At 42.1% G+C, this 144,179-nt stretch overlaps 3 protein-coding genes across 16 annotated transcripts; 1 reads left to right on the plus strand and 2 right to left on the minus strand.

Moving 5' to 3' along the window:
* The first annotated feature begins 2,356 nt into the window (after window positions 1-2,356).
* On the plus strand, window positions 2,357-101,176 carry PLA2G2C (phospholipase A2 group IIC). 11 transcript variants are annotated; one of them, XR_008911540.1, is made up of 10 exons: window positions 2,357-2,466; window positions 24,734-24,841; window positions 56,174-56,340; window positions 65,582-65,750; window positions 73,598-73,794; window positions 74,450-74,564; window positions 78,707-79,709; window positions 91,634-91,810; window positions 95,151-95,260; window positions 99,172-99,191. XR_008911540.1 is itself a non-coding variant. In XM_056795677.1 (10 exons), exons 7-10 carry the CDS (start codon window positions 91,777-91,779, stop codon window positions 99,324-99,326), a joined length of 444 nt encoding a protein of 147 aa, XP_056651655.1. In that variant the 5' UTR covers window positions 2,357-2,466; window positions 24,734-24,841; window positions 56,174-56,340; window positions 65,582-65,750; window positions 73,598-73,794; window positions 74,450-74,564; window positions 91,634-91,776; the 3' UTR covers window positions 99,327-101,176. The 11 variants fall into 11 exon arrangements, 3 of the variants coding, with proteins under 3 accessions (XP_056651655.1, XP_056651656.1, XP_016277560.1); XR_008911542.1 differs by having other exon boundaries at window positions 78,707-78,899; XR_008911546.1 differs by having other exon boundaries at window positions 73,601-73,794.
* On the minus strand, window positions 73,460-91,454 carry UBXN10 (UBX domain protein 10). 4 transcript variants are annotated; one of them, XM_016422073.2, is made up of 4 exons: window positions 82,721-82,792; window positions 77,287-77,337; window positions 77,052-77,197; window positions 73,460-76,655 (listed from the first exon to the last, which is right to left on the minus strand). In XM_016422073.2, exon 4 carries the CDS (start codon window positions 76,638-76,640, stop codon window positions 75,789-75,791), a length of 852 nt encoding a protein of 283 aa, XP_016277559.1. In that variant the 5' UTR covers window positions 76,641-76,655; window positions 77,052-77,197; window positions 77,287-77,337; window positions 82,721-82,792; the 3' UTR covers window positions 73,460-75,788. The 4 variants fall into 4 exon arrangements, with proteins under 4 accessions (XP_016277559.1, XP_007491326.1, XP_007491327.1 ...); XM_007491264.3 differs by lacking the exon at window positions 77,052-77,197 and having other exon boundaries at window positions 82,721-82,805; XM_007491265.3 differs by lacking the exons at window positions 77,052-77,197; window positions 77,287-77,337; window positions 82,721-82,792 and adding an exon at window positions 91,367-91,454.
* A 13,543-nt stretch (window positions 101,177-114,719) lies between the features above and the next one.
* Window positions 114,720-128,719, minus strand: PLA2G2F (phospholipase A2 group IIF). The gene is made up of 5 exons (XM_001377661.3): window positions 128,427-128,719; window positions 127,563-127,615; window positions 121,424-121,568; window positions 117,833-117,945; window positions 114,720-116,810 (listed from the first exon to the last, which is right to left on the minus strand). The coding sequence occupies exons 1-5, from the start codon at window positions 128,558-128,560 to the stop codon at window positions 116,599-116,601; spliced, it is 657 nt and encodes a 218-aa protein (XP_001377698.1). The 5' UTR covers window positions 128,561-128,719; the 3' UTR covers window positions 114,720-116,598.
* Window positions 128,720-144,179: the final 15,460 nt, after the last annotated feature.

The following is a 144,179-nucleotide window of genomic DNA, read 5'->3' on the forward strand; positions in this document are numbered from 1 at the left end:
CACTCTCTCGGTGTTGGAAGCCTGGGTCCAGTGGCATGAAAAGTCGTTACACCTGGAGACTTCCTCAGCTGCATTGTCCAGGGTGACAAAGCTAGTAAGCATCTGAGGCTGGATTTGAACCCAGATACTCCTAACTTCAGGCTCAGTGCTCTAAACATTGTGCCACTTAGCTAGTGTCTGGTGCATTGTAGGTACTGAATAAATATAACTAAATTCACTTCTTTGGAATCTGCTTCTACTGGTCTTCCACGATCATCATTCAGGAGAGCAAATCTCATGGAAAAGGGGACCATCATCCCCACAGTCACCAACACCAGTTGCTGATTAACTGCCACCAACAGGGCAACTGAGCCAGCCTAGCTGAATCACCTAGCTCTCCCAAAGAAGAGAGAGGAGGGAACCTGTACCAAGTGTGGCAAACTGCTGCCACCACTTCAATTACTATCTACCTGGTGAAGACAGTCCTGGACCCTGAGAGTCCAGGAGCCCAGAAGTTACAGTGTCCCTTAGACGGACCATGAATCCATCTTACCAATAAGGGAAGTGCCTCTCCTGGACAAGGTAGCTGCTATTGTCACCACCATCATCAAACACGAGAATGCCAATGAGGCCACAAACCCTGTTGCCAGCCAAGTCCGCACCACCATCATCCCCATCAGAGGAACTGTCCTTTGGAAGATGGAACCTGTCACCTGCCTCCCCAGTTGCTGTAGTCTCCACTTCCTCAGCAGTTTTGTGTATTGAAGATCATGAAAAAAAAAAAACAGCTCTCATCACCAAAGTTCTGGCACTGGCAAGCCATTTAACAGCAGAAAGGTATGTGGTTTTATCACTGAAAATAGTGCTAAAGAAGGGGCATTCCCGTCTGCTTTGCTGTTGCATCCAAGGGACCATGGAGCTCTCAACTGCCTCTTAGGTCTTCCCAGTTAGAACGTGAACTCCTTGAGAGAAGGAACTGGTTTCTCTTCTGTATTTGGACCCCACCCAGTGCTTTGCCTAGTGTTTTCCCCAAAGAAAGTGCTTCTTAAGTCTTTATCTTATTCATTCATCCATTCACTGGCTCACTCACTCATTCATTCATTCTGGGATTGAAAGAGCTCATCAGCACATCTATTCTCTGGCTTCCTTCCTGTAGAGGATGCCACTAGGCAGTCCATTAACAGCCAAATCGTAAATAATAAGGCTGGGCACACAGGATTTGAGACTCTGAAGTGACATCAGCTGCCATCTCTTCCCACCTAAGCTAGATGGAGGATGCCATCTGTAATAGCTCTAGAAGGTGGTAGACAGCCTACTCTTGTCGACACCACAGCATTATGGACAGAAAACTAGAAGGGACCTTCCATGTCCTCTAGTCCAGACCCCTTATTGAAGGATGAGGTTAAGGATGACTTGCCCCAAGGTCACTTGAAGAGGTAGAAAGCACCAGACGTAGGATCTGAACCCAGATTCTCCGATTCCAGAGCCAGCAAAACCCTCTCCACTGTGCCACATGGTCTTGAACCTCAAATACAGAAGAGCCCATCTCAACGGAGCCCCTTCCACTCTGGGACTGCTCTAATCCCCAATCATATTCTTCAAATTCACTGCACTATCCAATCAAGTAAGAAGTGATATAGCATGGTGGATGGAGAGACTGCCTCAGCATAAGGAAGATGGAGGTTTGAATTCTTCCTCTGGGACATGGGAGCTGTGTGATTAAAGAAGGGCAAATGGCTTTCAGACATCTTTCGAAGACAATAGGGTTGCCCATCTGCACTGTTGGAGGGAGGATTCACCCTCCTGAAAGTGAGAATGGCATCATATTTGACAGTCTCATTACATAGGGAGCAAAGCACAAAGACCTGACTTTGTCACCTTGGGTGAGTCACTTAACTTTTTAGTGTCCTCAGGTAATTTCTCAGGCTGTTACAAATCAGGGGAAGGGAAGATCCTAAGCATTTATATCTCACATACTATATGCCAGGTATTGTGCTAGGCATTTTACAATTATTTTCTCATTCGATTCTTATAACAACCCTGGGAGGTAGGTATTATTATTATTATCCCCATTTTTTAGTGGAGGAAACTGAGGCAGATGTTAAAATGCTAGGAAGTGACTCAGGTTAGATTTGAATTGTATTCATTATACCTTCTGGCTGCCTAACTGTGTCTCAGTGGAATGAATTCCCTCATAAATAAAGACACAGGTTTGGATTTGTTTATTTTTACAAAGTTGACTTTATTCTGCTAAGCGGAGTTTCTGGGTGAGCATCAGCTTTCAGTCTAAACACCCTGCCTCAGTCAGGAGTTGATGTGTCCAGTAGCCAGGCCCCCCACCTTCAGAACTTAGAATTTAAGAATCTAGTGGGGGATTGTTACAATGCATAGAAACTGGAGCCAGTTTACCCTGGGAGACCCTTTGCCTTCCCAGCCGGGGACATCCATCCACCACATCTGAGCCTGCAGAGTTCTCCCAAGCCCCAGGTACCACCCTGAATATCTTCCTCCATTCCAGGCAGTAGGTGCTTCTAGCTTTCCCAAAGACCCAAAGGGGAGTCAAGATGGGGGGCAGGAGGCTGGCACAGTACCACAGACCTTCACTTAGACCTTACAAAGAGAGGGAGGGCTTTTAATTGTCATAGTGGGTGGGATATGGGAGAGGACAAAGGGAAATAATCAGTTACCCCTCAAAGAAGAAAAGAGTCTCAGTGAACCATTTTTTAAAAAATACCCAGGAGAGGGAAGAAGGAAATCCAGATGGGGCTATGTACAGACAAGCAGGGTGGCGTTCCTGCCATATTAAACTTAGTACATACTTTTAAGAAAAATAGGCTGTACGTCATAGAGATCCACAGCTTTACCTACAAAACATTTTCTAAAATCTACAGTCTGAAGAAGATACAGTCCCTGCCTTCAAAAGACTTCTAGTTTATTAATATTAGGACTACATGGTTCTCCCACTAACTACTTGTGTTTCCTTACCAAATCTCTTTGGACCTCAATTTCCCTTAATGTAAAATGATGGGATTAGGCTTGATGCCCTCTGAGGTCTCTTTTATGGTTCTCTGGATGATGAGGGGCTCTCCAGATCAAGATCAGGACTTTAAGAATTTCTTTGCAGAGTTAGCATGGGGTAATGAAGACCATGCTGCCTTGTCTCTGAGGGACCTTGAACAAGCTATTTCCTCTCTATGATGGTTTTGAGCTTTAAATTTGTGAGTCCTCATCATAACCACATTCTACAAACCCTTAAAAATAAACAACCCTTACTTTAAAAGGGTGATCAATGCTAAGTAATCCATGGTCACACAGCTAGGAAGTATCTGAGATCAAATATGAACCCAGGTCCTTCTGACTTCAAATCTAGCACTCTATCCATTGTGCTTCCTAGCTGTCCTGACAAAGTCTTTTCTAATTCTGTATTTAAACAATCTGTCCCTTTCCCTGTGCTGCAGAGATTCTAGACATGGAGACAAGCCATTAGCTTCAATGAATTCAGTGAAAATGTAATAATTAGTAATAATAATTTGAAAAAGGAAGAGGAAAAGGAGGAGAAGGAGGAAGAGAAGGAGGGGGAGGCAGAGGAGAAAAAGGAGGAGAAGGGGAAAGGAGGAAGAGGAAGAGACATAGGATAAACAAAAGGAACAAGAAGGAGACTAGCATTTCTATAAAGCTTTAAGGTTAGCAAAGCACTTTCTTTTTTAACTCAATTGATCCTCACAACTCTGTAAAATAGGTGCCATTATTTTTACTATTTTGTAGATGAGGAAACTGAGGCTAAGGGAACTGTAAGAGATTTGCCTAGGATTGGGTAATAACAGCTAATATATCTGCTTATTGTAAGCACATAGACACAGAGAGACAGACAGACAGACAGACAGACAGACAGACAGACAGACAGATAGATAGATAGATAGATAGATAGATAGATAGATAGATAGATAGGCAGATAGATAGATAGATAGATAGATAGATAGATAGATAGATAGATAGATAGATAGATAGATAGATAGACAGATAGATAGGCAGATAGATAGATAGACAGATAGATAGGCAGATAGATAGATAGATAGATAGATAGATAGATAGATAGGCAGATAGATAGATAGATAGACAGATAGATAGATAGATAGATAGATAGATAGATAGATAGATAGATAGATAGATAGATAGATAGATAGGCAGATAGATAGATAGATAGATAGATAGATAGATAGATAGATAGATAGATAGATAGACAGATAGATAGGCAGATAGATAGATAGATAGATAGATAGATAGATAGATAGATAGATAGATAGATAGATAGATAGATAGGCAGATAGGCAGATAGATAGATAGGCAGATAGGCAGATAGATAGATAGATAGATAGATAGATAGATAGATAGATAGATAGATAGATAGATAGGAAAGAACCACTGTCCTTAATGTAGCTAGCTATTATTAATAAAAGAAAATTATTTGCCAGTACTCTTCTACAGGAATTGTCTCCTTCATTAGAATATAAGCTCCTTGAGGACAGGTATGACCTTACTTTTTGTATTTGTGACCCCTGTACTTAGCACAGTGCCTGGTGCACAGTATATAATAAATATGGTTTCATTCAGTCACTCTTTTTCTCTAAAGGATCATAAGACCATAGATTTAGAGTTAAAAGGAATTTTAAAGTCGATTGACTCCAATCACTCATTTTTCAAATGAGGAAACTAAGGCACAAAAAGGTTAATTAGCTTGTCTAGGATCACCCAGTTAATAAATATCTCAGGTGGAACTTGCATTCAGGTCTTTGCTCTAGGTCCCTTGCCTTTATCCCCTCTACACCGTGTTGGAAATCATTTGAAATTACAGCAGCAGGGCTATTGTCTGGGATGGTATCCAACTGGCCCCCAACTTACACCCCCTGGCTAGCCAGCATGCCATGGTCCCCATTTCCCTTGAAAAGCAGATAATTAGGGAGCTAGTGATGCCCTAATCAAATCGCTAACAAGGTGGTTGACAGATGAGATCAATACAAAAAGAAACAAGAGCACCAGCATCCACAGACACCTTTTGTTTTTGATGACAGGAGATGGCATTCTCCAGCTTTTAATTGCTCCTTCAGCAGGCTTTGCTGGAACAAATCAAAGGCAGTTACTCAGGCCAGGCAGCTGCTTTCAGAGCCTGCACTGCAGCAGAGGGGGAAGGCTCTGGCCTGATAGGGGCCTTTTTCTCTTTCCTGCGAATGACTAGAGAATTTCAGCCCTCTGAGGGAATGTCTCTTCTTTCCCCTGCCCTGGCCCCAGTCACCCCACTTTCTGAGATAGCCTGTAATGCCAGGTGACTCATCTGAACTCATCAGCACCTGGCTGCCTGCCACATTGTACATTTTGACATCCCACTTCAAAAGAAAGCAGCAGGGAGAAAATTACAACATGCCAACATCTTTAAAATATTACAATTTTCTGCTCACCTGGGTAAGTGCTTATGTGTCTGGATTTTCTACTAACATTTTTTCAAAGAAACAACAACAGTGGGTGTGTTCTGGACATGATAATTATTAGCTATGGACAAGATCGTTATAGCCTGTTTCGTAGTCATTCTGCAGAGACTAAGCTTTGTTGTAATGTCTCGGGGCTCCCGCAGCTTCCCACGTGATCTCATTTCAGACAAGCTACCTCAGGTTTAAAGATAATAAAATATAGACAGACAGACAGAAAAGCAGATAGATAGACAGACAGACAGACAAGCAGATAGATAGACAGACAGACAGACAGACAGACAGACAGACAGATAGATAGATAGATAGATAGATAGATAGATAGATAGATAGATGGATAGATAAATGGATAGATGGATGGATGGCTAGATGGATAATGGATAGATGGATAGATGGATGGATGGATAGATAGATGAATAGATAGATGGATAGACAGATGGATAAATGGATAGATGGATGGATGGATAGATAGGTAGGTAGGTAGGTAGGTAGGTAGGTAGGTAGACCAACACACAGATAGATAGGTAGGCAGAAAGATAGAGATAGACAGACAGACAGATAGGTAGGCAGAAAGATGAATAGATAGATAGATAGATAGATAGATAGATAGATAGATAGATAGATGAGTAGATGATAGATGGATGGATTAACATATGGATATCTATAGGTTTGTGTATTTCTCCCTCTCCTTTTGTGTATATAAGTATGTATATATACATACACATGTATAGCTTTCCATATATATTTCCTAGGTGAGTATCATTTAATATGTAACCAGGGTACATGCATGGATGGGCAGACACAAAGGGAAGTGCATAGACAGGGCATATGGATAAAGAAGCAACTTACACCTGTGATACTGCAGAATTTCAGATAGTCTTTTGCGACATCTCCCCAGATTTCCCCAGGGCTTGCCCTCTAGTGGTCTAAAGTGATTTAAGAAAATGACTGTCAGGCACACAGTCTCTGTTGAGCGTGGGGATATGGCAGGTAGTCTCCAACAGACCTTGCTTCCTGCTGGCTTTCTGGATGGCAATCCACTGGACCAATCAATCACTCTGGTTACTGACAGCTGTGGCTTTCTTAGGTACCAGGTGATAGAGCTCCTCTGCTTCTAGCTTATGTCCTTAGCTGGAATCCCTAGTTGGGTATTCCTTCTTTTCCATAAGAAAAGATGGTCCCTTTCACCTTTTTCTTAGCTAATAGATCTGGGGTTTAGGATCTTTTAGGAAGGCAGGGCCTTTTCATACCCACTTATCACACTAGAGAAAAACTGCTAACTGTTCTTTTTTTCTTCTCCATAAGAAGAGGACCAATCCTCAGAAACTTTGCTGCTCTATGCGTTTCTGCTAACCCCATCATCCAGGTATATGTCCCCTTCTCTCTCCTTACACTGCTGCCACCCTGGTTTAGGTCCTCATCACTTCATGTTGGACTATTACAATCACCTGCTAGTTGGCCTCCTTGACTCAAGTCTCTCCCCATTCTGACCCATCCTTGACTCAGCTAACAAAATTCAGGTCTGGCCATATTGCCCCCAAATTCAATAAACTCCAATGGTTCTTTAAAGGGTCCTTAGAGTTCCTTCCAATGGTTCCCCATAGGATCAAATATTTGGCTTCAAGATTTGTCCTCTTCCTACCTTTCCAGTCTTCTTATACCTTGCTGCCCCTTCATGTCCTCTGAAGTCAAGTGACATGGCCTCTTTGTTGTTTCTCTCATATAATACTCTACCTTCCTGCTCAGAGTTTTTGCTGGATTCCTCTCATGCTTGGAACACTTTCCCACCTCCTTTCTGATGACTAACTTCCCTGACTTCCTTCAAGTCTCAGCTAAAATCTCACCTTCTACCAAAATGCCTTTCTTGGTCCTCCTCAATCTTCCCGCCTTCCCTCTGCTATTTCCCAATGTATACTCTTGACATCTTGTTTGGACCCAATTGTTCACTTTTTGCCACACACCACCATTAGCCTGAGCTTCTTGAGAGTGGGGATTATTTTTATTTATTTATTTAGTTTTGCTTTTTATTCCTATCTGGAGAGTTTAGCACAGCGACGGGCATGGGGTAAGTGCTTATTTAATGATAATTGACTGATACATAAAATATCAGGTAGCCATTAGAGTGTCTAGGGGCTTATAAATGGAATTGGGGCTGGAGTGATCTCCCTCTGCAGCACCAAGAAGCAGATCCACATATATTGGGGATGGTAAGCCCTAAGGATGGAGAGAGGAGAGCAGGGAAGGGCCACAGACACTCAGACTATCAGAGTTGGAAGGATCCCAACCCATTCCTTGAAGCTACTCTCTGACATTCTGACAAGTAGTCATCCAGCTTTTGCTTGCAGATCTCTAAAGAGAGAGAGCCCGTTTCCTCTCAAAGCAGCCTGTTTCACTCTGGAATAGGTCCAGTTTTCCCTTAGATAAAGTCTAAATTGACCTCTATGAAACATCCATTCATTACTCCTTGTAATAATAGATAATAACAACTATCCTTTATATAGTGCTTACCATAGCCAGGCACTGTGCTAAGTACTTTACAATTAATATCTCATGTAATCCTCACAACATCACCCTGGGAGGCAGGCACTATCATTACCCTTATTTTACAGATGAAGAAACTGAGGCAGGCAGAGGTTAAGTCACTTGCCCAAGGTCACATTAAGTGTTTGAGGACAAATTTGAACTCGGGTCCAAAGATTCATCCAGTATGCCACCTAGTTTCCTCTGGAGCCAACCAAAATGCTTTTCATGTAGCATTCATACAAACAAGTAAAAATGACTCTCATGTCCCCTCATTCCCTAGTCTTGGGAAGTTTCACCCACCCATAACCCCAAGTTGTAGAAAAATACCAAAAAGTCCTTTTTTAAAAAACCTTTCGTCTAAGTCATCACCATCACTGAATTGCATAGGAAGACAACTCAGCTCAGTAGAAAGATTGGAAATTGACTCTTAACTCTCTCACTTCACAGTCATTACATGACTTTTAGGCAAGCCTCAAATTCTTCCCCTGTGAAATGGACTTAGGTTTGACTCCGAATTCAGACATTGGCCAACTGTGTGACCTTGAAAAAGTCATTTGTCCTCCTCAGGACATAAGTTTCCTCATCTATAAAATGACGAGTTTAGACAAATGATGTCTGTGGGTGGATTTCAGGAAGTCTACAAACTTGAATGAGGAAAAGACATTTTATTTCAATAAAATGGTTTTCTTTGTTCTCCTTTGTATTTTATTTTATGCCTTTATTTTTTAAACCCTTATCTTCTGTCTTAGAATCAATATTATATATTGGTTCCAAAGTAGAAGAGTGGTAAGGGCTAGGCAATGGGGTTAAGTGACTTGCCCAAGGTCACACAGCTAGGAAGTGTCTGAGGTCATATTTGAACCTGAGACTTCCCATCTCTAGGCCTGGCTCTCCATCCACTGAGCTTCCCCCTCTTTGCAAATTTTAAAGTGCTGTATGGAGTCAGGTTCCTTCCAGCTCTGAATTGATGATGCTATGACTAGGCGATCTCTAGGGTCCCTTCCAGTTCTGACAGGCCGGTGATCTTTTCTAAATTCTGAAGGATGAATTCACCTGATTTATAGGTGGCAGACAGGTCCCGCTTCAATAGTGATGACACAGAGCTCCCCACTGCGCCACATTAGACCACTGCCTCTAGGCTCTTGCTTTGGGGCTATTTTTCAAAAGCTGCTTCTTAGCTGCCTCAGAAATGTAAATGGCTCTTGCATACCCCTTGTCAAATTTCTATCTTCTTCCCAAAGCTCTCCTCCCTAAGGATCTCATCTTCCCCCAAAAGACCAAACAACGCATTTCTTGGGGGCGGGGGTGGGGTGGGGGATGTTGTGTTTGTATCCTCTTAATCCGCTCTTCCAGAAGCGGGTCCAGTCTAGAGGCTTTTTATTCGGGTCTCTTTTTATTTATTTCCTTCTTTATTTTTTCCTCGTTGCAATCTCTCTGAGCTCCCCGCTCTCCCTCCTTTCCTTCACAGAGTAAATCCAAGCAGGCTTTTTGCAGCAAAGTGTTTCAGGACAGAAAGGTAAAATTGGCCTCTTTTTTTTTGTCAACCAAGTAATAGGTTCTTACTTGAAAGCTTGCTTGAGGGGGAGATAAAAAGCTATCCTTGAGCTTAAAAGCAGCAAATACTCTTCTCTCTAGGCATTGGGGGCCCGGGGGGGGGGGGGGGGGGAGGACGCGGCGGCGCAAGAAAGTGACTCTCCATTTCCTTAGGAATGGCCTGGAGGAGGATCTGACTGTTCATTAGCCCACTCACCTTGCGTTGTGCTTCTGCCATTTATGTCAGAGGAACAGTTCTTGGCAAAGATGGCTGCGATTCTTTATTACTGGTAAACCCTTCTTGTCCTGAAGTTTCTAGGAAGTAAGAATCGAAAGGGCTTATACTCACCCAAGCGTGAAGAGAGGACCGGGACAGTGAAAGGTTCTTGAGGACCAGAACTGTTGGATTTTGGTGAAGGGGTTAGATTTGGGGGCGAGGGGGAGGAGGGCTTGGCTTGGCTTGGCTCCAGAAGGCAAGACGAGGAGCCGAAGGTGGAAGTGGCATAGAGACTGATTTAGACTTGGTGTAAAAAATAAGGCTTGCAGGTATCCCAAAGTGGAATGGGTTGCCTTGGGAGGTAGTGGGTTCTCCATCCCCTAGAGGTCTTCTGGCAAAGTTTGTATTAAGAGCGTTCTATTTCCGGAGTGAGTTGGGTCCCTAACACTAAGCACCTAGCTAAGCCTAGCACCTTTTTTGGGCTTGTTTTTTGTTTTTCTTGAGGAACTCCTGGCAACACAAGTTGGCACCTTCTTTGAAAATCTGAGAGTTACCTCAGGGCACTAAGCATTTCCTAGGATTGTAGATTCAGAGTGCCTTCTGACTTTCTGGATGCTGCCATCATCTCTCCGCTGTATTTCACTCTATTTTGTCCCCTTAGAGCCCTCAAGCACTCCATATCTTGCTCTTTTCTCAATTGTGAGTTCCTCTTGGCACCTTCATTTGGGGGAGTGACCCAGATCAGCCATTTTTTATCCTCTTTCTAGCTGTGTTTCTGACTCTACAGATCTCTTCTGGTTGTTGTTCAGTCCAATCCTCTGTGACTCCATTTGGTATTTTTTCAGGCAAAGATATTGGAGTGGATTGACATTTCCTCCCCCTTCCCATAACAGATGTTTTATTTTTAATATTTTTCCACATTACATGAAGGTACAATTTCATTTTAATAATTGTTTTCTGACATTTTACAGCCCATGTTCTCTCTCTGCCTCCTCTAGAGGTTATAAATGTGCTCTCGTGTAATACATAATTGCATATCTGCAATGTTGTGAAAGAAGGCACATATCACTTATACATATATATATATATATATAATAGAAATTCATGGAGGAAATAAAGTGAAGAATGTTATGCTTCAATCCTCATTAAGACTCCATAAATTCATTCTAATTTGACATTTCCTTCTCCAGCTCATTTTACAGATGAGGAAACTGAGGCAAACAGGGTTAAGTGATTTGCCCAGGGTTACAGAGCTAGCAAATATCTGAGGTCACATTCAAACTCAGACCTTGACTTGAAATCCAGTGCTCTATCCACTGCACCACCAAGCTGCTCCTACAGACCTCTTGACTACTCTTTCTCACTCAAACCCCTCCCCTCTGTGATTTGCCTTTCTCAAAGACAAGCACTGTCTTTTTTGCTTGTATATGTATCCCCAGCACCTAGCATAGAATAAGTGCTTTAAAACACTTCTTATCTGTTGCCTATAAGAGAACCCATTTTAAAGTTGAGGAATTGGAGGCACAGAGAGGTTTAATGACTTGCCCATGGTTACACAGTCAATTTGTGTCTGAGGTTGAGTCTGGTGTCCTAGCCCCAGTGCTATATTGTCTAGCACTAAACAAGGACGGAATGAATGCTTGTTAAGTGGAATTGAATTGGTCTCAGAGGAAATTTATCTGAACGAGACTCTTCTCAACAATATCTCTGAGTGGTCATCCAACCTCTGCCTGAAGACCTCCAGTACTGGCAAAGAGACTACAGCAATATATCACAAAGATCATTCACTATGAGCAGTTCAGATCTATACCAGGAATGCAGGGCTGGTTTAGTATTAGGAAAACTATCAGTGTTATTGACCATGTCAATAACAAAATTATCAAATCACATAGTTATCTCAATAGATGCAGGAAAAAAAAACCTTCAACAAAAACAATATCCATTTTTTATTAAAAACACTAGAAAGCATAGGAATAAATGGACCTTCTATTAAAATGACAAGTAGTATCTATCTAAAACCAACAGGAAGTGTCATCTGCAGTAGGGATAAGTTAAAAGCCTTCCCAGTAAGATCAGGGGTAAAGCAAGGATGCCCATTATCACCATTATTATTTAATATTGTACTAGAAATGCCAGGAATAAGAAAAGAAAAATAAATAGAAGGAATTAAAGTAGGCAATGAGGAAAGTAAACTATCACTCTTTGCAGATGATACATAATGGTATACCTAGAGAATCAACTAAAAAACTAGTTGAAATAATTAATAATTTTAGCAAAGTTGTAGGAAACAAAATAAACCCACTTAATCATCAGCATTTCTATGTTTCCAACAAAGTCCAGCAGCAATAGATAGAAAGAGATATTCTATTTAGAATAACTCTAGGCAAGATAAAATACTTGGGAATCTACTTGCTAAGACAAACACAAGAATTATCTGAACATAATTACAAAATACTTTTCACCCAAAGTCAGATCTAAATAATTGAAAAAAAACATTAATTGTTCATGAACAGGCAGAGCTAACATTAAATAAATGACAATTCTTCCTAAAGTAATTTATTTATTCAATGCCTCACCAAACAAACTACCAAGCACAAGTCTTATCCTTTTCCTACACATTGTGCCATGCCTAGCCTCCATCTCTCCAATCTTCTCTAAGGTTAAATTCCCTGTTCTATTATTCCTTGTAGAGCATGGCTTTGAGGCCATTCATCAGCCTGGTCCTTTGGATGGTTTCTACCTTATTCGTCAACCAATCAATTACAATTATACCTACTATGTTCCGAGCACTGTGTAAGGTTCTAGGGATGCTGAAGCAACCCCAAAACATTCCCTGACCTTAAGTGGCATTCTATTTTGTTTGTTGTTGAGCCATTACAGTCACAACCAACTCTTTGTGACTCCATTTTGAGGTTTTTCTTGGCAAAGATACTGGAGTAGTTTGCTATTTCCTTCTCTAGCTAATTTTCCAGCTGAGGAACTGAGGCAAACAAATTAAATGATTTGCCAAGAGTAAAAAAAAAGCTTATGTCTGAGATTGGACTTGAACTTATGAAGATCCTGACTCCAAGTCCAATTTGTCTATCCATTGTACTACCTACTAACCCATGCATTTTATTGGGCAACTTCAAAGTCTGTGGCTCAAATTTATGATTCTGTGAAAGACTTTCAAATTTTTATCAATGTCCTTCTTAAAATATGGTACCCCAAACTAAACATATCCTCTTCCCCTTCTCCATCAGCCTTCCATTATCATTGGCAAGGAGGAACTGATACATTGAGGAACCCATCTCTATGACTCATCTGCTCTTTTTCATTTCTGGACATGGGAGAGTGAGCTTCAGCCCTTTCACCTCTCAGGAACTAAATTGGATTCTATCTTGACTCCAGAAATGATCAGGAAGTGTGAATAATATCTAACATATTCTATTCTTAGAGATAAGCAACAAAATTGCATCCCTAGGGAGAGTTACCATATTAAACCATTGGTCCATATTTCTTTTGTCCACTAAAGCTTAGATGAAACTAAATGTTGGCACAGGGCTCAGGAAGATTGTACCTTATTCAAAAATAACAAGATAGATGAAAAGGGAGGAAGGAGAAGAAGTGCATTATATAGTATGAGGCATTCATGTAAAGAAATTCAGGAAGAAGAAGAGGGACAAATAGTGAAGAGCTCTAGGATAAAGATGGAAGCAAAAACAGATGGTATCCTCCTTGAAATTGGACCACCACAACAGAATGAAGAAATAGATGAAACTTTTGAGAAACATCATAAAACTACATGAAAGTATGATAAAATGGTAATAGGAGACCAGTTATCTAGACATTTCTACCTTAGGCCTTTCGGAGAGAAGTTGAGGAGCTAATGGCATCTTAACTGAACTTTTCAACCTTCAAAAGATGAAAGTGTGAACAAGGGAGAACTGTATTTTGAGTCTAATTCTCATGAACCAAGAGGAGTTGATAGAAATAACAGGAAAGTAATCCTCTTCGTACAATTTGGGATAGAGAAGGAGAGAAAAGTTGAGCATAGAACAGGACACACCTAGGATATCTCCAGGTATCTGTGTATCTCCTTGCCCATCAATTAAATGGATAAAAATGCCATTGGATAAGGGCACTGATAACATGCTTATCCAATTTGCAGGTGACACAAAAGCCAGGTGGGAAAGACAATAAATACTTTGTAGAGTGAAGGTTGGGGAGAAAGTTTGCATTCAAAAGGATCTTGATCAACTAGAACATTGGAATGAATCCAAATGATTAAATTGAGTAGGGATGAATGTAAATCTTACATTCAAGTCCAAAAAATTAGTCTCATTCTGTAAAAAACTGGGAAGAATGTCTAAGGTGTTAATGGACATGTGGTTAAATAAATGTTAGCAGGGTGATATGGCAACCAAGAAGGCTAAAACAATCTTAGACTGCTAAGAGAGGCATGGTGAGGGAGATCAAAGTCCTCCATTACTCTTCCTTCAGCAGTCACTTTTGGAGGATTGTGTTCAGTTACATGAACCGTATTTGAAGGATTTTGATGACCTGGGAACTATTCAGGAGAAGGCAACCAGAAAAGTGAAGCACCCTCCAAGTCATCTTATATTATATGAGAATTAACTTATGGTTCTGGGAATGTTTAACCTAAAGAAGAGGTGACTCAGTGGCAATATATAGCTGTCTTCAAGTGTTAAGTATGTGAAAGGCTTTCAGCTGAAAATAGGTTTAAGTTTTGCTTGGCCTGGAGGGAAGAACAAGGAACAATGGATAGGAATTCAGAGAGCCAGGTATAGGGTGAATATAGGGGAAACATTGTTAATAATCTTTTAGAAGTTCTTCAGTTGTGTCTGACTTTTCTTGACTCTATTTGGCATTTTCTTGGCAAAGATAATGGAGTGATTGGCCATTTCTTGTTTCAGATCATTTTAAAGATAAGGAAACTGAGGCCAACAGGGTGAAATGACTTGCCCAGGGTCACACAGTCAATAAGTATAAGATTTGAACTCAGGAAGATGAGTCTTCATAACTCTAGACCTGGTACTCTATCCACTGTTCCATCTAGTTGCCATTGCTAATAGAACTGTCCAAAAGTAGATGAGCTGCTTTGGTAATTGATAGCCTTTCCCTAATTGGAGATCTTAAAGACAGGGCTCAATGATAAGCCATCAAATATGATGTAAAGACAATTTTTTTTGTCTTAAACTGGTTAGCTTGGAATCACTTCCAATCTGAAATTCTGGGCTTCTATAGAACCCCAGATCCTTGGATTTCCCTCAGATGAATTGCTATTTAACCATGTCTTCTCTCTTCTCCCCTCTTTCTCCTTAGTAAGTTGATTTTTGAACCCAAGGGTGAGATTTTAAACTTACTCCCACCCCCATTAAATGTCATCTTATTAAATTTAGCACCACATTTTAGCCAGTGGAAATGTGCATTCCCCCCTCCCCCCATTTGGCTCTTATCTCCCATCCCTCTCATTTGGCAGATTAGAAAGCTAGAGCCCTAGAAGATAAAAATATTTGTTTAGAGTTTCACAGTGAATTAGGAGTAGAATTTAATAAATGACTTTTACAAATATCATTATACCTATTTAACACATGAGGAACCTGCAGCTCAGAAAATTGAAGTGATGTCATGTATATTTAATAACACTTTCGTTGCTCCCACAATGGTTGAGAGAAAGGAAGAAGAAAAGAGAATTCAGAACTTAAACAAAAATTTTAATAAATGCTATAAATAAAAATGCATTTAAAAAAAAAAAACCCTCACTTTCCGTCTTGGAGTCAATACTGTGTATTGGTTCCAAGGCAGAAGAGTGGTAAGGGCTAGGCAATGGGGGTCAAGTGACTTGCCCAGGGTCACACAGCTGGGAAGTGTCTAAGGTCAGATTTGAACCCAGGACCTCCCTTCTCTAGGGATAGCTCTCAATCTATTGAGCTACCCAGCTGCCCCCTAAAAATGTATTTTTTTAAAAAGTTAAATGATGTGCCAATGATTACATAGTTTGATAAGTGCTAAGCTAGGATTTGAACCCAGGCCTTCTTGACCCCAGTTTTACCCTCTTTCTCCTACACTAAGCATCTTCTTCTAGTATTCCCCTAGACCTCAATCCAGGACCCTTAAAGGATATCTGCAAGGAATTTGCAGACTGCCATTTGCTTTTCAATTGCACCACAGCTTTTCTGCCCTTTGGGAGGATCGGTATTGGTCTTTCCTCCCTCATAAGTGAGCTTGTATTGTAGCTAGCTAGAGTGCCACGCCTAGAGTCAGAAGGACCTGGGTTCAAATTTGACCTCAGAAAAGTTGTGTTACCCTGAGCAAGTCATTTAACCTTGATTGCCTAGTCCTTGGCTCTCTTTTTGTCTTGGAATTGATACTAAGACAGAAGGTAAGGGTTTTTTAAAAACGTGAACTTTGGTGATATAACCTGATCAGATGGAATGAGCATTCCCAAAGTTCTATTCCTTGCCAGCAAATGGAGTTAAGGAGGGAAGCCTGGGTTGTTTAATATAGTATGTCTGTTTTGTGTTTGAAACATACAAATTAGCCTGTCAAAACAGAAAAGGAAAAGGGTTTAACCAATGGAGGCACTTAGACTAATTGAGTCTTGAATCCGTAGCTGCACTGGGTATCCTTGGCAACTGCTCAGGGAGAGCCCAACCTGGTAACACCAGGCTCTCAAATGGAGGACATGGAAAGGTTATCTTTTCAAAGCTCATTGTGTCTCTGATCCAACTGTCTGCAGGCAGTGTGTGCTTTTGAGCAAAGCCTGTTGCATGCCAAGGAAGGTGTGGGTGGCAGAATTAATCCCTTTGAATAGCAATATTACACTTTTAAACTAGCTTGTGCCATCTTTGTTAAATAGCTGGCTGGTAAAGAGGGGTCAGAGGACAACAACTTAACCTGTTAGAAAGCAACCTCCAGGGCTACCCCTCATCCGGTGCCTTACCCTCCGAAGCATTGCCCCTCTACGCTATCTCCCCCAAAGTGGCTCCTGCTACTTGTCCCTTTGACACTAGCAAAGTCAAGTAGAATACGCAGATTTCTGAAAGCCCTTGTCTTTTTACACCATTGAGTGCTTACTGGAAACTGCTGCCTTTAGTGAGTTCAACTCAGTTCAATTCAAGAAGCATTTTACATTTAAAAAAATAGATTTTGATAGAAGTCTTTCATTTTTGCTTAGTCTAGATTCCTCTTCACTGTCCCTTCTCTTGCCCCTTTGCAGAGAGCCACTCTTTATAACAAAGACATTTTTGTTTTCATCCTTTATGCTATTTTTATTCTTTTCCTTTGGAAATTTTTATTTAATTAATTTAGAAAAAATTTTCCATGGTTATATGATTCATGTTCTTTCCCTCCCCTCCCGTAGCCAATGAGCAATTCCTCTGGGTTTTATATGTGTCATTTATCAAGAACTATTTCCATATTATTGATATTTGCACTAGGGTGATCATTTAGAGTCTCCATCCCCAATCCTATCCCCATCAACCCATGTGATCAAGCAGTTGTTTTTCTTCTGTGTTTCTGCTCCCACAGTTCTTCCTCTGGATGTGGATAGTGTTCTTTCTCATACGTCCCTCAGAATTGTTCTGGATTATTGCACTGCTGCTAGTAGAGAAGTCCATTACCTTCAATTGTACCACAGTGCATCTGTCTCTGTGTACAATGTTTTCCTGGTTCTGCTCCTCTCACTCTGCATCACTTCCTGGAGGTTGTTCCAGTTCACATGGAATTCCTCCACTTTATTATTCCTTTGAGCACAATAGTATTCCATCACCAACAGATACCACAATATGTTCAGCCATTCTCCAATTGAAGGGCATCCCCTCATTTTCCAATTTTTTGCCACCACAAAGAATGCAGCTATGAATATTCTTGTACAAGTCTTTTTTCCTTATTATCTCTTTGGTACAAACCCAGCAGTGCTATGGCTGGATCAAAGGGCAGACAGTCTTTTATCGCCCTTTGGGCCTAGTTCCAAATTGCCCTCCAGAATGGTTGGATCAGTTCACAACTCCACCAGCAATGCATTAATGTCCCTACTTTGCCGCAGCCCCTCCAGCATTCATTACTTTCCTTTGCTGTCATGTTAGCCAATCTGCTAAGTGTGAGGTGATACCTCGGAGTTGTTTTGATTGTAAGAGGAGAGGAGATGCCTTAGAATCTATCCTGATAGAAGGAGTTTGCTCACTGGGAGTTCCTAGGCCAATGAAATCACAGCTAGAGACAGCTCTAACAAAATGTGGAGGAGTAGATGAGTGGCATTTGTTATAATCTATAAATTCTCCTTTAGAAGCAACTGGTAATTGTTTTATATGAATACTGTATTGTTTTATAACTTTTCATCTGAGGCTCTTAAGGTGTTTTATAGATAATGACTTTATCTTTATAAAATCCCTGTGGGGCAGGTTGTGAGAGCTGCAGTGTTTTTTTTTTGTTGTTTTTTTTTTTTAATTAAAAAAAATCAGACGCCGAATGACTATGGTCATTTACCACACCTAAGATTTTTGGGGGGACTGTTTGTTTCTAAGCACCACCAAGCTAGGATCCAAGTAGACATTCTTTTTGTTGCATGGCTATCTTTGGCTCTGTGTCCCTTGGCCCCTGGGGTACCCCAGTCCATCCTCCTTGCCTCTCCAAATCTTCTTCCTCCCCACCTCTCCTTCCTATTACCTGCTCCTGACCATTGCTTGTTATGACCAGATTTAATCTGTTAGATACTTGCCACAGTGAATCAGAAGAGTGTGAGTGCTGGTTCAAATCCAGGCTACATTCAATGTGTATGTGTCTTCAGGCTTTGGAGTGAGACCAGGAAGGTCTCTCAGACCAGTTCCTGGAATTTAGGATCAATCATATGCTTAAATCCCAAACTATACTCTGGCTTTTCCAGTCCATCTTCCACAATGTTGCCAAATATATTTTCCTAAAGCATAGAATAGATTGTCAATCCCCTGCCTAATAAACTGCAATGCCTCTCTATTGCTTCTAGCATCAAATGCAAACTCCTTTACTTGACATTTTAAAAGCTCTTTGTGAGGGTGGAGCTCTCAGATATCTCTGAAAATCTCCTCCAACTGACCTTAAAGCTTCAAAATGAATACTACTGTGATAGAACCAACAAAGGGATGGCATGGGACAATTTTCCTACAGAAGACAACTTGGAAGGTAGGGAAAAAAGGTCTCTTTCTCTGAAATGAGAGGGGAGAACAATCCCCATCAAGACTGCACCAATAGTGCAGGCCAAGAGCCTGTATCCCCCCACTGCTCAAGATTCAGAATCTAGCCTAAGCCAACAGTGAGACCTTGAGGCTCTAAATAAGTCAATAATAGAGCACCCCCATATCCATCACTCAAAGTTCTAAGCTTCATTGTAACCCCCGTAATGTGCCTGGCTGGGGCAAGCCTCCAATGAGGCCTGTGGTGAGGCCATAAATGCCAGCACAAGCTCACAGTAAGACCCTGAGTCCCAGCAATGTGTCTGGTCTTGCAAAACAATAGCCTGCTCCGAGGAAGATTGAATGAGAATTGGGAGAAGGCTTCTAGAGCTCTCATACATCATACCACCTTGGAAGAATTGAAATTTTTAGACATCTAGAACCAGATCTGAGGGTAGCAGAAAGAAAATACTGAAATTCAAGAGAGTTCCCCCTCTACCCAGAGAAAAGAGCCCATCTTTAAGGTAAAAATAAAAAAAATAAGAAAAAACATTTTAAAAACCCTTAAATCAGAGAAAATTACTATGGAGACAAGGTAGAGTAAGACACAAACTCAGGGGCAATGAGATCAAAGCAACTACATGGAAAACTTCAAAGAAAAATGGGAATTGGTCTTAAGTTTTTAAAGAGCACAAAAGTATTTTAAAAATCAAAGAGGTAAAAGGAAAAATGGAGAAAAGTTAAAACAATACAAGAAGAAAAGAACATCTTAAAAATGGATAATAAATGGATAGTATAGGAGGCACAAAAATCCACTGGAGAGGAAAATTTCTTTAAAAATCATAATTGGCCAAAGGGAAAAAGGTACAAAAATAAAATAAAAAAGAATGTCTTTAAAAGTAGAATTGGACAAATGGAAAAGGAGGCTCAATAGCTCACTGAAGAAAATAATTTATTAAAAATTAGAATTGAACATGTGGAAGCTAATGGTTTCATGAGACTTCAAGAAACAATAAGAATCAAAAGAATTTAAAAAGAGAAGAAAATATGAAATATGTCCCCCCAAAAGCAAATGACCTGGAAAACAGACCCAGGAGAGGCAATTTAAGAATTATTGGATACCTAAAAACAATGTTAAAAAAATCTAGACATCATATTACAAGAAATTTTCAAAGAAAACTGCCCTGGTACTTTTGAACCAGGGGATAAAACAGAAATTGAAAGACTCTATAAATCACTTCCTGAAAGAGCTCCCCAAAGGAAAACTTCCAGGAAGATTGTAGCCAGGTTCCAGAGCTTCCAGACCAAAAAGAAAATCCTACAATCAATGAAAAAGAAACAATTCAAAAATCATGAAACCAGTCATGATTAAACAGAACTTAGTGGCTTATACATTAAAGTATCAGAAGACTTGAAATAAGGTATTCTAGAAGGCAAAGGAGCTAAGTTAACAAACAAGAATCACCTACCCAGCAAAACTGAGTATATTCTATCGGGAGGAAATGGTCATTTAATGAAAAGTTTATTTCCAAGCATTACTGATGAAAAAAGAAGACCTGAACAAATAATTTGATGTTCAAATATAGGACTCAAGAGAAGTATAAAAAGGAAAATAGGAAAGAGAAAACTTAAAAGATTCAGTGAGGTCAAACTGTTGACATTGTTATATGGGAAGATACTTGTAACTCTTAAGAGTTTTATCATTGCCAGGACAGTTAGAAGGATTATGCATAGATAAAGGGTATGAGAATAAGTTGACTATGATGACATGATATCCCAAAAAAATCAAGAGGTGAAAAAGAGGATTATAGTGAGGGAAGAGGGAAGAGAGAAGTAGAGTGAAATAAATTATTTCACCTGAAGATATAAGGAAAAAAGCTATTAAAGCAGAGGTGATGACAGTTGATGCTTAAATCTTGCTTTCACTGGAGTTGCCTCAGAGAGGGAATAGCATCCATACTTAGTTGGGTATAGAAATCTAGCTTACCCATTACAGAAGTAGGAGGAGAATAAGAAAGAGGGGACTAAGAGAAGGGAGGGTGAGGGCGGGGGAGGCAGTGGTTAAAGGTAAGCACTTGTTAGGAGGGACAGAGTGAAAGAAGGGAGAAAGCAGGAACAAAGAGGGGGAAATAAGATGGAGGGGAATTCACAGTACAACATATAAAAATAATGATTTTAATTATATTAAATTCAAAAGGTTTTTACAAACAAAACCAATGCAACCAGATTAGAAGGGAAGCAACAAACTGGGGGGGGGGGCAATTTTTATAATTCAAATTTACAAAAGTACAAACCATTCCCCAATTGACAAATGGTCAAAGGATATGAACAGGCAGTTTGCAGATGAAGAAATCAAAACTATGATCGTGTGAAAAAAAAGTTTTAAATCACTATCGATTAGAGAAATTTAAAGTAAAACAACTCTGAGGTACCACTTACACTCATTAGATTGGTTAATGACAATAAAGAAAAATGATAAATGTTGGAGGAGATGGAACAAAATTGGGATACTAATGTACCATGAGTAGAATTGTGAATTGAACCAACCAATCTGGAGGGAAATTTGAAACTATGCCCAAAGGGCTATAAAACTATGCATCCCAGGTCTATATGCCAAAGACATTTTTTTAAAAGGGGGTGAGCAGGAAATGATCTATTCGTACAATGAGGTTTATAGTAGTTCTTTTTGTGGTGGCAAAGAATTGGGGAGTTGTTGAACAAATTGTGATATATTATGATGATGGAATATAATGGTGCAATAAGAAATGATGAGCACGATGATCTCAGAAAAACCTGGAAAGACTTACATGAACCAATGCAGAGTAAAGTGAGCAGAACTAGGAGAATATTATACACAGTAACAGCAATATTGTACTATGATCAACTATGAAAGAGAGCTATCATCAGCAGTACAATGACACAGGACGATTCTTATTTTTTAATTCATAGATGTTTTATTTTCCCAGTTTCATGTAATAACAATTTTCAGCATCTATTTCCCAAAATTATAAGATACAAATAGTCTTCCTTCCCTTCCCTCCTCTCTTTTGGAGGTGGTAAGCAATTTGATCTGGATTATACTTATATTATTGTGCAAAACATACTTCCATATTAGTCATTGTTGTAATAGAATACTATATAAAACCAAAACCCCAAAATAAAACTGTAAATAAACTAATGTGGAAAATGGTATGCTTTGATCTGCATCCGATGCCAACAGTTCTTTCTCTGGAGGTGGAGAGCTTTCTTTGTCAGACAATTCTGAAGGAGTTATAACAAAGAATGCTCTCCACCTCCAGAGAAAGAACTGTTGGAGTTTGAATGCAGATCAAAGCAGATTATTTTTCACTTTATTTTATTGGTGTTTTTATTTTTGGATTTTGGTTTTCTGAGTAATCTTTCACAACATGACCAATATAGAAATATGTTTTGTAAGATCATATACATATAACTCATATCAAATTACTTACCTTCACAGAGAGAAGGGAGAGAAGGGAGGGAAGGGAGATGTTTTGGATTTTATAATTTCAGAAAATGTAGGTGAAGGATTGTTATTACATGTAAGTTAGAAAATAAAATATTAAATTTAAAAATAAATAAGTCTTTTTGTGACTTGACTGCAACCTACTTTCCCCAGATTATTGTTTATTACTTTTATTTTTTTTAAGAAGGCACAGATTTATTTTTATTAGGAGGCAAAGAGGCCAAGGCCTGGAGTCAGAAACACCTGAATTCAAATCCAGACTTAAATACCTGTGTGAAACTAGGCAAGTCACTTCTCCTTTGCCTGCCTCAACTTACCTCAACTATAAAATAGGGATAATAACAATTACTTCCCAAGGTTTTTGTGAGGAGAAAACAAGAGGGACTGAGCACAGTTCCTGGCACATTATAGGTGCATATTATATTCTCCTTTTCTTCTTTCCCTTCTTATACTATACAGTCCAATCATTTTTTAATATTTTTCATGCAAAATATTCCATCTCCCATCCCTGTGTCTTTCTAATGACTCTGCACCATTTCTAGAACACACTTCCTCTTTATATCTCCCCCCTAAAATTCACAGTTTCATTTAAAGCCCTGTTTCAGAGTATTCTCTAGATGGAATCTTCCCCAATCACCTCGACTGCTGGTGTCTCCCCTCCTAAAATAATCTTGTCTATACACATTTTTATGATCCTTATCCCAACTCCCTCTTTCAAAGAGGAATGTCTCGTCTCAGAATAAGGCTACATCTCCAGGTAAGAGTTCTGATGCCACTGACTCAAGCTCCCACTGGTATGCCTCCCCCCAAGATTTTCAGTCAAGAATGATTTTTGCCAGCCAGGTTTAAGTGGCTTTTAGGAAGGGGCATTTCTAAGGTAGTACAGTAAGAGCATCTCTATGCCAAACTCATCCCTAAGTTAAACAGAGTGAAGGGAAAGGGGGCACAATCAGAGAATACTTGTGGCAAAGGGGTGTCTCATAGTTCCCTTGTTGCTTAAAGTCCTTTTCTCGCATCCTTGGAATGCTCAAGAAGTTCCCTTTAGACACGGTGTGGTTTCTTTACTGGGCTCCTTTGAGGAGTTATAAATCTGTGGCCAGACTGTCCTTGACTTCCAATGCAGACACTTCCATCAGCTGATTGGTGAACAAGGTTAGGACACTGATGGGAGGATGAGAAATCCAATATCCTCCAGACCCTAAAAGCCTGCAAGGTCCTGATGCAGCCAAAAGCAGGGTTGGGAGGACAAGAGCCCAAATCTTACTGTTTAGTTTGTTTTATTCATTTATTTGTTGGTTGCATTAAAACACATAGATATCTCACCCCCTCCCTCCCTTCCCTGCACCATAGAAGGCATTGCCCCACAAAAAATATACCTATAAATTATCTCTTCTCTTTCTATTTATCAGTTCTTTCTCTAAAGTTGGATATTAACAAGTTATTCTTCACATATTAAATTTGAAGCTGCATATAATGTTCTCTTGGGTCTATTCATTTCATTCATTGTTTCATGTAGGTCTGTAAAAGTTTTTAAGAAATTAATCTGCTCAGGGCATTTAGGTGGCTCAGTGGATTGAAATCCAGGTCTAGAAATGAGAGGTCCTGGGCTCAAATCTGGCCTTGGACACTTCCCAGCTGTGTGACCCTGGGCAAGTCACTTAACTCCCATTGCCTAGCTTTTACTGCCTTGGAACCAATACACAGTATAGATTCTAAGACAGAAGGTAAGGGTTTAAAAAATCTACATGTCGTTTTTTATCGTGTTCTTTATTTTCTGTTCCAACATTGTTTTCTGTCTTTATATTCTAAGACCCTTTCTACCTCTGACATCCTGTACCCTCAGGCTCCTTCTAGCTCTGACATTCTATGTTCTAAGAGTTCTTTCAGCTCACACTCCTTCCAGGACTAAATCCTATGACCTTGTATGTACTGGAATAATGAAAAAACTTACATTCATTGAAGAGAATACAATGAAATTAGCATTTTACCATTCACCTAAGCTGTCTTATTACTGGGATCTGGAGGGCTGCTTTAAGAAGAATACAGAGAAATAAAAGGAATTTATTTTATCTTATTGGGCTTAATTAAGCATCAATGTTAGTTCTGACTAGTTTGGGAAATAGTTAAAGCCAAAAAACCCTGCCAGGAAGTAATCTCTAAATCATCTTTCTGTAGCTAGAAATATATTTGGTCTCAAAGTGACTCTCTGATCCCTTTTATGCGATGAGTTAATTGATCCCATTCCTGCCGCTTTCCTGGGAAGATGCAACATCAAGGTCCAGCCTGATTTGTGGGTGGGTGAAAAGGTTACATTGCTCTGAGGAAGGGAAAGGTTGATTTTTTTTTTCCCTCTCAATTCGCACAGGCTGCTGAAGGACATGATTGGGTGTGGGAGGAGATGTTGCAATCAACGACTGGAAGAGAAACCTTTGACCATGGTCTTGGCTCACTCCTCACTGGGTAATCATTGAGGGTGGGTTGAATGACAGTACTGTAGAAGAATTTCTAGTTACCCTACCTTGCTGTGATATGGATTCTCTCCCTCCCCCCCTTCCCCCTCTCTCTTTCTGTCTCTCTCTCTTCCTTTCTGTCTCTCTGTCTCTCTCGCTCCCTCTTTTTCTGTCTCTCTCCCTCTGTCTCTCTCTCCCTCCCTCCCTCTCTATCTCTCTGTCTTTGTTTCTCTCTCTCCTTCTCCCCCTCTCTCTTTCTGTCTCTCTTCCTTTCTGTCTCTCTGTCTCTCTCGCTCCCTCTTTTTCTGTCTCTCTCCCTCTGTCTCTCTCTCCCTCCCTCCCTCTCTATCTCTCTGTCTTTGTTTCTCTCTCTCCTTCTCCCCCTCTCTCTTTCTGTCTCTCTTCCTTTCTGTCTCTCTGTCTCTCTCGCTCCCTCTTTTTCTGTCTCTCTCCCTCTGTCTCTCTCTCCCTCCCTCCCTCTCTATCTCTCTCTGCCTTTGTTTCTCTCTCTCTCCCTCTGTCTCTCTCTCCTTCTCCCCCTCTCTCTTTCTCTCTCTCTCTCCCTCTCTGTCTCTGTCTCTCCCTCCCTCCATCCTTATCCTGTCTCTGCTGTCTGTCTCATATATAATTTATAATGGAATATGTATATTATACAATACATATAAGATTATATACTGCATTTAGCATTTACTTGTGCCTTACATATATATGTATATATATAATAATTTCCTGAATAAACATATTCTAATAATATAGATCCCAACATATTCTTGTTTTCATACCCATGTTATGGCTGTTCTGTGTTCTAGATTAGCAATCCTAAACATGGGCATAAAGGACAGAGAGCTGGGTTTGAAGTCAGGAAGGCCCAGTTTCAAATACTCCCTTTGACACATACTGACTTGGTGATCCAGGATGAGTTACTTAACTTCTCTGAGGTAGCTCTGAGACTTGAAGTTGAGAGAAACTGCTGCTCTGCACTGGTGGAGGGAGTTTCCTCATGTGGGAGTTCCTTATTCCAGTACAATCTTAGTTCTAGTCCCTATCCTTAGTTGACATTTATAACACTTTATAACAAAGAAACTATATTATCTCATTTGATTCTCACAGCAACCCAAGAAAGTAGATATTATTTCCACTTTACAAATGAAGGAAATAGAGGCTCAGAAATATTAACTTACTTCCCTCAGGTCACACAACCACTGGTATTCCCTTTCAGGTTGGCAAAGCATTTTGCACACATTATCTCATTTGATTCTCAGGTGCTATTAGTAGTCCCATTTTACAGAAGAGGAGGCAGAGGATCAGGGAGGTTAGTTAGGTGATTTGCCCAAGGTCATACTGCTATTTAATTTCACAGAAAAGATTCAAATCCAAATCTTCCTAACTCCAGATCTACTACTCTACATAGACTAGCTTTGCCTGACTCTATAAATCTTCTACCACAAGTCCACCCTTTGAGCCAGGAGCTCTAGTTCCCTTGTTGATATCTGCATAGTATGCACATTTCCCATCAGTGCTTTCCATCAGTTTTCTTTGACTTTCCATACAAAACATCCTCACTTCCTTTTACTATACAGTTTTTGAGGATGTCTTTCTAACTGCTTCATACTCCTGGCTTGTGATTCACAATATGTGGCAGTTATTTACACCTGCCCTGGGTCACTTCCTGTATACGTATATTATATACAAATGTGTATTTCCAACATGGATAGAACATCTTACAATTTATGAAATACTTTATACTCATTGCTAACTGCCTTGGAAGGTAAGCAGCTAATCAATCAATCAATCAATTTCCTATTGTAATATAGGCCAATATGGGAGGTTATACCCACCTACACTGGTGAATTGGGGAGAGGAGGAAAATGGGTTGTGAGAATTAGAGAGGGGAGAAGAAGTTGATTTTCCCCCTCTCTTCCCTTTGGTGAAGACAACCTCAGTTTGTTTCCCTGAGGGACAGAATATGTCTCCTCAGAGATTTGGTTTGGGAGGTAGAGGTTAAGGACTGGAGGAGAGGGTTTAGAGAAATGACCTACTTACTGCCTCCCTTCTTGGACTTAGTTGTTGTTGAGAGACAGGATAGACTTTCCTGCCTCTGGATCCTCCTAAGACCCCCAACTCCCATTTTCCCTTTGAGATCTGGTTCACTCCCCAACCCCAGTCTTGAGCTTATCCTCCTCTTTGGGGAGAGATATGATTCTCCCTAAATCTTCAGTCCCCTTCTTTGTTGTCAGAACATAGGCAGACCTGATCTTTATAATAAATCTTTAATGGGGAATCACTCAGGGAAGGGAAAGTAAGATGGTGAGATAAGAAAAGTGGGTGGCAGGAATCCCTAAAGACTGGCAGATTGACCCCCCAAATCTTGGGGGTCCAGGCTCTAAGTCTTGACCCCTTTTCTGGTCAGCTGCTAGTTGTCCCTATTCTTGAGCTAATCTGGTTATTGCTAAATTCAGGACAATTGGGGAGAGAGAGATGGAGAAAATCCTTGGAGAGAATTTCCTCAGTAGATGGCTTTTCTCAAAGTCCAATCTACTTATGTTGAGCTGAGTTAAGCAGAAAACTTCCAGGGATAGCCTGGAAAACCATTGCTGTCCAAATGGGAACCTCCAGCCTTTGAGACCTTCTTGTCAGGCTGAAGGAATCCAGTTGAAGTGGCAGTTTCTGAGTTCCCCTCAGCTTCTGTTCTTTTCCTGGAATTCTGGGTCACTCCCTTTCTGCCCTTCCCCTGTGTGGGCTGCTTCTTGCTTCAATGGATCTAATTTCTCTCTTTTGCCATTTCTTCTTTTTTGCATATTCCTCTCTCTTTACACTATGCTAGACACTACAGGACCCAGAGATGAAATAAAATAGTTTCTGTCCTCAAGAAGCTTATTTCCTTTCAAGAGAGACAATGTGTATGCATGCATACAGAATAGGATTTACTTTTAAATATATGTGTGTGTATATATATATATATATATATTTGTATGTATGTATGTATAGGAATGGCAACTGGGCTTAGGATATGAAGAAGATGAAACCACATAATGCTGGTTGGCAACTTCTCCAAAGCTGAAAATGTACATTCCCCGAGGGCAGGGGGTGATGGGTTTTTTTTGCCTTTTTTATATTTCAGGCAGTTAACACCATGACTAGCCCCCAATTGGTGCTTAATAAATACTTAGAGTACTGCCTAGAAGACTTAGAGGTTAAGTTATTGGCCCAGGGTCACATGTAGGAATTGAACTGTGTAAGAGGGAAAATTATGAAAACCGTAAATTAATAATTTTTTTAAAAGTAGTAGGGGAAAAAGATGGAAATAGGAGAGACGTATATAGGTACATTACTTTCTGCTCCATTTAGCTTGTTGTTCTGTGGTCTCCATTAGGACCCCCCTCCCCCACAGCCACACTCACAGGTATGTCCAACCAGCAACAAATATGTAAGAGAAGCGAGGGAAACCCTCTCTTGCCTCAGTTTATCAACCTTTTCCTCCATCCACTAACTCTCACATATCACATCTTAGGAACCAACTGTGGCTTTCTATTTTGCCTGGACTGCTCAGGGGAGCAGTGCAGGAGGCAGTGTAGGGGACAACCACCCTGTCCCCCATCTCATGATCTCTTGACTCTATTGCTGCCTTTTTTTGGCTTCCATTCTATCCTCACGGCCCAATCCATTCAATGATTTCCTTCACACAATTCTCACCTCTAGGTCAAGCTCAGTCTCTTGCAGAGTATGCAGGTAGCTGTGTGACCCCAGAAAGAGGGGAGAGTAAACTTCCTTCATACAGCTGTTTCTCATATTAGCTGCTGGGGAAATCTTGGACAAGTGCATTCCATCTCCTACTTCCAAACTTTTGATAGTCTTTATTTCATGCCTATAAATGCCTTCTTTCTTCCCCTCTGACTCTTTTTAAAACTTTACTTTCTGTCTTAGTATCAGCTCTCAGACAAAAGAGCAAGGGTTAGATATTTGGGGTTAAGTGACTTGATCAGGGTCATGTAGCTTAGAAGTGTCTGAGGTGAGATTTGAACTCAGGACCTCCCAAAAACAGATGATCTATCCATTTTGCCACTTAAGTACCCCTCCCCCAAAAGGTCTTGATTTCCTGGAGTTGTTTGTCTTCTTCTTCAACTGCTAAAATATTTAGTATTTATTTCATGTATATGTTTTGTATTTCTCCATCTGTGCATCCAGCAGAATGGAAAATCCTTGAGAGAAGGGACTATTTTCATTTCCACCTTTGCCTCTATATGCCTGGCACATAGTAGACACTCAATAAAGGTTTATGGAATTTAATTGAGCCTCAGTTTTCCAATTTGTAAAATGAATGATCCTTGTACTACCTGCCTCACAGGTTTATTATAAGGAAAATATTTTATAGACTTTAAAATGCAATGTAAATATGAACAACTGTCTGGTTTCATGGAAAGAACAGAAAGATTTAGAGTTGGACGACTTCTATTTAAGTCCTGAATGGCATTTAATAACATCTGACATAGCTAGAATTCCTTAAAATTTGCAAAAACAGGATTGATTCTAAGATAGAGGTAAGGGTTTTATTTTTTATTTTTTTTAACTCTTAGGTTCCATTTTGGAATCAGTGTATTGGTTCCAAAGCAGAAGAGCAATAAGGGCTAGGCAATTGGGGTTAAGTGACTTGTCCAGGGTCGCACAGCTTGGGAAGTGTCTGATTTGAACCTAGGACTTTCTGGCTCTCAATCCACTGAGCCACCCAGCTACCCCAGAGGTAAAGGTTTTAAAAAAAATTTGCAAAGCACTTTCTGCATCCCTTAAATCTTAAGTCAACATGAGACAATAGGAGCAATTTAATAGATGCTATTTAATAATTGCCAATAATTTATCCAGGAGGTTCAGAGAGGTCAATCAACTTGCTTGACCCCACTTCCCACCCAGGATCTCATAACCTTTCTATATCCCAACCCAAATCTCTTTTCTCCTTCCTTTTGACATGGGCTGTGGAGTCCAGAGGGTCCTAAATTTGCCATTGTCAAACAATTTTCCATGGCCATTCTTTAACTTAAGATTTGCTATTTGAAAAACAGATTGAGATATATTTATGTATAATACATATCTATATCTGTTTATCTCTGTCCATCCATCCATCTCTCCATCCATCCATCCATTTATCTATCTATCTATCTATCTATCTATCTATCTATCTATCTATCCATCCATCCATATATCTGTCTATCCATCCATCCATCCATCCATTATCTATCTATCCATCTCTGCATCTCTCTCTCTCTCTCTCTCTCTCCCTCCTCCTCTCTCTCTCTCTCTCTCTCTCTCTCTCTCTCTCTCTCTCTCTCTCTCTCTCTCTCTCTCTCTCTCTCTCTCTCTCTCTCTCTCTCTCTCTCTCTCTCTCTCTCTCTCTCTCTCTCTCTCTCTCTCTCTCTCTCTCTCTCTCTCTCTCTCTCTCTCTCCCCACACACACCCCTGACCAGGCCCCCACTCTATTATAATCCAATCCACAGAGCCTGATTGTGCCTAGAAGGGTCAGGACAGCTCCTCTTGCCTGGGTTGTACCCAGCCAAGTAGAAACAATAAGACACCCTGAAGTAGCCATCTCTTTGTCCTTGGTCAGGCTGCAGTTGGGGATGCAATGCCATCTAGTGGTCAATGAGCTGGTATCTCTGTTGCTATCCTGTCTACAGAAGGGGGATGGAGCCGAGGAAACCTCTCATCTCTATTGGTTGTTATTTCCATCACCTGCTCAGGCAGAGTTTGGAGCAAATCTCTGGGTTGAAATGGGAAGAGAAGAATGTAGGATTGTAGGATTCTAGATTTCTAGTTGGAAGGGTCCTCAGAAGTCATCTAGTCCAACCGCATTTTATAGTTGAGGAAACTGAGGCTTAAAAGGTTGCGATTTCATAGATTTGGGGATCATAGATTGAGAGCTAGAGGGGACTTCAGAAGCCATTGAGCCCAAGCCTCAAGGTCACATAAACGGTAGGTGTCAGGGCGACAAAGCCATATGTATGTTGTTTTGAAGCTTGCAAAACACTAGACACACATTATCTCATTTGAATCTCACCAGACAACTCTTGAAGGTGGGTCACTGTCATCATCATAGCTAGCATTTATAAAATGCTTTAAAGTTTGCAAATTATTTCATTTGATTCTTACAAAACCCTCATAAGGCAGGTGCTATTATTATCTCTATTTTACAGAGTCAGGATTCAAACCCAAGTATCTCTCTCTCAGAAATTCCAAGTTTTATTTTTAACTTATAATAAATTGTAGTAGACTTATTCCTTTTAATGTAGGATATTTCAACACACTTAAAAGTTTCTATTACATGCTATTTTCATTCTTATTGAAAAACAATGTGCTATTATAGAAAACATTCAAAAATGCTTTAAAAAGTGTTTCCTTTGATGTGCTTATTATATCTGAAGCTGTAATATATAGCTAGTTAGTGGTAGTGTTGGGGGACTAGAGGTGATTCCCCAGGAATTCAGGTTGGGCACCCTTTGCAAGAATGCAAAACTCCATAACTTAGCTTAGAAACAAAAAGAGAAATGTATTAATTTAGAAGTCATATTGAATTTTGCTGGGAGGTCAGCAAGATGGGATGTTGCCTCCTCAAAGGAATGAATTCTGGAGTTTTTATACTTCATTTACACAGTTGCTACATGATTCAAAGAGGGTATAAATCCAGGCAAAACTGTGTGTATGTGGGGGGGGGGGTTGGTCACCTCACTGGGGTCAGAGCAGTGTCTAATGTCCTGAAGACATAGGGTTTGGCTGGGCAGAGTTTAGGGGGCAAGTAGATGTTCTAGATTACAGCTGATGGATTGGGACATAACCAAAATATGTATATCTGTGTCCATCTCAAAACCTAGGGGAGAATCCAAGGGGGAATAATCCTCTCAGGGATCTTTCTTATCATGAGCCTTTGAAGTTCCAGGGTTACCCTTTCCTCAGCATTAACAAGGAATGTAAGGCAGCAAAGGAATTTTCCTATTTATAGTTTGACCTGAAGCACTTCTATAATTTGGGGGTGTCCCACACAAGTAGCATCACTGCCAATTTAAAAAACCTAAACCCAAGTATCTCCTGACCCCAAGTCCTATACTCTTTCCATTAATGTATCTATAAGAATCTCAGATCACAGGATTTACAGATGGAAAGGGCTTCAGTGGCTGATATACCCTTTAATCATCTCATTTTGCATATAGGGAAAAATGAGACCCAATCAAAGAAGAGAAACATCTTTCTTACAATAGAATAGTTATCAAGTAACAATGTCTCTATTCAACTCCAGATCTCTGACCCCAAAGGCAAAGCCGGTTTCCCTTTTTAATATCTCCCATAAGACTTATCACATTTTCCCTTCCACTATTTTTCCCAAGCTGGGGCTCCCCCACCTAAAGAACTTAAGTTTCTGGGTAATAATCTGCTTCTGCTAAAAGGCAGGATCTTCAAAGCCAGGCATTGCAATCGTCCACACGGGTGTGAAAGAAATTGACAGTCCATTTTTCAGTGTCAGTTTCAGAGGTAATGGGAAAAGGTGACAGCCAGGACTAAGGACCCTTCCCACCCCCAGATTCCCAAGAAAACAATACAAAACCCTCAGGAGGGCACCAGAACAGGAGTGCTCTTGACAGGTACGCGGGGGCAGGGCTTGGGCGTAAAAGGGAGAGGCTCCTTGTTCTCTGGCTATCCAGAAAGCTCAAAGCAACCTTTCAAACGCTAGGGTTTTTTTCCCCTTCAGTGACTGAGCAGATGAGCGAGCCCTTTTATCAGGGACTGAAGCCTCCTTCCAGCCAGCATGGCTAAGAGCCTGGGGGAGGAGATTCTGGGACCCAGGAGCCCCTGAACCAGTTCTCTTTGTTCCTTTAGAGTGCTCAGGCTTTAGGGAAGTTTTAAAGCTTTGCTGCTCCAGTGTGTGGCGGCTGATGCTGGGACTTTATGAGCCAAAATGTCCTGGTGGCAAGGCTTGACACAGCCTTCATCTTGACCTTAAAGTAGACCAAGGTTGTTTCCTAGTTTTGAATTGTCCAAGAATCAAGGCTGTTTTTTCTGTACTTTCGCTATGCTTCAGGCATTGTGCCAAGTGCCAAAGGTACAAAGGCAGCAGTGAAACAGTCCCTTCCTCAAGGAGCTTACCATCTAGCTAGGGGTGATAATGTGTGCATATATAGGGGGGCACAAAGGGGTAGGTGGGACAGAGACAATATTAGGAAGTGGGGAGGAAGGAATCAAGGAAGGCTTTCTGTAAGAGGTGTACACGATCTAAATGGTCTCCGTGTTCTTGAGATCAAAACCACCCCATGGGAGCGGGGTGAATTAACAAGGCAACCCCCAAAGCCATTGTCTCCCAGCTGGCTTCAGTCCCTAAAGTAAATTAAACTGCCAGTGTGATAATGAAAAGTACATCTTCTAGGGGATTATGAGAAGGATAAACATACATTTTGTGCATAATGGGATTCAGGGGTGTATTTCCTTCTCTTAAAATTTGCCATATTTTTTGTACATTATTCCCATTTATTGACACAGTCCTGTCTTCTTTATCTTAGGTTCTATGTGAGTGGACAAATAGGAAAAGACCAAAAGATAATAACGGATAGAGAACTAAATAGTTGATGGTTGGCAAAACCAGTGCATTGAAAAATAACAAGTGGAAAGGGTTAAGATAATTGACTTTTTTCCTGATTAAATAATGGTATTTGCATTTGGAATTCTCTGTTGTAATTCAAGCAGCATCGTCATAATTCTTTCTTAAAAATAAATAAAAAGAGGGGGCAGATGGGTGGCTCAGTGGATGGAGAGCCAGGCCTGGGTTTGGATCTGATCTCAGACACTTCTTAGCTGTGTGACCCTGGGCAAGTCCCTTAGCTCCCATGGACTAGCCCTTACCACCCTTCTACCTTGGAATCCATACACAGTATTGACTTTAAGACAGAAGATAAGGGGTCTTAACCGCCCCCAAATATTAATTAATAAAAAGAAAATGTCCTCGTGTAGATAAGCAAAACCAAATAGAAAGTTTCTGATGACTTTCCTTCTGGGTCAGAGAGGGTTTTTCCAAAGACATTATCCCTGGTTTCAGGGCCTTTTCCCCACTCCCTTTTCTGCCTCTTTCCAACTGGAAATGCCCTCTGCCAATGCATACTGCAGCCTTCTCTGGAGCTCAAATTCTAGGGCTGCCTGGGGCCTGGGATGCTCAGCCTGCACGCCCACAGCTAGCACGTGCCAGGGGCAGAGTTTGAGCCAGCTGGACCTTCAGCTATGCCACGCTGATTTCTCCCACTGGAGATCGAGGGTTGGGGTCATGAGCTGGGATTTCACAGCTATAATCTTTGAATTCCCTACGGAGGAAACCTCTCCCCCTGCCACAGTACTCCATATGAGGCCCTTCTAAAGACCCGTGGATGAAGTGATTCGTCTTCATTAGTGTGGAAAGAGGTTTTCCTGGGTCTCTCTGCCTGAAAACTAAAACCTGTGGGTGGAATTTCTGGAGATGAGATCTCTATTTAATCTATCTTGTTCTCGGACAGGTCAGCGAGCCTGGGCTCTGAGCCTTCCAGCTGGGTGGGGACGTCCCATACTTGCTCTCTAGTGGGAACGCAGGGGGCTTCTCCATTCCATGATAGGTGGGAGACCTCTGGCACTCAGAGAGCATCCTCTGTGGAGGAGGACGAGAAAAGAAAGGACAAGAATTATGCCAAGTGCCACACCGATGAGACCATGGCTCCATAGGAGGAGCAAAGCTATTTTAGGGTGTAAACTCTATGAAGAGGCATCCTGATGGATACCTGTCCTCAGTGACCCCGGTTCAAGTCCTCTCTTAGGTATTTACTAGCCACAAGGTTCCAGTAAGTCACTTGACCTTTTTCAGCCTCAGTTTCTCTGTCTATAAAATGGAAATGATAGGATTGTTGTGAAGTATTCCATTAACATTTAGATGGTACTTTAAGGTTTGCAAAGTGGGTACAATTGTTATCCACATTTCACAGATGAGTAAACTGAGGCTGAGAAGGGTCAAATGAGTCCACAGTCATGTAGCTAGAGGGTGTCTAAAGTAAGAGTCAAATTCAGGACTTCTGGACTCCCTCTTATCACCTTTCAACCTTTCAAGTGCTGTATAAATCCCAGTTACTGTTATCATCACTTAGATGACCCTGAGCAGACTATATAGCTTCTCAGTGATCCAAACAGCTCTCTAAGAGGCGAGGCTGCCTATCTGCACAGGTAGAAGGAGTTTCCTCATCTGGGAGTCCTCTCCCTGTCCTAAACCCTCCCAATGGCAGTGGAGAGAAATCACAAGTAGATATGTTCACCATGCATCCCCATAATACATTCTGGGAAAATGCATTGAAAGCAGTTCATGTTTTCTGGAGGGAAGAAAGTCTTAGGACCAAATAAAACATAGTCAGGGCAGCTAGAGTGCTGGGTCTGGAGTCAGGGGGACCTGAGTTCAAATTTGGCTTCAGATACTTACTGGCTGTGTGACTCTGGGCAAGTCACTTAACCCTGTTTGCCTCCATTTCCTCATCTGTAAAATGAGCTGGAGCAGGAAAAGGCAAACCAGCCCAGAATCTCTGCCAAGAAAACCCCAAATGGTCACAAAGAGTTGGGCATGACTGAAACAAATGAACAACAAAAAAACTCAACACTTATTAAGCTTTTCAAATACATCAATTAATGGAGAAGCATCTATTAAACACTTACTGAAACCTGCTTCTCTCCTGGACTCCTCACACTCTCTTCTATCCAATTTGTGGCCAAGCTCTTCAATTCATAGCATGACTTGTCGATGCCCCATTCTCTCCTAGGACACAGTCACCATCCTTGTTTAGGTCCTCAAGCCTTCTGGATGGTCTCCCTGCCATAAGCCTCTCTCCCCTCTCTGGGACAACCTCCACTCTTCTTTCACAGACAGTGGTCTGTCTGTGTCCCCCCAGTAGATTCCATCGGTTCCCTCTCTCCTCTAGAATTTATGCATTTTCACTGAGTGTCCCCATGACTGGAATTCTCTCTTTGCTCCCCTTTGTTTCCTGGTTTTCTTGCTTCTTTCAAGTCCCAAATAAAATCTCACTTTGCACAGGAAGCCCCTTAAATCTAGCGCCTTTTTTTTTTTGGAATGTTTTCTAATTTATCTTGTATACATCTTGTTTGTACTAAGCTATTTGCTTGTGAGTTCCTTGAGACAAGAGACACTTTTTGGCTTTTTTTAAAATAATAAATGCTTGTTGACTGACTATTTTTAGGCAATTGATTATACATTGGGTGGAGAGATGGACTTGGAGTCTAGAAGATTTGAGTTCAAATCTTACCTCAGACACTTACTGGCTGTTATGACATTGGACAAGTAACATTTCTCTGTCTCAGTTTTCTCCTCTATAAAATGGGGATAGCACCAATCTCATCTGATTTCTATGAAGATCAAATAAGATAATCTTGACAAAGCATTTTGCAAACCTTAAAGGGCTAGCTAGGGTTTTTTTTGGGGGTGGTTATTGTTTTTTTAAACCCTTACCTTCCATCTTAGAATCAATACTATGTATTGGCTCCAAGGCAGAAGAGCAGTAAGGGCTAGGCAATGGGGGTCAAGTGACTTGCCCAGGGTCTTACAGCTAGGAAGTATCTGATGCCAGATTTAAACCCAGGACCTCCTGTCTCTAGGCCTGGCTCTCAATCCACTGAGCCATCCAGCTGCCCCCTAGCTAGGTGTTATTATCATTATTATTATTATTTTATTATTCCACATAATAATGTTGCAAAGCCTTGAAAACAACTTCAGTGTCCATTTCAGGACTTCTTTTCTCCAGGTTCTTTCCTTTACTTGTTCTCAATGTGTCAAAGTGCATTCTTAAATATGATGCCCACAAGCTGATACTGCTGATGATACAAATTCCCAGAGATATAAATCACATCATCTGGGACTTGGACAAAGCATTTCCATCTCTCCTCACCATTCAGTCATTTTCAGACCTATACGATTATTCGTGATCCTTTTTGGAGTTTTCTTGGTGAAGATCCTGGAGTGGTTTACCATTTTCTTCTCCAGTTCATGTCACAGATGAGGAAACTGAGTCAGACAGGCTGACGTGACTTGCCCAGGGTCACACACCTAGTAAGTGCCTGAAGCCATATTTGAACTTGGATCTTCCTGACTTCAGGTCTGGAGCTCTACCCAGTGTACCACTTAGCATCACTGCCTTTATTCGATGAATAGATTTCACTCAAACTCGTACTTTAGGGAAAAAAAGTTAAGAAAACATTTAAAGAAAAAAAAATATGATTCCCAGAAATGACCACAATACATCTGTGCTAGTCTGTTTCTGGAAGGCCAATCAATGGAAAGAACATTGGTCCAGGGGTGCAAGACTCCGGTTCGAGTTCCATCTCGGATGCTTATTGCTCATGTGAACCCAGACAATGATTGCTTTATCTCCCTGGATCTCAGTTTCTTCTTCTGTAAAATGAGGCCATTGGATTGGATTTCTTCCAAGATCTTCCTTTAGTTTCCTCCAAGCTACTCCTCCTGCTCAGTAAATTCTAGTGGTTGCCTGTTTCTTCCAGCATCCAATGGAACTTACAATTAGAGCTCTTTGATTCATTTGTTCTGTTTAAGATCATGCTCACTTCGGGCTGCTGGTAAATGAGCGGCTGTGGAGGCTGAGAGGGATGTCCGTGTTCCTTTCCTTTGGCATCTTCCAACAGGGTCTAGAACTACAATGTCTCATGGCACTCGAGTCTTGCAACTCCACCTTGGGACATTCACATCAACTTTTCTGCCGTTACCATCCTCATTGCTCTGCTTTGTTCTTGGGGCTCACGGCCAGCCTGCTGCCTGTCACCCTCTCCTTATGGAAGTGGTAACCTGGTAGGGCGTTAAGTCCGGTGTAATGGAAAGGATGCTGAACTTGGAGTCAACTGTATGACCATGGTCAAGTCTCTTCCCCTCCCTCAGCCTCACTCTCCTCCTTTGTAAAATTAATGAGGAGGGTAACGTTTTCACAACCTGCTCAATGAGAGAGGAAGGAAGGAAGTGCAATATAAAGCTATGTGTGCTACTTTAAAAAAATATTGAGGGGGCAGCTGGGTGGCTCAGTGGATGGAGAGTCAGGCCTAGAGTTAGGAGGTCCTGGGTTCAAATATGACCTCAGACACTTCCTAGCTGTGTGACCCAGAGCAAGTCACTTAACCCCCATTGCCTAGCTCGTATTGCTCTTCTGCCCTGGAATCAATAGATAGTATTGATTCTAAAATGGAAGGTAAGGGTATATATATATTATATATAATATATTAATTAATATAATTATTTATGTTTATTATTAATATAATAATTAATAATAATTAATATAATTATTTATGTTTATTATTATATATTATTAATATTATTAATATTATATTATATATTATATTAATATATAATATGTATATATATAATAATATGTATATATATTGACGGGGCAGCTGGGTAGCTCAGTGGATTGAGAGCCAGGCCTAGAGATGGGAGGTCCTGGGTTCAAATTTGGCCTCAGACACTTCCCAACTGTGTGACCCTGGGCAAGTCACTTGATCTCCATTACCTAGCCCTTGCCGCTCTTCTGCCTTGGAACCAATATACTGTATTGATTCCAAGTCAGAAGGTATGGGTTAAAATATATATATATATATATATATATATATATATATATTGCACTTGAAGTCAGAGTTCAAATCTCAGCCCCGGGTCCTTGGACAAATAAATCCTTGATATCCCAGGGCCTCAGTTTTTACATATGTTAAAATAATAATGATTAACATTTGTGTAGTACCTATTATGTGCCAGGCACTGTGCTGAATGCTTTATCATGATCTCATTTTTTTCTTACCACATCCCAGGAAGGGAGATGCTATTATTCCCCCTTAGGTGAAGTTTCCTGCTATAATGGAATCTATGAATCTGTGATTGATATACATATTCAAGGTTACAGAAGGATAGCAATAGCCAGTGTTTGTGTAGTTTAATAAGCATTTCACACGTGATATCTCATCTGACCCTCACAACAATGCTGGGAAGGAGGTGCTATTATTATCCCCATTTTTTCAGATAAGGAAACTGAGGCAGACAGTGGTGAATTGACTTGGATAGGGTCACACAGTCAGCAAGTATGTTGAGGATAGATTTGAACTCAAGTCTTCCTGACTCCAGGCCAGGAGATCTATCCACTTTGCCACCTAGCTGCCTGCCTAAAGGAGCCTTAACAGTCAACTAATCTAATTCTCTTATTTTACAAATGAGGGAACTGAGGCTTAGAGATATTCGTTGCCCAATGTCCCACAGATATTAAGAATTCAATAATAGGGCCTGTGACCTCAAGTTCAGTGTTCTTACTATCAAACCTCAAGTTATTAATGTTAATGTTATTTTTAAACCCTTACATTGTGTTTTAGAATCAATACTGTATATTGAATGTTCCAAGGCAGAAGAGAGGTAAGGGCTAGGCTATGGGAGTTAAGTGACTTGTCCAGGGTCACACAGTTAGGAAGTGTGTGAGGCAAGATTTTAACTCAGGACCTCCCATCTCTAGGTTTGGCTCTCACATCTATTGGACCACCTGGCTGTCTTGCCAAATTATTTTTAATAGCTTTTCCAGTAAATAACATTAAAGAGATCTAAGTAATAATAGAACTACTTCATATTTATATATTGTTCTACAATTTAGGATTCATTGAATATCCCTTTATTCCTAAAAGATCTTGTGCATAGAATGTACCTTTTGGGTCAGATTGGAGCATGAGGGGCATCTCTTCCCTTAAGGAAGTCACTGGATCGTTTCATTCACTCAACGAAAATCACAGTTGGATCCACTGAGTCCCTGGAAACCAATTAACAGTCCATTAAACAAGGAGAACCCAGTGGCTAGAGAATCGGTCCCCTGCTGTAGACAATTACCAGTGTGGACTGGGGATGGGGATGTAGGTCAGTTCTCAGCTAGAGGAAAGGGGAGACAAGAGCCAAATGTGACCCCCTTCTGCAGGCAGATTTTCAGCAAAGGTTTTCTTCTGCATTTGAACTGTGGGCCACCTGCTTGTCCTGGAATTCTCCTTGTCCGGCAGGTTGCTGAGCCAGTTGGCTTCAGTTTCTTCATTGCTTTCTGCCCAAGAAAAGCTCCTTTCAGGGCTTCACAGTGTTGACCTTCCAAATGAAATCATGAGCCAGGCTCCTTCCGGTCCCCATTCAGAGGAGCGGGGTCAGGCTGCTGGCAATTTGTAAGAGCCACGGCCCCTTTTGAGGACACGACTTTTTAAAGTTAAATATTTATTATGAATATAATATCCTTCTCAGCAAGTCCAAATCAATGAAAAGAAATGATGTAAATCCTCGAATAAAATCCATTTTAAAATCGGATTTAAATTTTAGTGGGAAAATAATAACACATGTATTTTAGCAATGCAATGCGATTAGTAGGGCAGTTAGGTAGCATGATGGATAGAGTGCCTGGAGTCAGGAAGACGAGTTCAAATTCAGCCTCAGACACTTACTAGCTGTGTAACCCGGGACAAGTCACTTCATACTCTGTCAGCCTCAGTTTCCTCATCTGTAAAATGAGCTGTAGGAGAAAATGCCAAATCATGCCAGTATCTCTGCTGAGAAAATCATGAATGCAACTGAAACAACTGAACAGCATGGTAATCTCCTGAGAGGTAGTGTGGAATCATGGTTAGAGAGCCTGCCTCAGAATCAGGGAAATGTGGGATCAGGTCTTATCTCTGACACATAGTGCTGGCTGTAGGTCCCTGGACAAGTCACCTCTCAGACTGCAAATTCTTAGAGCAAGTGCTTGGTGCATGGATAGTTTGGGTGCCAGTTATACCAGGGAAATCACAGGTCCAGACCCCAAATACCAATGGCTGGAAACAGGACTTGACTTTTAAGCAGAAGGGATTTGAGTGTGACTTTCACCTCTGATGCTTCAATGGGAACTAAGCCTTTATTTCCTCATCTATAAAATGGGAACAATTACTCCTCTCACATCTCACTTGCAGGATTGTAAGAATCAAATAAAATAATCCAAGGCAAGCATTCAATATAAACCCTCCATACAGTATGATAGAAATGGCAACCCAATAATTTCATTCAAATTTTTCAGTTCAATTCAAGCATCTTACAAATATTATCTCATTTAATCCTCACAACAACCCTGGGAGGATGCTATTATTATCCCCATTTTACAGTTGAGGCAGGTGGAGGTGAAATGACTTATTCAAGTCACATATCTTGTCGGTATTTGAACTCAGGTCTTCCTAACTCCAAGCTGGTCATAATATATCACACCACCCAGCTGCTTACTATATATTTAGAGCTTGAAAGGGCCAAGGAGGTCAACTAGTCCAACTTCCTTATCCTGAGGATGAAGACTCTAATGTCCAGAGATCACCCAGTTACAAGTAGCAGACTTGGGGCTCAAGCTCAGGTCTACACACCCCAAATCTAGTGTTCATTCTGCTCCTCTGGCTATAGTCCCAGTAAAGAAAGGAGTGGCTTAAAGAGAGCAATCACAGGGCAGTTTGGTGGTTCAATGGATAGTATGCCAGGACTGGTGATGAGAAGTCCTGGATTCAAATCCCAACTCAGACACTTCCCAACTGCATGACCTGAGCAAGTCAGTTAACCTCCATTGCCTAGCCCTTACTTCTGCCTTGGAACTCATACTTAGTATCAGTTCTAAGAAAGAAAGGGAAGGGTTTGAAAAAAGAGCAATCAATGTTCTTTGTGTATAAGTGGAAATTTTGTATCATTCAGACTCCATTTCCCAGAATTCTTTTCTTGTCCCAAAAATCCTTTCCTCCTTTGTTCATGTTTGCATGGTTATGTGATTGGTTATACACTTTCTGTAGCTCCTCTTTCTCTTCTTTATGGAGATCGCGGCTTCAGTTCGTTAGCTCCTTTTAACTCTAGTTTTTATTTTAATAAATTTTATACATGTAATACTTGAGTTATTGTATATGAAATTTAATCCTCACATTTGTAACTCTCATGGAATGTTACAGTCTATTTGGATTGCTCTTTAAATGCCCCAAACTCACCAACAACCCAACCAATGGCAATTTTCACTCTATCAACTCATTGAAAGTGGCTTCACAAAGATGGGATTCTTGCTATCTTGATCAAGAACAAAGACCCTCCATCATCTGTGGCAACTTTTCTAGGACATTTGGTCACAGAATTCTAAGAGTTAGAAGGATCCCCAAGAGGTCATCTAGCTAACTCATTTACAGATGAGGAAACTGAGGCTTAGAAAGATTTGTCCAAATCCACACTGGTCGTGACTGGCCAACTTGGATTTGGATCTATGTCTGATCCTGAACCCAACACTTTCTACTGTAGCACACTATTTTGTAAAATTATGGCCAAAAGTAGATCCATGCTACAAGAGTTCTGAGGTCAAGGCCAATGGTTTCTAGTAGTAAGACTGGGAAGCTGGAATGACTCACTTCCAGGGATATCCTCTAATTAAGAGCAAAAACTTTTACAGTCCTGGCTTTGTTCCTTAAACAAGCTCTTCAGGGCTCTCAACCAGAGTAACTAGGATTGGGTGAGTGCTGTTGTGACGTACCCAAGGCTTAAAGTGAGAACCTTAAAGAATGAGGATCCCATAAAGGGTTCAAACCCAGATATCAGAGCTGGGAGGGCCCTTAGAGCACAGAATATGAGAGCTGAAAGGGCTCTTAAAACATAGGATGTCAGAGTCCAGAGAAGCCTTACAATCCAGAGCGTCAGAACTGGGAGAGCTCTTAGAACACCAAATATCAACAATGAGAGGTTTCAGAACATGGAATATCAAAGCTGGGAGGGAGCTTGGAACATGAATCGTTGGAGTTGGAAGAGACCTTAAAATAGAGGATGTCATAGCTGATAGGGATCTTAGGACACGGAAGTTGAAGCTGAAAGAGCCCCCAGAACATAGATTATCAGATTCTTAGGACATGAACTATCAGAGAAATCATTATACCCCCCAAGTACCCAAATAATCATTAATGTGTGTCTAGCATTTGAAAGTTTGCAAAGAGCTTTCCAACATATCATCTCATTTGAGTCTCTAGCAACCCCCAGAAATAGGGTTATGAGCTATCACCGCCATTTTGCAAAAGAGAAAACCTGCAGCAAAGAAAAGTGGAGGAGGGAGAGCATTCCAGGTGAGTGGGAAAGTCAGAGACAATACCCAGAGCATGTCTTGGTGGGACAGCCAGGAGACCAATGTCACTGGATGGCACCTTACATCACTTTCCACTCAGAAATTTCTATTACTTGCTTGATCCAGATTTGAATCCAGGTCTACTTGAGGTCAAGCTGCCTCTATACCCTAGAAATAGTATTCTATACTCAGTAGGCACTTTGTAAATTCTTTTGGATTCATTAAATTCTGTTAAGTGACTTGCCCACTGTCCCACAGGCACTCAGAAATAGACCCCTCTGGGCTTCCAAAGCTCTAAGTCTCAAAGCACTGCCCCTTCCTGGGGACTTATTAGGATTACTTTGGTGATGTGCTATGAAGCTTAGAGGCAGCCTTCCCTGATTCTGGTTAACTTGTTGGTTCTCCTTTTCTGGAATCATAGAATAATAGCATGAGATAGGACCATGGTTATCATTTATTCAAACACATATGGGATTTGGAGTCAGAAATCCTAGGGTCAAGTCCCAGTTTTGCTACTTCTTGCCTGTGTAACCCAAGTCAAGTCACTTAACTTCCCTAAGTCTCGGTTTCTTCTGTGGAATGGGAAAATTGGACAAGATCGCTTCCATGGTCTTTTTAAGGTAAGAAAGTATTATTTCAGAAACTAAGATTTAGATCCAGAAACTAAAGCTCAGGGGGAAATAACTTGTCCAAGGTGTCAGTTAGGATATACAAGACCTGGGACTTTTACCCAATTCCAATATTACTTTCTCTTGGACTCTTAAGATAAGAGGGAGTCACAGTGGCTTCTTGAGCAAGGGAGTCCACTTGGATTTATAGGCTGGTGGAAGGAAAGGGTTAAGAAATATAGCATAAACAGAAAACAGTGTGCCACATTGGACAAAGTAATGGTTCTCTGATCAGAGGACCTGAATAAAAATCTTGCCTCTGACGCTTGCTACCAGTGTGACCTTGCACAAGTCACTTAATATTAGCTAGCATTTACATAGCACTTTAGGGTTTGCAAAGAGCTCTACAATTATTTTCTTATTTTATCCTCACAACAATCTTGAGGGAGTAGGTCCTATTATTATCCCCATTTTATAGATGGTGAAATCAAAGTCAATAGAGGTTAAGGGACTTGTCCAGGGTCTAAGGCAGAGTTTGAGCTCAGAACTTCCTAAACTAAGGCTTCATGCTCTATCCACTGAACTACCTAAGCTTTATGGACTTAGAACATTACTTATAAACATAAACAATGTAAATGCAAAGGGGTTTTTGAGAAGAAGATGCTAGTAATTGGGGAGAAGGTGGAATGGGGATCAGGATAGGAGACTCCTCTGGGCTCTAGGTGGCACTTGATCTTTGAAAGAAGCTAGGAATTCTACAAGAGCAAGGATGAGATCAGCCTAAGTGAAGGCACAAAGATGGAAAATATAGAATGTCTTATATAGGGGAACAGCAAATAAGCCAGTTTGATAGGTATGTGGAATGCATGATGGGGAGCAATGGGCAGGAACCAGACTGTGAAGGGCTTGAAATGTCAAACTGAAGAGCTTGAATTTGATCCTAGAGGTAAGAGGGAGTACCATAGCTTCTTGAGCAAGGGAGTGACATGGTCAGATCGATGCTTTGAGATAATTAACTTTGGCTGTTTTGTGGAAGAAGTATAGGAACAGGTGGAGACTTGAAGAGATTGGCAGCTAATGCAATAGTTCATTTGAGAGATGAAGAGATGCAATAGTTCATTTGAGAGATGAAGAGGGCTTGACCTAGAATAACAGGGAGAAGGGACCTTAGAATAGAGAATGTCAGAGCTGGGAGAACCCTTAGAAGATAGGATTTCTGAGTGGGGGGGGGAGCGTAGAAGACAGAATGTCAGAGCTGAGAGGGGTTCAAGGACATAGAATGTCAGAGCTGGTAGGAGATTTAGGACATGAGATATTAGAGCTGGGAGGGGTCTTAGAACATGGCAGGTACCTTGGAAAAAGATGTAAGGTAAAGTATAGAAGCACAGTAGAATCAACCAAACTTGGCAATTCACTGGCCACTACTTTCTCCAAGTCCCAATTTCCTCACCTATAAAATGAGACTGGAGAAGCAGATAATTTCTCAGATTTAGAGACAGAAGATGATATTAGTAGCCCCTAATTCCAATCCCCTCATTTTATAGATGAGGAAACTGAGGCTGAGAGAGGTTAATTTGCCTAGGGTCACACAGCTACTAAGTGTCTGAGGCAGGATTTACACTCGGGTCTTCCTGCTTCCAAATCCATCACTCTCCTTCTAGGAGCTTATTTGAACTGAAGATCTAATATATGTGTGTATATATATATATATATATATATATACATACCAACCTAATATCAGCTCTTATATATATATATAATGTGTATGTATATATATATATACATATACATATATATATATATATACACATATATATATATATACCAACCTGTCTGTGTTGTCATTGTTACTGGTCCTCCTTTCAAGTCTACTCATGATCTTCCATACTGTGGGACTCTTACCCATGGCCTCCCACAAATATACCACAAAGGAGCCTACTCATCTTGGAGGGGATAAGGATCTTCCTTGAGTTGTCTCAATACCAGTAGAACAGCTTCTATTTCCAAGAGCCAAGATGGCAGAGCAAGGAAGGAGAAGGAACACACTGAGCTCAGTACCAAAGGAACACAGGACCTGACCTTGGTATACCAAGGTCCTTCCCCCACTCTCCTTCCCTATATTTCTTTGATGTCATCCTTTGCACTACTTCTTCATAATTCCCTGCTTGTAACATCCTGGAGCTTGCTCATGACTCTAGACCTCTCCATTGCCCTTAATTTCAACTCTTTGTAGACAGTAATCAAAGCCATGAGTCACAGCCCCAGAACATCATGAGAAGACTGACTGGGGCTAAGTACTCCTGGCCTTTGAATAGTCCCCACTACTTAGAAGCATTGCTGCTACTCACACGATTGTAGGATCATAGATACAGAGCTGGAAGAGACTTTAGAGGATCTAATCCAACCCCTCCATACATGAAAGGATTCCCTGATATACCCAACAAGTGGTCGTTGTATGAAGACTCAAAGCCTCCGGAGGTGAAGTGACTTATATAGTGTCATAGCTGGTAAACGTCTGAGGCAGTATTTGAACCCTGATCTTGACTCTTAAGTCTATTGTATTAACTTGTATGCCAAAGACAGTACTTTATTTTTATTTTTTTAATTGAAAAATTTTATTTAATTTAGAATATTTTTCTATGATTACATGATTCATGTTCTTTCCCTCCCTCCCTCCTTTCCCCCTTCCATATAGCCAACAAGCAATTCCACTCATTTTACATGTGTCATTGATCAAGACTTATTTCCATATTATTGATGTTTGTATAAGGGTTATCACTTAGAGTCCAAGTCCCCAATCATATCCCCATTGACTCATGTGATCAAGCAGTTGTTTTCTTCTCTGTTTCTGCTCCTACAGTTCTTTCTCTGGATGTTGATAATGTTCTTTCTCATAAATCCTTTAGAATTGTCCTGGATCATTGCATTGCTGCTAGTAGAGAAGTCCATTACATTTGATTGTACCACAGTGTATCAGTCTCTGTGTACAGTGTTCTCCTGGCTCTGCTCCTTTCACTCCGCATCAGTTCCTGGAAGTTATTCCAGTTCACATGGAATCCCTCCAGTTCATTATTCCTTTGAGTGCAATAGTATTCCATCACCAACAGATACCATTATTTGTTCAGCCATTCTCCAAATGAAGGGCATCCCCTCATTTTCCGATTTTTTTTGCCACCACAAAGAGCACAGCTATGAATATTTTTGTACATTGTTTTGTACAAAACAATTTCTGTACAAAAAACAATTTTTCCTTATTATCTCTTTCGGGTACAAACCCAGCAGTGCTATGGCTGGATCAAAGGACAAGCAGTCTTTTAATCCACCTTGGGCATAGTTCCAAATTGTCCTCCAGAATGGTTGGATCAATTTACAACTCCACCAGCAATGCATTAATGTCCCAAATTTGCCACATCCCCTCCAACATTCATTACTTTCGCCATATTGGCCAATCTTCTAGGTGATACCTTCTGAGGTGATACCTCAGAGTTGTTTTGATTTGCATCTCTCTGATTATGAGATTTAGAGCACTTTTTCATGTGCTTATTGATAGTTTTGATTTCTTTATCTGAAAATTGCCTATTCATGTCCCTTGGGCAAGTCATTTAACCCCATTGCCCAGCCCTTAGCACCCTTCTACCTTGGAACCAATATACCTTATTGATTCGAAGACAGAAAGTAAGGGTTTAAAAAAAGTGTTTCAGAAGCAATGACCAATTAGAATCAGGCACCCTAGAGTAGACGCTCTTCTAGGGTAGGGTCTCTGGGTCATATTGTTGTCACTTTGTGTATATGTTTTCCTGCCTCTACTTCCTTTATTTTGCTTCAATTCATGTAAGTTTTCCCAGGAGTCTCATTTTACTGCTCAGGAATACCTAATATTTCCAATTGATTTCACTTTGGTGTCTTGTCATGGCATAGAGGTAGCCATGACAAAAGCCCCACCAGCAGAATACCAACTAGAAAGATACTTAGTATGGTCCCAATGACCCATCGTTTTTTAAAGACCAACTCAACTCTTCAGGGCTAGATTACAAACTCCCTGAGAACGAGAGTGTTTCATTTTTGTCTTTATACCCCTAGCCTAGAGCTCATCACCAAACCAACCCCAAAGTGATGAGTTTTTTTGTCCATAGTACCTGGAGCTGTCTGAGAAGGCATCCAAGGGTTGAGTTGAGATGTAACAGAGTGGTAGAGAGAACACCCACACCAGCAAATGAATATCCTTGAAGTATTTTCCTATGGATTTCATACTTGTTTACTCACTTCCTTGAGGTGGGAGATTTGCCTCCATTATGAATGGATGAAATGGAGAGTAGTGTGGCAAAGCATTTCCCTTGATTGTCTGAGGCTACTGACATTGACAGAATGATTTGGTGAGACCTGAAATATCTGTATCTGAATGGGGCAACCCTACAAGGAGCCTATTGGTGGGTGATGAAATGGTTTGAGGACTGAATCCTTGTTCAGAGAATTCACCACATCACTTTGGCTGTCTGGGATCCAGCTCATCATCTGTAAAGTCCAGACACTAATACTGACCTTCGAGCTGTGACTGAGAAGCCTTCTGAAACCATAGAGCAGCCTTTACAAAAACAGCCTTGTTTGTTCCCGTGCAGTTTCAAACAGAGTTGTGACTCATGTATATGATGCCAATTTCCCCCTTAATTCTGGAAGGTGTGGTTGGTTGGAGGGACAAAATATGAGATTTTGAAAGGGGGAGGAAGGGCAGAGAGGAAGGGAGGATTTTCTCTCTGTCAGGCAGCTGGAGAATAAAGAACAGCCTGTGTCAATTCAATTCAGCAAACATTAAGTTCCTTCTGTATTCAAGGGAATAGTCTAGCCCCTATCTGCCCTGTCTAAGGTCTCAGTTATAGGAAGAAGGCACTCTGGAGAATCTTACTTTTTATCTGCCTTCGTTGGATCCTACGAAAAGAAGGGCAGAGGGGATTTGTTGATCTTTGTGTTTTTTTAAATAACTTTTCTTGTTGTTGTTCAGTTATTTCAGTCACATCTGACTCTCCCTGACCCCATTTGAGGTTTCTTGGTGAAGATCCTGGAGTAGTTTACCACTTCTTTTTCCAGCTCATTTTACAGATGAGGAAACTGAGACAAACAAGGTGAAGTGACTTGTCCAGGGTTACATGACTATTAAATGTCTGAGGTCAGATTTGAACCCAGAGGCTCTGCTCTCTATCCACTGTGCCACCTAGCTACCTCAATTTCCTTCCACCCCATTTTCCAACTTTTTACTTCAGAATTCTAATGAATGTTTATTTATCTTGCTTCATAAAAGTCTCTGTGGGCATTGCCCAAAGCTGCCTTTTCCATGATCTGTGAAGATGTGGTGAGGAAGGAAGTTATATTGGACTTAAAGTTCATCAGTGGAAGTAAGACTCATAGACATTAGACACCAATTAAGCAGCTTGCTATTTTAGACAGTGACTGAGTGGAAAAATTCCAAGGCTTCATGCTGACCCATAGGAGTCACAGGGAGAGTAGGCCACTGGTATTCTCCCCACTGAGAGGCTTAAAGAAGTTATTGCCTCTTCACTCCATAGAAAATCAGGAAGAAAAGAGAACAAGGTCAAGTTGTTGGAGCCTTTCATGTGCATGGTCCAAAGTCAATGGAAAAGCTTTCCCCTTGCTACAAAGAAAACAGCTAGAGAATATGTGCTCTTGCTCCAAAGTCCACAGGAAGAATTGATCAGTCTGGACTGGCTCTCCCTTCTTAGAAAGAATGGACTCTGATTGGCCAGTCCTCCTGAAATTATTACTAGCAAGATTTTCTGGAGTCATAGATTGATGCCCTTCTTCATTTGGTTGTTTGATTTTTTTAAACTAAACATCTGATTTTATTGATGTAGGGAACTGTTGAAGAGTAATTCCATGTAAGTTAGCACTGTCTCAGTAACATACAGTCTTACACTGTTGCTTGGGGGTACTAAGAAGTTTATGTCACTTACCCAGGTTTACATAGCCAGTATTTATAAAGGGTAGAACTTGGGGCAGCTAAGTGGCATAGTGGTTAGAAAGTCAGGCCTGGACTCTGGAGGTTCTGAGTTCAGATCTCGTCTCACACTTCCTAGCTGTGTGACCCTGGGCAAGTCACTTAACCCCCATTGCCTAGCCCTTGCCACTCGTCTGCCTTGGAACCAATACCCCTTATTGATTCTAAGATAGAAGGTAAGGAGTAAAACAAAAAATGAAAAACAAAAACCTACTATGTTTCAGGCACTGGACCAAGTGCTGGGGATACAAAGCAAGCCAAAGATAGTCCCTACCCTCCAAGAGCTCTCTATCTAATGGGGGAAACAACATGCAAACAAATATAAATAAGATAAATAAGAAATGGAGATATCAAAGTTGTAGTTATTAAAACAGGGACAATAATGCAAGGTGTTTCCCAAAACCTTAGCTTGTTATTGTTTAGTCATTTCAGTCATGTCCAACCCATTTGGGATTTTCTTGGAAGAGATACTGGACAGCTTTGCCATTTCCTTCTCCAGCTCATTTTACAGATGAGGAAACTGAGGCACCTGGTCAATTGCAATGACATTATAAATGTTCTCCCTGCATCCAGTCTCTTCCTGCTTCAATCCATTCTCTCCTCAGCTGTCAAAAGGACTCTCCTAAAAGCTAGATCTGACTATGCCATTCCACCTCCACACCCACCAAACTCCAGGGGTTCCCTGTTACCTCCTGAAACATAAAATCTGTTTTTCAGCACTTAAAACCCTTCATAACCCAGCCTTTTCCTACCTTTCCAGTCTTTTTATAATTCACTTCTCTCCATAACCCTGTATACCTTTTATCCCATGCAGTTCCTTAAATGACACTCCATCTCCAATCTACTTGCCTTTCTACTGGTTCTCCCCATGCCTGGGATGCTCAATACTCATTTCTGCTTCTTAATATCCCTGGTTTCCTTCAAGAATGATTTCAAGAACTGCCTTCTACGGATACCTTTCCTGATCCCCCACCCCCATCCTTTCTTCTGATAATACCTCCCATCTACTCTGTATATGTCATGTATGACCATATAATTACTTCTCATCTATTCTGTATATCATATAAGACCATATATTACATCCCATTTACTCTATGTATTACATATGACCATATATTACCTCCCATATAGTCTGTATGTCATATATGACCATATATTACCTCCCATCAACTCTATATATTACATATGAGCATATATTACCTCCCATATAGTCTGTATGTCATATATGACCATATATTACCTCCCATCAACTCTATATATTACATATGAGCATATATTACCTCCCATATAGTCTGTATGTCATATATGACCACATATTACATCCCATCTACTCTATGTATTATATATGAGTATATGTTACCTCCTACCTACTCTGTAGATGCCACATATGACCACATATTACTTCCCATCTATTCTGTATATCTTATATGACCATATACTCTATATATTACATTTGACCATATATTACTCATATCTACTCTGTATATATATATAATACATATAATTTATATATAGCCTATGTTGCCTTTCATCTGCTGTGTATATATATATCATGGATTACCTCTGTATGACTATAACCTCCCATATAGTGTATAAATATATATATATATGTAACCCAGATATAACCATATCTAGGTTACATACCTCCCATCTACTCTATATATCATATATAACCATATATTATCTCCCAGCTTTTCTATATATATTACACATGACCATATATTACTCATATGTACTCTGGGTGTATATAGACATATAATTTTTATATATAGCCTATATTACCTTTCATCTTCTGTGCATATATATCATGGATTGCCTCTATATGACAATAACTACCCATAATCTCTGTCTCTGTCTGTCTGCCTCTTGGAAATCTATAGATGAGCCCACATTACCTTCCATTTACTCTCTCTATGTCATATATTATCAGTGTCTCTCCCATTAGAATCTGGACTCCTTGAAGACAGAGCTTTTTTTTCCCCTTTCTTTGTAGCTCTGGCACTTAGTACAGTGCCTGGCACATAGGAAGGGCTTCATAAATGTTGTCGACTGCCCGACTGGCATATTGGCTGCCAGGCTGGGAAAAGAATACCACCAGGTGGCACAGTTGAGTGATGAACAGATTGCCAAGAACGGGGTTTTCCAGCACTTGAAAAGGAAGGAAGGGGATGTTTGAGTGCTGGCAGCAAGCAGAGAAGCCTTCTCACCCCAAATGCCATTGAGAGCCATTCTAGGGAGTCAAGTCTCCTTGCCAAGGTCATGCAGAAAAGGCTGACTATAGGAAAAGCTCATGGATTTCCCTCCTAGAAGTTGGTGCTGCCAGAGTAAGTCAGCAACACTGGTTTGAGTGCAAGCCAAAGATGCTGCGCTGGTGAGTGCCAGGTCATAGAAGCTGCTTAGTAACCTTTGTTTTGCAGTGGAGGACACTGAGGCCCTAAGAAGAAAGGGACTTGCCCAAGGTCACACAAGTAGGCAGAAAGTAGCTGAACTGAGATGAAAACCAGACCATGCTAAATCCAGATTCCTTACCAAGATGGTGTGGTGTGATAGGAAGGACGTTTATGGTGGAGTTATTGTGAAATTAACAACAGTGATCTGTCCAGGACATGTGTTTGCTTCTAGAAATACCAAGAAAAGAAGAAACTTCATCATAAATGCAAAATGACCCAGAGGAGGTTGCCAGACCCTCTAGATCTATTTCCTCAAATTGCCTTCAATGTGTGTTTTGCCACTATCCCAGTCTTTCCCCCCCAAACCCATCCTTCTTCACAATTTGCCCATTACTGCTGATGGCGTCCCCATCCTCCCAGCATCCCCCAATAAAAATATAAATAAATGAATAATTAAAAATAATCAATTTTATTTAGAGGCTCCGCAAAGAGAAGGTCCATAGAAAAGGGTAGTAGTCATGACCCTGGGTATAGTTGTTGGGAATATCAGGTTCTTTTTTGAGCCCTTTATACCCTACATGTGACTATTTTGTACATACTCAATTTTATTTCAGCCAAGGACTATACATGTCACTCACCTGCTCAGGAAGCTCTACTAATTCCCTATTACTTCTAGTATAAAACACAAACTCCTCTGTTTGGCATTTCATGCCAATCTGGCTCTATCTAACCTATCTTTCCAGATTGATTTCCCATTACTGCCCTTCAAGATTTCTACATGACCCATTTCTTGTCCTCCACACATGCTTCTGGGTCCTTAAATAGCTCTCCCCCATGCTTGGAATGAGCTCCATACTCATGTCCTCCTCTTAGAACTCCTTCTCCCTCATGTGACTCAGTTAAAGTGCTGCCATCTCTGGTGGTCAGGCCTTTCCTGTTGCCCAGCCCTCAGATGTTTCCAAAAGCCTCTTCTCCCATCCCCCAGGGGGAAAAGGCGAACTTCTTTTTACTTTGAATAGAACCCAAACTGAATTTCTGGAGAACAAAATCCATGCTTTTTGCCCCCATATCTACCTCTCTTCAGAGGTTACTGCTGAGGGCATCAGCATCTTTCCAGTCTCCCAGGCTCACTACCCTTGGTGTCATCTTGGACGCCTAACTCTCATTCACACACATAACGTAGCACCCTGGGCTTTCACCTTATCTTGGCCACAGTCAGACCTTCACTGTGCTTCCCGCCATTTCTATGCAGGCATCTGAACCTTCCATCTCCACTCCACAGACTTTGAGAGTTGTTAGTTGTTCTGTTGTTTTCTAACTCTGTGTGGCCGCATTTGGGGTTTTCTTGGCAAAGATATTGGAGTGGTTGACCATTTCCTTCTCCAGCTCACTTTACAAATGAGGAAACTGAGGATCACACAATTACTAGTGTTTAAAGCTGGATTTGAACCCATTCTTCCTTACTCCCATCCTGATGCTCTAGCTACTTCCCTACCCAGTTGGGCATTTCTCTCCCTTCTTGAAAAGACCTCCCCTTGATTCACTGTTTTTGTTTAGTGGTATCCTATTTTTCATGACCTGAGGGACCACAGCACATCAATACCGTCCATGTGGGGGCATCTGGGTGGCTTAGTGGATTAAGAGCCAGGCCCAGAGATGGGAGGTCCTGGGTTCAAATCTGACCTCAGACACTTCCTAGCTGTGTGACCCTGGGCAAGTCACTTGACCCCCATTGCCTAGCCCTTACTGATCTTCTGTCTTGGAACCAGTACCTAGTATTGATTCTAAGATGGAAGGTAAGTGTTTAAAAAATACTGTCCATGTGGTTTTCTTGTTAAAGCTACTGGAACAATTTACCATTTCTATCTCCAACTCATTTTACAGATAAGGACACTGAGTCAAACAGGATTAAGTGACTTGCCCAAGGTCATATAGCTAGTGTCTGAGGCCAGATTTGTATGAAGTCTGGAAGATGAATCTTCTGATCTCCAAGCCTGGCACTCTATCAACTATGTATCAACTTGCTATCCAACCTGCTTTTTATTTTTCCTTTATTGTCTTCCCTTAAAAAAATGTAAGCTTCTGAAGGTAGGGACTATCTCAGGTGCTTATATTCGTATTTCCAAGACTTCACACAGTGCTTGTTATATAGTAAGCATTTAGTAAATGCTTTTTTTCTCCATCCATCCATCCATCCATCCATCCATCCATCCATCCATTCATTCCTTCATTCATTCATATCCAATTGGTTGCAATATCCTGGATTCTATATCTCCATAATGCCTCTCAAATATAGGCTTTCCTGTCCCTCATGCTCATTTGCCCTCCAGTTCAGGTCTTCCTCAGCCTTCAGAGGTTTTCAGGGAGTGAGGGCTTGCTGAGTCCTGTTTCATTCTTTGGTGTCTGCCTTTCACCCAACTCTCACTTGTGGCTCCAAGTAGCTGTAGTATGGGTATTGGTCATGCCTCAGCAGACAGGCTAAATCAGGTAGAAGGTAACCACCAGGCTTCCATCCCATTGGTGAGTCAGGGGGATGTGTACCCCCAAGTATGTGAAGACTGTGTCCAGAGGAATGGATGGATGGGAGCAATTTGCTCGAATGGCCATGACAGCATTGGAAGGGGCCACTGTGGAGCACTTAGAGCTTGGTCAGACATCAAAGGTGCCAAGGTCTTCCGCCACAAGCCAGGTATCACCATTGTCCTGACTTTTGTCTTGACACTGGACTTTGATGACTCTGAAAGAGAGAATGAGGCTAACTACTTTGTGTAGCTCTGCCTCACTTAAATCTAGTTTATGAACAAGTCAAGACTATCCCATGGTATCACTGGTCCTCTTTGAAACAAAGGGCAAACAAGAACATCAACCTTCTAATGTGATGCCTTGTCCCAAGGACCCCTAATGCTCTATCCTAATCCATCTTCTATATGGCTGTCAAAGAGATCTTGCCTGGTCTAGAGTTGACCATGTCACACATGTCCTACCCACCTCCCTCACTAACACTGGATCAATTCTCTTGAGGCTTTATTATCTCTAGATCAATAGAAGTTGCTCCTATTCCAGGCCCTTCCCACTGATGCGGGCAATGGGAATTGAGATCTCATTCAAAGAACTGATTGATGGCTCAAACTGACTCCATTGTGGGGAAACAAGCCTTATTGTAAGAAAATACAGTAGCATAGGTAGTATAATAAGTAAATAAGGATGTGTGATAAGTAAAGGTAAGTGAAAAAGAGAGAAAGTGAGAGGAAGAGTGAGAAAGAGTAAGTAAGAGCAAGGGCGAAAGGGAGAGAAAGAAAGAAATGCTTTTCATCTTGACTAGTTTCTATACTAAGGAAGGGGCCATTTGTTTGAATAGTTGTTGCTGTGTGTTTCCAGGGAACTGATGCGACTTTACCCATTGCCCACTCTATTTGCCCACTGGGGATAGTGAAAACTGCAGTGTAAATAGGATGCTGCTAGGTGAAGTGGGCTGGGGCAACTTTAGGTCAAGTTTGGCTCGTTTCTGCACAGACTCTAAGAAAGACATAGTGGAATGTCTTCGTGGAATGATAATGTAACTGAGCATGGTTTGAACCTAGTCCTGTGTGCCCGGGGAACTAAACGACTTGTACTCACTGTCCAGAGACCCCCGAACTTGGGTTATGGCTAAAGATGGAAGTGAGGACTTTTCTCATATCTGCAAATGCAAGCAGCTCATATGTCTTGTATGGAATTTAGCCTCGTTCTAATAACCTTGTTGTTGTGTCTATGTTCTTTTGATTGCGTACAGCTACTTGGCAGGATCTGTGGGACATTTGAGTCCAGAACGCCATGATAACATAAAGGACCGCTGCTAGTCCCAAGGGTTTGGGTCTTTGCTCCCACTCCTCCTCCTAGAACAGTTGTTCTAGCCCTGAGCATGTGATCAGATGAGATTCAGTTCTGAGGAGTCTGGTTCCTCCTTAGATCAGTTCAGCTCCCTTTTTTCATACTCTCTGACTCATCAGCCCATCTACTAGAAAAAAAACTATTCAAATCTTAGGCTTTAGCTCGTTGTTATGGTTCCCTAAAAGGGGAGAAGAAAGGCACTCAATGGACACCATAATTCAGACATAGGGCAGGTTTTTTAATTTTCTACACACAAAAGAACAATGATGAGACTCACAGCCCTTGAGAGAGAATTAATCATACCTTTTCCTTTCCCTTCCTTCCATCCCAGCTTCAGTATCTTTCAATGAAGCCATTCTCTCAGTTGAGATACCATGCTCAGTAGAAAGCCTGTCCAGAGAGTCCAAGAAGAAGATGGTTCTCAGGAGTGGGAGCTCTGTGAGTCCAGAAGAGAGAGCTGTGGAGGGTCAGATGGTACAGAGGAATACGTCCATAGAGGTTAGCAGAATAGCACGTGCAGCAAAACCCCTACATCCAGAAAGAGCAGCAGAATGCTGAGAAGACAAAGAATGTTGAAGTCCCATAGCATCAAAGGTGTGAGTCACTGACTCCAGATGTTCCCTCAGTTTGTGCCTCTACTAATTTCCTCTCGGTATGCGCCCCTTCTTCCCACTGACACAGTGTGAAGCTATCAGAAAAGGGGCACTTGGTTTACAGTGGTCCTGTTTCTATTTCTCTTTCAATTTGGTCTCAGTAAATGCCTTTATTTTGATATAATTGTGTCTATAAGTTGACTAATAGAGGTACTGGTGGGGGCTTACAAACTACAGTTTAGGGGGCATCTGGATGGCTCAGTGATTTGAGAACCAGGTCTAGAGATGGGAGGTCCTGAGTTCAAATTTTACTTCAGACACTTCCTAGCTGTGTGACCTTGGGCAAGTCACTTACCCCACCCTCCCCATTGCTTGCCCCTTACTCTCTTCTGTCTTGGAACCAATACACAGTATTGATTCTAAGACAGAAAGTAAAGGTTTAAAAGAAAATAAACTACAGTTTGGAAAGTGAGGACCCACAGAGTGAGTGCCTTGAATCTGATGTTAGTTACCTTTGGAGACTGAACCTGTCCCCAAAGTCTAAGTTGAGGGGGTAGTGGTGCTACTCATATAGATATAGATATATAGAATATGTCATTTGCATAAACTAGGTGGCACAGCAGACAAAGTGTTTGACTTAGAGCATGGGAAACCTGAGTTCAAATCTTATTTCAGAAACTTACTTGCTGTGTGAATCTTAGCAAATTACTTTTCTATGTCTTCATCATTTGTAAAATGAGAGCAGACTCAGTGAGCTCTAAAGTCTCTTCTACCTCCAAATCTGTAAAAATTATGTATATCTTTCTTTTCTAGGCAGAGGTAAACAAAAGAGTTAGCAATAAAGGAAGGAATGTGGTCCAGGTGCTTCACTTGATACCTTGTTCCTGCCTTAAGTTCATTTGCATGCCAATCCAAAAGGATCTTGATGATTTTTCTTATTTTAGTTTCTTTTTTAATTTAATTAAATGATTTAGAATAATTTTCCATGATTACATGATTCGTGTTCTTTCCACCCCCTCCTCCAACCCCCTCCCATGGCCAACAAGCATTTCCTCTGGGTTTAACATATGTCATTGATCAAGACCTATTTCCATATTGTTTATATTTGCACCAGGGTGATTGCTTAGTCTACATCCCCAGTCATATCCCCATCAACCCATGTAATCAAGCAGTTGTTTTCCTTCTGTGTTTCTACTCCCACAGTTCTTCCTCTGGATGTGGATAGCATCTTTCTCATAAATCCCTGAGAATTGTCCTGGATCATTACATTGCTGCTAGTAGTCCATTACATTCAATTGTACCACAATGTATCAGTCTCTGTGTACAATGTTGTCCTGGTTCTGTTCCTTTCGCTCTGCATCACTTCCTGGAGGTTGTTCCAGTCTCCATGGAATTCCTCCACTTTATTATTCCTTTTAGCACAATAGTATTCCATCACCATCAGATACCACATTTTCCAATTTTTTTTTTGCCACCACAAAGAGCACAGCTATGAATATTCTTATATGTCTTTTTTCTAATTATCTCTTTGGGGTACAAACCCAGCAGTGCTATGGCTGGATCAAAGGGCAGAGAGTCTTTTATTGCCCTTTGGGCATAGTTCCAAATTGCCCTCCAGAATGGTTGGATCAATTCACAACCCCACCAGCAATGAATTAATGTCCCAACTTTGCCACATTAATGTCCCAACTTTGCCACATTAATGTCCCAACTTTGCCATAACCCCTCCAAAATTTATTACTTTCTTTTCCTTTCATGTTAGCTAATCTGCTAGGTGTGCGGTGATACCTCAGAGTTGTTTTGATTTATTCTAGTTTCCATACAGCTACTGTGTGGTGTTACTTTGGGGATTTATATGAACAATGAAGGCTCAAACATGAGTTATATGTATTTCTATCTAATTCTAAGTCAGATAATGATCTGAGATCAGATACTTCAATGTGCACCAGATAAAATAGAGTAAAAATTAGACTGTCATAGTTGCAAGGCATTTTACTGACTTTCAGTGGTAGCCTGACTGGGTGTGGGAGCCCATAGCCTGAATGGCTATGTACTAAATTCAGTTAACTATGCATTATAATAACCTGCTGATTGATCTCTTTGCATCTGGTCCACTCCAATCAATTTTCCACTCAGCTGTCAAAGACCAAAAAAAAATGAGCAAACAACAACAACAAAAATAACTTTACCATAAAAGGCTGCTATTGTGGCAGAGAAGACAAAGATATAAACTTAGAAGACATTAACAATATAGAAATAACTATAAGCAAAGCCTCAAGAAAAAATGCTGATTGGACACAAGCCCAACAGACTATGATGGAATGTTATTTATTGTGTTATATAAGAAATAACAAAGGAAAAAAGTTTCAAGAACTTTATGAACTGATGCAAAGTGAAGTGAGAACTGGGAGATCATTGTGCAGAGTAAAAGCAATGTTGTAATGATGATCAATTATGAAAGACTTGGTTATTTTGATCAAAACAATGATTGATGATAATTCCAAAGGACTCATGATGAAAAATGCTCTCTACCTTCAGAGAGAGAGAACTGAAGAACTATGTGTGCAAATGGAAGTATAATTCTCTCTGTGTGTCTCTCTCTACATCTCTTTTGCAATATAGCTAATATGGAAATATGTTTTATATGATTTCAAAGAAAATCTTTTCTATTGGAGGGAAAATGGCAGGGGCAGGGCAGGCAATGTTTGAATCTCATTCTCATCAGAATGAGTTCAAAGAGGGAAGAATATATACTCAGTAGGGTCTAAAAAATCTATCTTTCCTAATAGGGAAATAGGATGGGATGGGAAATGGATAGGAGATCTAGTGGTAAGGGGGGGGGGTAAATGATAAAAGAGAATTTGGAACCCATTTTATTTATTTTTTTAAACCCTTACCTTCCATCTTGGAATCAATACTGTGTATTGTCTCCAAGGCAGAAGAATGGTAAGGGCTAGGCAATGGGAGTTAAGTGACTTGCCCAGGGTCACACAGCTGGGAAGTGTCTGAGGCCAGGTTTGAACCTAAGACCTCCCATATCTAGGCCTGGCTCTCAATCCACTGAGCTATCCAGCTGCCCCCTGTAACCCATTTTAAAAGAAAAAGAATGTTGAAGACAAATAAATGATCAGTTGGGGTGAGGGAGAAAACCTAGGAATTATTTCATACTTATTGTAGAGGGGTCCTGACCTCTTTAAGGTTCCCCACTTTCAGAGCTGTAACGAGTATGGAACAAGCAGAACTTTGTTCCAGGATGCCAGTTTAGAGGGTGCTGGATTTAGGGCATTCTGACAACATTTGTAATCACTTCACAGAATAGAAACAACAGAATGTAGCCCTAAGCTAGAAAGAATAATTAGTTAAAAGAGGAAGCTAACAGATGGTAGTCTAGGGTGAACTCCTCTCTTGCCCCATCCTGTACCATTCCCCATCCCATGCTGGATGCCTGTAGGTCTCTGTTTCTCCCCCCAAACCCCTCTACATCAGTTCCTAAGGACCTTGAACAACCATTTTCCCATCTCCTCTATAAATGAAGGAGGTCAGCCTCAGCCCAATCTCAGCCCCTGACATTCCAAGATTACAGCTTTGCTGTTACTAAAAGGGCTGCCTCACCTACACATGGGCCTCCTGCCTGTCCTCCAGCAAAGAGGAAAGTATTCAGAGACCAGGCAGCTGCCCCACTCCTCCAGTAACTAGGCATCCAGAATGACATTAGACCAAGGGAATCACAGACTCTTCATTGAACAGCATCGGTGAAGACCAAAAATAGATGAATGGAGATAATCTGAATTTGTCTGCTTGTGTCAGAGCCCTGCAAGGAGCCTTAAAAATGATGTAAGCAGATAGGAGATGGCATTAGGTGTCAGTCACATCCCTCTGGGCTGACTAAGGGAACTGGGGTAATCCCATTGACCCAACATCTGTGGCTGTGATACAGGACTGTCAATCCTTTGCTTTCTCCTTTTTTTCTTTTTAAACTTTTTACCTTCCATCTTGGAATCAATGCTATGTATTCATTCCAAGTTAGAAGAGTGGTAAGGGCTAGGCAATGGAGGTTAAGTGTCTTGCCCAGGGTCACACAGCTGGGAAGTATCTGAGATCAGATTTGAACCTTGGACCTCCGGTCTATAGACTTGGCTCTAAGATTTAACACCAATCCTAGTCATCTTCAAGACCTTAAACAATTGAGTCTCAGAAAAGAGAATGGACTTCCCCTAGCTCACAGATGAAGTAAATGACTGAATTAGTCTATGAATTCAGATTCTCAGACTACAGTGACTACAGACTATAGTGGCCAGAGCATTGCACTTGGGAGTCAGGAAAACCTGAGTTCAAGTCCTGCCTCAAATACAAACTGTGTGACTCTGGCAAGTCATTTAGCTTCTTTGTGCCTCAGTTTCCTTGTATGTAAAATGGAGTTAATAATAGTACCCACCTCACTGGATTATTGTAAGGATCAAAGCAAAACCTTAAAATACTATGTAAATGTTAGTAATTATTTTTCTCCCTTCCTCTCTCCCCCACACCATACCAGGTTACTTCCCTTAGGTAGGTCTCAGCTTGCTTCCCTTAGCTATGGGTCAGCTTCCTAGGCCATTCTAATGTCAATCATATGTCTCCAGGAAGCTAACTTGTATGCCAAAGGCAGCACTTTATTTTTATTTTTTAATTGAAAATTTTTATTTAATTAATTTAGGATATTTTTCTATGGTTACATGATTTGTGTCCCTCCCTTCCCCCTCCCATATAGCCAACAAGCAATTCCACTCATTTACATGTGTCATTGATCAAGACCTATTTCCATATTATTGATATTTGCACTAGGGTGATCTATTAGAGTCTACATCTCCAGTCATATCCCCATTGAACCATGTGATCAAGCAGTTGTTTTTCTTCTGTGTTTCTGCTCCCACAGTTCTTTCTCTGGATGTGGATAGCATCTTTCTCATAAATCCCCCAGAATTGTCCTGAATCATTGCATTGCTGCTAGTAGAGAAGTCCATTACATTCAATTGTACCATAGTGTATCCATCTCTGTGTATCTCCTGGTTCTGCTCCTTTCACTCTGCATCAATTCTTGGAGGTCGTTCCAGTTCCATTCATATGGAATCCCTCCAGTTCATTATTCCTTTGAGCACAATAGTATTCCATCACCAACAGATACCACAATTTGTTCAGCCATTCCCCAATTGAAGGGCATCCCCTTATTTTCCATTTTTTTGCCACCACAAAGAGTGCAGCTATGAATATTCTAGTACAAGTCAAAGGCAGACCTTTAATGGCTTTCTTGATTAAGTGGAACTGACCCTTGAGGTCTGACCCTCTAGCACAGCCAGATACACCACAAGAGAATACAAATTCCAGGTGTCATAGGGGTGAGAACCAATGACTTTTGAGGGTGTGGGCATCTCTGAGCTTTGGTAACCTTTTTTGTGGAAGAAATAATAGACTTTTGCCTTTTTTATGGGCAGTTAGTATGTGTTTTATATAAGTTGGTAGTTACTTAGTTGTCGCTCATCCAATTTTTGTCAGTCAAAAAGTGAAAGAATGGGAGACCTGCAAGGCTCTGCTTTTCCACTGAGGATTGTGTGCATAATCTTGGGCAAATCCTTGTCTTCTCTGGGCTTCTATTTTTCTCTTTGTAAAATAAGATTTAAACTAAGTCATCATTCTATGGTCCTCCTTAGTTCTGATATTGTGTTTTCTAAGGTTACTCCGAACCCTAACATTGTGTGCTCTAAGGTGCCTCCCAGCTATGATATTTTATGTTCCAGGAGATCCCAGGGCTTTGACTCTGTATTCTAAGGCCTTTCCCATCTCTGACTTCCTGTGTTCCAACATATTTCTCAGCTCTGACTTCCTATGTCTGAAAGGCCCTCTCAGCTGACATCTTGTGTTCTAATGGTTTGATAGCTTTGATGTTCTCTTTATCAAAGAGCCCTCTCAATTCTGACATTCCATGTTTTATAGTCCCTTTAAGCTCTGATGTTCTGTATTCTAAAAGTCTTCTAGCTCCGACATTCTTTGTATAATTAAGGATGTCCTATTTTTGAAAACGGACATATAACTATGTAAAATTATAAAATAAAGGTAAATGTTTATATTAAAGAATATTGGTCTACTCTGTCAAACCAAAGCTGCATTATGGTCAGAATATATCTGAATTTTATGCTCAGTTCTGCGTGCCATGTTTTTTTAAATTTGGATTTTTTACTTCAATAACAAATTTCCTTCTAAGTTTTCCAAAATTATATGTTCCATATTGTCTCCCTCCCTTCTTCCCACCCTGCCCCCTCCTGGAACTGACAATTCAGTCTGGGTTATATGTATATTATCTGTTTCCATAGTATTCATTTTTGTAAGTGAACAATCTTTTAAAACCAAAACCCCAAGTCTTTTGCCCAAATAAACAAGTCATAAATCAGAAATCTGCATTTCTACTCCAATGGTTCTTTCTCTGAAGGGGGATAGCATTCTTTGTCATAAGTCCCTCTGGATTGTCCTGGGTCATTGTATTGCTGCTAGTAGCAAAGTCTCTCCCATTTGATCATCCCACAATATTTCAGTTACTGTGTACAATGTCCTCCTGGTTCTGCTCACTTTACTCTGCATCAGTTCACGTAGGTCTTTCCAGCTCTTTCTGAAATCATCCTGTTCGTCTTTCCTTACAGCACAATAGTATTCCATCACCATCATATGCCAGAATTTGTTCAGCCATTCCCTGATTGGAAGGCATCCCTTTAGTTTCCAACTCTTTGCCTGAGTGCCTTAAAAGGGATACAGATAAGCCAGAGACAGTGATGGGAGGAAGGCAGCCATAGTGAGGAAAGGCCTCACTCAGGCTATTCAAGCATAAACTGACAGAATAGATATCTTTTAATTGAAGAAGAAAGAGATGAAGAGAAAAGTGGAGATGGAGGGAGAGGACAAACCTGATCACTTTCTTAGAGTATTTAAAAGGTTGTCAAAGGGTTAGACTATTAGTGCTTGGTCCCAGAGGGCAGAACTAGGAGTGATGGGTTAAAGCTTTAGCCTTGAAGTTAGAAAGTCCTTCCTGATAATGAGGTGTCTCAGGGCAAAATGGACTGCTTGACCACTTCTAGCTATCCACTTGACTGTTGGTTGTGTTGTCAAGGGGATCCCTGTTCCCATCTGGTTTGGGCTAGCTGCCACTGAAGTCCCTTCTAAATAAGATTCTATGATTTGGTGAAAGGAGCCTCGGCCAAGTTCATGTAAATATTGAACTCCCATAACATATATTTAAAATAAGATTCACTTACACAGAATTCAAGAGCAAGTATTGCACAAAGAGAACCGCATTTGTATCCACCACCACAAGTGTTACCTGAATATAGCTTGCAATAGTGTTGCTAAGTCTAAGGGAAATGTATCTCCTGTTGCCTCCAAGATGGACCAGAGGGGATGTGAGCTAGCCATCTGCTTTGGGCTGATTGATGATTAGATGGAAAGTAATTGTTGAAGACCTCAGAGAGTCTTCCTTTCCACAAGTGTGACACCATGTTTACTCAATATCTTGCCCTTAGATTCTTTGGAAAGTCTTTTCAATTCCAAACTGTAGAAGTAACCCCCAACCCACTATGGGTTGTTGGCATTCTTTGCCTGACATCCTAAAATTATTTCACAAATTTTAGAACTGAATTGGAGAGTTGGAAGAGTCCTCAGTGACCCCTTATTTAGCTTATATTATTTTGCATTTACTTATCCTGGTACACATTGTTTCCTCCCAACATAATTTAAGCTCCCAGAGAGCAGGGACACTTTTGTTTTTATGTCCTTATATCACCAGTGCCTGACACAGTTTCTTAAAATAGGATACATCTTTAATCATACACAGAATGTCAGAGATGGGAGGGTCCCGAGAATACAGAATGTCAGAGCTGGAAGACTTTTTTAGAACCCAGAACATCAGAACCAAAAGGGACCATAGAACATGGAATGTCAGAATAGGAAGGGCTCTTCGATAAAGAGAACATCAAAGCTATCAAACCATTAGAACACAAGATGTCAGTTGAGAAGGTCTTTCAGACACAGGAAGTTAGAGCTGAGAAATATGTTGGAACACAGGAAGTCAGAGATGGGAAAAGGCCTTAGAATACAGAAAGTCAAAACTCTGAGATCTCCTGGAACATAAAATATCATAGCTGGGAGGTCCTTTAAGATACAGAAAATTAGAGCTGAGAAATATATTGGAACATAGAATGTCAGAGATGGGAGAGGCCTTAGAACACAGGATGTTAGAACTTGGTGTTTTATAAATGAACTAAGTAAAATTGTTGACTCGGTTCTAAGGTTCCAATGTGAATCAACATTTCTGCAGTCCTATATAAAGTAATTTTGGTGGCCAAGTCCTCCCAGAGCAGGATTCTATGATAAATATATCTGGGTGGGATATTTATATTTAGGTGGACACCAGGGCCTTCCCCTCCCAAGATGAGGGAAATTCTAAATACAGAGTCGAGCAAGTAAACCCAGAAGGCCAAGCTGGGTTGGCTCTAGAGTTTCACCAGAAGTCCACCTTGAAGGCTTTGAAGGTTGGTACTGAATGAGATTAAACACAAGATGAAGCAATGGAGGTGACAATTTATCTGTTCCAACCTGACTCCTCAAAGCTCAGCTTTTCGGGGTTTGTTATTGGCAGGGTTGGGGTGGGGGGTTTATGTGGCCATTTGGATATAGCAGCCCTGGCCCATGTTAGGCTAAAATGCTTATGTGGCCCTTGGCAAGCCCTGCCATGTTCCCCTGATTCAACCACAACAGTAATTGTGCAGTCACAAACATTCAGAATGGATCTAGAGAGGTTTGGCAGCAGCCATTACTTGTTATGCCTTTTAATTTAGAAAAAGAGGAGGGAGAAACCCCTCTTTACTAATGAGATCCTGACATTCCCCTTAAGTACCTGTAACCTAGATCTCATGTGTCAGCTGCTTCTCTTTGCACCTAAAACATAGGCCTTTTCCCAAATCCAAGGCTGCAATTAAAGTGGCAGACTGTGTGTCTGGGTGTAGTTTTCTTAATGCACCTCCCTTCATTTTGTTGGTGTACCTGTCTGGTTCTCTTTGCTTTTCTCCTTCCCATCTCCCTCTCCTCTCCTCTCCTCTCCTCTCCTCTCCTCTCCTCTCTCCAAGACCCAACATGCTGCTTTGAAGCAACCATCCATTGTTGTCTACCTTGAGCTCTCAGGAACCAAGGACAGCAATTCTTGGGCAAGAGATATATTGGAGTCTCATCAGGTGTCTCGGTGGATGAGAAAGAGCGTGGTGTGGGCATGCTGAACAAGGGCCAAGAGAACTTCAAGTAAGTACCAAGAGAGTCGCTCCTCTGGTCTCTTCCAATTAAATTGAAAACCCAACCCCAGTCTCAGAGATGACCGATTCCCCAAGCTCCAGAGTTGGCTGCTAGGGGCAACCCATTCCCCCCCTCTTTATTGAATAAATTAAAAGCCATTAAAGGCTGGGGAAGGTCATCAGAGCACTGAGACATTCCTATTGACCAGGTCATTGTCAAATGGAAGGCTAGTGGGTAAGCCCAGAAGCTTCTGGTTCTAGATGAATAGCTCTGGTTCTTGCACTATTGGTACCTGCTGAATTGCCTCATATCCTTTTCTCAAATTTGAGATGAATGACCAAGGGCTCTACATCAGCATGAGATATGATGGGGATGGTTAGGGAAGAGGGACCTCTCCTGAGAATAACCATAGAAAGAGTAAAGAACATACTCATGGCTCCCATTTCTGTATTCCTTTCCAGTTATCAAAGGTTTATGGAGACAGCTGTTAATGGAGTCACAATGGGTAGAACATTGATATAGATGGGGAAACTGAGGCTTAGAGCAGGAAGTGACTTGTCCAAGCTCATTGAGGTGGCAGCAGCAAGGACAAACACCCAGACCTCCAAACTCTAAGTCCAAAATAACAAGATCTTGAATAATAAAGGCTCTGTGGAAGTCATTTAGCCCAGTGATTGTCTTGGGACCCTTTTGTATTCTTTTAAATATTATTTTGTTTTCTCTCAATTACATGTAAAAATAATTTTTAGCATTTATTTAAAAATTTTTTGATTTCCAAATTGTTTCCCTCCTTCCCTCCTGAGGTGGTAGGCAGTCTGATATAAATTTAACATGTGTAGCCATGTAAAACAGTTTTCATATTAGTCATTTTCCCATTACACTTTTTTAAAACCCTTACCTTCTGTCTTGGAAGCAAGGCAGAAGAACAGTAAAAGTGAGGCAATTAGGATTAAGTGACTTGCCTAGGGTCATACAACTAGGGATTATTTGAGGCAGCATTTAAACCCAGGACCTTCTGTCTCTAGACCTGTCTCTTTATCCACTGATCCACCTAGCTTCCCCTAACAATAGGACTTCTTCTCCCCAAATCCTTACCTTATCAATTAAAAAAAATTTTAACCCTTACCTATACAAACAATATTGTATATTGGTTCTAAGGCAGAAGAGTGGTAAGGGCTAGGGCACTGGGGTGAAGTGACTTGCCCAGGGTCACACAGCTGGGAAGTGTCTGAGGCCAGATTTGAACCTAGGACTTCCCATCTCTAGGCCTGGCTCTCAATCAACTGTGCTACCCAGCTGGCCCTTTTTGAAGACCCTCAAGAACCTCTGCTTAGTAGGTTATGTTTATCAATCTTTCACATATTAGAAATTAAAACACCTTTGTTTTTATTATAAAAATAGTTCAGAATTCCTGGATTCCATGACAGGATCTCACAGTGCTCCCTGGACCACACTCGGAGAATCCCTGCTAGGGTCCAAACTTCACATTTTTTTATTAAAGAGGAATCGGAAGGACAAAGAACAGAAGTAACTTTCCCAAGGCCACACGGCTAGTAATTAGTAAATAAGAATTCCAGTTCCACACCTCTGACTTTGTACATCACTCCACCCCAATCTCTTAGCATGTTACTTTCTCCCTGTAGTTAGCTGGAATGAATTGTTCTTGTTTATTAAAACACATCCGAGATGCTAGGTGGCAGAGTAGATAAGAGCCCTGGACCTACGTCAGCAAGACCTGGGTTCAACCCTTACTTCAGACACTTGCTAGCAGTGTGAATCCAGGCAACTCAAAACTTTTCTGAAACTTGATGTTCCTATCTGTAAAATGGGAACAACAACAACAATACCTTACAGGGTAGATCATAAAATCATTTGGGGGAATTGAAAGGATCTTAGAAACCATTCATCTTATCTAACTCCCTCATGTTGTAGATGAGGATACTAAGGGCCATAGAGTTTGAATGTCTTTCCTAAAGTTGATAGGTAGTATAGTGCAGTAGACAGGGCTCCAATCTTAGAGTCAGGAAGACCGGGGTTCAAATTCCACCTTAAATACTTACTAGCTATATGATCCTGAGCTAGTCATTTAGTCAGTATGTGCCTCAGTTTCTTCATCTGTAAAATGGGAAAGGAAGAAAACCTAATGACCTTTAAGATCCCTTCTGGCCTCAACTCTATGATCCTATGATCAGTAAGTAGTGGATAGGTAGTGAAGGACTTTGAGTTAGCAAGGCCTGAGTTCAAATCCTGCTACATACACTCCCCAGTTGGGTGATTCTGTACAAGTCACTTAACTTCTCTCAGCCTCAGTTTCCTTAACTATAAAATGAAGATAAGCTCCTGCCTCTCAGGATTGTTGTGAACTTCAAGTGAGTTAATATGTGTAAAGTAATTTGTAAATCTTAAAGTACTGTATAAATTCTGACTATCATCATCATCATCATCATTATTAAAGTGGATTTGAACCCAGGGCCTCTGACTACAAATCCTTTTCCCATTATGCTACATTGCCCCTTATAAGGATCAACTGAACTAATACACACACAGTGCTTTTCAAAACACTATATCATGTCCTTTTAGCATTTTTATTTACATCATTATTGAGATTACCTTTAATTTCAGGAAAATTGGACATGGGTTATTGGTTACTGTGTGATCTTAGGCAAGTCACTTAACCTTAGGTTATACATCAGTTTCCTAAATTATAAAATGGTAGAGAGTGAGAGAACCTAATGACCCCCCATTCCTGTGGTTTTTTCCCCTACCAGAACTGTCCTGATACTCAGGCTCTCAACTAATTACATGAAGAATCAGAGGTGAATATATATAGATGATATCTTTAATTTTTTTTTAAATAAACCCTTACCTTCCATCTTGGAATCAATACTGTGTATTGGTTCCAGGGCAGAAGAGTGGTAAGGGCTAGGCAATGGGGGGTTAAGTGACTTGCCCAGGGTCACATAGCTGAGAAGAGTCTGAGGTCACATTTGAACCCAGGACTTCCCATTTCTAAGCCTCTCAATCCACTGAGCTACCCAGCTGCCCCTAGATGATGTCTTTTAAACTGATGGAGTCAATGGATTTCTTCATTAACCTTCAAAGAATGAATTTTGTTTTGCTTGCTTCTTGAAAAAACAAATGTTCCTAAAGTGCTCACTGGGTTAATTTCTGCTAATGTCTAGATAACTGTTATAATTTCATAGATGCCAGATATAGATGACCACTGGTTTGAGCTGAGAGCTGAATGAACCATTGTTTTTTGTTTCTCCTTGTTTTCATGAAAGTTGATGCTGTTTATGATTCCATATTCCCCACACAGAAATTATAGATCCAAAAAATTCATGTATTTCCCTCTTGTGAATTTGAGAAGTTATTTTTTGCTTGTTTTCTCATTTGTTTTCAGGCAGAAAAAAACTGTACTGATACAGAACCATATCAGAGATTGTAGAGTTGTAGAACCTGGAGGACCCTTTGTATCTTGAGATTCACAGCATCCATTGGAAGGATTCTTAGGATACAGAATGTCAGAGCTAGAAAAGATCTTAGAACATCGATTATCAGAGCCAAGAGGAAATCTTAGCACCATGGAGAGTTAATTGTTAAATTCTGAGTGTGAGCATTTACAGCTCAGAAATCAATGAGCAAACTCTACAAATCTGGGTTTGATTGATTGTTTTATTGATCAGCTCTGCTTAAGGAGGTAATATAGAAAATGAAAATAGGGTGGATTAAACTGAAAAGTGGGTCATGGGCACATTTCCCCACCTTCCCTGGAAAGCCTGTCATTAAACATTTACCAGCACATCCCTGCTTAGAATAGTAAATTTCAGAGTTGGGAAGGGACCTTAGAACATAGAATGTCAGAATAGAAAATGATTTTAGTTCATAGATTGTCAATGGTGGTGGTAGAACAAAGAAGTTAGAATTAGAAGGAACCTTTGAGATCATCTACTCCAAACCTTTCATTTTAGAAATGAGGAAATTATCAGTCTGTGTACAGGTTATAGCACTAAAATGAGATTTTTTGAAAGGAGAAAAGTATATATTGTCATTTGCCAAAAAAACCATCTTGATTTTAGATCATGTTCAGTTTTTATGCAAACTATATTTTGGGAGAAATCATGGCATATATTCAAACCAACACAGCAATAATGAAAAATTACATTGGCAAAATTGGTCAGACTTAATGAGTAAAAGCCAAGTGACTAAATTATCATTGAAATGGGAGTTGCCTCTGTTTTCCCATTGGGAGACTTTTTCAGAGGTTTTTTTTTTTTATGCCTAGTAGATGGGTAGAATTGATTACAGTATTAGGATAAAAGGTACATTGTCAACTCCAGAGAGTTGTTCCTTTCTCAGTGGGTCTCCAGGGAGTTTTTAAATCCAGTTGTAAAGGACAGGCTTGTGGTAAACAGGGAAAAGGGCCAAATTTGGAGAGAGAGGAGATGGGTTCCAATGGCAGCTTGGCTATGGGATCTTGGCTAAGGCACTTCCTCTTTCTGGGTCTGTAAAATGAAAGTGGTTGTATTTAATAATCTCTTAGATCTAGATGAGCATCTAAGGTGCTTAGTAGGAGATGGGGGAGGAATAGAACAAACATTTATTAAGCACCTACCATGTGCCAGGTATTGTGCTAAGTGCTTTACAGATATCTAAGTTGATCCTCATAACCCTAGGAGATATGTGCTAGTACTATTTCCAGGCGATGGATGGAGAAACTGAGGCTGAAAGTTCAGAGGCTTACCTGCCCAGGATCACTCAGCTAGTGTCTAAGGCTGGGTTTGAATTTAAGTCCTTTGACACCAGGCCCACCACTCTATACATTGGGCCATTCTAGCTGCCATAGGTCTCACTGATTTTCCCAGTTAAGAAAAGAAAATTGACTTGCATGAATTTTATTGAAAAATAGTGATGCCCAAATTAACCAGAAAGTAAAATATCTTATTTACTTAGGGCTAGATGGCCCTGTCTTTTATTCCTCCCAATCCTTTCACCCATAAACCCAAAATATTCTTCTACTATCCCTTAGCCAATGAAAGAAACTTCCCAGAAATTCCCTAGCATGGATGGGAATTGGTGGGATTCAAGAGTGGGCAGAAACAGGTCAGGAGGGATGGCTTGATTGGGATCATCCTACATGGACATACAGCCATGTGGTTTTAGCAGATGATTACTATAGCCATATGACCCTGGGCAAATCACTTCATTTCTGATCCTCAACTCCCTTATCTGTAAGATGGGGATGACAGTCCTTCAGTTACTTATCCTTTAGGTTTCTTATAGGGCTGGTATTTTACCAGTTATTCTCAAAATGGGAGTTATTACTAATGTCTATTAGACCCCAAACTTTGTATATTCTGGGGGAATGTGGATTGTAGGAGGGGAAGAAGACAAGTGTCCTCTTGCCACAAGGAATCTGGAAAGTACACAAATTGAGGGCTTTGCCCTTTGAGCTCTCATTTTGTTGGAAGATAGGACAATGGATCTGCTGAATTGGAGGAAATGTTGCCTCCCTGCCTCCTTTATCTCACTTTGTATAAAGCTGCTGAAATGGAATGTTAGTATTCTGGGGTATTTGGCTTCTACATCTGAAAACTCTGTTAGAGATGGCAGATGAGCAAACGATGAGGCTGAATGGTCCAGGTCGGATTTCTGGTGCAGAGCAGTGAACAACCCATCCCTGGCCTCATGGCTCTACTCATGTCACTGCTCCTCTCAGGATTTGAACTGAAACAGGATCAAAGCACATGGGGTGAGCTGGGGTTCAGCAGCCTGGCTTCAGACATACCTCTGTTCCCTCCAAGGCTGACTACCATGGCTCCCACTCCTGTTCAAAGGGAAAGCACTAGACCAGGGATAGCAGAGAGGAGACTGAGTGACCCTTGACTTGGAGAGGGTGAGGTGGGACAGAGAATGTGCTGAGATTACCCACCATCTGCTCATGAGAATTTTTTGGATCATAAGCAATGAGTCACTTCTATGTCATACTGTTCCTTCTGTTGCCGATACCTAGCTTCATCCAAGTGTGCATGGGAGTATGGCAGGCCACCAGGTCATCATACCTGATGTGGTCTTCATTGGCGCATCTCTAGAGGGTGACTTGAAGCAAAACCCTTCCCCTTTCTGAGCACCCTATCCCCACCCCTTCCTCAGCTGCATAGTGAGAAGATGGGGATTGGAAGATGTCTAGGAGTCCCTTCCTGTTTTAGATTCTATGATCCTATGAAGGGCAGGCTGCCACAATGGCTCTCCCAAGGGGTTCACATCCATCCTATGTTTGGTGGGCCTAACATCTTTAGCACGTGCACGATGGCCTAACACCAAACCCCTTTTTGGGGGAGAGAAGTGAACAGAGCTATTCCAAGGGGCCTCACTGACCTTGGTCAAGCCCTCCAGTCATCTCCCTCTGGTCAGGGAGAGGTAAACCATTCTGTAAACTCAAAGATATATAGACTAGCTGTGGCTGGCACATCCTCATGTTTATCCTTCTGATCTTTAGATACCAAGATAAAGCTCCTAATCCTCACCATCGACAGAGTGAGTTCTTTTTCCAGTCTTTGTATCATCGTTGCAGACCCATCTACACATTCTTGCTTACTTCTCAAGTGACCAAGAGCATGGTGAGGGGGGAGCATAGCACAGGACAGAAAGAACAATGGAGTAGAAGGCTTACCATCATATCTTTGCCTCCAGAGGAAGAACCATAAACCTCCTCAGAGGGTAAATGGCACAAAGGACCTCTCAGATGAGGGGAGATGCTCATCCCAGCCTACCCTGCGACAGTTTCTTATTCTAAATATTTGGGTTAAGTACTAAGCTCCATTGTTTCTATCTGGCAGAAGGAAGCTAGCTCTGACTGATCAAGAACTTTGAGTTTGAAACTTGGCTCTGATTCTTAATAGCTTTGTGACTTTAGACAAGTGTCTTCTCTTCTCTGGGCCTTAATTCCCTCCTCTGCTAAATGGGAATGATCCTTCTTCTACCTCAACCCCAAAATAATGTTGTGAAGAAGGTTGCTTTGTTAACTGGAATAGTGTTGTAGAAATGGGATCTATCTCGTAGTCTAACTAGCAGCAATGACAGCATTCTGGGGCGTGAAACATAGCCTGGTCTCGTTGGTACATGCAGTATAAATGCTTCTGGACCCATTGGTCCATCTGTCTGCTAGCACTGTCCTTGTTATCACTGAGCTCTGGGGTGACTTATGGAATCAGAGGCCAAGGAGAGGGGAGTTGTCCATTCCATACAACCAGTAAAAAGTCCAAAGCCCTACCTGTGGATTTTTCAAAAATCTGGTAACTGTGCCATGGTCTGCCCTGGATGACCTTGCATTTAGCACCACAAAGGACCTTTGATATCACTTAATTGAACTCTAACCCTCATTTTGTGGGAGAGGGAGCAAGTGGCCTGGCTAATCAGCATCGAAGCAGGTCCTCTGACTACATATTCAGTGCTAGTACTCAAAATAATAGGGGAAGATTCAGCAGAAACTTTTTATCCCCAAAGCCTTTTCCATCTGTTTTGAAAAACGTGTCGTGGAGTCCAGGGTGGTGGGGTGCCCTCAGTAGCTCAGCATCCAGCACATCTGAAATCCAAGGCCTGTAAACAGCCCAGCACAACTTGTCACAGGAGCCACTTGTACCTGGCAGTCTGTGGCACACTGCTGCAGGCTAACATACGATATGTCCCTCTCTACTCAATCCAGTTTAAGCAGGAAATTTTATTGTTAGCAACATCACCTTTTATTTAAAATTTAAAAAAAGTTTTTTGAAATGGTTCCAATTTAACTTCCTATACACATCTCCAGCATGTCTAGGCAAGGGCTATCTAAGCCCCATCTCTTCCATCTCCTCCAGCAGCCCAGGATGATGTTTCCAGGTAACCTTAGTGACAGACAGACAGAAAGACAGACAGACGAATGGACGGCCAGATGGACAGACAGACAGACAGACGACAGCCCAGGGCTGTGGAAGAGTCTCCATCTCCTTTCAAGTTCTCATTTTCCCTCAAGTTTGCTGCAGCTTTCTTGCCTGAAGGAAACATCAAGTCCCAGGTGGGTGGGACTTTGTTCTTACCACTGAGTAGGTGTGATGGGAGCCTGTTAGGCTTCCCAGGAGAAGGATGTGTCTGATCCCTTGGTAGGCCAAGAAAGGCCTCGTGTCTGGATGCCAGAGCCATAGGCTGCCAGCATTACTTAGCTCATCCCTCCCCTGTTAGATATTAGAAGAGAAGGCCCAAGTGCGTAGGCCTGGCCAAGGTCCATTAGGCTCAAGCCCACATTTCCATCTGATAGAGCCGCTCACCAGGCCAGGGCCAAGCCAAGAACTGTCCTTCACTTTAAGTAAGCTGGAACTTTCCTGCAAAACCTTTGGAAATAGCTTGTTCTGGTACAGTCCAGTTTTCAGAAGAAAAGTCCAGGCTTTACTTGGAGTCCGTGGGTGGAGCTAAGGAGAAGAAAAGTCATATTCCATATCAAACAGCTTGGCTAATCGTAAGTCTCTATCAGTTTGCTGGGAGTAAAATGTACTACTCCATCCTTTATCTGTGTGCAAAATGCAGTAGATGCCGAGGTAGCGGCATCCAGGGGCTTCTGGGACTTCTTGTGGCTGGGCCCCTGCCTTTTCAACAGAGCCACAAGCTGGTAAGTACTGAGGCTAAGTGGGAGGGGAGGCGGAGGGGGAACAAACAGCCCCCTTTCCTTGTTTCAGAGTGGCTGATCAAGTCGCTGTCTGTGTGGGAACATGGCAGCTGGCACCTCTGGAGCTCTTCTCTCAACACTCCCTCCCAATGGAAGTTTGGCCATCAACAGGGTCCAAATAACTGGTAGGATTTTAAGAGCAGTTATAATACAAAAGGGTTTTGGCAAATTGTATTCATCACTCTGTTTGGGTAGTTGTGAAAACAAGACACCCTCCTCCAAAGTCTCCAATCTTGCTCCCGAGTTGGGATGGGAAATGCCCTTTCTTCCCACCCAGAAGTCTAGATCCCAATTTTTAGCACATGCACAATGGCCTAACACTAAACCCCTTTCTTGGGAAGAGAAGTGAACAGAGCTGTTCCAAGAGGCCTCCTGCTGAAGTGGAAACACTGGTCTGGATGGCCCCCAAAGGCCAGGAGTGAGCACAGTCTGGCAAATTAGAGATCATGACTATTCCTCCACCAGAGGCTGAGCCTGTCCAATCCCATTCCTCTGAAGGAATATTTGGGGGGGGGGGGAACCAATGGGGACGAAGAGGAGGCACTGTGCATCACTCTGCGGGCCTCAGTTAGCGGAGGGAAATGACCCCACCTCCAGAGGCAGCTGCCAAAAAGAATAGAGCCTAACCTGGACAGTCTCAACTACAAACCAGCTTGCTTTGGGTCTCAGGAGCCATTTTTAGAAGCGTGTTGAGTACTCAGGGAGCTAGATAAAGGAGAAGAACAAGTCCTCTCTGACTATCTGCCACCTAGCATGATAAGTAGGATTCCTCCTAGGTAAGATCCTCCCACTCCCAACCAGCCAGGCCAACTTCAGGCTCCTGCTCCCCCCAGTGACACCCCAATTCCCTGGGATTGAAAGGTGGTTTTAAGGAATATTAACTCCTATCAGTGTCACCACTCTTTAGAGCTGGTGATCCACCTGGACCCAAATCCCCTGGAAAGTAAGAATTCCCACAGCCAAATCCGGAAAGGCAAAGGCAGGCTTTGAAAGGGGGTGAGTCCACTGCAAAGACAGACCAGTAGCTCCAAGAGGACTGCCCCTGGAAGTAGGGGCAGGGAAACATAGGAAAAAATGAGCTCTGGGAGCCACCGTTTCACAAACAGCTTTGTTAACTTGCCTACTCGCCTGAGATGGAGGGAAGGCTCTGAAAGAATTGGAAAGATGTCTTTCAACACACTCAATTTATATACATCTTACTACTTCAAAAGGAGGCTCTCTGGAAACAGAAGCACTAAGAACCACAGGCCATTCCAGGCCCATTTAGTTCCTAGGACTCCCATGGCCTACAAGTCCACAGCACTCAGGGGCATTTCCTGCAGCAAGAGCCCGGCAAACCTTGTAGGGCCTCAGGGCTGGCCCTCTCGTTCTTCCTGTAAGATGCCCAGCACAGATTTATGAGGGATCCCGCATTCTTCCAGGGACTTACTGAGGTCAGAGAAGCTCCTTCTAGGAACTTCCATAGTTTCGATGCTACAGTGGTGATAGGTTGTCAAGTTCTTTTGTTCAGCCACTGCAACGACTGTCTGGAGGTTATCGGTTGGTCTAAAATGACGGACAAACCTCTGCCCGGAAGGAGACCGGACAGCCAGCAGCAGCCTGGGCTCTCCATCTGATGGCTCCTCAAGGTTCCCCACCAGGGACACGTTGCGCTCCTTGGTTCTACTACAGGGCTTGCTCTCCAGGGGAGGGGCAGGGGCTCGCAAACATCCTTCCCTTGACTTCCCGCTGCAGGCCTCCTCCCTGCAAAGGGCCTTAAGCTCCTGCAAGCTGCTCAGTTTGAGAGTGCTGGCCTGTTTGGCCACTGTATCCACAGCCCCATCTTCCAAGTTCTTTCTGTTAATGGAAGGGAGTACTCGGTACTTGTTGAGAGAGGAGGAGGACCCGACAGGCACCTGCTGGAGCAGCTCTGGGATCTCATCAGGAGCTCCCTGATTAGGGGGTTTGGGAGCTGAGCTCACTGGTTTCTGGCTGCCCGGCCCATCGCCGGGAGCTGTTGGAGCAGGGGAAGGCGGCTTGCGGTAAGAGGAAGACTCTGAGCTGTGGGAGTAGTTCAGATTTGTTCGAGTGCGTCCCTTGGCAGACTTGGGCCTTGTGACATGCATGGTAACAGGGCTTGGCTGCCAGATGAAAGCTGCTTCTGGGTCCAGAGCAGGGCTGCATTCAGATAGTGCTATTTTCAGAGGTGCTTCCGTGGCCATTGCTTCTCAAGGCACCTGTGAAAAAGATTGAACAAGAAACCAGTCATGGGTCAGGCCTTCTTGGGACCCTGGGCCCCCCGGCGCGGAGAGGCAGTGTCATGTGGGGGAAGAGCCTGAAGGCACATTAAGAGCCAGGTCCAATCCCCCCAGTTTATAGATCCATAAAGGGAAAGGGGTCTGTCAAGATCACCCACACAGGAAGTAACCGAGATAGGCTTCAAGTGTATAGACCTTCTGGCTCTGAATCTCATGGTTTTTCCCCTTGGCCACAGTAATAGATATGAGTCGGATGGCCTAGGTTTCGATCCCCACTCTGCCACCTGGGGTTACCTTGGGCAAATAACTTCCCTTCTTTTGGCCTCAGGTTCCTTCTCTGTAAAATGAGGGGTTTAGAACAAAATGACCTTTCACCTTCCCTTCCAGATCTAGAGTATTCTATGCTTCTGGTCACTTTCCAAAGTTCCCCAGGCACAGGCGGTCCTCATGAACATGTCAGGCTGAGGCTGCTGGTGTTCTGGGCTGGAGACTGTCCTTCCTGCCTTAGACCCCAGGAAGATCTAGAACGTCCCATGCACAAAGTGGCTCAGACTCAAGGACACTCCCGGGCACCTCAGTTTTTCAAATGGGGATGTGGTCACTTTAATACCTGTCAGGTTGTTAAAGCAGGACTCACTTCCTCTGCAATGGCTGAGAAGGACTGTGGAAAAAACATTTGAGAGCTCAACTTCTTATTTTCCCCTCAGTAAATGCATAGACTATATGTAGTGCAGGGTCATTGGAGCCTACAAGTCTGTTCAGTGGTTTGACCCAAGCTCCGGACCGTGTGTCCATCCACTGCTCACACGGAAACATGAACCTTCCTTTAGCCCCCTCTCAGTCTCTCCTCTCCTTTGCTCCTTAGCCTATGCCAGTCCCCTTGGCCATCCACACTCCCATTCTTCAATTCTTCCTTCCCTCCTTTCTCCCTCTTCACTTTTTCTAGGTGGTTTAAACATCTCTGGGCCACCATTTCCTCAGCAAGTTCAAACTCTCACCATATGTCTATAGTGCCTCACTCTGAGGAGCTTAAGAGGGCTTTCTAGGCAGGATGAATTTCCCTCATTTACCTGAAAGAGATTGCTGTCTAAAGCATGAGTGACTTTAGGAAATTTAAAATTTGGCTCTTGCAGGGCTTGGGTCACTGGCTAGTTGCCTATCACTATGGACAACCCAGTTGGCCTATGAATTACCAAGTCAAGTTAATTATGCTTCCTTATAACTTTCCCTTAGAAAATGGGGTAAGTGGGGGATTGGATGGCATCTTATATTTCATTCCAAAGTCCCTTCTAATCCGAACCTCCTCTGAATCTATGATTTTTGTCATAGATCTGGATCGCCTTTATTTCCACCATCTTGGGCTAGGAATCAGCATTATTCTAACTCTGCTCCCTCCCCAATCTCTAAGAGTTTCTCCTGCCTGCCTTGGTTTCCCAATAGGGGCTGGAACACTTCCCTTTTCTTAGTCCCCCTCCCAAACTCCCACTTAAAAGACTTTCCTCACAGTTTCTCTGCCCCTGGTGAGGAACAGAATCTGCTTCTACTAACTCTTAAGTCAATGGCTAATGTCCCTGGCTGTGTTGTCTCTAAGCGACCAGTAAACTATGGTTTAAGAGGGAGTCTGTGGGTAAGGTGCATTGACCTCTACTAGAAAAGGTAGCCGGCAGGTCCAAAGACTATTAGACATGCCCCAAAAGGAGCTACCACCAGGGGAGAATGATAGGCTCCGATTTATCTGTTTTAGCTTCACAAAGACCTCTCCATGCCCAGTGCAAGGGAAAGAACCACACCTAGACTGGTGCAAAGGTCTGATAACAGAGAGCAAATACCAGCTCTTGTAACACTTCTGTATGTGTAATTGGGGGCAAGTCACTTAACTCTCCAAGTGTCTGATTCTTCATTTCTAAAATGAGATGAATAACACCAGGGCATTGTGAATCTTAAAGCACAATATGAGTTTTTATTATAACCTCATTTGATTGTCACAGCTCTTGCAAGTAGGTCAAGGTAGTATGATGCCTATTTTACAGATGAAGAAAGCAAGACTCGGATCTCTGAAATGCCCTCTCTAACCAAACTCACATGGCTGGAAAATGACAGAGGCATGACTTGAATCTATCTCCTAACTTCTGATCCAGTGGCTTCTTGCTCATTTCAAAATTCTGGACAAGGCTACTTTCTGGTAGAAAAGCTCTCTCTGGATTTACTCCCATCTACTCAGAGGTACTACCATCTTCTTTCTAGCCTTTTGCCTACAATCTGGCAAGAGAACACCACAATTTGCCATGCTCTGGCTTTTGAGCAACTTGCTCTGGACCCCTCATTTTCACCAATATGATCTCGCACACAGTCAACCCAAAGTAGTCTTCTTTTTTTTTTTTTACTGTAACTTTTGGTGTGCCAAAGAATTCCATCTGAGTTTCAGAGCTTCCCACTCTTGACTCAGTGTGGCTTTGGAGGGTCAGGACTGTTGTGCAGCTGTGTTAAATATAAGTTCTGTAACTAGGGAGGCTGACAATTCCTTCGGTTTTCTGTCATGGCTATTAATTTGCTGCAGCTCCTGCTGGATGATCAGAGGCTCGGCTCAAAACTCCCACTCCTGCCTCACCGAGGTTTCACTGTCAAGGAGTTTGGTAACTTAGAAACCTCTTCGTTAATAACTTTGACAAGGAAAGTCATGCGTCCCCACATCTCTCCCCTGGAATATTTTTAACAGTGAGATTTGAATATGTACGTGCCTGTACTTTCTATACCTTTTTGGTGTTCTGTAATTAGCTTTGTTCAGGGGGTGTCTTATTCAAGACACCCTGGTCATAAGATAACATGACAGAGAGCCCCCTCAGAGCCAAAGCCCCATTATGACTAATCCTGAAGCCCACTCACAGTTATTTAGAGACTAACACCTCCTTCAGGTAAAGCCGCTCCATCTAACCTTCTTTCATAATCTACTGCCGCCTCCTGCCTGCCTTCAACAACCATCTGTTACTCAGAGGGAACACCAACTTTCCATGGCATCTATCAGTTTGGCAAAAGGTAGGAAACCAGGTGTTGAAGGACCTGAGCCAACCATGTTTTTGTATCCATACCTTGGAGCTTCAGGGCTCTGTGGTTGCGGCTGTGGTTTTTTTTTGGGGGGGTTGTTTTGTTTTTGCATTGCTTGAGCAAAGGAAGGTGTCTGTAGCCACTGTTTATTATTCCTGCCCAACTCATTTCACAACATCAAGGCCTGGCAGGCTTTCAACACCCAACCATTCTACAAGATCAGGCGTGGGCAGCCATCAAGCTGCTACCAAATAGGCAAGTGGCCTGTTTACTTAAACATGATAGCTATACAATAGAGGCTCGCCAACAATCGGGACACAAACACTGATGCCTGTTTCTAAGGAGTTATTAAAAGGGCAGTTATGTACTTCTTAGATTTAAAGAGATCTCTGGGAAAAGATGGAAGAAGAAGAGATAGGAAGACTTCTTTAAAATGTCTTTCAAGAAGCCCCTGTAGATTGAAACCCTCTACTCCAGCCCCTTTATTTTATAGGAATGGTAAGAGATGGGAAGTGACTTGGTCAGTCCCAAAAGCTGAGATTCAAACTCTGGTTTCAAGTCCAAATTGGGTGCTCTTTCCCCATCACTATCCTGCCTTCCCAACTGATGTATTTCTTTCAGAGTTCATTTCACCTAGGGTCAAGGCAGTAAAAGAGAAACATAGTCACACATTCTGTCTGTCAGGAGAGCCCAAGAAGGTGTCTCTTTAAGTTGGCCTCTCTGAACATTTTGCTTCAGCGCCCAGTGAAATGGGTTGGAAGGCTCTCAGGGTTACAATTTAGCAGAACCAACCTAAAAAGGGCAATTGGCCTGAGAACCCACTGTAGTTCTCTTCCCAGTTTTATTTAGGACCTGCTATTGCACTGTATGATGTTGATACCTTGTACTGGTCAAAGCTACACAACTGAAAAGTGATATGGAGAAATTAGACCTCATCACCAAAAGGACTAAAAAGGGGGGTTGGAAAAATTCTACCTGCAAAAGAGGAGGCTGAGGGGGCTGCTTAGCTAACTGTGATATACAAAAGAAAACCTCAATCAGTTAGTTGGCTTTTACAAGACTTGGCATTGGAGAAAAGGGGCTTAAACCACAGTAAGAAAGATAGATGTAGGCTAGATAAAAGGAGGACTTAAGATTCACAGAATGTTGGAGTGGGAAGGGAGCTTAAAACATAAAAACTTAGAGCTAGATAGGAACAGAGATAATTGAATTCAACCCCCTCATTTTACAGAGGAAGAAAAAGAAGCCCAAGGGACTAGTTAAGCCAGTTAGTGGAATAGCTAAGAATGAGAACCAAGGTCAGCACCCAGCCTGGGGCTCTTTTCCAAGAAACTAGGTACTTCCTGTGAATGTGAGAATTATTTTTAATATTTTTAAACCTTTATTTTTTAGAATCTTGGTTCCAAGGCATAAGAGCAGTAAGGGATAGGAAGTGGGGGTTAAGTGACTTGCCCAGGGTGACCCAGCTAGGAAGAGTCTCAGGCCACATTTGAACCCCAAACCTCCCAACTCCAGACCTGTACTCTATCCACTGAACCACCTAGTTGCCCCCTGAATGTGAGAATTATTTAACAAATCAGTAATCTTAAACTTTGGTGTGGCCCATTTACCATTCAAAAGCATCAGCTATTCTATGAACACAAGCTTGGAATGGTAACCTTCATCTACTTTGATAAGATGTTTTGAAATCCCTGCTGAACTCACAGGCCTCACAATTCCCACAAAAGCCCTAGATACAGATTTGTAAGAGGACCAGAATGGCAACCCAAGTTCTGCCACTCATTACTTGTGTGAGGCTGGGTAGCTCTTGCCTATCTCTAGGACTCAGTCTCCTCCAAAGCAGCTTTTGAATTTGTCTGCACTTCATACAAGGATCAGGGGAAGGACTGGAGCATAGTTAGCTAAAACAGAGAAGATTCAGAGAAAGCAGGATAGCTGCTTTTGATTACTTGAAGGTCTGTGATATGGAGAAGAATCTAAAGATACAGAAAGGCAGGACAACTTCCTAACCAGAGTAGAATGGATGGCCTCACATAGGTTTCCTCTCCTTTGGAGACTTAAAGCAGAGGCTTTTTGGGGTAGGGGTTCTCTTTGTGTTTGGGTAGGACCAAATGGCCCCCAGGTCCCTTCCAATTCTCCAATGGATTTTGTGCTTCTGTGGGAACCAGATTGACAGATGCCTTGACCTTTGGGACACAGACAGATGGGGTAGGGGGTCTCTGAAACACGGCACCCTGCCCTCCTACCCCACCAATATATGTTCTCTATTCCTGTCCCTTCTCTGAGTAGGTTCGATATCATGAGATTTTTAGAGCTGAAAGAGAATTTTAAGGGTGAGTCCAAGGCCTCTTTTTACAAAGAAGGAAACTGAGGCCTGGAGAAAACTTACATCTAAAAGGAAGCTAAAATAAGGGTTAAAAATTTGCAATAAAGAAAAGTTAAAATCAAAGCTAAAAGCTTGCAATAAAAGGGAGCTAAAAACTTGCAGTTAAAAGTAATCTAAAACCCGCCGCCAACATGGAACTATATGGCCTGGAAGTTAATCTTGGGGTGGGGAGGTGAGGACCTGTGATTTCATTAGAATGAGGGGTTCTCGGCTTGGGGATCCTTCCACCAATGCAGATTGCCAGCTCCCCAGTATCTTACAGTCTTAGAGTAGGGCCTGAGGTTCGGACAGGTTAAATGGTCTGTCCAGGGTCACAAGGCTAGAGGGTCTCGGAGGCAAAACTTGAACTCAGATCTTCCTGACCCCACCCCGCCCCGCCCCACTGCCCCTCTCACAGTCAACAGGGACATAACTATGTGTGGTTTTTAAAGCGCTTTAATTCAAGGCCCTCCACACCTAGGGCTGCAGGTGTCTTTACACCGTGGGGAGAGGGAGGCCCTCAGTTTCTCTCTCTGGGAAATGAGCTCGCTAAGGCCTCCGAGGCGGAGCCGGGCCCGGGATCGGACAAGGGAGTGGGACAGGGGGTCCCTGGGGTCGGGGTTGCGGCAGCTCTCACCTCGCCCCAGCTCCATCCGCCGTCTCCGGCCACAACGCAGAGCTGCGTGTAAACAGCGCCCGTTCCCACGGCAACCGACGGCCGGGTCACGTGCTTCCGGCTCGTAGCGGAAACTGCTGGCCCCGCCCTCTTCCCTGGCCCCACCCCGCCCCCGTCCCCGCCCCGCCCCATCCACCTCCCACCTCATCCTTCAAAGTCCTCGAGACCAGTTGGAGCGGTAGGCCCCAAATCTAAAGCGCTCCCTCCTGGCCCTTCCGAAGGCATCTGTGCTCTCCGTAGCTACTAGCCCATGTCAGTCTGACAATGAGCTTTCTTCAGGAAGAAGAGCCTCTGGTCCCAGAGGCCCTCCATCTCCAGCTATTTCCTGCTTCTTTTCTCCCTCCGTTCCTGCGAAACGTGTTTCTTTGCGGTCTTGACACAACAAGCTCCTCTCCAAGTCCTCAGTGGGAACAAAACCAAAACATTTGCCCAGAACCAGTCATGGTGCCATGGTCTCCTGCTTGGAGCCAGAGGTTGACTTCAGTTCGAATCCTGAACGTTCCATTTATTATTCAATTCATCTTGAGCAACTCCCTTGATCTCCTCCTCCCCACACACCCCCAGTTTCCTCATATGACCTCGGAGCACCCTCCCATCTCTAAATCTGTGATCTTCTAGAAGGGGCATGATGGGAACCTGCTATCTGCTTTTGAATAAGGGGCTTCATTTTATTGGTCTCTACAGCCCCTTAGAGACCTAGACAGTCCAGCAGCTCTAATGCTGGACAGTCAGGCAGATCTGAGTTCGAATGCAGCCTCAGACACTTAATAGCTGTGGGACCCTGGACAAGCCACTTTGACTTCTGTCAGCCTCAGTTTCCTCGGATATAAAATGGGGGTAATGATAGCATCTGTCTGTGATCAAATCTATGAGCTATTTTTGATCAAATGAAATCTTGAGAGACCTCAGACTTGAAGTAAAAGAACGGTTTAAATTCTTTTGGACTCTACCTTTGTGGCAGTTAAGTCTCAGTTTCCTTATCTGAAAAATGAAGGGGTGGGATTAGGTGAAATTTATGGTTCCTTCCAGTCCTCCATCTACAACCTTTTGAATGCAAGGGAGGGAGAAACTCCAGGGAAAATGAACTGGATTATTGGGTATTCCTTTAACTCTGTTCTTAAACTCCTACTGCCTGTTTTTATCAATCCTCATACAGAAAGGTATCTAGGCAACTGAGGTTAAGTGATTTGTACAGGGTCAAACAGCTAGAAAGTGTCTGATGTTGGATTTGAACTCAAGTCTTTCTGACTCCAAGCTCCATTCACTATGCTACCTAGCTGTTCCTACTCCTTTAACTAAAAAGCACTTTGAAAGCACATCATCTTTCCCTTTTTTATTGTATATGTGATACATATATTCAGTCATAACATGGGGAATATAGAAATATGTATGGCATAAAAGCACTGGTATAATCTGTATCAGACTATTTTACCACTCCGGGAGGGGGTGGAGCAAGGGAGAGAGAGAATCTGAATTACAAAATGTCACAAAACTTTTGTCAAAATTTGTTTCTACATTTAATTGAAAATCTTTTTAAAATTAAAAAATTTGCAACCCTTAAAATGCCACCTATTTTGCTATTCCTCATTTATAAAATTGGGACCACTGGGTGACATAGTGAATAGAGCTCCAGACTTGGAGTCAGAAAGACCTTAATTCACAGTCAACCTCAGCTAGCTGTGTGATCCTAGGCAAGTCATGTCACCCTATTTGCCTCAATTTTCCTCATCTGTAAAATGACCTGGAGAAGGAAATGGCCAACCACTCCAGTATCTCTGCCAAGAAAATCTCAAATGGGGTCATGAGAGTTGGACATGATGGAAACACGACTGAAAAACAATAATGTATATAAAATTAGGAGGCTGAGTTATAATAATCCGTAGGCTCTCTTCTGGCACCAGAATTTTGTTAGAATAGTTTGTAAGACCTAGGACTCTGTGATAGTTCTTTGGATGCAATATATAAGATGACAATCTATTTGGAGAGGCGACACATGAAAAGTTAAGTAATAGTCAAAGATTTCAACAACGATATCATGTGATAAGTTGCCATATGGAAGGAATGGGAATACTTGCTAGAAGTGGTCTAAGGAAGAAGGGGAAGATGGTCCAGGAGAATAGAAATGAAGAGTAATGAAGTCCAAATCACTCACTTTCTACTCAAGTCCTCTCTATGCCAGTTGGCAAAGTAGATAGAGCAACGGGCATAATGTCAGGAACACTCATCTTCCTGAATTCAAATCTGGCATCAGACAGACACTTCCTGACTATGACCCTGGGCAAGTCACTTAACCCTGTTTGCCTCAGTTTCCTCATCTACAAAATGAGCTAGAGAAAGAAATGACAAACCACTCCAGTATCTCTGCCAAATGGGATCATGAAGAGTCAAATGTGATAGAAAAATGACTGAACAATAACATCTGAAGACATTAACCAGCATCACAAAACTGAATCTAAATGAAAGGAGAATCTCCCTCCAAGGCTCTTTTCTATTATCCCTTCCCTCAAAAACCTTCCCTTCTTAAGGGCACCACCATTCATCCAGTTCAGAGTCATTGCTAACTCTTTCCTTTCCCTCACTCTTCATGTCTAACCAGTTTCCCAGGTTTTTCAATTCTTTACCTGCAAAAAATCTCTTGTCCATGCCCCTTTTGCAGTCACAATCATCAGCATGGTTCAGATGCTCCTCACTTCTCACTTGTGCCATTGCAGTAGGCTCCTGACTGGTCTCCTGCTTCCATCCTATTCCCTTCACAGGGGACTTCATAGGGAGAGATAAAAGATGGTGGATCCAGGAGCCTTCTGAGGTCTATTAGTCAGTACTGGAGGCTCACTGCTTGAAAATAAACTGACCATACACTTAGGATGTTGGAACCTCAGACATGGAACATTAGAATAAGGATTTCAGTCCCTCAGCCCTTGAGGGGTCTTTGCAGATTGGTTGTACCCCCAACTCCCAACAAATCAAATTATGTTACTACTTGTCTCTTTGTTCAGAGGAGCATATAATCAAATCAACAAATAAAGATTTGTGAAGAGAAACAAAAATTTCAATAGCAATAATGCCAATAGGTTATTCATGTAAACTCCAAGCAAAGATGCAATTTGATCTTGACACTCTTATTAGAATGTAAAACATCAGAGCTGGGAGGGCTCTGAGAACGCAGAATGTCAGAGCTGAGAAGGTTTTAGAACCCAGAATGGCAGAGCTGGGAGGGGCTTTAGAATAGACAATGTCAGAGCTGGGAGAGGACATTCAATCATGAAGCTCCTTGAAGGAGAAGGCAGAGTCTGTTTTGTTTCAGTCTTTGTATCTAAATCTGCTAATATATGCCTGGAATCATGTAGGTACTTCATAAATTCTTGTTGACTGGTTGATTGACTGATTGATATTAGAGCAGAGCTGGAAAAAAGAATATGCAGTAGAAGAGCTTTAGAGATTAGAGAAAGCATAATGGGCTGGATCTGTTCTCAGAAAGGCATGGATTCAAATCCTGCCTCAGACACCTAGTATTTGGGAAAATCAGTTAAATGCTTTGTGCCTCAGTTTCCTCATCTATAAAAAGAGGAGGTTGGACTTTCTGGCTTATAAGGCCCTCCCCTCTGATTCATATTGCAAAAGAGAAAACTGAGACCCAGGGAAAGTAAGTGACTTAACCAAAGCTATAGAGGGAGTTATTAAAAACGATTGGGGATGATGCTCTGGAAATCATCATAGGCTACCTTTCAAATAGAAATAGCTGTTTCATCCATATTCTATCAACCTATGACAATTATGGAGTAATTTTGCAAACTAAACTGACTTTGAGCTCTGTGTAGCTTCTTGGTTTGGAATACTTGAGATCCAGGTTCCTGCTTGTTTAATATTTAGGTGAATCTTCTCATTCCAGCCTCCGTCTTCAAGATATACACTCAGTGTGGAGAAGCAAGAAAAGGAGAAAGGAGAGTACATCTCCTCTTCCTCCTTCTATCAAGGTGGGGTGACTTATTGCTTGTGTTTTGCAGGAAGTATCTGTTTCCTCTCTTTGTCTTGCCTCTCCAGTAGAGGGTATATTTGCAGATTCTTCTCATTAGAGCCCTAGCTTATTCTCCCTAAATAATAGAATAGTGGAATGAAGATGAATTCTAATGTCAGAATGCCTGGGTTCAAAATCCCTCCTCTGATGCTCACTACCTCTGGGACTTTGGGCAAATCATCCTGGAAACTTACTTTCTGGCCCTCAGTTTACTTATTGCAAAATGAGGTGCTTGGACTAGGTGGTCTCTGAGATCCCTTCTATGAGATGATAATGAGGATAAGGATGATGATAATTAGATAAAATGGAAAGAATGATGGTCTTGGTGCTGAGTAACAACAGATCCCACCTCTGCCATATGCTCATCTGTAGGACATTAGACAACTCACAACTTTTTGAACCATAGATACCTCTCCAGTAAAGCAAAAGGGTTGGACTAAGCTTCTTTCCAACTCTAAAATCCCATGCAATCTTTCATCTAAGATTTTATAGAATAATGATGTTGATTGTAGTGACAATTATGGTAGTAGTAGAGGTAGTGAAGGATAATTATGCCAATGAGATAGGGATGATAATGATGGGGGTAACAATGTTACTATTGATGGCAGTGATGATGGTGATTTTTTTTTCATTTTTTATTGTCATACAAAAACACACTTCCATATTGCTTATTGTTGTTAAGAGCAAACTCATCCAGAACCCAAACCACAAAATAAAACCATAAATACTCTGATATGAAAAAGGACTCCAACAGTTTTTTTTCTCTGAAGATGGAGAGCATTCTCCATCATAAGTCTTTCAGGATTGTCCCAGATCATTACATTGCTGAGGGTAGCCAAGTTTTCACGGATAAAGTGATGGTGATTTTCATTGGAAAGATGGCAACAATGAGTATTGCTTGTTTTGATTGGTGGTGACAATGATGACAGACAATGGTGATGATAGGGGTGGTATTAATGGGAATGGTGGTGACCATGATATTGTTTAGGATGCTGGTCATGAGTATAGTGATGGGAATGATGTGGATGATACTGATGTCCATAGCAGACAATGATAGTAATGATGATGATAAAGGTAGTAGTAGTAGTAGTAGTAGTAGTAGTAGTAGTAGTAGTAGTAGTAGTAGTAGTAGTAGTTAGTAGTAGTCGTAATAAAAGTGGGATAGATGGTAAAAGTAATGCTAAAGGCATTCATAAGTATGTCAATGATGATGACAAAGATGATGGTGATGGTAACAGTCATAGTGATATTGGTAGAGGTGGTGAAGGTCATGATAATGTTGCTGAAGGCAGAGATAGAAATGAAGTTGATGAGTCTACTGGGAGATCTTGATTGAAGCACAATCCACTTCACTCAGCTCTAGATTGGAAACCATAGCACCAATTTCATGGTAGCAGCTGCTGTTTAGTGAGAACATTTGGTCTTGATTTGACAAGCAACTTCCATATCCAGGAATCTACACCCAATTTCCTGAACCATCTGTCCTCATTCTCATTATAGAAATGTCTAAAATAAGTAATTACCTTTTCACCATTAGATGAACTGCTCAGACCAGTTGGGGTAGTAGTCTGAGAAACAAGGTCAAAGGCAAGAAGACTTCATATATCCAATTTCTCTGGGATAAGGACTGGGTTCACAGGAGTCAATTTTCCAGGGATCTGGAGTTCATGACTTTAAATCATCCAACCTTTCCCCCTTTTCCTTTCATTCATTGTTGTTCAGTCATTTTACTTGTATTTGACTTTTCAAGACCCCACTTGGAATTTTCATGGCAGAGATACTGAGGCAGTTTGCCATTTCCTTCTCCAGCTCATTTTACAGATGAGGAAACTGAGGCAAACAAGGGTAAGCAGCCTTTCCCAGGGTCACACTAGTAAGTGTCTAAGATGAGATTAGAACTTCCTGACTCTAGGCCTAGCACTCAATCTACTATGCTAACTAGCTACTCCTGACTCATTATTTCCATAGAAGTTTTTTCTTAAAGTAAGACATATTTGCTTGCCTCCTTACATAGAGAACAATAGTCCCAGCCTAGACCACATGTAAATGACCACCCCAGGAAGAAACTAAATGTTGGTTCTACAGGGAAATTCATGACAAGTTTCATAACACAATCCATTCATAAATTCAGGATTGTATTTCTAATAATAATAACATCAATCACCCAGAAATTAAGTGCCTCCTCAGTGTCAGCTAATGGAGTAAGCTAGGGAGACACAATGGCCAAAATAGAATAGGTCCTGACTCCAAGGAGCGTAGATCCAATGGGGATGATGACACATGGACATAGGTATACATATGATGTGCTTATTTGGGCCTAACAATTAGCATCAAGAAAACAGAAGTTCTCCACCAACCAGCACTGATTAAGGCAAATGGAGAAATTCTGAACGCTGTGAATAAATTAACTTACGATGGCAAGGTACTTTTCCAGGAATGTCCACATAGAGGATGAGGTTGACACACACATTGCCAGAGTTAGTTGAGTATTTGGGAGGTTCCAAAGGAGAGTGTAGAAGAGAAGAGGTATTGGACTGCCTACCACCAACCTGAAGGTCTACAGAGCCACTGGGCTGACCTCATTGTTTTATGCCTATTAAATGTGGACAGTCTACCAGAGGGATGCCAGGAAATGGAGTGCTTCTGTTTGAATGGACTTAGGAAGATTCTGAAGCTCATCGCCAGATAAGGGTACCAGACACTGAGATCCTTTCTGGTTTGATTGCTGTTTCTGGCTGAATGCTAAGCATTCAAACTCTACTGCAGAGAGCTCAGCTCTGCTGGGATGGCCATGGGGTTCAAATGTCAAATGTCAAATATATGTTTGCCTAAAAGACTGTTTTATTGAGAACTCACAAGGCAAACACTCAATAGAGGTTAGAAGGAGCAATATTACGACACTGTCAAGGTCTCTGAAGAACTTTGCTATTGACTGTGAGACAGGGGAGGCAGTAGTGAGGGCCATCCTGCATGGCATGCCCATATTCGAGAAGAACACCAACAAAGAAGGTGCTCTATGAACAAAGCAGAACTTCAGTAACTCAAAAGAAACACGAGATGTGCACATTTAGGGCCATCTTTATCCCAAATGGTCATATGGGCTTTTTGGGCTCAACCTGTGGGAGAACCTTGCATTTCTCTGATAGTTTACAGTTGTTGACAAAACACTTTCTTTGCCACGGCAACCCTTTTCAAATACTTGGAAAATGAAGCTCAGATTCAGGGGTTCAAATCCCAGCTCTATCATTTATTTGATATGTGACTCAGAACAAGTCACTTTCCTTCCAAAGTCCTCAGTTTCCAAGTCAGCAAAATGAAGATTCAGGACTTATCCAAAAAACCAGTTTGTGGGTGTGCATATATACTAATGTACTTAGTTAGTAGACTAACAAATACATTGTTTACTATAAGTACCATGGGAGGATGAGTTACCCTTAATTTTCATCTGCTGGGGGCTGGATTGCCAGTAAAACAGGCTAGTTAGAACACTGTGTAAAATAAAGAGCAAATTGGCTCTAAAGGATGGCCTCCCTTCTAAGGAAAATCTGCCTTCGGTGCCATCTCTTTGTCTTAACCCAGCCCCCACATCCTAAAACATTTTCTCCTAAGAAGTCTCTCTTGTTCTCCCATCCTATAGAAACTTAATGTACCTGATCCAATTCAATTCAATCCAACAAACATTGACCAAGAGCCAGGTCTCAGTTCTCTCCTCCGTGAAATGGGAGGGTCAAATGCTAGAGATTCTCTTAAAGACCTTCCAAATAGAAACACAGAAGAAAAACAACTGCTTGATCACATGGGTCAAGGGGGATATGATTGGGGATGGAGACTCTAAATGATCACCCTGGTACAAATATCAATAATATGAAAATAGGTCTTGATCAATGACACATGTAAAACCCAGTGGAGTTGCTCATTGGCTACGAGAGGGAGGAGGAAGGAGGGAAGGGAAAGAACATGATTCATGTAACCATGGGAAAATACTCTAAATTAATTAAATAAAATTTTTCAACTAAAAAAAAAAAAGATCTTCCAATCCCATAACCCATTGAATGATAAGCCCAGTGCATTTCTCCCTTGGCTCCTCTGATGAGTTCCACCTAAGTCCCCCAAACCATGGCAATAGGCTTAATGGGCTCTAGATCCTGAAACATCTGAAATGTAGCTTCTGCTCGGTAAAGGCTGTGGACAGCCAGGTTCTCTGTTCCAATCTTTGCCCCCTTCCAGGTCTCCTCTGCAAATTGCTGTCCAGGAACCAGAGCCCTTGGCCATGCCAAAGCTAGCAGCCTTGTCTGCGGTGCTGAGTACAGCACAGATTCATTTGGACTGGGGGAATCAAGGACAAACTAGCCTGCTCAAAGACAGACCTAAGATGACCCATCAGAAATAGAGTGTAACACTTTGGGAGGGCCTGCAGTTGTCTAAAACCTGAAAATTAAAATTCCAGTCCCAGAGAGCATGTCATACACATCCAGAGAAATCAATTCGTGGCAGGTCATCCCTCCTTTTAGGGGACTCAGCTCCTTCACTTTGGGAAGTAAAAGGACTGAACTGGGTGCCATTTAAGGGGCCAGCCAGCCCTGACATTCTACCTTTGAACATGCAGTGTTTCAAGGTCCCTTCCAGTTCTAACAGCCGGTGTTCCAAAGTCCTTCCCAACTCTCCCATTCGATGTTTGAAGGACTTTCCCAGCTCTGACATTCTGTGTTCTAAGTTCCCTCACAGTTATGACATTGTGTTCTAAGAGCTCTTCCTGCTCTGACATTGTGTAATTCCATGACTAGCTTTAAAAGGATTTCTCCATGGAGAAGTTCCACTTAATAATCCTCCCCACACATTTCTGCTTGTTCTGTTGACAGGACCTTTCTTCACTGTGACATGAATTAACAGATCCATTTCCCACCTGGATTGTACTTCACCCCCAACACTTCTGACTAGATCTACTTCACTTGAAGAGGAAGTGTGGCATTCTCTACTTTGCTCCATCTTTGCTTTCTCGGTAATGAAGTTTGTCTCCATCCTTGCGGTCCTCTTCTGTAAGTAGCTCAATGCACTGAAATAACTTCCATGCCTTGTCCTGTCTGTTTCTGCATCTGTGCGTAGGGCCTGGGCTTTGCTAGGAAGTAGGAGGATAGGGAGTTGGGAGGAAAGGAGGAAGAACTTCAGACACCAGGTGGATAGCAGGGGGGAAGATGGATGGAACACTTCTCGAGGGACCACAGTTCCCACGATGTTTGGTTCCTTGGACTATCAGAGCTCCAGAGGATGAGGACAATGAAAGGGTTCCATGAAAACTTTTTGCTGCTACCAATATTTTCAGTTCTAAAAATGGAGGCAGCTAGATAGCACAATAAATAATGGGGCTGTGCTTGGAAACACGAAGATTTGAGTTCAACTCTTGCCTGAGACAAGGCAAGATATGTGACACTGGGGAAGTCTCTCCGTGACTTAGTTCCCTCCTTTGAAATGGAGGGGGTGGATTCTATGGCTTCTTTCCAACTCTGAAACCATGATGATGTGTCCATCATTTTGTACACAAAAATACTTGTGTACAACAATACAAATCCATATCAAAGTTGGTTTAGTTTCTTCTCTTTTTCTCCAACATTTCTCCAACCCCTCTTTTATTATACTAAAGTAAAAAGTGAATCAAATTTGAGATAAGAGCAGAGGTTTGAATCCTCAATTTGCCACTTATGACCTGAGTGATTACTAGTAAATATTTCCTTCTCTCTGTGCCTCAGTTGGCTCCTTTATAACAGGAAGAAGCTGGAATGGATTTCTAAGATCCTTCCAGCTCTAAAGGCCATGATCCTAATATAGCGGATGTACCATACTTATCCCTCCCACTCGTCTTCAGTTAGCATTGACAAATTCCCCCAATCTTTCTTATCCCCCAAAGAGTTTCACAGTCTGGTTGATTTGCCAGTAGCCCTAGGGAGATGGCTATATCCCCATGACCATGCTGACCTTGTTTCTCCATGTTTGAGATGGGTTGCCATGCTAGGGACCTGCAATGTTCCTGGGCATTGCTATTAATATTAGTATCATTGTTATCAGCAGCAATAACTAAGAAAGAGGTGGTTTTTCTCTTTTTCATTTTCCTTTAGAAAAGTTCTTTATTTAGACTCCTGCAAACTCCTAGTCACACATAATTAAAAGAGAAACATCTGGTTTGCTCGTTAAAGAAAGAGCACATCGTTCTTTCCTCAGCTCAAAGTACCAACAGATGATATTTGTATAGCGATGCTGGAGATTTACCAAGAACTTTTGCCTCGATGAACTCATTGGAATCTCATGGGGCAGAACACGGCCCTGTTTTGCACAGAAGGAAACTGAGATTTAGGCAGAAGAAGGAACTTATCCAAGGTCCCATAGCTAGTGAATAACTCTTTCCCCTTGTGCGTTGATTCTCACTTCTAAATTTGGGTAGTGATACACAATTCTCAAGAAAGCAATGACCAAAGACTTCATCTCTCTTAAAAAATGATATATACACATATATGTTCATGTGTGTGTGTATTTGTGTGTGTGCCTTCTCACTGACTTTCCTGCCCATGTTTAGGAGTCTGGAGACCTTGGTCCTTGTCCCAGGTCTTTTTTCTAGCCACCAGCTGGGTAACCTTGGGCAAATCCTTTCCCTTCATCATCTAAACTTCTCTTTTCTAAGATCTCTTTCAACTCTTTCAACAGTCTGTGTTCTAAGGTTCTGCTCCAGCTCTGACTTTTTAATGATCTAAAGTCCTTTTCAGCTTTGGCATTCTCTATTCCAAGATCTCTTCCAGATTTAACATTCTCTGGTCCAAGGTTCCTTCTAGTTTTGATGTTCTATGGTCCCTCTGACATTCTCTATTCTATGATCCTTCTAACTCTGAAATTCTCTCTTCTAAGATCCCTTTCCAGCTCTGATATTCTTTATTTTAAAGTTCTTTCTAGCTCTAGCATTCTATGTTCTAAGGCCTCTTCCAGTTCTTTGTTCTTTGTAAGGTTCCTCCTAGACTTAACTCTCTATGTTCTAAGTTCCTTTCCTGGTTCTAAAATTCTTAGATTCTGAATATCTTGACAGGAGCTAGGTTTCTGCATTCTAGCTTTGCATTCATATATTGCCATGGTAACTTCATCCTTGGTTGCCTTCTCCCCATGAGGTCCCAGGTTCCCCATTTTCTCTTTGGCAGTGCCCACCTTGACCCACAGCAACTTCTGGCAGTTTGGAAGGATGATCAAACTCATGACTGGGAAGAGCGCCTTCTTCTCTTACTATGGCTATGGCTGTTACTGTGGCCTGGGGGGCAGAGGAAATGCAGTGGATGACACGGACAGGTGACTATAGACCAACCATAGCATGCAGCCTTCTTCAGGGATCTTGCTTAAGCACAAAGGGAGAAGGGAAGTCAGATGGTTTTTAGATATCTTTTCAGAACACATCAATAAATTGGGTATGAACCTTTAAAAAGCAAACTAGAAAAGCAACACATTTAAGGCCCCCAATTAAGTATCCAAAGTAGAAATTCTAAAAATCAAAGTAAAGATGAACAAAATTAATTTTTTAAATCCATCATTTAATTGATAAATAAAACTAGGATCAATTTTAAAAAATAAAAGATATCTTTTCAGAGTTTTCCCATGTGGAAGTTGGCTTGTCCCTGGCACATTCTTTGCAAGGGGAATTTGAAGGAATGGAATGTTTTTAGATCCATCTGCAAAGAACTGAGGACCTCCTGAATACCTGCTCCAGCAATAACAACTCACAGTTAATCAATAAAAACTTATTAAGCAACTTCTATATGCTAAGCACTGTGCTAAGTGCATTTACATCACTTGCTACAGCTTACAGAGTTCTCCCAAATCTTCCCTATTCATATTCTAAGGGCCCTGTTAGCTATGACATTCTATGTTCATGAAAGGCTAAGCTCTATTGGCTCCCATTCTGCATATGGGCATGACAAGATCAACAGGATGAATTAACTTATTTAGGGGATCAGTGGGCAACATTTTCCTTCACATCTTGGCTCAGCAGAAAATCCAACATTTTTATCTCTCTTGCAATCAGGTGCCTACATTTATTCCTCTGACCCTAGCTCCCTCTGGGAAGAGTATCAAGAGGAATTCAATAGACCAGACCCTTTGCAATAAGAACTTAGTAGATAATAACCAATCCATGGTGCTTTGAGGATTGCTAAGTGACAAGAGTTCTGGGAGACGGGCAGTACAGCTTGGATTATCCTCAGTTTAGAGATAAAGAAATGTGAAGCCTAGTATGCAAGTCAAAGTGTACTGCCCTTTCATTGGCTAGCCTTTCTGGATTTCTCACACTCCCTGGATTTTTAGGCTAACAGCATACTCTTTTCCTTGCCTATCCCGTCTCCAACCTCCCAGGTGCTGTAAGGACCACGATTGCTGCTATGCCGAGTTGAAGACCTGCTGCGGCTGTCAGCCTATGTTTAGCACCTACCATTTCCACGTTGTCAATGGAAGTGTGATCTGCTGTGAGTAGACACCAGAGGGGTAGGAAGGAGTCACTCCACTTTCTCCCATCAGGGCTCTCTTCCAGCTCTCCTTGGTTCACTTTGATTTTCCTGGTCATCCAGAAATTCTCTAGGAAAGAAAACTTGAGATGTGAAAAATGGAAATCTTAGGTCCCCTAGAAGGGCTCTTGCCACGTGGAAGGGCCCTTTGAGCAGGGGGATGGGCCTTGGAGCATCAAATATCAGCCGGGAGGAGCCGTAGAATACAGAATGTCAGAGCTGGGGGGACATTAGAACACCAAATATCAGAGCTGGGAAGGACGTTAAGAATATCAAGATTGGAGGAACCTATAGAGAATAGAATGCCTGAGGTAGGAGGGACCTTCGAATCTAAGATAACAAAATTAGAAAGGCCCTTAGAACACAGAATGTACACACACACACACACACACACACACACACACACACAAAATCACAAGGAATATTCCAAAATTATAAAGAACAAGTAAGAAGAGACATGAAAAGTCCCTCCGACTTGACCCCTTTGCAAAGGTGGGAGGTCCACAAGTACACACTGAACATATTTTCACTTTTTCAAGGTATTGTTCAGTTGTGTTAATTTTTTCCTCTTTTTTTGTCAAAAAAATTATTTGTTATATACTTTTCGGGAACAGGCGAGAAGGGACACTGGGAAAACTGGTAAATTAAAAAAAAAAGAATACATCAATAAAACTAAAAGGTTGTAGATTGTTAAAGTAAAAAGAGAGTTTAGAGCACACAATTTCAGAACTAGGCATAGAATGTCAATAAGAAAATAGACCCATCTGGTCTCTAATACTTCCTAGATGAGTGACCTTGGGTAAGTCACTTAATCCCAACTGCCTAGCCCTAACCACTCTTCTGTTTTGGAACAGATATTTAGTACTGATTCTAAGACAGAAGGTAAGTGTTGTTTTTGTTTAAAGAAGGGACCTCAGAATATAGAGCTGGTTGAGACAAGTAGAGACCTTAATAAAGATTATTTTATCTACTCCCCTCATTTTATACATGAAGAAACTGAAGCGCAGAGAGCAGAGAGACCAGCCTCTGGCCATACAATGAGGTCGTGGTAGTTAGAACTTGAACCCAGGACTCCCACTAGAGCTATTTGTCCTATACCATCATGGCTACCCAAACCCACCCTCTCGAGAGCTGGTTCCCTGACCCCACAGATTTCACTAAACACTGATCCTCTCACAAGTTTCTATCTTCCATCTGGGGTGATTTTTTCTCAACCTTGAAATCCAGCACCCAGTCCCAGCCACTAACATCCATCCAGTTGAGCTTGTTCTAGCCTGCCCCTAGTTGCTTAGCAACCAGCAGGGCTCAGGGATGAGAAAACAAGTCAGAGACGGTCCACATTTCTAAATGTCATCGAGAGATCCTTGTAAATAAATGACTCTAACCCAAACCCCAAAGCCAGTCTCGCCGACAGGGGCTGCATCATGGGATGGAGCAGCAAGCTAGCGTCTCCCAAATGGGGGTGGCTTATGTAACCAGTGATGGGTCAGAGATTGTTAGTGCTCGAGGCAATTTTAGTATATGGAATGTTCGAAAACAGAATGTTAACTCTAGAGAGGATTTGACACCAACACACTCATTTAACAGGTGAAAAAACAGATTTAGAATCAGAGACTGTAGAGAGCTGGAGGAACATGAGAACCAAAGAAAGCCCAGCACAGTTAGCAGTTAAGCCAGTCCTGGTCTCAGCCACCTAATGCCCAGAGACAATGGGCTGGCTGGAAGTTACGTGGGCACTTAGCCAAGGCACATTCAACCCCAGGTTCTTGGAATCCAGATGCAGCACCTTTCCTATGGTACTGCCCAGACTGCATGGTCTTCAGCTCACTTAGCAGCCTGGGAATGGGGAGAAAACGAGGGAGGCCAAGAAGCACACATTGACTTTTTTTTTTTTTAAGAACCCTTTCCTTGGATTCAGGGGGCAGCTGGGTGGCTCAGTGGATGGAGAGCCAAGCCCAGAAATAGGGAGTCCTGAGTTCAAATTTGACCTCAGACACTTCCTAGCTGGGTGACCCTGGACAAGTCACTTAACCCCCATTGCCTAGCCCTTACCACATTTCTGCCTTAGAACCAATACACAGAATTGATTCTAAGACAGAAGGTAAGGGTTAAAAAACTACAAGAAAAAATAAAAGAACCCTTTCCTGAGATTTAATAAATGCCATGAAACCAACACTTAATTAATTAAGCACCTTCTGTTTGTAGACTACTGAGCCGGGTCCTGGGGTGGTACAAAGTTTAAATAAAATCTAGCTGCCTGTTGCTGACAGCTCCCATTTGTACCCATCCAGAGGCTTTATAAAGTTTATGCGACAGATAGTACAATCATCTCTGCTTTATGGCAGCTAGGCAGCACAGTGGATAGAGCATTGAATAGACTCCTCCTCCTGAGCTCAAGTCTAGCCTCAGACACTAGCTGTATGAACCTGGGCAAGTCACCTAACCCTGTTTGCCTTGGTTTCTCCATCTATAAAATGAGCTGGAGAAGAAAATAGTAAATTTCCACTCCAATATCTCTGCCAAGAAAACACCAAATGTGGTCACGAAGAGTTGGACACGACTAACAAGACTGAACAACAAAACCCATTTTGTGGATGAGAAAACTGAGCCTCAGTGACTTACCCAAGTTTGCATAGCTAATAAATAGCAGAACAAGTTTTTGAGCCCGAGTCTCCTCACTTGACATCACATTTTTGCTTTACAACAATCACTCCTGGGAGCTGGGAGGAGGGATCAAGGTTGGATACTTTTCCAGGTCCTCTAAGCTCCTGAGCCGCTAATGATTATTACTGTCTGCCCGGGTGCCCGGTGTATTGGAGATGGTCAGTATGTGAGAGGACAAGCCAGAAATAGTCCTTCTACCAACAGCTAACTTCTCCAGAGTCCTTCATAAGAGGATTGCAAAGGGTTGTAAGATCCATCCATCCAGTGAGGCAAGGACTATAGCTATTGTTATCCCCATTCCACAGAGGAGAAAAAACGAGGACTCCAAAAAGTAAAGTCACGTTGAACAGATTCCCTCCTAATCCAAAGTCCAGCACACTCTTGCAACTCCACTGCATTATTTCCTATGATGTCAGCATGCATATGCGTGTATGTATATACTTCTATACGCATAGTTTAGTGCATATATGTGTATATTACACATAGAAGCATATATGTAGATATAAAACATATCATCCCCTATAAAAGCGAAGCACTGACACCCCCATCCCTCAAAAAAGCCTTACCACAGGCTCTTCCTGGCTCATAAAATACCATCATAGTATCAGAGAGCGTTCAAAACAGGCCCCCGAGGCAGGGGAAGCTGATGGGGAAGACGTAGTTTCCTAGGGAACGGACTAGGTGCCAGGCACGATTCTAAGCCCTTTTTGGACAACTATAACCTCTGATGAGATGGAAGATTTACCTGCCCCACAAGGAGGCAAGTCCTGGGCTTAGGAGACAACAGTTGTCATAGAAGCACAGAATCTCAGACAGGAATGATTTCCAAGCACCATCTAGTACCCAACATCCATAATTTACACACACACACACACACACACACACACACACACACACACACACACACACACACACAGAGGATACTTGATGTGACAGGAGGAATAAGAGAAAAATGACAACCCTTTTCTCCCTTCATCCTTTTCTGGTGTCAGCACCCTCAAGGCTTCCCTTTCCCATCTCTAAAATGGGCAGAAAATTCCGCTCTGAACTTCAGAGGGTTGTCGCTGGTGGAGGATGGGAGGGATGCTCTGTCAGCTTGAGAACCCTATTGAAAGAGGAGCCATCATTGCTATCCTCATGTAGGATCTGGGTGGGATGCAGCCATCACCCCCGACTTCATCTTTGTGGTGTTTTCTCGCACCTTATAGATGGTGGCAGGAATAGTGGGAGCCGCTGTGGGTCAATGGCCTGTGAGTGTGACAAGAGATCCGTTCACTGCTTCAAAGAGAACCTTCCCACCTACAAGAAGAATTACCAGTTCTACAGTTATTCCCGATGTGGAGTGCACAAGGCTCCGTGCTAAGAAGAGGCCAGGACGTAGTGCTACCCCACAACAGACTAGAGACTTCTTAAAACTCTGCACAAGACTCACTTCCAGGAAAACTTCCCAGATTAAGCTCAGCACACGCAGATATTTGGACCCACAGATGATTAAAGCATTGAATTTACCATAGAATGTTAGAGCTAGAAGGGTCCCTTAGAACCTAGAATGTCAGAGCTGGGAAGGACCTTAGAATATAGACGATCAGAGGTAGCAGGGGCCTCGGAGCACGGAATATTCTAACAGAAAGGACCCTTAGAACCTAGACTGTCAGAGCTAAAAGGGACCTTAGAAATCACCTTAAGTTGCGTGAGGATTTGTGTTGAAGGTACTCTTGTGGGTCGGCACCCCACTGTAGCCACAGCTCACAAGTCCCCACTGGTGTGTTTACTCTTACCAGCCAACTAGAGGACACATTGATGCAAAGTGAAAAAAAACATTGCAACAAACTATATTACAAATAAAGTGAAAAGAAAACATTCTCAAAACAGACACAGGTATACTCCTCGCAGCTACAAATTTACCAACAGTTCTACTGGGGTCGGTATACATGCAGAGAACACACGTGATCAGGGAATCGGCATGGACACGCAGCTAGGATGCTTCACACTGGCATCATGGCAGAATTGCTAATGCCCACCAGTGATGTGATCAGGCCTCTCCTTGCTGGGTATCAAATGCCTTCCCTTCATCGTGGTGCTTTGGCTGGGCGATGAATCCATTGTTACTTTCCCTTGGATTATCTCTTCTGAATATCTCCTCTGGTCTCTTGGTTGCTGAGCTGCTCCCTGTTATGATCTGCTGGGCTATAGCAAATTAATCTTTTCTCAGGGACATCTGCTGACATTTACTGAGGTGCTGTAGCTAAAAAATCTCTCGCTGTCAGGCAATGCTACAGCTCTTGAATGTATAATTTGAGGGTTATGAACCACCAGATCCATGTAGGCAGCCAACAAAAGCTAGCAGAATGCCCCAGATTAAATTTATTCTTTTGTTCTTTTTCTCCAAGTGTGAACTCCGGGTACTTGATCCCAGAAACTCTCTGATTTAGAGTTAGAAAATTTCTTTTAATGTCCATTAAATCCTTGATGTTGAGCCTAAATCTCTGTAGCCCATTATGGAATTCAGTTCCACCTTTCTTCTCCTTCCCCCAAATCCTCTAGAGTTGTAAAGAGGGCATGCATGAGTGATGAGACTCCTCTTACTCCCTTACTCTGATTTACAGGCAAATGAAGCGACAGACAGTAACAAAATTCATTTGAAGGGAGCAGATCCATAGCCTCCACCATGTTTCATACTGCTGCCTTTGTTAGGGACGTCTCCTGGTTATAAAAGTGCAGTTACGTGTTGGATTATAATGTAGCTCACCTCTTTGAAACCTAAGGCAATGCAATGGCTTATTTGAAATTACATAGTATAAATCGGGGAGAAAGCTGTTAAGACTTGAATCCAGGTCTCCTCGTTACTAGTCCCTCTAGAAGGAAGATGTTTTAAAAGATCCTTTATCAAATTAGAGTTTTCATGATTCATTGAATCAAGAGTAGGACAGCCCTTCACTATATGATTTCCTATCTTACCCCTTCAATTTTCTATCCATTGTGGGGGCAAAAAGGTCCCCTTCACCCTGAAACTGCAACTTCAATGTAGGACTCCCAGGATTTAATATCAGACCTCACTTAGAGGTTCCAGGGAGGAAAAAGAGGCCCACTCATCACTTGATAAAAGATTCAAAGCTAAAGACTTTAGAGACCACCTATTCCATTTGACAGATGAGAAGACTGAGGCTTAGAAAATATAGAAACTTTGTTTATATAAAATGATAAGATCTGGGATTCTGACCCCAAATCGAGTGTTCTTTCCAATATACGATACCATTGCCTCTCCCCAAACAGGACTGATGGAAGAGACCAGGGCCATACCCAAAGTGGCAGACAATGCCTGAGAAAGGGTGAGACCAAAACACAAAAGCAGGATTTAGAGGTGTTGCTATGTCTGTCAAGCCCTTGAGAAGTACAAACACTGAATTTCTTTTTCATCTGTTTGAGTTTGGTCCTCCATAGAAACACACAAGAGAAAAAACAAACAACTAAGTTTCCCTCTCCTTCCCAGGTGACAGAAAAACACTGTGAAAATGTCAATAACTAAGGAAGGAAAAGGTGACAGGAGGAAGAGGTATCTTGGCAAGGGAAGTAACTGCTATTGACTGCTGGTGGAAATAAGCCACGTTTGGCTGGAGGCAGAGGGAAACACAAAATGAGAGGCAGGGATCCAGGGAGGAAGAAAGGGAGCCCAGAAAATACACCCAAGGGAAGGACAGCCATGGAAAGAGGAATTCAGAGAGCACCCAGGGGCCATGTCTAGGAAGGAGAGTGATGGGTTTCGGAACCCAAACCGTAGATCTCCCAGACTATAAAATTACTGCTTCTGAATCTTCCCTGACTCCATTCAAAAAAGCTACCTCTCCCCTCAAGTAAGAAGGATGTTAATTAAATAAGCATAGGATGGAGGCCCACTGACATCTCCTCCTCTGTGGTGTCACTAACCCAGGGCCCAAAGACACATTTGGATCATTATTGTGACCTGTGGCCCAGGGGACCCCACCCCAACCTACTAAAGAGAACTCTAACTCTGGGTGCCACTGGACAATTGATCCTGGTGGTGACCAGACCCCAAAGAGTAGATAACTGGCTCTTTCTCAAACTCTTTGGCTCATTATATCTAATCTTGAAGAAAATCTCTGGGGAAAATCTCTAAAATTAAGCTTAAGCATGGCTCATGTCTAGAATTTCCCCCAAACTGAGCTATCAGGATCCCCTCCAGAAGAGGTACTCAAATAAAATTGAAAGGTGGGGGAGGGAGGGAGATGGATGGATAGACAGATGGACAGACAGACAGATAGATGATAAGTAGGTGCTATTATTATCCCCATTTTACAGATGGGGAAACAGGCTGAGAGAGAGGTTCAATGACTTGCCTAGGGTCACCCAGCTAGTCAGTGTCTAGGGTCAGATTTGAATTCAGGTCATCCAAGTCCAAGTCCAGTACTCTTACCCATGGCACCATATAGCTTATATATATATATATATATATATATATATATATATATATATATATATAATTTGAATTTTCTTTTTTATCATCTTGAAAGATGGGAAGAGCTGGTTTCAAGTTCTGCCTCAGATCTATTTTGGCTATAAGACTGGGCAGATCAACTCAGTGCTCTCTAGTCAGCACTTTGCTGTTCATACATTTAGCCATGTCTGATTCTTGGTGAGGCAACAGACCATACCATCTATGGAGTTTTCCTTGGCAAAGATACTGGAGCGGTTTGCCATTTCCTTCTCTAATGGATTAAGACAAACAGAGATTGAGTGACTTGTCCAGAGTCACGCAATTAGTAAGCATCTGAGGCCAGTTTTGAACTCAGGTCTTCCTCATTCCAGACCCAGCTTTATCCATTGAGCCATCTATCTGCCTCCTAGAGACTCTGTAAATTGAGAAGATTAGAGGCACCTCAGTGGCTCAGAGGATGCAGCTCCAGGCTTGAATTTGGGAAACTTTTGCTTCAAATCTGGCCTCAGACACTTCCTAAGTGTGTGACCTTGGGCAAGCCAATTAACTCTTTGCCCAGCCCTTGCCCTTGCCCAGCCCTTGCCCTTCTGTCTTGGATTTTCTACTAATACAGAAAATAAGGGTTATAAAGAAAGAAATTGAGAAGATCCACCCATAGATGAAATCAATATAGCTGGAGCTCCCTATAGCAATTAAGTCAAAGCTCCAATGCTTATCCTGATTATGAATTTACTCACCATCAACAAACCCCAACAATCCAATGTATAAGAACAGAATATACAGTATATAAAATCATGAACTTGTTACCTTCCACTTCTCTTTTTTTCAGTGCATATCTGCCCTCATTCATAAGCTCCCCTACTCCAGAGATGGACTTCACTTTACCACCCCTCCAAAGCTAAAAATGATCTTCTCTTCCTAATATTTTTCCAAGTATTGTTTATAGGATCATATCTCTTTTTGGCTCTTACTATAATCCACTTTATTCTATTTTTTCTGTGTGCATTTAACCTCCCCAACTAGATCATAAGCTCTTTTAAGGCAATAATTGTGCCTTCTTCAGCTCAACCCAGAGCAAAGGGGGGGGGGGGCTTGTATATAGTTAGTGCATAATACATTTCTGTTTAATTTATCTCAGTTTCTTCTTGGATTTGTTCATGGTCTCTGTGGGGTCTTAAACTCTAATGAACAATAGTTAAGTTGCTAGAATATGTGAGTAGTATCTCAAGGGATGGCTTAAAAAAACATACCACTAATTTAACCTCTAAGTTCTCTAGACAACTCTCTGGAATTTAAATTGTAGAAAAGGTGCCAACTTCCATCAGTAGAAGGAATTTCCTTACCTGGGAATATCCTATATCCATGGTGGTGAACCCATGGCACACATGTGAAAGAAGGCACACAAAGCCCTCTCTGTGGGACCTGCCCACCAGAGTTAGTTAATAGAAAGGCAGAGAGATTTGGATGGAGCAGGTCCCTTCCCCTTCTCCACTGTGCTTGAGGACATTTTTTTTCATTTCACAGTGTAAAATTCCTATTATAACAACCTACAGGAGTAAGGTGGGTGGCTTAGAGGTGGCAGAGTTGGAGGATAGCAGAGCCCTCAGGCCACTTTCCTCCCCCCTCTTCACAAGCACCTGAAGACATTCCTCACTTCATCTGCCCCTCTGCCCAGCAGCCCAATGGAAATTATTTCCCCTCACCTGTCTGGGGTAATAAAGGGTGCTTGGTTTCTGGAGTCAGGCACAGCACAAAGTCTTTAAAAGGCTCGCCATTGCTGCCCTATATCAATAAAGTCCAACTCCTATCTCTATTTTGTTTTTACATCTTCTTAATTTTAGACTTTCCCCCCCATTCTCCTCCCATTCTCAGGAATCATCCCTAATAACAAAGATCAAGAAAGGAAGAAAAAAATCAGTTCAGCAAAAGAAGCCAATACACCAACCATGGCTAACAAAGTAATAATATCCCATGCCCATAGTTTCCCATAAAGAAGGGAGGGATGAGGGAAACTAGGTGACTCAGTGAATTGAGAGCCAGGGTAGGGATGGGAGGTCCTGGGATCAAATGTTGTCTCAGATACTTTCTAGCTGTGTGACCCTGGGCAAGTCACTTAACCCCCATTGCCTAGCCCTTACCACTCTTCTTCCATGGAGCCAATACACTGTATTGATTCTAAGATGGAAGGTAAGGGTTAAAAAAAAGAAGGGAGGGGCATACATTTTCTGAACTCTTTTTTGTTGCCAAGTTTGGTCACTGTAATTGCCCACATGCTGGGTATTTTAGTTCCCTAAATTGGTGTCTTCTCTGGTAAGCTCCAGAAGCCCCAAGTGAGCCTTACTTTAAGCTTTGGGTATCCCTCGGTGCCTAACAGAGTACTCTCATGCAATTGGTACTTAATAGTTTAATTTACCTCAGTTTCTTCTGGGATTGCTGACTGGATGAATGAAGTCCATCCATCCTTGGGGCCTCTTTCAGGAGTGTCTAGTACTGAGATTCAAGCCAAGAGTGTAAGAGTGTATGCATTTGGGACTGACGGGGAGGGGGGTAGAATGAGAGGAGGAATGCTTTACCTCCATTTTTATATACCAAGTTGTTTTGGAATGTGTGAACACTACCAAGTGGAGAAGGAAGTAACAGATGTATGTGATGGTGTGTGTGTGTGTGTGTGTGCGTGTGTGTGTGCGTGTGTGTGTGTGCGTGTGTTTGTATGGCAGAAAGACGTGGAGGGGGATTAGCACCACTCAGTTGTGAATTTATCAGGATGACTGTATCTATAGTGTCCACATTGGATGTCTGGCTTGAGTGGCTCAGGAGGCCATTGTCATGAGTTCAAGTACCCACAGACACGGGATGCCAAGTGGAGCCTCCCTGGTGAGCAACCCTTTCCCTGATTTGACCTCATTGAATGATATGTGTAATTGGTCCCAGTCTAGAGCAACCAAGAGGCTGTTATGAGGACAAAGAAAATGAGACCTTCCTCTTGCTCCAGAAGCCAAGAAGGGACTTGATCAAATCTATAGAATCATGGAGAAGGAGGACCCAAGAAAGAGGAACCCTCTCAAAGCCTGGAAGTTGGAAATTGGTCTAAATTAAAGACTGCTACTCTTCATACAGCAAGAAGTAGGCTTGGAGATTTGTGGAGTTTTCCTCTTCCTCACTCTCCATATCCAACCAGCTACCAGCTAGGCATGTGTTATATCCCTCTAGTAGAATATAAGCTCTTTGAGCTGCAGCAGGGGCTGCTTTTCATTCTTCTCTCCCTGGTGCTTAGCACAATGTCTGGCACACAGTGGGCATTTAATAAATGCTTGCAGAATTGAATTCTGATCAGTTCTACCTTCATGAAAACTCTTGCATCTGGATCCCCTCACTCTTCCTTCAGCTGTTACTGCTAGTTCAGTCTCTTAACTTTCACATGCACTATTCCCAATAGCTTCTTGCCTGATCCCCCTGCTTTCATTATCTTCCTTCTCCAACCCATCCTCCTCAAAGCTACCAAAATAACGATTCTAGGGCAGTGATGGCAAACCTTTTAGAGGAATGCACATGTACACACAGAGAGGACTCTGAGTGTCCCCTCCGGCACATATGCTATAGGTTTGCCAACATGGTTAGGGTATCAGTCTGACCACATCACTGTTCTCTCCAAAGACATTTGGGAACTCCTTTTTGCCTATTAGATAAAAAGAAACTAACTCCTTTGCCTGGCATTTAAGGACCTCCATAATCTGACTTCCACCTTCCTTTCCTTCCACTACTCTTTCCACGTCCTACTCTTTCTTTTGCATATTTTACATCCTAGTCATCTGTTTTTATTAGGTTTTCCTTGATCTTTCCCTGTCTCTTCCTTCATTTACACCTTCACTGAGGCTGTCCCCAATGCCTTCTCATTTCTGCCAGGAGACCCTTCAAAGCTCAGTTCAGGTGCCATCTCTCCTGTGAAACTTTCCCTCATTCCTCTAAAAGCGATGCCTTTGTCATGAATCTCTCCTTGTTTTCCTCAATTCCCTGTATTACAACATTATTACAACATTCCAACTTATAGTACCTATGTCCAGTTATGCCCCAGTAAAAACCATTCATTCTTCCCTCTACCATCTCCTTAACAAGGCATCATGAGGCAAGGTCAGTTCTTTAAATATGGTGTAAATTCCCCTTGCCATAGGCATTTGGGTCTTGTTGATGTCACATTGATGGATGAAGCCTAGGTAATTCACCCAAGTTATAGATGGGGTTAGCTTTTAGAATAAGACTGAATGTGGATTCTGGAGGCCAGGAAACTGAAAAGAGAGGGGACTGATGGAAAAGAGGGAAGGGTCACATTCAAACATTGATGCCATTTCTTGGGGAAGAGCCTATGATTGGGGACTGTGATGGAGGCACTCCTGGACCAAGGAAAAGATGTGGTTCCAACCAAGAAACATGGGAACCAAAATCTACAGGAGTCATGACCAAGAAGCAATAAATACATAACCATGACAAGGTTGAGCAAACCTGCATCTTGCCTTCAATTACTGTAATAGCCTTCTGGTGGATCTGTCTGCCTCAAGTCACTCCCTCCTCCTTTCTTCATTCTAAAGTCACTAACATGACTTTCCTAAAATATGTATCTCATTACTAGGATCATACAGCTAGGAAGTGTCTGAGGCCAGATTCAAACCTGGGTCCGTATGAGTCCAGGAATATCCATTCCTCAATACGAGTCCCCAATATCCAGTGATAATGGCTTCCTGGCTATTTTTAAAATAAGACCTCTGTCTTTCAGCACCAGACATTTCCAGAGATGCTCTTCTCTCTCATCTATATCCTGTTGATCTCCCTGGCTACCTGTAAGTCCTAACTAAAATGCCACCCTCTACAAGAAGCCTTCCCCAAGCTCTCTTAATTACAGTGTCTTCCCTCTGTTAATGATTTCCTACTTAGCCTATTGATAGCTTGCTTGGCATATATTTGTTTGTGTGTTGCCTCTCCCATTAGACTGTAAGCATCTTGAGAGCAGGGACTCTCTTGACCTCTTTTTGTGACCTCAGTGCTTAGTACAGTGCCCAGCACATAGTAGGTGCTTAATAGATGTTATTGAATTCAATTAATGTGAATTACATGGGCTGTGCCAGTCTGGGATGGGAAGAGGAGTGGAAACTTTCTAGTGATACAAGGTTTATTCCTTGGTTAGGGAAGGGGGCAATTTAAGTCCAAGATGAGTGTCCTTGAAGGATGTGAGTGGGACTCAGGGTACCACTGTAACTTGGGAAGACTATATTGGTAGAGGCAGATAGTGGATAGAGAGCCAGATATGGAGATGGAGATCCTGGGCTCAAATCTAGTCTCAGATAATTCCTATCTGTGTGACCATGGGCAAGTCACTTAATCCCAACTGCCTAGCCCTTACAGCTCTTCCACCTTGGAACGGATGCTCACTATTGATTCTAAGACCAAAGGTAAGGTGTTGGCTTTTTAAAAAAACTATATTGGTACACGGGGAAGATGGAGACCCATTAAGGCAGGTTGCTTGGTTCTCTAGGAATCCTGAGTGTTTTCCCTTTAGGGGATATGTGGGGCCCACAAGAGAGGGAAGAGGTGTCTTAGCAACCAACGGGCTTGGGTACTTCTGCATTTCATCTTGGCTTAAATATAAATCCTATTCTATCACCAAATGTGGGCAGGGACACCAAGCACTTTGGAAACCACCTTAAAGGCAAATTATTCATAAACATTTGTTGACTTGCATCAAACTGAGCTCAGAACTTCCGTAAAGACTACAAGTTCCATGATAGAATTCTTTGCGTCCCTTTCTTATCCCCAGCTTTTAGAGTCAGGACTGGGTCCTTGTTCATCTTTGAATCACCAAGCCGACCAGATACAGGCTCCTTTCTACATGTAAGCATGTCATAAATCAATGATATGGAGATGGGCCAAATCCAAAATTCTGTATTCAAGGAGGCTTTTAATCAATTCAGACCTAGGCACAACTAGTAAGAGAAGCACCATTTAGAGGACATTCCCCACACCGCACCATCATCCTCCCCTGCCACACACACACACACACACTGAGACTGATGTCACTGAGGTTACACTGATTACTTCCTTTGAAGCCAGATCATAGGCTGGAGGAATAATACTATGGCCCAAATGAAAACTACTTGGAATGCTTGGAGAACAGAGGTGAAAGACTATGTGCTAAGGATGGATGGAGGATGGATATGCACCTGCACTAAAAATGGAACAATAGAATGAAAGTGGGACTTAGATTCAGAAGGTCTGGGTTCAAATCCCAGCTCTGCTAGTTACTATTTGGATAACCCTGTTAGTCACTTAATTTCTCTGGTCCGATTTCCTCATCTATAAAACAAAATGACTGGAGCAATCTCTCTTACTGTTAGTGCCTTCCCTCTGTTATTTCATATTTACCCTTTATATTCTTGGACAGCTAGATAGTCCAGTGGATAGAGTGCCTGGCTTAGAGTAAAAAAGTTCTGAGTTCAAAATGGGCCTCAGGCACTTATCAGCTGTGTGACCTTGGGCATGTCACTGAACCCTGTTGGTTTTGGTTCCCTCATCTGTAAAATGAGCTGGAAAAGGAAGTGGCAAACTATTCAAGTATAGTAGATGTCTGAGGCTAGATTTGAATGGAAATGACGAACCACTCTAGCTGAAAAATGTCTGAGGCAGGATTTGAACTCAAGAAGATGAGTTTTACTGACTCCATGTCCAGCACTCTCCACTGTACCGCCTAGCTGCCAGGAATTGGCATTACTCTATTCCATGCCCCCCATTTTACAGATAAGGAAACTGAGGCCCAGAGAGGTTAGGTCACTTGTTCGGAATTACATAGACAATAAGGAAAAGAGCTAGAATTTGAACCCAGGTCCTGTGACCCCCAAATATGTGGCTCTTTTCAAGACACCAAGTTGCTTCTTGTCATATATATGTATCTGAGTCCTGGAAACCTGTCTCATGTTTCCCTTGAGCACGCTGCTTGTTGTCACAGTTGGGGAAGTCAGCTGCTTGTTAGACACCCACAACTGGGGAAAGTGACAGTATTTGGGTGCCAAATCTGTTGCTGCTAAAAAGCACAGCCATTCTCTACATTTGGAGTTCACCCATAAGCCTCTGGAAGTGGCTGCAGGAAGGCCATCCTGGCTGCAAGGAGCAGAGAGGAGAGGAGAACCATCTGGCAGAGCTGGCCACCTGCCCAGGAAAGGACCTTTGAGTAACAGGTATGGGGAGGCTTAAGGTAACAGATGTTGCTACTTCCTTCTCCCTGGGCTGAAAAAAAACTAGCAGGCGATTCCCATTCTGGGTCAGCCATTCTTAGATCAAAAATTGTCTTATTTTTTAACCTTCACCTTCCATCTTAGAATGAATACCGTGTATTGGTTCCAAGGCAGAAGAGTGGTAAAGGGTAGGCAATGGGGGTGAAGTGACTTGCCCAGGGTCACACAGCTGGGAAGTGTCTGAGGCCATGTTTGAACTCAAGACCTCCCATCTCTGGAATGACTCAATCCACTCAACTACCCAGCTGCCCCCAGGATCATAGAATTTAGAACTGAAAGTGTTCTTTAAGACAATCTAATCCAGAACCTTTATCTTACAGAGGGAGAAACCAAGGTCCAGAGAGAAGTTATTTGACTAAAATCACAGAGCTTGTCTTTGAACCAAGTTTTCTGACTCAGGATCTTTGCTTTCACTGCACTGCATCATTCACCTTCATTTGGAGTGTAGTCAAGCCATCAAAGAGGGTTTATTGAGCAGGAAAGAGTCAAAGGCATAAATTCAGAGCAAGAGGAGTCCCTGAAGGCCATGGCATCCAAACTTCTCATTTTACATTTGAGGAAATTGAGCCTGAGAAGTTGTGACTTGACCAGGGTCATATAGCTAGTAAATGTCTGAGGGAGGATTTTAACTCAGACATTCCTGAGTTCAAGCTCTGTTTGCCATCTATCCACTGTTCAGGACCACCTGGACAGCTAAGCCTTGAAGCAGAGGACCCTGGAAAAGCTAAAGAAGTGCTGGGCATGGAGTCAGAAAGATCTGAGTTCAGCTGTAGCCTCAGACACTTTACGAGGTGTGTGAGCCTAGGTGTACCATTTTACTATTCTCTGCCTCAATTTCCTCATCTGTAAAAAACAAGAAGAAGAATAAGGAATAACATTTTATTATTACTCTTAAGGTATTAACTTACCTTCCAGATTGCCAGGAGGATCAAATGAGATATCTGTAACGTGCTTTTCATACCTTATAATCATTATTGAAGGGGCAGAGACAGCCTGCTCCCTGAAGCTTTCAGCCTCAGGATGTCCTGTTTGTTCCCTGACCTCAGGCTCTATCTTCTAGGTTGGCTAGGAAGACTGAGCTACCAAGTCTTTGCTCTTTTCCTCCTTCAAGACCTTTCCCACAATTCTTTCCTGCAGAGCATCAATCAATCAATAAATAGGCAGGTTCAGTGCTGGGGCAGCACTGGTGAAGACATGGCACACATGCAGAGCCGGCACTCAGGGAGTTCTCTTGTTCCCCCTCTGCCCAGTATCCCAGGACATTTTCTGCATGCTCTCCCCTCTGTCCAGCCACCCAAGGCAAGCACTTTCTCCCTCAACTCTCTCTGGTAATCCCACAGTCTTACAGACAACTTGAATTTGACTTCTTGGCACTTGAGCTCAGAAAAGGTTCTCCAAAGAGGTTAGGGATTCAAAGACACACACACACACACACACACACACACACAAAATAATCCATGTCTAAAGAAGTCCATATTTTATCAGAAGACTGACTCTTCAAAGCAGAGAGACTGAAGGAGTAGTCCTAATAAACCACCCCTCGAACCCTTGTGGCCTCCTGAGAACAGCAGGGAATGGAGAGCTAGAAGGAACATGTGGACATCTAGAAACTCAGGACCAACTTGCTTTGTTTTTAATATTGTGATAACTATTTCAATATAATTGAAATCCTCTATACTTTATTTTACATATTTAAAAACATTTTTTTCCAAAGAAGGGTACCTAGGCTTCACTAGGCTGCCCAAAAGAGCAGGATGTCAAAAGTTAAGATCAGCGAATTCAGTCCAACATCCTCTTCTTTACAGAGGAAGGAAAATAACTTGTCCAGCATCAAGAAGCCGAGATTTGAACCTGTGGCCTCTCTTCCCTACTTAAACCACATTGTCTGGAGCAGGGCTCTATTTTAAAACTCATGGCGGATTGCCATAAGAAAAGAGTTGCGCTGTGACCTTGGAAATTCACTGCAGAGAGCCCATAGTGAACCTCAGAGAAACAGAGATTGCATGAGGATAGGATGATGCCACCTGGATATTATAAAGACAAGGAAAGTAGCCAGGTTGTGACCCAGGCTCGCCACTAGGTGGTAGCCATGTCCTGGAAAGTTTGGACAGCCTTCCTTAGGAGGTTCCTTCCTATATCAGTGCTTGGGACCAAGGGGAAAGCAATGCTTGAGATAAGGACCAGACTAGCTTTCTTACCTGATGCCATAAAAGGTCGAAAAGACCCTCCCTGTTTCTCCTTAGTGTTATAGTCTGAAATTCTCACCATTAGGGGAGGAGAGGGGAGGGGAGGGAAGGGGAGGGAAGGGAAGGGGAGGGGAGGGGAGGGAAGGGGAGGGAAGGGAAGGGAAGGGAAGGGAAGGGAAGGGAAGGGAAGGGAAGGGAAGGGAAGGGAAGGGAAGGGAAGGGAAGGAGAAAGATGGAGAAGGGAGGGAGAGAGGAAAATGTAAGAAAGAAGGAAGGAAGGAAGGAAGGAAGGAAGGAAGGAAGGAATGAAGAAAGAAAGAAAGAAAGAAAGAAAGAAAGAAAGAAAGAAAGAAAGAAAGAAAGAAAGAAAGAAAGAAAGAAAGAAAGAAAGAAAGAAAGAAAGAAAGAAAGAAAGAAAGAAAGAAAGAAAGAAAGAAAGAAAGAAGAAAGAAAGAAAGAAAGAAAGAAAGAAAGAAAGAAAGAAAGAAAGAAAGAAAGAAAGAAAGAAAGAAAGAAAGAAAGAAAGAAAGAAAGAGAGAGAGTGAGAGTGAGAGTGAGACAGAAGTAGAGAAAGAAACTTTTCATTATTTATGATGCTCTTTTGTGTAACTTTTATTGGAAAAAGTTAAGCCTCTGGGTACAAGCTTTGATGAACCCGATGTAACCTTAGATCAACAAACTTTAGGGGCAAACAGATATAATTCTAGCCTGGTATGCCCTCTGAGACCATAGTAAAGAATGTCTAGCCTCATGGTGCTTTAAGGGCTTGCCTTCTACTTCCTCCTCAGTTCTCATGTTGACTTCCCTCTTTTCTTCCTAGGTGGTGTGGATGTCAGGTTATATCTATCAATGCCTCCCTTGAGCCACATTTAGACAACATACCATGTAGACATATATCTCTTACATGGGCAGCCCCACACACTCTGCCCCTGAGTCTAGCACAATGCCTGCATAATAAAGGCAGTAAATTTAATTTCCATGTTTACTCCCTTTCCCAACCCTTTCCCTTTTCTCTGCTTCTCCCTTTTACTGACCCTTTCCCACCTTTTGTCCTCCCTTTTTTCTTCAGTACCATTTAAGTGAGATAATAGTTGTAAAACACTAGCAAACCTTAAAACCATGTAAATAATGACCATTAGTACCATCTATACTTATTTGTCTCTTCCCCATTCATTGTCCCCCTTCAGTTCCTTCTGTCCCTCCGTCCCCACCGCCCACTTCTTTCCTTTGGACTTTTCCCTCTGCTTTCTCTGTTCCTCCTTCCCAATGCACATACCTTCTCTTCAGATCACCTGTTTCCATCTGAACCTAACTTGGGCTTAACAGATCAGTGTTTGCCCAGAGAGGCTGATGGGTAAGGAGGTGGCCATTTGAAATACCATATTCTGGGACAACCAAGATAGGAAAGTGGCACAATGAAGACTCAGTGAAGCTGAAAGACAGAATCAGTTTATTGGAATAAGGGGTGGAAGGTGGGACCGTGTGACCAGAAATGCTGGGTGACTGTAGAAATTGAGATAAGAAAAAGGTGGAAGGTGGGTTTTAGAAATGGCCAGTTACCCTGTCCACTGGCATCTCCTCTCCCATCCTCTTCCAGCATTTGCCTGGCATTCTCAGCAAGATGCTAAGGTTGGCATTTGGCATCCAGCCAAAGACGAGACAAACAATTCTGTGAGTGTATTGTGACTGGCATTATTGTTCCCCCAAGTCATTTTCGTCACCATATGCAAACTGTAGATCTTGGCAGAGTCCTTATCTTCAGATGCCTGGCAGATGACAAGAGTTCTTCACTCTTGTTTTGGGTGGTTTTTGGAGACCCGTAGGGATGATGTAAGCTCCATCAGGATGGCTGTGGTCCTTCTGAAGGGATTCCTATAGACTTCCAATCTTCTCTCCTAGGTCCCCTACTGTTTGGCCATTCAAAAAGGGGATGGGAGATTTCTCATATTATCCAAGTTCAGAAACCTTTTGGCCAACTCACCAGAGAACTGTGGAGTTTCAATAAGAAATTGTCCATGAACTATCCTTCACCATCTTAACCAGATACAGTGTGACATTGACCCTCCTGGTCTTTGTGGGCCCTGACCCCAGAACTGGGGAGGCCACAATCTCTTACTGTCCCCTTCCATTATGGTTTCACATCACCAGTCCAAAGGCTATAGCTTGAATGGAAGTGTCTGCCTTCTCTAAAGGAGCTCAGTGTGATTCTTTCTGCTCAGGGTCTGGCTCAGTCCTCCCAATTTTATGGCTTACTTCTTGGAGGCTTCTGTCATTGAAGAACTGTCCTGGCTGATCCCAATTCCAGGTTTCTTCTCCAAGGGAATGATGGGAGATTGGATACTGGCCTCTCTCCTAGGGCCATTCTTACTGCTCAAGGAAGTCCTGACCCCACCTGTCCTGGAGGGTTCATGTTTTTCATCTGGCTGAAGGCAGAAGGTTGAACCTGTTGGCCTCTTCAGATCTTTCTTCAAGTCCTGAGCTAAATATACAAGGGAGGTAGTTGGCCTGTCCTTATAAGACCAAGAGAGAAGGGGCAGAAGAGCTAGTCTTCACATGGGCGGAGGACTGAGGCTGTCACACGAAGAAATGGCAAGGGGTGGCATGAGGGTCAAGAAAAACATCAAGAGATCACATCTGAACCCCTAGCCCTCTTCTCACCTCTCTGATTCCCAATATTCTTTACTCACCACAACTCAAAGCTCCAGCAGACTTGTGCCCCCACCCCTGTCTTTGCCTAGCCCCTTCCCCACTTGTTCTTCCCTTCCCCTACCCACTATTCTGTTATCACTTCTATCTTCCTTCCCTCCTCACTGCCCTTTTCCCATTCTTTCTGTTCCCTTCCCATCCCTTTCATTGTTCTTCCCCTTGTTTCTGCTCCAAGCCCTCCCTCTTGCCCCCTTCCCTTCTTTCGGTCCCACTATGTCCCTCCTTTCCCTACCACCCCTCTTTCCTCCTTGATCCTTTCCCTTCCTTTCCACATGAAGCCTAAGTAAGGCCCATATGTGGCATTCAGTCTCATACTCAAGAAGTCTCCATTTCCATGTCTTCTCCACGTTGCTTGGGTCAGAGATAGGAGGTCCGAGAGGGATATCAGTGAAAAGGAACAGACCCCAGTTCCTCTTTATTCCAATCATCTGGACAGCTGTCCATCCAAACCACGGTGACCTAGAGTTCTCTGTCTCATTAGTGTGACCAAGGTCATCATTTGGCTTTTGGCTTTGCCAGTAGGGTCAGGAGGAGATGCCAAGGTGACCATATGTGCCCCAATGTGTGTGGTGTGTTTGAGCCTGGGGCCAAAGTGTCAGGAGCCCCAGGAGAGATGTGGATATGAGTGAGCTGAGAGTTTCAAGATACTGAAAGTGGATCCCAGTGAATATGCCTTGTATTAGGGGAAATAGCAGCATGTACGTATCCGGGAGAGCATCTATTTGGCAATACGTGTGTCTAAGTGAGTGTCTGTGCCTAAGGTGGGTGAGTGCCAGCATTTTGTGTGAATTGACGTCAATGTATAATTGAGTGTGTATGCCAGGGAGAATGAATGTCTACTGCAGGGTTGGGCATGATTTAAGTGTTTATTAATAGATTGATTGATAAGAAGTGGCAATATATGTGTAAGGCATTGAGGGTGTGGGGCAGACTATTGATAGGTGGGGAAGCATCACCAGAGAGGTGCCATTATGAGCCTGTGGTGGACACATCTTGGAATCTTAGACCTAGTACTAGAAGAAGTCTTAGGCATCATCTTGTCCAACCTCTTCCTTTTATGGATGAGAGACTTGGGTCATAGGAGCCTAGATTTAGAGGCCAAAGGGATCTAAGAAGCCTGCAAGTGCAATCTTCCCATTTTATAGATGAGAAAGTTGTGGCCCAAGGAAGTTTGCTTATTTCTTCAAGGCCACATACTGGTAGGCAGCAATAATGGAATTTGAACCTAAGGTCTTTCACTGCAAATCCATTGCACATTCTAATGTGTCATTGTGTTAGCAGGAGAAGGGGAGAAAGGAAAGTATCAATGTTTGGGTAGAAATGTCACTTCTTAGGGGTATCTTTGAGTAGATGGATGGGTATATCAATGTATGAGTGAGTATATTCATACATGTTCTGGGGTAAGGATGCCAAGGGTCAGGGTTCAGGGAAGAGAAGGAGGACTAGAGAACTATTTAGGTAAGCAAAAACCTAGGTGATGAGCAACATTATGATACATGTGCCTAGATTGTGTGTAGGTCACTGGGATAACTAATACCCAGAGAAGCTGGGGTAGGATCAGTGCCAAGGAACACTATCCTGATGAATCCCTAGAAACAGTCAAATTCTTAGCCCAAAGACCCCAGGGCAGAGGATGTCAAAGGACCATGAGCAAGGACCAAGAAATGACCAGAGAAAATGGCACCCAAGGTTTTGCCCAATCAACTGAACCTATATACAATTGACAGGCCTAGGAAGGAATGGAATCTATTCCACTTGTTTTTGAATTTGCCTTGGGGTTTTTGAACCTCAAGGGTCTGTGTCCTGGAGAACCCTCCCAAGTGCCTGGCACAAAGGTTCCCTCTAGGACATCTCTGTGCCTACATTTCTCCCCAGACTCCTATGGTGAGACCCACTTTATCCTGGCATACTCTGTCCCAATTTACAACCCAGAACCAGTGTGCCAGGAAGGCACCAGGACTGAGGATTGGGGCCCTCCCCAGCCCTAGATTTCTCCCTGGAGTCCAGGGAGAACTAGGTAGGTGGAGGTGGGATCTTAGGGATGTGTCTACATTCAATCTCCACTGGCAGAGGATCATAGATGCTACAGGATGGAGTGTTTCCTGTGCAGAAGATGTTGAAGTAACTGCGGAATTCCTCATTGTACAACTGGTTGTTGAGGCACAAGACCACATTCTTGTCACATTCACAAGTCTGCTTGTCACACTCCGTCTCATTCTGTTCACCTGCAGGGGCAAAGGCAACGAACTTGGGGCTGGTACCTAGAGGTGCTTCGGGAACCTGAGAATCATAGATGAGCAGAGCTGGGAGAGCCCTTAGAACCGAGAGTGCCAGAGCTAGGAGGTTTTGTAGAGATGATCTAGAAAGATCCTCCATTTTATGTAAGAAGGAAAGAGTTCATTCAGTCAGGAAGTGGTAGAGCAGGTGATTGAACACAGGACCTATTGGTATCTCTTTCCTCCCACCCTCCACCCCTCCAAGAAAATGCCAGCACTCTGATGGCAATGACTATTCTCTTTTTGTCTCTGCATCCCCAGGGCCTTTCCCTTCCCTTCCCTGGCCCACAGCAGTTATTTGACAGGTGATTGTGTGGAGCATCTCTCCATCAATACAAATCAGCAACTCTGTAATTTAGAGTCTCAGGGTGGAGGTTAAGTGACTTGCCCAGGGTATCATAGCCATGAGGAAAAGTAGGACTTGCAACTGAGTTTTCCTGACTCCAAGGCCAGTTCTCTACTCCCTAGCCATGATGGCTTACCTTGATCATAATATTCCCTTAAGAACTATTTGTTGACTTCTTGTAGATAGACTCCTGGGGAATTTGGGATATGGATATAGGACAGAAAGGGGTTAGGTGGATAGAGTCAGTAAAGTGTCCGGTTTGGAATCAGGAAACCTTCAGTTCAAATCCTATCTCAGGTACTTATTATTTCTGTGATCCTGGGCAAGTCTCTCAAATTTGACCGCCTCAATTTCCTCATTTGTAAAATAGAAATAATAGTATTTGCCCCTCCAAGTTGTTGTGAAGAACAAATGAAATAACATTTGTAAAACATTTTTTAAGTTTTGAAGGGCCCTGTCAATGCTAACTATCGTTATCATTGTTTTTGTTCTTCTTCTTCCTTGCATGAGCCTAGGAATTAATGAACATGAGGGAAATCTCAGATCACCAGCTACCATCTTGAATGATCAGGCCAACAGGAGATAATTGCCCCAAGCCCACCCACCGGAGGAGCTCCATACTCACTGCACGTGATGGTCTGGGTCTCATTGTCAATGGAGAATTTGTATCCATCAACATAGGGGTGGCACCCCTGATCAAACAGCTTCTGGTAGCAGCAGTCATGGGCATGGCAGCACCTGGTATGGAGTGGGGTTTGGAAGGCAAGGAGGTAGACAGAAGAACAAGGTGGCTGTGGGCAAGATTTCTTCAGCTCTTACCCACCTTTCTTAGAGTCCTAAGTTCAGAGGTTTAGAGTTGGAAGGAAACTTCAAGGCCATCAAGTCTAGTTTCCCAATTTTACAGATAAGGAAACTAAGGCACAAAAGTTACGTGACTTGCCCAAGGTCATATAGATAAATAAACAGCAGGGCTGGAATGTGAATTCAGGTCCTTTGACTATGGAACCAGTGTTCTTTCTGTGGCTCCACATGAATTCCTGAGCTCTGACAGTTCTTTGAATGGCACGATCCTAAGGGACTATTACTTTCCTCAGAGCCTACCTGGAAGGTCACTGTCATCCATAGGACCCTCAATGAATCCTCCCCTGGCCATGTCAATCAAGGTGAGTGTAGCTTCTCTCCTATTTTATGGATGAGGAACTGGAGCCTGAAGAGGGGCTGTGATATTTAAAGTCATTGAACAGTTGAGCATCAATAGCAGCCAATAGGATAGCCAGGGAATATCATAGTGCATAGAGGGCTGGGCCTGGAGTTAGGAAGATTCATCTTTCTGAGTTCAAATCTAGTCTCGGGCACTTCCCAGCCATGTGACCCTAGACAAGTCATTTAACCATGTTGTCCTCAGTTTCCTTATCTGTAAAATGAGCTGGAGAAGGAAATGGTAAATCAATATCTGCCAAGAAAACCCCAAATGAGATCACAGAGTCAGACATCCTGAAATCACTCAACAACAACGAGGAGGAGGCAATGCAAAAACAATGGAAAAAATAGAGGGTCTGGAGTCAGAAGGACTGGGTTCAAATCTTGTCTCTGATACTACCTGTGAGTCCTTGGGCAAGTCATTTGACCTTGGTTTTCTCCTCTGGGAAATGAAAGAGTTGGAGAACACCAATGATGGACTGTTACATATATCATCTGATAGAAAGAGGGGAGTCCTCCAGGTGCTGATTGAGAGATATGTGTTCACACATATGGCCATAGTATAAATTTGCTTTGTTTGACATGCTTTTAAAAATATATATAAGATAAAGGATTTTTTTTTTGTTTTAATGGAGGAGGGGTAGGATTTGGGAGGAAGATACTAATAATGTGGATGCAAAAAAAGAAACGAGTGTCATTGTAGCACTTTTTTACATGCATGGAAGAAAGCAGGACAATTTCCTGGATTCTTTAAAAGGATGCAGGCTGGAGGTAACCAACTATCTGTGCCATTCTTCTTTTTGACTCTTTTGGGTTTGATGGCTTTTGTCATATATAAAACAACAAAAAATTAAAAGTAGAGGAAAAGGAAAATGTTGGCCTCAGTGGCCTGCAAGGCCCATTCTTGCTCTCCACCTGAGATCCCCTGAAGTAAGTACCATAGGGATTAGTCTGTCCATTTCAAAGATGCCTAAGGCCTCTGACTGAACAGACATAAGAGCCCAGGATCAAATCTGCTGCTCCATTCTGCCTCCTTCTTGATAGTACTTAGACATGAAATGAAGAAGTTCAGGGTTCAAATCCTACCTCTAGCTTCCAGTACAATATTATATGCAGAATTTGGTTCAGTCTTTTTTCAGGCATGTCCAACTATTCACAACCCCATTTGCAGTTTTCTTGGAAAAGATATTGGAGTGGTTTGCCATTTCCTTTTCCAGTTAATTTTTTTAGTGCCCATGTTCTATTTTTTTTATTTTAAAATATTTTTCCATGTTTCCATGATTCATTTTCTTTCCCTCCCCTCTTCCCTCTCCTCTCCCAGAGCTGACAAGCAATTCCACTGGATTGTACAAATGTTGTCATGTGATGCCTATTTCCATATTATTCATTTTTGCTAGAGAATGAGCTTTTAAAGCCTAAACCCCAAATCACATACCCATGTACACATGTGATAAGTGATGTCATCTGTTTTGCTTCTGCATTTCTTTCTCTCAAGGTGGATAGCATTCTTTTACACAAGTCCTTTCCAGTTAATTTTTTTGCAGATGAGGAAACCAAAGTAAGCAGAGTGAAGTAATTTTTTCCAACATCACAATATCTAGTGCCTGAGGCCAGATTTGAACTCAGGAAGGTGAGTCTTCCTGATTCCTGGCCCTGTGCTCTGTCTCCTGCACCACTCAGCTAGCTGCCCTCTACACAGAATACAAGCCTTTAATAAATGCTTGGATTAATCAATCAATCAAACAAAACTAGATCCTATATTCACATCTCCCTCCTTGTTCAGTGGATTTTCCTCTCCCCACCATGTCTCAAAATACTTTAGTATTTTTTTTACTCATTTTTTAAAACCTTTACCTTCTGTCTTAGAATTGATACTAAGTATTGATTCCAAGGCAGAAGAGTGATAAGGGATAGGCAATGGGGGTTAAGTGACTTGCCCAGGGTCACACAGACAGGAAGTATTAGACAAGATTTGATCTCAGGACCTCCCATTTCCAGGCCTGGCTCTCAATCTCCTGAACCACCTTGTTGCCCCATAGTATTATTCTTTCTCCACCTCTTCCTGTCTCTGGATCCCCATCCCTCTCCTCTAATATGTGGAGTACATCCTGATATAAAACCAAGAGAGGGGAGGTCAGGGTTCAGGCAAGGGCCATTTATAATATTAACAGTATGACAAAGGAGCCTGGGTTGTATTCAGTTATCAAGACAGTCATCATCTTCTCCGTGTACAGAATCTTAGAAGAGGTCCTCAGTCTCATGACTAAAATAGCCCAGGTGGAGCTTTGGGGACAGGAAAGAGGGCAATGAGGAAGAAAGTCTAATGGATCCCACTGATCTTTTGGAGCCAAGTTAAGAGGCATAGAATGAGAATGAAGGCATGCAAGACAGATGTCCCCAAATAGTTCTGGTAAGTAGAGTAGTCTGTGTTTACTACCTCCACTGAGGCAAGAGATCAGGAAAAAGAGAAAAAGGAGGGCACTTGGTCTTTATTATTGGGGAGATCCTACTGTGGGCATGAGGAACATGGTAGCACAGTCCTTTTTCTCAGGAAAGCTCCAGACTGAAAGGAGAGGCACAATCCCCCTCCTCCTGGAGTGGGCAGAGCTGTCCTTATCTAGGTCACATAGGACATGGTTTTGGGGTTTTGTCCTGGGCACCACATTTTAGGAATGACATGAAAAGCTAGCACATATGAGGAGACAGGAAATCATTCCATGTGAGGATTCACTGAAGGCAGGGGTTATTTATCCTGATGAAGGGAAGACTCAAGAAGGAAATGATAGCTATTTCCAAGAATCTAAAAGGTTACCTGCGTTCATATCTGGTCTCAGACACTTCCTGGCTACGTGACCCTGAGCAAGTCACTTAACCCAGATCACCTCACCCCATCTGTGCCACTGTGGGGAGCCTGGTAGCCCCAGCCCAAAAATGAGGATAATCAAAAGCTTAACTGTATCCACAGTGTGCTCCAGTGGAATGGACCTTGAGTCCTTGGGGAGCAGGGAGAACTTACCAGTCCACTTCATCCATGGGCATACCCCTTCCACCTAGCCCACAGTAGCAGCCATAGCCCACAAAGGAGAGAATGGCACTTCTCCCAGTGATGGTTTCTACCATTGACTTCAGGTTCAGTAGGCTTCCATGGACCATGGGAAGGACTGGAAAAGAGGTCAGGGTGTAGAGTATTGATTTATGTTGTTTAAATGTCCTTTTTTATTATAAGGGAGAAATCAAGGGCTGGAGGGGCATAGGGAGGGAGTCATTGGGAAGTGACAAATTATATAAATAAGAAAAGAGAATCAATAAAACATTTTTAAAAGAGAAAAAAGATCAAAACACCCAGCATCACTAGGGTACAGGGATGGAACAGCCAATGAGTCGGCTGCCTTTCCTCTCCTATTCTGCCCCTGTGTATTATTGGCTGCCATCTCTAAAGCTCTTTGTTCTCTCCTGGACACATTCTCCTGTCCTGACCCAGATTATCTGCTCTCTTTCTCCCAAGAAATCACCTGCGCACCAGCCTACATAGGCTAGACTTCCTGAGGACAGCAGCAATGGTTTTTTGGAGGTCTGAAGGTGGGGCAAAAAAAAAACAAATAGGGACATAGATCAACTGAAAACATTTGTATTAAATGCCTATTATGTGTAAGGCTATGGGGAGGGTCTCATAAAATGTTGTCTTCAGTTTACATTGGAAGGGAACCATCCAGGATACATAGATGTACCTTTCCTCCCCTGCAGATTCTGCTCCTCAGGCCCCTGAGATTGGCTCCTTTCCTAAGAGGAAGCAAATTTTTAAAGTAGGTAGCTGGGCCAAAGTTTTTCCTTGGGTAATAAGGTCTTCTTGCTGTTGGCCTTCTAAGTTCTTAACTCTTTATCTCCTTAAATATCTTTTCTTGGGGATTTCTTGACTATACTCATAAAATCACAAATTCTCAGTATCAAAGAGCCCCAGAGGCCAAATAGTCCACCCTATTTTGGAACAGTCCCTTGAGGAAGGCAGGATGGTGCCATAAAGCAAGCAAGCAAAGGATTTGAAGTCAAGGTTACCTTTAAGTCCTAGCTCTGCTACTTACTCCCCATGTAGCTATGGGCAGACCATGAAGTTGGGCCCAGTGACTTCTTTTTTAATTCCTTTAAACCCTACCTTTTGACTTGGAATCAATACCAACTATTAGTTCCAAGAGAGAAGAGCAGTAGGCAGGGTCTCACATTTAGGAAATATTTGAATCTAGATTTGAACTCAGAACCTCTTCTCCAGGCTTGGCTCCCTAGCTCCTGAACCATCTAGCCGCCCCAACCTGATCATTTCTGAGGTCCCTTCTAACTTTCAATCTACTGTCCTATGTATCATGCCTTTCGCCTTTCTTTGCATGACCAGTACTTAACATAGTACCTAGCGTATAATTTTGTTGTTGTTTAGTCATTCTTTAGTTTGTCTGACTTTTTATGACCCCGTTTGGGATTTCCTTGCTAAAGACACTAGAGTGGTTTGTCATTTCCTTCTCCAGCTGATTTCACAGATGAAGAAACTGAGGTAAACAAGGTTAAATGATTTGTCCAGGGTCACAGAGCTAATAAGTATCTGAATCCTCATTTGAACTCTGGAAGATGAATCTTCCTGAATCCAGACTTGGCACCACCTACCTGTCTCTTTTTCCTTCTACCAGTCCTCATATTCTTTAGTCTCTTCCCCTTTCTGATCACTTTTCTTTTCTCTTTTTTTCCCCCTCCAGTTTCTTTCCTCTCTGATCTGCTCCTAACTCTCTCTACCTCTTTCTCCACCATTTCTCAACAGTTTTTTTTTTTATCCTAGAAGCTGCCTTCACTACAATGTGCCAGTAGCCTTCTCACCCTGGAAGACCCCTCCACCCCAAGACCCCTTCCTCTAATCGGCCATTTCCTCCTGGAACCTCCATTTTAGGGAAGGACCCCCCACGTGAGCTCTGTTCACTCCTTCATAATATTCTGGGTAGCCTGACCGGAGCAGAAGACAGCTACATACTTCCTATGTAGCTTTGGACAGCTTCCTCCTCCCTCATGGAAATCCCAACTTCAGAACTGCTGGGAACTCCTCCAACCTAGTTTGGTCAATCAGTCAATAAGGATGGGAGTCATAAGCAGAAGCTCCTGGCTTAATGGAGAAGACAACAGGTGAACAGCTATATTCTTCTCTGACCACTGGTACCCCCGACCCTGCCTCACCCCTGGGCCTACTTCTACCCTTCTTTCTCAGTTCTACTCTATTCTCCTAGTTCTAGCGGACAGTAATAATAAGACTTACTCTATTAACTATATCCATACATATGTCCACTGAATCTGAGTAATGCAGGAAGCAATATGCTATTAGTAGAAAACATTTATGACATCATTTATATCATACTTTAAGATCCGTACTTTACAAGTATTATCTCCTTTAATCCTCAAAACATCTCTGGAGATAGGTGCGATTAATATTCCCGTTTTACAGTTGAGGAAACTGAGATAGCCAGAGGACAAGTGAGTGACTTGCCCCAGGGTCACAGAGATAGTAAGTATCTGAGGCTGGATTTGAACATGCGTCTTTCAATTCCAGATTCAGAGCTCTGTCCACTGGGTCACTTAGCTGTTCTTCCTGCACTTCTGACCTTCTACACTGGTGAAACGCAGCCTGACTCACTCCTCAATTATGCAACAACAGCCTGGCCTGTTGGAATTGCCTCCCGGCTCATCTCCAGCCTCCCCCTTCTGATCCATTCTCTCCAGGGCTGCTAAAATCATCTTCCTATGACATTTTTTGGCCAAGTTATCCCCCCATCCAAAAACTTCTGGTGGCTCCCTCTCGAGGAAGAAGCACGAACGCCTTAGTCTAGCACTTACATCCCTCCTAAATATCCGGCCAAGTCCCATTTCGAAGGTCTTTTTCACATTATTCCCTTTCGTCTATTCTCTGACCATCCACATTTACCCACTAGTTATTTCCTAGGCCAACAGAATGGCATCTCCTCGAGGGCAGGGAGTGTTCTGGTTTTGTTTCTGTGTCTCTGGGTCCAAATGTGGTGCCTGACACATATTCAATGGTTACCAAATTCTCGCTTCAGTGAATTGAATGACATTGCCCCTTCTGAAATCATTCATAGTGACTTAAGCCCTTGCCTTAATTGGGAAGCACAGCATCTTCTTCTCTGCCTTCCCGACTCCTTCCCTTCCTTCAAGGTCCAGCTAAAGTGTCACCATCTGCCTGGAGTCCTCCATAACTGCCGCCTCTCCACCAGAGTTCTTTCTCCCTCTCCAAATTTCTCTAGAATGCTGTGTCTGCAATCTGATCCAGCCCAACAGGCATTCATGATTGTCAGTGTTCAGTCACAAACTTCAATACACCAAATACTGTCTGTTGGGTTTTCTTGGCAAAGATACTGAAGTGGTTTGCCACTTCCTTCTCCAGCAGATTAAGGCAAACAGAGATTAAGTGACTTATCCAGGGTCATATGTCTAGTAAGTGTCTGAATCTGGATTTGAACTCAAGTATTCCTGGTTCCAAGTCTCTTGCTGTATCCACTGAGCCATGTAGCTGCCTCCACACCTGCTATGTCAGTGCCAAGTCCTGAAGTTTCAAAACCACACCAAAAACATGCCCTGCCCTCAAAGAGTTTCATACAACCGGGTGAATATTAGGTAACATAGATGAGAAAATACGTGCTCCTTTAAGAGGGAAGGAGTGAGCCCTACTTCATTCTTCCTTTGATCACCCTGATTAGGCTGTGGCCCTCAGCCAGCATAACAGGAGCATCCAGAAGGAAGTGAGTGTTTCATTCAGTTCCTTGCAGATATTAGGCACTTAATAAATATTGGCTGAATTAAATTGGAATCACAGACTCTCAAGGCTGGAGGAAAACTTAGAAGTCACCTTGTCCAAGTTTTTTCAAGGAAGGAACCGAGGCCCTGAGAGGCAAACAAAGGAACCAGGAGTCAACCTTAAAAGTTAGTGGTATTTCAAGCTGGAAGGGTCCCTGGAGACTCCTCCATGATAGGTATGAGGAAACCGAGTCTCTAAAAAATTAAATACCTTGCCTGCAGATACAGAAATAACAAAATAATAGAAGCAGGATTTGAATTCAGATCTTCTTAGCCAATACCAATACTCTCTCTTTCAAATAAACAAACAAACAAACAAAACAACCTTATGTACCACATCCCCATTCCACTCTCCTTTCCAGAAAAGGACACTTCCCTTCTAATGGAGAAAAACAGTTAAGGAAAAACAACACAACTGACTCTCATGGTGTATGCAACATTCTGCCAAGGAGGCTCCCACCTCTCAACAGAGGGGGAACGGAGATTCACTTTGGTATCATTCTCTTATTGGTCAAAATCAATGTTCATTCTAGAAGGCCACATGGCTTCTCATCTTCTGATGTTGTCAACACCCTTTCAGCTAAATTTACTTTAACTTAAATATTTCAGTGAAACAACACACACAACTATGCTTGTAGGTAGGGGAAAATTTACACACACACACACACACACACACACACACACACACACAGCCACTATAACTGAATAATGCAGGAAGCAGCAAAGTATTAGTGGAAAGCATTTACTCTATAGTCAAAGGACCTGGGTTCAAATTCTGCCTCTATTATTACCCATGAGAACTTGGGCAAATCATTGGCCTCTCCTAGTTTTCATTTCTTCCTCTATAAAATGTGTAATTAAAAAATGTCATACCCTTGAACTACATCTCCCAGCATCCCTTTCCTTTCGTCCTCATGTTTTTGCATCTGTTACATGTGTATATAGTTCTGTAACTCCACCCTAGCTCTCTCTCTTTTCCTGCATGTGCAATTGGGTGAGCTCTCTCCTTTTCTCTAGCCTTTTATTTTCCCTTTTGCTTCAAGTTATTATTAATAAATCTTATTAAATATAGTATTTGTAGTGTTTGGGATATTAATTTTTAATCTTACAAAAATGAGAGTCTTGGTCTGAGATGATTCCTAAATTCTCTTCCCACTCTGGACCTATGAGCAGTATTAGAGTCCCACTCTCCCTCCCAGACAGGCAGCCTGAGGCCTACATTGGTTCTCCCAAACCCAGAGTGCCTAGACGACAGCCTCCAGAATGTTCCACAGATCATCCATCGGTGGAGAATTTATGGAAAGTCCTAGGCACAAATCTCATAGGACAAGAAGACTAGGTGTGCCAGGAGCTGAATGGGAGAATGAAATAGCCCCACCAAAGAGCTCACAGATTCCCCAAAGGATTGGGTCTTCCTCAGCCTTGCTTCTGCACCTTCCTCCCCTGCACAGTCTCTCAGACATCACTTCCTTTATGGGCTCATCAGATCAGAAATAGAGAGTTAGAAGGAACTTTGGAAGCCATCTAATTTAACCCTCTCATTTTACAGATGAGGAAACTAAGGCCCAGAGAAGTTGAACTTTTTTTTTAATCCTTACCTTCCATCTTAGAATCAATACTAGGTATTGATTCCAAGGCAGAAGAGCAGTAAGGGCCAGGCAATGGGGGTTAAATGACTTGCCCAGGGTCACACAGCTAGGAAATGTCTGAGGCCATATTTGAACCCAGAAGCTCCCATCTCTAGGCCTGGCTCTCAATCTCCAGAATAACCTAATTGTCCCCTAAGAGGTTAAGTTAATAAGTATCAGAGGCAAGATTTGAACCTAGATCCCCTGACTCTGGAAGCAGTACTACACCTCACCCAGTCCCGTGGCCCATGACCGACTTTACAACCACCGACTCCTCCATAGAGGACATACAGTACTTCTGCTAGGAGACTCTGGGCGTCTCTCCTACTCTCTCTTTCCTCCTCTCCTTCCTCATAAGCTTCTTCCTGTTCTGCCCCCAACCTCTGCCCGAGCTCCGCTGGGGCCATGGCTTGGTCCTCAGCAACGTGCATGGGATGGGAGACGCACTATAAATATCACCTTTTAATGAGGCTTGCTTAACTCTGGTGCCCCAGCGGGCTCGGGCCTCATAAATGCCAGGTGACGGGCCCCTGGTATTTGTACACAGGCACTCTGGGGTTAAACAAGCCTGGACGGAAGGAGGAAGCTGGACGAGAGGGCACTCGAGGACGCCTCAGAGAGGCCAGAGAAGTGTGGGAGGGGGGAGGGGCACTGCCAGGAGACCCCCAGGAAGGAGTCCTTCGTACTCACCGCTGCCTGCTAGGATGGTGATTGTGAATAACTTCCTGATGCCTGGGATGGACCTGAGAGAGAAACCAACATCCCCCATCAGATTCCCGTCTCCCTTCATGCCACATGCCTGGGCCTGCTACAACCTGTTGAGCCCTGGTTTGAGGTTCCCATAAACACCTGTTAGAGGTGGCTTCCCCAGCTTTCCTCCCTTCAGCCCCCTCCGATGTCTGTTATTAACGCCCAGCCTCACCCTGACCCTTTCATTGTCTCCCCTCGAGGCAGAGGGAAGATCTGTTACCCCCTTGCTGTGAGGCTCTGGACTGGGATCCTGAAGAAATAAAGGGGTGATCAGAGCAATAGCTGAGGGAGGGAGCTCTCTGCAGTGATATAGAGGAATCAGAAAATATGACCATCCAAACCATGGGCTCATAGTTGGCATGGACCTGTAAGGGGCTTCCAGTCTAATCCTGTCGTGATACAAAGGAGGAAACTGAGGCCCATATTACGGAAGGACTTGGCCAAGGTCATATAACTATGAAAGAATTCTGACTCCAAATCTGGGGATATTGAGTGGGGGGGGGGAGCTTAACATAATGCCAGAGAGGAGTCAGGAGACCCAAGATCTAGTCCCAGCTCTGCTAAAGCCTTGCTTTTTTATCTTAACCTTCAAGGACTTGGGTTTTCCATCTGTAAAATCAAAATGGTGGGAGTAGTATCGAATGAGATGAACTCCAAACATTTCTATGAATCTGGGCAATTTCTTAGAGTAGGATATGGGGAACCAGAAACCCCTTCTCAGTAACTGGAAAAAGTCCACCCTACTGCCTTAAGGATGCCCCTAAGATTGGATCTCTTTGTCTCCCCTAAAAGCTTGGCACTTACCTGGTGGCATTCCAAAGAGAGGTAGCCCTGGGGAAGAATATCCCAGTCTGCTCTACTGCCATCTTCCAGGATAGGAGTCTAACCAGCCCCTTCTTCCTGAACTCTTTGGGGTTGGCCCGAGCCCCATCTTCCATCTTCTGAGGTCTGGGGGGCCAACAACATAGGGTTTGCTCTGTCCACAATGCACAGGGAAGGGTCAAGGGAACAGGCCCCAGCTTCACTCTACCTCTCACGCTGGTGAGAGGCAGCCCTAGAACAATGACCCAGTGCCCAAAGGAATAGGGTGACACATGCTCCAGAAAAGAGGCCCTGCCCCCTTCTCCTCTCTGGGAAGGAGAAGCACCACCCACACCTGGCTAGGGAATCCCCACCCACATCTGGCTAAGTGATGGTACCCATCTAACAGATATGTCCTTCCCCAGGTCTGAAGGGACCATAGCTCCAGAACTGGACAGATCCCAGAAGCCTTTGAGTCCACCATATTCCCCAGGAAGTTTGACAGGCATAGGGATTGGGGTACCAGAAGGGACCAGTGTTGTTTGCCCCCTTGGACAGTGGCCCATGCTGATCACTCTCCAGGCTTCACAGGGATAGATCTAGGCCCAAGCAGTCCACATCCATCCTGGCATCTGGCAGCATCTTGGGGTACATCTAGTGGGAGAAGCAACAAGATTGGGATTATAGCAGACCCACAGAACTCTGGGGCTGGAAGGAACTGCAGAAACCATCCAGTCCCACACCTCCATTTTACAGAAGGAGAAACTGAGTCTTTGAAAGGGGAACCAACCCCTGACTAGCTAACAGAACAAGTAGGCCAACTTTCTTGTCAGTTCAACTAAACACTGATGGGGCACATAATTATGCAAGGTCTTGTTGCTAGATATCTCCGAGATTGCATATAAACTCATCTGTTTGGTATTTAAAGCTTACTCCAACCTGTCCCTTCCACAACTTTTCCTGCCTGCATAGGCTCTCCTCCCCTCTAAGAATGCTCGGATCTAGCCCTGCTGGTCCCTGTATTCCATCTGGGGGGGCGGTGCTGCTCCCCATTCCTGGAAGGTTCTCCCGTCTCACCGTCAGCCTCCTGGCTGCCCTCGGTCGATGCATTTCTCAAGTCCTCGTGTTCCATAAACTCAAAGATCCCAGCTTCGAGGGCGAGAAGTATTCAACCCACTTGGCAAGACAAGAAAGTAGTCTGACAGAAACTAGCTATAGACCAGTATCTCCCAGTGCAAATCAAGATAAGCTCCAAAGGAGTTCACCATTAAGACACACAGGGCGATGTCACAAGCAAGTTGGTGGAGCACGCAAGAAATGCACCAGACAGATCTGCGGATAGGGAAAGGGTTCATGACTAAACAGGAGCCAGAGAGCTTTCCAGGCAGTAACCTGGATCATTTCGATTACATCCAATTAAAAAGGTTTTTTGCATAAGTCCTAATTCTATGCCAGGTACTGTGCGAAGGGCTGGAGAAAGAGAGAAAATAAGCAAAAAACACTCCCCACCTTTAAGGAGTTTAGGGGACGACAACGTGACTATAGGTAGGCACAAATAAGATGTTTTCAAAGTAGGTAGAAGGTAGGCTGGAGGAGCAAGGAAAGACCTCCTGTAGAAAGTATGATTCAAGCTGAGTCTTTTTTTTAAACCCACATCTTCTGGCTTAGTATTAATTTTTTAAACCCACATCTTCTGGCTTAGTATTAATTTTTTAAACCCACATCTTCTGGCTTAGTATTAATTTTTTAAACCCACATCTTCTGGCTTAGTATTAATTTTTTTGAAACCCATATCTTCTGGCTTAGCATGAATTCTTTTTTTTTAAACCCTCACCTTCCATCTTAGAATCAATACCATGTATTGGTTCCAAGGTGGAAGAGTGGTAAGGGCAATGAGGGTTAAGTGACTTGCCCAGGGTCACCCAGCTAGGAAGTGTCTGAGGTCAGATTTGAACCCAGGACTTCCCATCCACTGAGCCACCCAGCTGCCCCCCCCCCCCACTTAGTATTAATTCTAAGACAGAAGAGTGGCAAGGGTTAGGCAATCAGGGTTAAGTGACTTGCCCAGAGCCATACAGCTACTAAGAGTCTGAGGCCAGATTTGAACCTAGGGCTGTCCCAGCTTCAGACCTGGTGTTACATCCATTGTACCACCTAGCTACCTCTCAAGTTGAGCATGGAGGGAAACCAGGGAAACAGAGCCAGTGGTGAGAAGGGAGAGAAAGCATTGCAGGCTTTTTAATGCCTCTGGCTTCCTTCAAGTCTTAGCCCTAATCCAATCTTTTCCAAAAGACCTTTCCCAATCTACCCAGCTATTTGTTCCTTCACCTTTGAATTGTTGAGGAATTCCAGTCATGTTCAACTCTCCATGACCCCACTTGGAGTTCTTGGCAGAGATACTGGAGTGATTTGCCATTCCCTACACTACCAAATTTTACAGATGAGGAAACTGAGGCAAACAAGGTTAAGTGGTTTGCTCAGGGTCACACAGCTACTAAGAGTCTGAGGCCAGATTTGAACTCAGGCATCTACCTGAGTTACCTCTATGCACTATGGTGCTACCTTGCTGAAATCACTCCCCATCTAGCATGCATATAGCTTGCATTCACCTGTTTATTCATATATTGCCTCCCTTTCTAATTGGAATATAAACTCCTTGAGGACAGGGTCAGTGTTGTAGCCTTTATAGTGTCACTGAAGCACAGTCCAGTGCCTGGCACATAGTAAGTGCTTAATTGATGTTTTTTGCTTAATTGGTTGATTATTGGTGTTCTTTACCCAGAGTCCATAAATTTAAAAAAAACCTACATTGAGAATTGCATTTCAGCATAACTGGTCTCCTTTGTAATCTTGTGTATTTTATTTTTTGCATTTAAAATCATTCTTCTAAGAAGGAGTCTATAGGCTTCCCCAGACTTGATTGCATGACTGACCCACAGGTGAAGAATGTCGGGTCAAGTGGCAAGTATACCTGGCAACAGAGGGGGCCTAGGTTTAAATCCCACCTTTGACATTTACAGATGGGTGACAAGACTTACACCCTCCCCCCATTTTATAGATGAGGGAACGGAGGCTCAGAGAGATGGAATGACATATAAGGTTGTACTGAGAGTAAATATCTGAGGTAAAATTTGAACCCAGGTCATCTGACCTAGAGCTGGTGTTGTTTTCTGCTGTATTACACTGCATCCCTATGTCTTTTAGTATCTAGGGGACTTTGAACAAGTTATTTCCTTTCTGTGGGTCTCTATTTCCTCATCTGTAAAATGCATGGGCTTAGACTAAATTTGTGGTCTTATGAGGCAGCTAGCTGGTTGGTGCAATAGATAGAACAAAGGACCTGGAGTCAAATCCTGTCTTAGACACTTATTAGCTGTGTGCCCTTGGGCAAGTCACTTATCCTCTAGTTGCCTCAGTTTCTTCAACTATACAATAGGGATAATAGAAAGCACCTACCAATTGGAAAAACATTAACTGTTCATGGGTAGGCAGAGTTAATATAATAAAAATGACAAATCTACCTAAATTAATTTACTTACTCAGTGTCATAACAATCAAACTACCAAAAAACCATTTTCTAGAACTAGAAAAAGTAACAACACGATTCATCTGGAAGAACAAAAGATCAAGAACATCAAGGGAATTAATGGGGAAAAAATGTGAAGGATGGTGTCCTAGCAGTACTGGATCTTGAACTGTTCAAAAAAGCAGTCATTACCAAAACCCTCTAGTACTGGCTAAGAAATAGAAGGGTGGATAAATGGAATAGATTATGGGTAAATGACCTCAGTACTCTACTGTTAGTAAACCCAGCTTTTGGGATAAGAACTCAGCATTTGACAAAAACTACAAGGAAAACAGGAAAATGGTATGGCAAAAATTAGGTATAGACACACCTTATATACCATGATAAGGTCAAAATGGGTATATGATCTAGACATAAAGGGTGATACTATAAGTAAATTAGAGGAACATAGAATAGTTTACCTGTCAGATCTATAGAGAAGGGAAGAATTTATGATGAAACAAGAGGTAGAGAACACTACAAGAGGTAAAATGAATAATTTTTATTATATTCAATTGTTTTTGTATAAATAAAACCAATGTAACCAAAATTAGAAAGGAAACAGCAAATTGGAAAAACATTTTTATAACAGATTTCTCTGATACAGGTCTCATTTCTCAAATATATAGAGAACTAAGCCAAATTTGTAAGACTACAAGTCATTCTCCAATTGCCAAATGGTCAAAGAATATGAATAAACAGTTTTCAGATGAAGAAATCAAAACCATCAATAATCATATGAAAAACTGATTAAACCTGTCTTCACTAGAGAAATGAAAATTAAAACAATGCTGGGGTACCACCTCAAACTTATGATATTGGCCAATGTGACAGCAAAGGAAAGTGACAAATGTTAGAGGGGATGTGGCAAAATTGGGACACTAATGCATTGCTGGTGGAGTTATGAACTGATCCCAACTATTCTGGAGGGCAATTTGGAACTATGCCCAAAGGGCTATGAAACAATGCATACCCTTTGATCCAGTAATACCACTACTGGGTCTGTATCCCAAAGAAGTAAAAAATAATTTAAAGGGAGAAAGGACTTACTTGTACAAAAATTATTATAGTTATTCTTTTTGTATTGGCAAAGAATTGGAAATTGAAGAGAGGTCCATTAATTGGGTAATGGCTGAACAAATTGTGGTATATGCTGGTGACGGACTACTATTGTGCTATAAGGAATGATTTTCACAAAGAGCTGGAAACACCTACATGAGCTGATGCAGAGTGAAATAAGCAGAACCAGGAAAACATGGCACAGCAACTGCAATATTGTGGAACGATCAAATGTGATAGACTTAGCTACTCTCAGCAATACAAAGATCCAGGACGATTCTGAAAGACATGATAAACAATGCTATCCACCTCCAGAGAAAGAACTGTTGGGATCAGAATGCAGATCAAAGTATATGATTTTTCACTTTAATTTATTTGGGCTTTTATTTTGGGGGTTTGGTTTTATATGATTATTCTCTTACAAAAGAGGACAATATAGAGATATGTTTTGCATGATAATACACATATGACCCAGACTGAATTATTTGCCAACTCTGGGAGGAAGAGAAGAGACAGTTAGTATCATATGACTTTGAAAAACTTATGTGGAAATTTGTTATTACATTACATAAAATGTTATTTACATTACATTACATAAAGTATCTTTATAATAAAAAATAATACTATCTACCTCTTGGAGTTGTTGGGAAATTCAATGAGATAATATTTGTAAAGTGTTTGGCACAGAGTAGGTAATTTATAGTTGTTAGCTCTTGCAATTCTCTAGGTAGACATGGACAAATTAAGATGAAACAGTGTACCTTGGACTTTACTAGCACTGATAGAGAGAACTGTCCACATTGATTTGAACACAGGTATATTGAAACATCAAAAGAGATAAAAATCTCTCCATTTCAGAAAATGGGAAAAATATGGAGGTTCCCCTTGGCTGGTTTGCCAGTTTGGTGTGGGAGAGGGAGAGAGATGAAGGTTGGGTCTCTGGGTCCTTTCTATAGCAAATAGGAAATGAGCAAGTTTTGTGATTTAAGGTCTGACATTCCATGTTCTAAGGGCTCTTCCAGTTCTGACATTCTGTGTTCTAAGGGTCCTCCTAGCTCTGACATTCTATATTCTAAAGTTCCTTCTATCTCTAACAATTTCTATTCTAAGGGACTGCTTAACTGTGGCATTCTATGTTCTAAGATATCTTCTAGTTCTAATATTCTAGGTTTTCGGGGCCCTCTCAATTCTGACATTCTGTGGTCCAAACACAGAGAGAGAAAAAAAGTAGGTCTGCAATCCATGTCTGGTCTTCCCTGAACCTGTACTCCAATTCTTAACAGTTTGCAATTTAACTTCTGACTGTACCACTACTAAAACCTCTCCTGGGTTACCATCCATCTCTTAATTACTCGATCCAATAGACATTTCCAATAATTGTTCCTTTTGACTCCTCTGCAACTTTTGACACTGTTTACCACCTCCTTTGCCTGTGTATTCTCTTCTTCCTTTATGTCACTCCTGGTTCTCATCCCATCTAAGTCTAGACAACCAACAAAACAATAAACCAGACCCCAATTTGTAGCATTTGCCTATTCCTAGTGTAAGTGCTCTCACTGCAAATCGAATAATGGCCTCTAGAGCTAGGTATATCCAAAGATCTAACCCAGGATGCTCTTCTCTATCCTCTCTCTCATCAACTATCATGGGTTCAATTATTCTCTCTGTATAGTCAGATGACTCAAAAATCTGTGTTTTCCTAGCCCTCATCTCTCCTGTGCCCCACTCCACCATCACCACCCACCTATATTGGTCAGCCACCTTCACTTAGATGTTCGTAGGCATTTCCAGTTCAGACAATGTAAAAGCAAAATCCACCATCTTTCTTCCTAAACCCACCCCTCATCCTTTCTTTCCTGGATTTTATGGGTATTTGATGACTTTCTAGTTATCAAGGTTCTCAATTTCAATCATCCTCAGCTCTTCATTAACATTCACCCCCACATCCAATAAGTTGTTACCAGTTCTACCTTCCCAACATCCCCTGCTTAGCACAGTGACTAGTACATACTTGTTTGTTCTTCATTTTTCAAGAGACCAATGACATCATGGGGTGATGCCTTGTGCATCAATTGGATTTAAGTGGGGCAGCGTTGCACAAAATCATTAGCCTTACTCTCTTCCAGACTCATCCAAGTCCAGTGGCAAGACAAAAGTCAGGCTGCCTGGTGATGGTTCAGGACGAGTGGATGACCTTGGTATCGTCCATGTCTGACCAGGTTCAAAGTATTCCACAGCACATGCTTTAGCTGCCTTCATGGCTGTGTTAAGCACTTAGTAGGTACTTAAATATTTAGTGACTCACTGATGTTTTAGTGACTTCCATGACTTTCCACTCACATTCTAGTTCAAGTTTTCATCATCTATTGCCACTACCATAACTCTGTTCTCCAAATTAGTCTCCCTAGTCCAGTGACCAAATTGATGATTCTCAAACAGGTCCAATCATGTCACTCCTCTGCTCAAGAAATTCTAGTAGCTGCCCATTGCCTCTCAGATGGAGTACAAACTCATCTATTTGCCATTTAAAATTCTTAAAAGTATGACTCTAGCCTATCTTTCCAGAAAGATTTCAAATACTTCTCCTCATGCCCTCGGTTTCGTAACAAAACTGGCCTACTTATTTCCTTCCCACTGTATGACATCTCATCTCCCACTATTTCTTCACCCAGTCTGTTGCCCATACCTGAAACCTCCCCTTTCATTATTGTGTTTGTACCCAAAGTACCTAACACTGGCTGGGCACATTGGCAGCACTCAAAAAAGTATGTGCTCTTTGAATTAAGGTCTCTCTCAAGTCTGGGAGATAATTAACCCTAGAAATTCCAACAAGCTTTTCTAACTTCTTCCAAAGGGTTGGTCTGTTTTCCCAAACATTTCCCAATCATTATGCTGTTATTGTAGAGTAGGTAGGCATCAATGATTATTATTCCCATTTAATGGAGGTGGAAACTGAGACTGGGAAGCCATTTGTCCTGAGTCACATGAGTTGGGGAAAGGGGTAAGCCAGACTAAGAAAGGAGAAGCAGTTTTAGCTCAGTTTTAGAGACCATCTACTACTCTCCCACAGGTTTAGCCCTTTCCCCTTTTCAAAATCACCCTGTGCCCCCATTCAAGAGCAAAGTGGGGGAAGGAGACAGCAAAGAGCCACTGAGATTTAAAAATTGTTGGATATCCAATGACATATGTAAAACCCAGAGGAATTGGTATCGGCTACAGGAGGGGGGGTAGGAGGAGGGGAGGGAAAGAACATGAATCTTGTAAGCATGGAAAAAATATTCTAAATTAATTAGTTAAATATTTTTTTCAAAAAAATAAAAAAGGAACAGTTGGATATTGTTTAATTATCATTTTATACGTGTTTCTTGTAGCTTTAGTAAGTCTATAAGTTTTATAGTGGAAGCCCATACAATATTTTTCTATTTCTCCCACAGCATCTAAACCTGGGCTAAGCACATAACAATTCCGATTCTCATAATGTTTTAAGGTTTATTAAGCTCTGTTCTCAAAAGCAAACTTATGAGGGAGTTAGTGCAAGCATATTATTCCCCATTTTACAGATGAGGCAACTAAGGTTGAGAAGAGCTAAGTGGCTAGAATATTAGTGCTCAGCTGCAAAGCTTGAGACAATCTCTAAAGGCAGGTCAGCCAATTCCAAGATTAATTCTGCCTTACTCCAGTGCAGAGAAGGTATTCATGAAAGTAGTGATTAATTTGAGGAGCAGTGGGATGTGTTGGCAAGGGTCAAGAATTTGGCATCAGAGGCACTGGACCTGATTCTCAGTTCTGCTACTCTGTGTGTGTGTGTGTGTGTGTGTGTGTGTGTGTGTGTTCAGGCAAGACACTTAATATTGTAAGGCTTCAATTTATTCCACTACAAAATGAAATGTACTACATGGCCTATAAAGTTCTTTCTAGATCTAAATAAATTATTGAATAGGTTTTTTTTTAATAAACCAAACTGAGACACTAGAATTTGGTTCTAGAAAGGACCTTGGATGTCACCATCAATATTATTATACAGAAGGGGAATCTGAGGCCCATTGAGGTTAAATGGTGACCCAAAGTCATTTTGGCAATAAGTAACTGAGTTGAGATTTGAACCCACATCTCTGCTAACTTTAAATCAAATACCTTTTAATGCTACACTGCTTTCTATTTTCTTACCTCGAAAATTGACTCCCTATTCCCTCTACCACAACCACCCTCAGTCTAAATTCATGATATTCTGGGAGCAATATGGTAAATTTTTCCCAAGTTGGGTATATCTGGGACTCAGTCCTAAAATCTTAGACTAATCAGTCTGAATTGGGATCATCAAATTTCTTACTTGACAATTATGGAAACTGAGACCCAGAGACATTGCCCAAAATCACACAACAGAGTTGGAACTAGAATGATAATTAGTGACAATGATAATGATGATGATGACTGGTGGTGGTGATGATAAAACATCTTAAGGTTTACAAAGAATTTTACAAAAATCTCATTTTATCCTCATAACAACTCTGAAAGGTAGGTGCTATTCTTATCCCTATTTCACATATGAGGAAATGGAGGCAATAAGTGGTCAAGTGACTTGCCCAAAGTCACACAGTTAATAAGTATCTGAGTCAGTATTTGAACTCAGGTCCACTGAATCACCTAGGTTCCTCTCTCCTCTCTAGCACCTCTGCTCCAGAGTGCATGGAATTCATCACCTTGGAGAGTGCCTTAAAGGGGAAGTTGGCACTCTGTGAATCTATTTTATGGTAACAAAGCTTGGAATGAGAAGGCAACTCAGAGAACACCTAATCCAACTCCCTTGTTTTACAGATGATGAAATGGAGGCCAGGATAGAGATTTTTTCCAAGGTCACAGTTAGTAAGTATTAATGGCAAGATTTTAACCCAGATCTTCTGGCTCCAGAATCAGTGGATCAGGACAAGAAGGAAAAAGAGGCATTTTTGAGAACTAAGAGAAAATAGGAAATATGGTCAGAGTCCTGGGCTGAAGAGAAAAGATTGATGTTGGAGGAGCCCTAAATCCCATTATTTCCAAGTTCAATGATCTTTCCACTACACCATATTACTAAGAAGATGATATAATTTCAAGCTGTAACTGACTTATTTTTCCTAACCTTCCTATTTTCCAGCTTCCAAGCAAAGAACACTGGATATAAGACCTGAAAGAGCCCAGATAAACCTGGAGATGGCTAGTTTGAGCAAGGTCTTCCTTTGCTATAGGCAGTTTATGGCCTGCCCCACCTTTAACTTCTCTGAATCAGAGGAAACCATCCAGAACCTTGACTTCACTGACATTGCTTGGGTGGGTTTCTTCCACACTGGATTTTAACCATTCCTAAAGTGCCAAGAGGCACAGTTTCCTAAACTACACCTTGGGTGGATATTCTCCATTTTAGGAGGCTCTCTTAAGCTATCCCTCTTTCATGCCAATAAGTCTATTCTACCAGTAAGAATATTATTGAATCACATTCTATGAATTGGAAAAAGACCACAGAGGAGATCTAACAAACTTCAACCTTACCAAGAATGTCAACAAGTGGTCATTCGGTCTTCAAACTAAACAATCTATAAATCTAAGCTTTTCCCTTTAACCCAACACATCCCATTTTGGGACAACCCTTTTTCTCAAGAAGATTGTTGTTTCCTATATGTGACCTCTATCTCTTTGCAACTTCTATCCATTGTTCCTGGTTCTGCCCTCTGGGACAAAGAAGAACAGATTCAGCACATTTTCTATACAAAGAGATATTAACTTTGCAAAGAATTGAAGGCCTTCATTGAGTCCTCCCAGATTAATCTTCTGAAGACTAAATGTTCCCTTTCCCTCCTGTGATATTTATATATTCATCTTGTCAGCTCCCGTCTCTATTCTGATGACTCCTAAATCTATAACTCCTCTCCTGGCACAGTATCTTTCCAGGCTCACATCACTAATTGCTTGTTGGACATTTTAAACAGGATGCCCTATAAACATTTCAAACTCAATACATCCCAAACTGAAATCTGTCTTTACCCCCAAACCCAGACCTCCTCTGAGTTTCCCTCCAGAGAAGTTTTGACCATCACCCAGGCACTGAGGTCTGCATCTTTGAAGTCATCCTTGACTCACCCTCTCCCATACCTACTTCTTTATAATTCTACCTACACAAGATCTCTGTTTTCTTCTCTCCATTCTTATCAATATTCTCCTCATGAGTTGCCTGGGGTTGCCTCCTAGTTGTTTCCCAGTCCCTCTCCAATCTATCCTCCATACAGTTGCCCAAGTGATTTTTCTAAAATAAAACTTTGTCTATGTCACCCCCGATCAATAAACAATTGTGTCATTTTCTTCACCTTCATTCATCAACACCTGGAGGAAAGGTGGTGAATGGTGGGAGTGATCCATTGTTGAGCTATGGCAAGGCAAGATCAGTGGGAAGATAAGGTGGCTCCCTATTACCTCTGTGATCAAAAATAAATTTCTCAGTTTGATGTGGAGCCCTTAACTACAATCTGTGTTTCTAAACTTATCATACTTTTCTCCTCTTCATGTACTCCATGGGTCAACTAAATTGTACTTCATAATTCCTCATATATGATTTTAATTATCCATTTCTATGTCTTTAAAAATTATAATCCTTTATGGCTGGGGATATAGACTCTAAATGAACATCCTAATGCAAACACCAACATGGAAATAGGTTCTGATCGAGGACACAAGTAAAACCCAAATGAAATTGCGTGTCGGCTGCAGGAAGGGTAGGAGGAGGGGAGGGAGCGAAATAATGTGATTATTGTAACCATGGAATGATATTCTAGATTGATTAAATAAATAAATTAAAATAAATAAATAAATTCTAATCCTTAGTAGACTAGGTAGAATTTAAGATTGTTTTAATCACTAGCATTCTATATTCTTTACTTAAACATTCTACATTTTAATATCCCTTACAGAGCTAATATTTTATATTTTGTGATCTAATATGCTATTTTCTTGGTACTGTGCAGATCTGATTCTTTTTCTAATTCATTATTGCCTCTCAAAAATTCTTCTTTGCTATAATTTTTCATTTTAAACATTCTAAAAAAGTTTCCAAATGATGAATATAGGTATTATGATAACATATATAAGTAACATGAAGAGACAGCTGGCTAAACAACTGTAATCATTAATCGGGGTGTGTACTCAAAATGCTCAAATATTTTTGTCAAATGTCCAAATAAATGTCCATCATACTGGGGAAAAACATTCTAATCCTTGTGACTCAACTGTACTCCCTTCTCACCTCTACCTTATAGTATCTCCAGTTCTCCCAAAGCCTAGCTTAAAAACCATCTCTTACATGAAGAGTTTCTTTCATTATTCCCCTGTTAGAGATTCTTCCTCAAAATTACATGGCATTTATTTAATATAAAATACACATAAGATTTTACATAATATGTATATATTATATATCCTGGTAGAATGTAAATTCCTTGACAAGAACTATTCCATTTTTGTATTCATAAACCTAATACAATATCTAGGACACTTTAGTATTTAATAAATGTTTATCAATTGACCAATCAATATAGCACCACCTACAGTTGTCCAATCAACTAAGGGAACAGAGGATAGATGCCATCTTCTGGAGGGTCTCCAGCTTGCCACTGTCCTTCCTAAATGTGGGTCCAGAACTGAACATATTAATCTGAATATAATCTGAACAAGGCACCTTTGTCAGCATGTGGGTGGAGTCCATCTGTGTTGGGTGGTGGGTGGTTCAAATAATCCAGCCAAACTCTTGCTTAGACATTCATGCCATCTGGTCCCCCATGCCTGGAATGTTTTTTCTCATCATTCTTACCTGTTTTCCTAAGAGCTTCCTTCAAGGTACGGCTCATGTATAGTCTCCAATTTGGCCCTTCCTGATCTCTACTCCCCATCCTGAAATTTGCATCTACTTTGTATATTTTTTTTATTTATTAGCATAGATGTTTCCATCTAGGGAGGTATAAACTCCTTGAAGGCAGGGACTGCTTGGTTTTAGTCTTTGTAACCATCATAGGACTTGGTACATATGAAGCATTTTTTAAATGCTGATTGAATTGGGCAGGACTTCATATCCCTTACCAAAGAGTAGGATGCCTCCATGTAATACAATCCTGTCCCTATGATTCATGCATGGATCATACAGAGATCGTCCTACCTCCCACGTGCAAATAAATAATAATAGCTAATGATTATGTAGTGTTTATGGGTTATAAAATGCTTTATGTGTGTGATCTCATCTGATACTTACAACACCTTGTGATGTGGGTCAGGTGAGTCTTATCATCCTTATTTTATTTAAACCCTTACCTTCTGTCTTAGAATTGATACTAAATATCATTTCCAAGGCAGAAGACTGGTAAGGGCTAGGCAATGAGGGTTAAGTGACTTATCCAGGGTCATATAGCTAGGAAAGGCCTGAGTCCAGTTTTAACCTAGGATCTCTCATTTCCAGACTAGTACTTTATCCACTGAGCCTTTTAGCTGCCCCTTTATCACCTCTGGCAGGGACCACACAGGACAGTTAGTTTGATTCTCTCGTTTTCCATATGAGGAAACTGAGCCCAGAGAGGTGAAAAGACTTAGTCAAGGCAAAAGTCATCAAAGAACAGACCTAGGTTTCAAACTAACTCCAAATCCAGCATCCTTTCTACTCTATAATACTGTTTCTCCCTCATTTTGTTTTAAAATCTTATCTTATATAATAATATCTTACATGTACTTCCAAGGAGACAGAACAAGATAGTTAAGGGTTTGGAGTTTTGGGCTTGAAATCAAGTAGATGTGGGTCCAGATTCCCCCTTCAGACTCTTACTAACCATGTGATGATGGGTAAGTCACTGAACCTCCTGACAACTACCTAGTTTTTCTCTGAAGTATCTTGTCGCCTTATCTTATCACTTATCATGCCCTGCCTATCTTCAATCCTGGATCTCGTCCACCATTTTCCACCTTCAATCCTACATAGGTTCTGCTAAATGAAGGCAGAGAAAATCACAGAACCATTCGGACCCACTACAAATTAATGTTACACAACCTCAGCTGGGTCCTCATTACTGCTCACACAATCCTACGGCACTACCCTTATTAACTCACTATCTGTCTCCATAGAAGTGCTTCTAGACCTTTTCATCCCTCTTCAAACTTCCCATGGCTTCCTCTACCTCTGCTTCCTTGACTGAGAACCCTTCCTCTTATTTTACAGAAAAACAATAAGGATATTCTCAGACACTTCCTTTTCTTCCCTCTCATCTTATTTCACTTATATCACAGATGCCTTTTTGCTACTATCTCCCTCTTCTCTCCTGGCTCACATGAATAGATGGTCCTTCTCCTGGCTAAGGCAAACCCTTCTATCTGCACAAGTGACCCCATTCCTTCTTATCTTCTCCAGTAGATTAGTTCCTCAGTAATCCTCACCATCACACTTATCTTCAGTCTCTCCCTGCCTATCAGCTGTTTCCCTCCTGCCTACAAGCATATTTATGTCTCCCCCATCCTTAAAAAATCCTTACCAGAATCTCCTATCCTAGCTTACTATCATCCCATATGACTTTCTTTTTTGGTAAAAGTTCTAGAGAGGGCCATCTATGACAGGAGAAAGAAAGAAAGAAAGAAAGGAAGAAAGAAAGAAAGAAAGAAAGAAAGAAAGAAAGAAAGAAAGAAAGAAAGAAAGAAAGAAAGAAAGAAAGAAAGAAAGAAAGAAAGAAAGAAAGAAAGAAAGAAAGAAAGAAAGAAAGAAAGAAAGAAAGAAAGAAAGAAAGAAAGAAAGAAAGAAAGAAAGAAAGAAAGAAAGAAAGAAAGAAAGAAAGAAAGAAAGAAAGAAAGAAAGAAAGAAAGAAAGAAAGAAAGAAAGAAAGAAAGAAAGAAAGAAAGAGAAAGAAAGAAAGAAAGAAGGAAAGAAGGAAAGAAGGAAAGAAGGAAAGAAAGAAAGAAAGAAAGAAAGAAAGAAAGAAAGAAAGAAAGAAAGAAAGAAAGAGAGAGAGAGAGAGAGAGAGAGAGAGAGAGGGAGGGAGGAAGGGAGGGAGGAAGGAAGGAAGGAAGGAACGAAGGAAGGAAGGAAGGAAGGAAGGAAGGAAGGAAGGAAGGAAGGAAGGAAGGAAGGAAGGAAGGAAGGAAGGAAGGGAGGAAGGAAGGAAGGGAGGAAGGGAGGAAGGGAGGAAGGGAGGGAGGGAGGAAGGGAGGGAGGAAGGGAAGAAGGGAGGAAGGGAGGGAGGGAGGAAGGGAGGGAGGGAGGAAGGAAGGGAGGGAGGAAGCAAATGCATTTTATATAAGTAATAGCACTTGGTCCTGTTATCAGCACACTGACATAGGTCTCACACAACTCTGTGTGATAGGTACTATAATTAATCCTATTTTACAGATGAGGAAACTGAGACTGAGAGATTGTCCTGTCCATTATCACAGAGCCAGTAAATGTCTGAGTCTAGATTTGAACTCTGGTCTTCCTGATTTTTAGGGCAGCTTGTTGGTACAGTGGATAGAATGCTGGGTCTGGACTCAAAAAGATATGTTTGAGAATTCAAATCTGGCCCTAGACCCTCACAAGCTATAGGGCCCTTGGCAAGTCACTTCACCCTGTTTGTCTCAGTTTCCTCAATTATAAAATGAGCTGGAGAATGAAATGGCAAACCACTCCAGTATACTTACCAAGAAAATCCCAAATGTGGTCTCAAATCAAACATGAAAAATGTCTGAACAACTTGCCAACTCCAAGTCTATTGCTCCATCCACTGTGCCACCCAAAGTATCTTTTTCATCCATACCTCAATCCATCCCCTCTTGTCTATTTCTACAGCCAATTCAGCATGGGTTCATCATCATGTCCCTTTGGTAAAACTGCAAACTCTCTCTTTTATAATATAGTTATTGATAACTTTTATTTTTGCATCATTCACATTTTACAATATATTCCTTCCCTCTCAGACTAGTCCTTTATTTGTTTTTAAACCCTTATCTTCCATTTTAGAATCAATATTGAGTATCAGTTCCAAGACAGAAGAACCATAAGGGTTAGGAAATGGGGGTTAAGTGACTTGCCCAGAGTCACTTAGCTAAGAAGTGTCTGAGGCCACATTTGAACCCAGGATCTCCCATCACCAGGCCTGGATCTCTAT

Source organism: Monodelphis domestica, chromosome 4 (genome assembly GCF_027887165.1).
Source record: "Monodelphis domestica isolate mMonDom1 chromosome 4, mMonDom1.pri, whole genome shotgun sequence".
Lineage (NCBI taxonomy): Eukaryota > Metazoa > Chordata > Mammalia > Didelphimorphia > Didelphidae > Monodelphis > Monodelphis domestica.

What these genes read in the sequence shown, in the direction of transcription:
- PLA2G2F (XM_001377661.3), bottom strand. Translation starts at nt 128,560, where the DNA reads ATGGAAGATGGGGCTCGGGCCAACCCCAAAGAGTTCAGGAAGAAGGGG. An exon ending in CACCATCCTAGCAGGCAGCG is followed by an intron (nt 121,569 to 127,562) that starts GTGAGTACGAAG and finishes CCTCTTTTCCAG; the next exon opens with TCCTTCCCATGGTCCATGGA. An exon ending in GACCCAGACCATCACGTGCA is followed by an intron (nt 116,811 to 117,832) that starts GTGAGTATGGAG and finishes TTGCCCCTGCAG; the next exon opens with GTGAACAGAATGAGACGGAG.
- UBXN10 (XM_007491265.3), bottom strand. Translation starts at nt 76,640, where the DNA reads ATGGCCACGGAAGCACCTCTGAAAATAGCACTATCTGAATGCAGCCCT.
- PLA2G2C (XM_056795677.1), top strand. Translation starts at nt 91,777, where the DNA reads ATGAAGTTTGTCTCCATCCTTGCGGTCCTCTTCT. An exon ending in GCAGTGGATGACACGGACAG is followed by an intron (nt 94,095 to 95,150) that starts GTGACTATAGAC and finishes CCAACCTCCCAG; the next exon opens with GTGCTGTAAGGACCACGATT. An exon ending in CAATGGAAGTGTGATCTGCT is followed by an intron (nt 95,261 to 99,171) that starts GTGAGTAGACAC and finishes CGCACCTTATAG; the next exon opens with ATGGTGGCAGGAATAGTGGG.